Below are 123890 nucleotides of genomic sequence, written 5' to 3' on the forward strand. Positions count from 1 at the left end.
CCACCGCGCCTGTCGTTCTAAAGCTCGACACAGCCATACAACCCTCCAAAAAAAAAAAAAAATTGCAGCGACATTTTTTTTTTTTTTTAAGTTTGGGCGCAAAACACAATGATCCTAGGAGTTTAAAAAATTTCAACTAAATATCAGAACTTATTTTTCCGTATCAACATAGTTTAGCCATCGATCTCGTCCCTGACATCATTAATGGAGCGACTAAAATGGCTGAAATACACTCAATATAGATCGTAAAAGAAAAACAGTAAAAAATCATTAACTCGGAATCCCTCTTCGTCATTCATTCAATTGCCGTCTCCGGATTCGTCGACTTTTAGCTCCGGGAGCTCACCATCCGATCCTCCGATGCGAAGCCTGCCTGCCTCCATCGTCTGATGCAACAAATCTCCTTCACGACTCTTTTGACTTCTCCGCCAGCTTCAACTCCAACATCTCTGGTGAGCTACTTGAGTCAAGGCTCTCGTTGACCTATGAATTAAACGATAAACATTTTTTTCAGATTCTTGTTGAGATGGTTGTTGGATTTTTAGTTCTCCCGTGATACAGAGATATCTTTAAGAATGATCCACCAGCACAAGGGATTATTTCACCAGCTTCAGCTCTCTTCCCAAGCTCATCAGTCCAAGACCGGTAGGCGGGGTTGCCACAGCGGACGTGGTGGATAGGGGAGAGATTTCGTCGATCCAAAGTTAGGGTTTCGAGGAAGCAGGCGAGGGTTTGGGATAAGGGGTGGCGAGGGATCAGAGAGCTTGTGGCCATGGAGTGCATGCGGCGGAGGTCGTCAGGGGAGAGGAGATGCACTTGGTGGGGGCTTCGAATTAAATTTAAAAAAAGAAAAAAACTAATTAAAAGTTTTAAATTTTTAGGGCTGATATCTTTCTTATCTGGTTGTCGTTGCATTTTACCCAAAGATAAAACAAAATCTTACCATGAAAACGGCAATGATCCCGTCGTCCTTAAAACCATAAGTCATCGTCTCTACACGTAGCAGATCATGGCCCGTTGGGCCGTGCCCTCCCTCCTTGAACCGCGTGTTATCTTCTTCGACTTGCATCACTCGATTTCTTCATACTCCTCGGAAAAGTGGATTTCTCCTTTTCATACTGTCCGATAAAATATAAATATGCTCAGAAAACTGGTAGGTTATTCAGAAACCCCCCTGCACGTCCCAGTTGCTTATCTTTTGCCGCCTGTGCCCTGCGATTGAGTCATAAATTAGAACACCAAATGCCAGCCTCGGTATATAGGGACCAAGCCCCCATCATGACCGAGCATTTGTATAGGTGGGCCCCGTTATGGGTCTGGGTTGATGTAGTGGGTCTGTTCCTTGGTCTCTGTAGATTTAACCGTATAACAAGCTATTAATGGAAGTGGTAGAACACAGTCCCGTAACTTTTGACGACAAGCTGACGCGCAGCTCGAGTCTCGCTACCGGATGTCGAGGCGGTGAGCCGGATGAGACAGGGCATCACATCGCCAGCAGCCGGTCACCCCCGTCATCTCACCGTCCTCCCTTCTCCCCTGACCAGTTACACCCGGTGAGATCGCGCAATCCACGTAGGTGTTACACGGGGACGATTGTGTAATGATCACACCTTTTTAACTCGATATGACCATAAGTTAATTCTCCAGCTCGCCTAACGCCTGCCTTTTCTGCTAGCCTTGATAACCTTTACTTGTGCAGCGGCGCTTCCGACGTGGCAGGTATATGGTGTGCCACATCATCGACCTAAGGGGCTGGGAGCTGATCTCGGTATCTCGAAGTGTTACAAAGCTAATTACGAATGTACAGCAGTATTGGTGTGAATGTCATAATTAAATCTATACCAATCAACCAACATGCAACATAAGTAGCTTTTTTGAAAATATAATTTGGGACGAAAAAAATTTCAAAATTGCACAAAAACTGAAGATTTCAAAAAGAAGAAGATTTAATAATCTAGAGAGAGACTTCCAACCGATCCAATCAATAACTACACTACAATTATTTTCAAGTAATAATCTTCTACATTGAAAATTGTAGAATGCAACCTTAAAACCTTTCTAGGCAACTCTTAATATTCAGTCAGAGAAACAGATGTAGCCAAAAAAAACACCTGCTACCTGCATAGATAAGACTAACAAAATGGTCCTTAATAAAGAATGCAGCCGCATCTTAATTGCTTCCAAGCTAACTATCAAAGTTGATTATCTTCAAATTCTAGAAGGAGATACCCAATGAATATGTATATTAGTAGGAAGGGAGATGTTGGAGCTCCAAGCAATATGGTGCCTTGAAAAAATGAAGCATGGACTCGCTGATGTCTCCAAAATTTCAAGAGCAAGATGAATGAATTGAATAGCAATAAACCTTGAATTTGGAGAAGCCACTAAAATATCCTGTCATTTTGATGCCTCCCAAGCAACCAACCGAAATAAGCAACTATGGGCTTATGTGTAACTAATTAAGTTACTCGCTGAAAGATAATCCAACAATAAACTGGCAAGACAAAATGACTAGAAATAGAGATTAGAGATGATCCCAGAAACCCTCCGAGCAACATGGCATGGCAATAGGACATGATTCAAATTCTCTTCTTTATCGCAGGTATCACAAGTGGCTGTATTAGAGTCAAGAATACTTGCTTAAGCATGGAAGGATTTGCATGGAAGTTTACACCAAGCAATTTTCAACCAAAATAAAATTTAACCCCCTTGCAATCGCCACAATAGAAGAGGACTTTCGTATCAATAATATCAGAATAAGATTCAGCCATCAAAAATTGCATGGATGCATCTCCTGAGCTTTCAAATTAACTGATCCAGAATTGCGCCAAGTCGGATTTTCAAGAAATTTCAGCACCCAGATCAGTGCTAAATATCTCCGAAGAACTAATAACATAATGAAGAAAAAAAAAAACCATCATTGCGACCATAACCCCATGGTCAGGAGGCCTACACACCCTCCGCCTTCCAGAAACGTTTGCAGTGATCGTGGGCCCCATTTTTTTTTATCTCCAGATGAGTGGGTCCTACTTTAAATCGAGCCTTGCATCTGTCCCGCCTGTTACCCTCCTCCGTCCTGCAGTCACCTCCGGTGACACCAGCGAGAACAAACTGAGCTTCCATGGCCTCCTTATACTCCACGCCAGCCCTCATGCACTGCTCCAATCGTACAGAAAAGATCAGAGACATGTCCGTACGACCTCCTATCACTTGCATGGCCCCCCACCCGCCGTCTTTTCACATTCTCCTTGCCCGGCTGAAAGGAACTTAAGCTCACCGGAGGTGACCACATCTCCGAACTTTATACCACTCCTTCGCCACTCTCTCCAGCCAATGACCAGCCTTATCAAAGCCATGGAAGCCTCCACCGCCTCTCTTCCCTCGGTCCGCATCAAGCAAGAGCCATCAGAGCCAGCCGAGATGCCCGCCCCAACCGGGCTGGTTTTGCCTGCCGCCTCGACCGCCGCGGTTGAAGAGAATCCGCGACCTCCACCGCTCGACGGGATAGCGGCCGTGGTGGGCTACCACGTGCTCTACGGGAACCGGCCTGACCAAGCCGGACCGGAGAGGCTGCCGGCGGCTCAGAAAGAAGATGAGTTTAAGGTAGGTGGGGTTACCGGGGCCGGTGAGGGGACCGGTGTTGGGAGGAACTATAGAGGGGTGAGGAAGAGGCCGTGGGGGAGGTGGTCGGCTGAGATACGGGACAGGATAGGGCGGTGCCGGCACTGGCTGGGGACGTTCGACACGGCGGAGGAGGCGGCGAGGGCGTACGACGCTGCCGCCCGGCGGATGAGGGGGTCCAAGGCGAAGACCAACTTCGCCACCTCCCTCTACATCCCCAAGCCCGTCTCTTCCTCTTCTTCCTCGTCCACTTCCTCTTGTAAAGCTGCCTCCAGTAGTAATATTGGTGGTAGAGAGGAGAGGAGGAGGGGAGGTGAGAACAAGAGGAAGTGCGAGAAGGTGACCTCATTCGCTCAGCTGCTTAGCTCTACGAGGGTTGCTGGTGGTGGTGCGGCTGAACGAGTGGGAGAGGGCGGAGATGGATCCGAACATGTGAGTTGACGTCGTCAGATCTATCCTCCTCCTTTTGTTATGCTTTTGGTAATGCATTTTTTTTGTTCTTTTGAAACAGGGTTCTTTGGAGTGTTATATACGTATATGATACACAAGTAATCTTACAATATGTATACGTGGGGAACCCGCGATATATGATCTTTTGGTTTGGGCTTGCATGGGGTTGGGTATCAGCAAGGAAAGGAGTGGGAAAGAAATATGTGAAGAAGAAATTTACTTAAGAGTGGGTTTGTTATAAATCTCTCCCACTACCTCTCTCCCCCCTTTCTATGTTTTCCTTTGCAAGCTTATGTTCTTCTGATGGAGTTCTTTTTGAAAGCATACGGGCGGATGTATAAGTTTTAGCAGGCATTATTGTATTAAACAGCAACCGATGTTTCCTACGTTCACCATTTCTGTCGTCAACTAAGCATGCTTGAATAGTAAAACACGGAAAATTAGGATACTGTGCGCAATCGTTCAAAAGTGCATGTTCCGGTCGGCCACCATGCTTACACCGCTAGGAATTTGAAATTCTTAGCACACATAATAATGTTGTTTAATAGCAAGTAATTTATTATCTGTTTGACTGTTTCTCATATGTAGTAGCACCAGTTCTATTTTCCTCTTGTTTTTGTTCGGTTTTACTCCAGTTTCTTGCTCGGTGTTCAGAGGTGCAGCTCTCCCATTTTGTGCTGTATCAATGTTGAGCTGTGCCTTTAAATGTTCTGCGTGATCCGGACTGTAAATATGCATGGAGCGAATCTAAGAGCATGCTTTTCATATTTGCCGATATATCGGGTCGTACAACGTCCGGCACTCGTTGATGCTGCCTGCACAAAATTTAGCCTTCTATCGTGTTGATAGATATATATATATGTAATTAATATATTTTTAGATAATTTTCAATGTGATACTAATGTATAGATCCGATACGATTCTTTGAAATATTTTGGCGTACTCTGATAAGATATATACAATCCTCGAAACCCTATCATTGTACTCTCGCATGTACGCCAAATATTCTATATTGCCTGAAACTATAATTTTCGCTCCCACGTATCAACCCTATTCTGATATATATGTATCTGTTCTTGTATATATGTTGTCCCAGTTTTTCAGGGTATGCAATTTTTTTTTGATCCTTTGATTTTTTTTTCCTTGATAATTCAAGGGAATCATTTCCTCAAAAGTGCAAAAAAAAAAATAAAAAAAAAATGGAGAGAGAACAAATCAAAGGAATCAGTTTGATATCTGGATATGAAAACCAGAAAATAGGCAGAAAAGGCATTATTCGTTGTCAAATGGTCGATGCTCAACATATAAGAGATATAGAATGATATAGACTGATCGATCGTATGGTGTCTATTGGAGTCTGATATGCATTTGTTGTACCTGTTTTGTATACCCATTTCACTTCTGAAATGATCCAAAACTATACTCAACTGCTAGTGAAAGAAGATGGATTTTCTGTCCGAATAAAAGTAATTACAACTATTTGCAAATCTTAGTTATAGATGTAATTACCTTTCCCAAAATTAAAAGAAACTCTTTCTAGTGCCTTCATTGTTGAGGCCGCAGTTCATTTCAATGTTTTAAATAATAGTATCGCAACCATTATTTTATGGTCATTATAATGGTTTTTGTGGCCCCCCATTTCCTTACATATAATTACAATAAGAAAAATAAATAGCCGTTAAATAATCCTATAAAAATAATCTTTTTTCATGTCAAAGGTGATTTTAAAGTTCACACGATAAAGTTATTTTATCAAATGAAAATGATGAATAGAAAGATAATTCCAGTATTTTTGTTGTTATCCATTATTTTTCATTATAACACTATTCTAAAAACTATCATAACCGTCACAATCTTAATATATAAATGCAAATGTTACTTTTCGGAGGCTACAATTGTATTAATAAATAATAATTTTGATAAGGGTCCATTATAAAGGCATAGCATACTATTCGAAACTTTTGGTTCATTTAACTTTATTTCTTAGTATTTAAAAAAACTATGAATAATATTTTTATGTTCAGCTCTATTTTTAGAATTTTTAGAAAGATTTTCAAATTTGATATGGACCTAGTTACTATTGGGTGCATCAGGGAGGGTCCCGGAGCAAAATGTATTTCATCGCGAAATGAAATTGAATGCCAAAATCTCAAAAATCCTAATTTGCATGTACAATATTCGATTGAAGTATTTTTTTTTCTGAAATTAGCAACTTTTCGAGTTATACAATAAGATACGATCCTATAATAGTAAAGTTAAAATATATTTTTTAAAAGAAATTGCTTCAGCAAATTTTTTAATCCGAAAAAAATTAAGCAATGGAGCTATAGATGAAGTCTATTTAGAATTAAGATTTATCTCCTATAAATTTTTGACTTTTCATGATTATCGGAATTCAAGTTGAATGGGTTGAAAAGCAAAAAAAAAAAAAAAAAAAACTTTCCTCCTGATTAGATAAGTAGCAACTAATTTTAGCTTATTACAATCCATTTAGAGGGGGTTAGGGTTTCAAACTGTACTGGTAAAATATTTGCTATTTTCCTCAGAAAATACAAATAATATTGATTGTCGACAGCTCCCTTCGGAACCTTACCACTTGGGAAGAGACAACGGTACGTGGCGTCCCTCCATCGCGGTACATAATATACATAATATTGTTTTATATTTCTTTTTAAAGAACGAAATCGCCAAAAATTTTTTCCCTTCCAGTTTTTGGATCAAAGCGTTGGAGTAGGGCAGGGCACCCGGATGGTAGGTTCAGCCACTGAACTACAGTAATTCCAGGTACTGGAGAGAGGAATACGTTATACCCCATTGACGTCATGACGTGCGGTATGATAGATCACACTGGCTTTCTGCGATCTTCGTACTTGCACCAAATGATTCCTCTTGCAGAACCATGGCAATATGGAGGACAAATTCGTAGATCCTGGTGGAGGAGGGGGTGGGAGGAGACAGCTGATGATATGAATGATGTAGGCTGTGACTGATGGGACCTTTGTGCTCCCTCTATCATGCTTTCGCTCGGTCTTAAATGGAAGTCCCGTGATTTCGTGAGAGATAACTCGTATCTCCGGGACAAGACCTGCTCTCGAGCTGGAGACCTCAACCTAAACTCAACTGTCTCTAGTATGGGAATACCTGTGATGGTAATAGTCATATTAAACCGATGGAGATGTGAGGGGATCGGTTCGCTGTGTTTTCCTGCATGCAGTGCTTCTACAGTGCTACGTACTCGTTCCCGGGTTTCCATCATGGCTTGGTATCATGAAAAGCCGGCGTCTTGGTGTGTAAAAACTAAAAAATGCAGGTCCCGACGATGCAAGCCCTGAGGAGCCCAGGAGACCGTTCCAGTCAAACTTCGACGAGTTCCCGTAACTTGGTCTGTTTCCTAAGACAAACGCTGCCCATTAGTTTAGCTGTCACTTAACTATTAATAATGTACTATATTATTTGTTTTTTTTGAAAAAACATTTAGTTAAGTACTAAAAGATATAAGATAGATATCTATTTTAATCAAAAAGCTGAGATTATAAAATAATACAATATCCAACCTACAAAAGCATGCTTGCATATATACATATACATTTAGTTGTCAAATTTAACATCACATCCCTCGCTTTAAAACCATGATAGCTAGTTTTCCCATTCCAAAAACTTGTGATAATTGGAAATATGTTAATAATGTATATCAAGCTTCGCAATATTTATGCACATATACATGGAGATTTGGCTATGCTTGAGTAAATCTGTGCCCAGGTCTGGCAAGATTTATTATACCGACGATCCAAACTATTAAATATAATTTACTATCCAAACTCTTTCATCGACGTAAAACTTTCACCGTCTGATCCAAATTTGATCGATTTTTAGTGGAGATCGACTCTGAGTATAGTTATGTCTATCTTCCTATACGTATGAAATATTTTTATATTGCTACATAATATGAACTATAAAATTTTAACTCTATACAAGAGTGTTACTTCGAAACAATTTTACTTTTCAATATTGAAACAATGTGCAAGTTTGACACCAACTCCAACCTTTTTTTTTCTCCAAAATTAAAGTTGCTTTGCCTGAACTTTTTTTTTTTTAACCATGTTTCTCCTGTCCAAGCTCATGCTCCTCAATTCAAACCATCTCTAATGAACCCTCTCTTGTATTTGATTCATGCTCGCATGACATTACATATCCAAAATGCTAGTAACTATTTATTTTATTTTTTTAAAAAAAAATAAAATAAAAAAATTGATTATACAATATACTAGAATCAAAATTTATTTGAGAATTCGTGTAGGTGTGTGATTAGCCTTGAATTAACTTTTTTTTTTGGCATGAAATTCTTAATTATTATAATTCGAATTTAATTATACTCTGAAATTAATTACAATTTTGTTCAACCATCATTTGAATTGCTATGGAGCAATATTTGTGTTTATACTCCCCATTGGATGAATTCCAAAGGCACTTGTTGGATTTTAAGTCTACCTATTTACTTGAAAGGGTTGTGTAGAGGAAGCACGACTGATACTGACGCAGGGAACTGTAATGACCATCCCCAACCGTACTAGAAGCACGGCTCAACCATTCCTTTGCTTATAACAGGGCTTGCACCATTTTCTTTGGCATGGCATCCTATCAGAATCAGACAGCAGAGAAAACTATCCTCTGTTCAGGAGATCTCAATTTCTTGTAGCACAATAGCATCGTGCGGAGTGATCTTGATGGATATGAATCTGGTTCTCAATAACACTTGGGAGTTGATGATGCCTCAACCTCATAGGAAACAGAGTACTGCTGCACTGCACGTCGTCTGGGACGTTTGAGAAGTTTGTGAGAATACACACTCACATTAATCAGACTGCTATAATCCACAGAGTGGAGCACCAAACATAAGTATACATTTTTTATAAACGTCTCATGGCAATGAACCGCTCTCCAAAAAAAAAAAAACGTATCAAACTTATATAAGTTTACCATATCATCTTCAATTTCATTCATCTCAAAATGTTGTGATTTCGTTATCTGAATTATTTTCAGTCTCATACAAATTTTTGGGCCCTTCCCTATCAATGAAACAGAGTAACAGACACACCCTTAGCTTCTCCATTCATATCAGATAAATTCTGCTATAATCTCAACCGGGGATGATAATTAGAAAGATTTTTATTCGAAAATGCTGTTCCTCCCTTGTTGCATTAGTTAGAAGACTCTAAGCTTAATAGCTCAGAAAGGTTAAAGGTAAATAACTTGCTACTTACCAATTTTATCAAGAGACTAAATTTTTTATATATAAATGCGAATAACTATTTGAGCACTGTTTTGAAGAGCACATATAGAAGCCAAGGAATAAGTGTACGGGCAAAAACTATATAGTATGTCATCTGACTATAGAGTATATATATATATATATATATGTCTTTTTTTTTTTTGAAAGCTTATTTAGCAGATATTCACTTAGGACTCGAACACATATATATGTCCACGATTTTTATTTTTATTTTCAATTTGAGTTCCCTGTCTATTTTTTCTTCTTTTTTGATGAAAATTTGAGTCCCCTGTCATGTCGTGCTTCTGATTGTTCTTCCTTGGATTTTCATTTCAATAGATATTGCAGTATTTAATAAGCTACGGCACGGTTTCTCGAAATTTTATGGGCGAGTCTAATATCAAATCCACGCATTTTATCATCTCCAATACGCACCGAGGCAAAGGAGCGAAGCAAAGTCCTGTTGATTGGACCCTCTGACAGCACAGGAGGTATTGATTCGCCACACGAAAACTTTGATGTGGAAGCCTCATACGCCATTTTGCTCTCTAGATTACGTGTTTTTTAAAAAAAATATATATATTTAGAATATAAATTATAAATCGATTATCAAGTCATATTGTCACTAGAAATCCATCAGTCCCGTGGGACTCAAGCGAGCAGGCCGGGTCCGCAGGTCGAAGGGCACGCGATTTCATTTGTAAGAAAAAGAGAACGCTTTTAATTCGTTTTTATTTTTGAAAATATTATAATAACACCCCTTAACTTTGAATATTTTCTAGAAACACTCTTTTATTTTTTTTAAAAAAAATAAAATTAATCTTTTAAGTTTTCAAATCATTCCAAAATAAAAAAAATATCCTCATCCTCTTTAGTGATTTATATTGCTCTGAACTTAAGAATGATATCGTGCATAGTATTTTTCTGCTCTTTTCTTTTATTTTATTTTATTAATTTTAAATAAATTATAAATACAAATCACTATCTATTTTATTAAAATAATAAATAAAAATTATTACTTCGAATGTTTTTAGAAATGATAGGAAGATACAAACAATATTGCAGGCCATCCAATAAAATAATTGACATTTTCTACTATTATATTTTTATGACTTACTCAAGAATAGATATATTAGAATTCTTTTTTTTTCTTTGGTAATTTTAGGAGCCGAGATTTAATGAGGAGAGCAGTTACTATTGTGGAAAAAAAAATATACCAAAGTAAAACTGTTCAAAATAATTGATATTTGCTCTTACCATCTGTTGCATGCTAGCAAAACCTACATCAAATATTGTGACAAACCAAGGGAGCAATAGCAAAATATCATAATTGCCCAAGTCAGCCCAAGTTGATGGCTTAACATGAATACATGTTGGCAGTTGTGCAAAACAAGCTTAAAAAAGGTGGGTAACAACAAATTTAAAAATTTATCAAAAAAGATGTACATGCGAGATTTTGGCCTTTTATTTTGTCTATTGTCGAATAAGCTTCCCAAAGTTGAATTGCAATAAAAAAATCGGATGACAAAATTATAGCTAGAAAAATGAAGTTGTATCAGTGCAGGGTGAGATTATGAACCAATGGCTAGAATCTACCATCCTTAGGGCATAGATGGGGACAAATCTACTATCTATATAATTTAAACAATAGAAATCTTGTCATTAGTTGATTTTCTTGATGGTGTTAGAAGGACAATTGTAATGAATAGATGGCAATTTGGTTACTGTCGGTTGATTTTTCATGTCTAGAGTCTCTAGACCACCCTGAGGTAGAGATTTTATTTGTAGAGATATTTTTTTTACAAGTTTTTCAAGTCCTATACTGAGTTCTAAGATATTCCACAAATTTTGATCGATGTAAGGGCTTAAAAATACTATAGATATCCCTTGTGCTCCCCTCTTTTTGATTATGGTGAATAATATTAAATCTTGAAGCTCTCATTTAGCATTTTCTTTAGTGGTACGACTTCTCCTTGCTATGAGGTGAAGTTATATCTAATAGCACCCATCCAATTTTATCTTCTTATCCGAATCTATTAAGATAAAATACAAATTTAAGCATTTGGTTCTATGAACTTTTAAAAGAAATAAGTGACCATATAAACATATTATTCTTGATTTACCTCCCATATAGTGAGATATTTGATTTGGTAGCCATAAAGTTTAACTATTCAACTTATACCATATTTATAAAAATGTTTTTATGATTTTCATTTGTATTGTTTAAAATAAATATAAATGTAAATTTTTGTATCTAATTATTAGTACCTGCATTTTTATTTTTCCCATACCCCTCCATTGCCAAAAAAAAAAAACTGAAAAAGGGCTCTCTCCTTCTCATTTGGTCAGTACCTTAAACTAATTAGCCATTTCCAAGCTGCTCTTTCATAAGCCCAACATTGGAACCAGGTCTTTTGAGTCTCCTACTCCTCTTGCTCTTAGCCCAGTACTGGAGGTCGAGTGGAACTGGTTTTCCGGAAGCAAGAAAGACTCCTTTTGTTTAGTGCTCAAAGGTTTGAACGACTCAAAACTCTAGTGGGTTTCCACTGCCTCTCTTATGGAAACTAAATACAAGTTGACTCCTGTCTATTGGTTGATTCCCAATTTCCTGTCTTGGTTGTTTCTTATCTGTTGACGAAGGGGGTTTAATCCACTTTGTGGAGAAGGAAGAATAAAGAAAGGAAAAAGGACTTGGCAACCAATGTGAGACTTGAATGTTTTCTTTGATTTGGTGTATCTCCGAAAGGCCCTATATGAAGCCTGACTCTAGTCAGATTAAACGAATCGATTGGCGAAAATTCAAACTTAGACTACTTTCTAGTTCTGTTTTGTTTCTTGCTTCCTACTTCTAATTTAGTTTCAAGCTTTGTAGTTAGATTATAATCTTCTGATTATTTTTCTTTTGCTCTTACTTTCAAAATTTATTATAAAAATAAAAATTATTCCGTTACTTTTTCATCAATTCTAGAAAACCTCAAGTTCCATCGAGGTGGATAGTGGCCTTGTTCGGGTTTTGTTGGGTCCATTATGGCAATTTTGCACCATGGATTGCCTTCTACTCGAAGCCTTTTCTTCTACAACCCGTGCAGACAAAAGTCTATTGCTTCCACACACCTAGTCCCTGTTGGTCCCAACCTGCATCACCATTAGTCTAAAATTGGAGAATAGAAATACTCGTTGTAAGGACCCGTGCGGGCGTATGTTTAGTCCCACATCGGTTATTCGCTGGGTAGATCTTGGATACTTATACAGGATTAAGAAACCCAAACAATACCTTCCGGCTAGCCATTTTGGATGAGATCCTGGGTTGTTACAAATGGTATCAGAGCGGACCCGACCCATAACTTATGTGGACTAGGGGACACTGAAGCATGGATCCATTGGGGTTGACCACGGATCGGTCGTGGTGTTTGTGATTAGATTTGAATGGATTTGAACCCCTAGCCTGACGAGGACATCAGGGCTTGAACGGAGGGAGTATATGAGGACCCGTGCGGGCGTGTGTTTAGTCCCACATCAGTTATTCGCTGGGTAGATCTTGGGTACTTATAGAGGATCAAGGAACCCAAACAATACCTTCCTTCTAGCCATTTTGGGTGAGGTCCTGGATTGTTACACTCGTCCTATTGCATCCAACTTGCAATTAAAACTATGATCTTTGTCAATTATGATGAGAGATGTTGGGGTCTAGAGCTGGTAAACGAAGAAATCAAATATTTACCAAGAAAAAAAAAACCAAAGTCAAATGAAAATGCTGTCCAATAGGAATCAATAAAGTTAAATAATAGCCATACTATTTATTTTTTTTCTATTGACAAGATACAGAATGTGAGGATCCATGTGTGTATTTAGTCCCATATTGGTTATTTGCTGGATAGTTTTTGGGTACTTATATAGGATCAAGGAACCCAAATAATTCCTTCCGACTATTCATTTAAATTGGGTGAGGTTCTAAGTTGTTACAAATATTATTAGAGCAAATCCGACCCATAATCTATGTTTGGATTTGAACCCTTAGCTCGATGAAGACATCGGGGTTTAAACGGAGACAGTGGGCGTGTGTATTTAGTCCTACATCGGTTATTTACTGGATAGATTTTGGGTACTTATACAAGATCAAGAAATTCAAATAATAACTTCTGACTAACTATTTTAGGTAAGGTTCTAGAGTACTAAGTCAAGTAATTAGTCGACCTAAAATGGACCCAAACCTCAAATATTAGTTCGGCGAATATAAATATATGGTCATATATCTTGCGAATGCTTAAGGAGTTGCTTTCATAAGATTGTAGCGATGTTTCTTCACTCTTTGTTGCTAAAAAATAATTACATCTTAAAAGAAATAGCTGATCTAACTTATTATGTGGATAGCGCACTAGTTTCATTGACCCCAAGCAAATGAGAAATATTATGACTTTTTCCACACAACGTTGAAGGGACTTTGGACAAGACCACAAATGTTATATCTTGAAGGAAAACAAAAGCAACCTTTTTTTACCAAGTTATGCAAGTCAGATGAAATCCAGCATGCATGCATAATCTAATCTACTACAGAGTAGCTCCAATCAATGGTAACTAAAATATATAATTAATCATTACCACGCAACACCATCCACCTATTTTCTCAGCAATTGGTACTACCTATATCTTGCTTCGAAGACCAACCCTATCAGCTGATGCATTAAAGGAAATGTCCCCAGATAGTCAATAAATAAAACAGAAAATTTGGCGCAAGTAGAACAAGAGAACTCGGTGCGAATTTAAAATCCGGAAACATAGCATCCATATCCTACTTTCTTCAACCAATAGTTCATTGACATGCAAAAACACGATAAACTCACCATGGTTCAAAGCATTAAGAAGCACTGAAAAATAATTATACTGCACACGAACACCTCCTTATTCAAAGATACGCAAACAGGAGCTGAATCTGCCAATGGAGGACGTTGCCATTTCATGCAATGGTATGGCTACATGCCTATAAAACTGCTGTATATAAGGATACCGAGTGCTTGCAGAACTATGATGATTTCTCCCAACATGGCACTAGCTTTCCTTAGAAACCATGGAGTAGTTTTCATGCGACGGTCTCTCCAGATTGTCGTGCAGCCTGTCTTTGATATCTGCTGTGCTTACATTTACTTTGCTGCTGTCAACAGTTCTGGGGCTGCTAACTTCTACGATCATCATCTTACGTGAAGTGTTCGGCATTGTTGTCGCCTGCATTACTTCTTATTCAAACTTAAAATAAGCAGAAAGCTCTTAACAGTTGCAGGATTCCAATTAGTGTAAAAGCCCACTTTAGGATACCTTTTGCGTTTACTCTTCATTGCAGTGGTGGATGAGGGATTGGTGTGCCAGTTCCTCTTCCTTTGGTTGATGAACCAGTTATTGATCTGCTTCAGTTGCAGACCTGTTTCCTGCACCAGTCGTGCCTTGTCATCTTCCTGAACAAACAATACATGACCAGCTTGAGGACAGAGAGGAAAAACCACAGGAGAAAACACCACGCAAACAAAACCAAAAGAGGGGAAAAAAGCCACAGGAAGCTATTGAATGAATTGAATGTATCATCTTCACTCACTGTTGGGTAGGGCCACTTGGAGTGAGACTGCCACCAAGCCTTCAAAAGAGAAGTGGTGCCTCCAGGGAGTTTTCCAGCTCTTCGCTTACGTAGGATCTCTTCTCGAATGTCTACAATCTTATTTTTGTAACCCTGCAATTTGAAGATTTTTTTCAGTAACCCCATGAATGATGCTGCTGCAATAACATACTACTTCCATGGTGCTTCCCCACCTGCTGCAACTCATTCTTCAGCTCTTGCCTGACGCGCTCCATCAATGACCGCTCGCTCTCGGTAGGAACAAGAGGACCAAACCCCATGCTATCAGACCCATCCAAGCTTCCATCAAACAAGTTGGTGTCGCTGTCTGCCTGGTCATCATCATCGTCGGACATGGTTGCGCCTGTACCTCCACCAGGAGAGACACCTATTGTATTTGACAAATTTAAGAACTAAAAGCTCCTCCCAGTAGACATCCTCATCAAAGGTATAAGACCTTTGAAAAATTAATCTATAATCGATGTGTTCATGAATATGTCGAACTAATGGATAGCAGCATTTCTTTTTTTCCAAAACAATATGCAATTTTGAGTTAGTCTTATCTTGAAGCAGGACTTTAGCATTGAGCCAGCCTAGTGCAGATCATATGTCTCTGGGTCTTATTTAATAAAATCAATGGTAAATTATGGATTGTAGCAGCTCTCTGTATCGCATAATCGATACATCTTTATTTGAAGATCTTGCACTCGACAAGATGCAGGAATATGATTATTACATCTATGAATTGATTGGAGCAGAAAATAGATGACTATTTCGAGAAGAAAATTTTAATGCTGGACTCAACAAGTCACAACTAACAGATCATTATAGAAAATGAGAAACAAGATTAAAAATAAAACCTTGACATCTACCATCTCTTCCAAAACTACAGCAGAGTGTAGATGTTTTAAGTTAAAACCCTTTTTTTTCGTTGAGAACAGTGCGAATTTAAAACCTTAATCCAAGGTAAGGAAGCTTAGATGCCTTCCAAGGGCCTTGCATGATCAACTTAGACTATCATAGGAGTGATTGCCTAATAAAATCCACCCTTTTATAAGGTCTGAACGGCATGTGACCAACACAGCAGCGCATAAGCATTAAATAAGTGGTATGGAATTATGAGTACGAGATGATCTGAAATTTAAGGACAAGAGAGACAACTTTCCAATAAGAATCTATTGTGGGTCATCCACCTGAACTTAAGAATCGTATATTGAGTCCTCACAATGCATGAAACATGTACAGCAATATTTACTTCTAGCATCGAGTAAAGATGCAGTGGAACTTGATGTTCCACAAGTTCCTGATTTGCCCTCCAGCTGCTATAAATTTTTGGGTTGGCACTGGTCAAGGAAGCCAATTCCTTGTAGCAAGGTTAAAAGGCAGTTGCTAGGGCTATTAACAGGCCGAGTTGCTCGGGCTCGGCTTAGTAAAAGCTCAGCTCGTTAGTCAAACGAGCCCGAGCCCAAAATGAGGCTCGTTTAAATCCGAGCCCGAGCCCGAGCTCAAGCCGAGCTCGAGCCCAGCAGCTTACGAGCTCAAACGGAGCTCGTGACTTAACACAACCAAATGAGTTCGGGATCCTACGGTCAAGATCACTTGGAAACCCAAAACCCAGCATCCAACGATTCCAAATTCCCAACCCAAGTGCTACTGTGCTAAGGCCCTCCTCTAGTCCTCTTCTACCCGGCTGGCGGCTACCCCTCCTCTGAGTTAGGGCAGTTAACGGGCTGAGCTGCACGGGCTCGGCTCGGTAAAAGCTCGGCTCGAGCTCGGCTCGTTAGTTAAACGAGCTCGAGTTCGAGCCCAAAATGAGGCCCGTTTAAACTCGAGCCCAAGCTCCAGATCAAGCAGCTCACGAGTCCAAACGGAGCTCGTGACTTAATACGACCAAATGAGTTCGGGATCCTACGGTCGAGATCACTTGGAAACCCGAAACCCTGCATCCAACGATTCCAAATTTCCAACCCAAGTGCTACTGTGCTAAGGCCCTCCTCTAGTCCTCTCCTACCCGGTTGGCGGCTACCCTTCCTTTGAGTCCTCTCCAACCATCCTCCTCCCCCGACTGGCTGCAGCGCTGCCCCAGTCCCCACCTCCTTCTCCGTCTGCCCTAGCTTTCTCTCTCCCCTCTCTTTTCGGTGGACCGGTGCTGCCATTGTCTCTTCCAAAACTATCTCCAATGCTGAGCTGCCTTTTTCCCGTGGAACTCGTTGCTTGACGCTCATCCCCTGCCCTAGCTGAGGTAATATCTTCTTCTTCTATTTCTCAAAAGTGAAGTAAGTTTTCCATCTCCTCTGCGATCTTTGTAGCTTTGTTGGCTGTTGGAAAGAAGAAGGAAAATCAGAGAACAGAGACCAGAACTGTGGGTATGTTTATGTTTCTGGGGTTGTAGGAGATTTATGCCTTTTCACTTTTTTTAACATGTTTTTTATCGTTTCTTTTCGGTTTCTAGAGCAGATTTGGAGGTTTTGATGTGTATATTTTGTTAGTCTATCAAGGATTTTATCTGCTTATCTGCTTTTGGTGCGGCGAAGTAGAGACAGGGTTTGTGGTCTTATGCTGCTGCTGCAAATCTCGACATCTGATTTGCAGCAGCAGCATTGTCCACTTGATACACTGCGTTCTAATGGATTTGCTGGTGCAGACAGGATACTCTTTAGTTAGGCTTTTCTCCGAAAGTGTACCTTTATATTTGGCATAGGCTGCAAGGCGCTGAGCCAAAAAGAATTTATGTTGGCATAATCAAATCTCTTAATCTGAGACTTCTGTAGCCCAATCTTGCTCGTCCATTTTCTACTTATTTATTGCTCTACCACTTTATGATTTCTTTTATATATATTCAAATTATTTATGTGCTGTTTCAAGAAAACAAGAAACAGACCACCGAGCTCGTATCGAGCCCGAGCTCGGGCTCGGACTTGAGCTTGTAATTGAAACGAGCTTTACGAGCTCAAGCCTGAGCCTTTGTTTTGTCAAACAAGCCCGAGCTCGAGCCTAATACAAAGATCGGTACCGAGTCCAAGCTTCTGTGAAACGAGCCGAGCCCGAGCCTGGGCCCGAGCCTCCCAGGCTCGGGCTCGGCTCGGCTCGTTAACAGGTCTAGTAGTTGCCAATATGTTGTATAAAAAGAGCAAATTAATGACAAATCAGGATGGAGAATATTGTCAGCTTCAACTTAAGAAAAAGGAGCTCATACGGAACAGCCAGAGCAGGCTCGGGCTCGGCTCGGCTCGTTAACAGGCCTAGTAGTTGCCAATATGTTGCATAAAAAGAGCAAATTAATGATAAATCAGGATGGAGAATATTGTCAGCTTCAACTTAAGAAAAAGGAGCTTATATGGAACAGCCAGAGCAGGCTCGGGCTCGGCTCGGCTCGTTAACAGGCCTAGTAGTTGCCAATATGTTGTATAAAAAGAGCAAATTAATGACAAATCAGGATGGAGAATATTGTCAGCTTCAACTTAAGAACAAGGAGCTCATACGGAACAGCCAGAGCAGGCTCGGGCTCGGCTCGGTTCGTTAACAGGCCTAGTAGTTGCCAATATGTTGTATAAAAAGGGCAAATTAATGACAAATCAGGATGGAGAATATTGTTAACTTCAACTTAAGAAAAAGGAGCTCATACGGAACAACCAGCTCTGGACAGAAAATTTTCACTAACTGGCCATAAGCCAAGTGTGACAAAGTATGCCACATAAGGCACCACCCACTTTTTGTTTTTTATCCCCTTCTCGGTATGGTACTCTTGAGGAACAAGATGTTTCAGCAGCTTGGTGTATCTAGGCTTCTAGCAGGCTTAAAGACATGTAATTGATTTATAATTTCAGGCCAAAAATACATTATTCTAGTCTTTAGGCTTGACCTGAAATGGAACCAATCATCAATATCTCTGAAGACGAAGGCCCTGTTTGGGGGAGCTTTTGGAGGGCCAGAAAGCACTTTCTGGCCCTCCAAAAGTACTTTTAGATAAAAAACTATGTTTGGTAAATTTTTCAAAAAGCTGTTTCAGCTTTTGCGGGAAGCTGAAAACAGCTTTTGGAAGGAAGCTCCAATTTGAAGCTTTTGGAAGGAAGTTGTTTCAGCTTTTTCGGAAAGCTGTATTTTTGACAAAAATGCCCATATTAAAATATAATAATTACATAGCTTGTCCCTTTATAAACCTAAAAATCTGCTGGAGCCAAGAATCCTAGCCGTCAGACTCTCTTCCGTACAAAAAGGTATTTTTCTTTTCAATTTTTGTATGCATCTCTTGAACCACATTTTAGAAGAAAAAAATTTTAATCCTTCTCCGTACCTTCCAAAATCAATCTATTATTTTTTTAATATTTTATACCTTTATTTTTGTATTATACTATAAATATAATATCATATTATATTATATCATAATACATTAATATGTTATATTAAATAATTTAATATTATGTTATATTATGGAAAATTAATTTATACTAATAATTATAATATTTTATACCTTTATTTTTGTATTATACTATAAATATAATATCATATTATATTATATCATAATACATTAATATGTTATGTTAAATAATTTAATATTATGTTATATTATGAAAAATTAATTTATACTAATAATTATAATATTTTTTACCTTTATTATTGTATTATACTATAAATATTATATTATATTACATTACATTATAATACATTAATATGCTATTTTAAATAATTTAATATTATGTTATATTATGAGAAATTAATTTATACTAATAATTATAATATTTTATACTTTTATTATTGTATTATACTATAAATATACTATATATTATAGTATATCATAATACATTAATATGTTATGTTAAATAATTTAATATTATGTTATATTACCAAATATTAATTTACTTTAATAATTATATTACTATTATGCTATATTAACATAATATTATTTTATATTACAATAATATTATACTATATCGTATATTTATGTATTAATTTATGTTATGTTTTATTATGTTCTGTTGTATAATACTACGTAATGTCTTTTATGGTAATTTTATCATACAAAAGTACTTTCTCAGTTTGTTTACCAAACACAAAACAAAGTATCACAGCACTTTATGAATGTAGTTACCAAACAGCAAACAGCTTTTTATAACAGCTCTACTTCAGACAGCTCTACTTTCAACAGCTCTACTTCCAACAGCTCTACTGCCAACAGCTCTCCTAAATAGGGCCTAAATTAGATATTGTTCTGCATATGAAGAAAAGCAATTATACTGGTCTCGAATTTGGCAAGACGTGCAATACCGCAACTTTCATGCAAATGAAAGCTGCTTTCCTGGTGTGATCTTGAAAGCAGTGGAGAATACCAGACGCTTAATAGAAAGGCTTTTGATGAAGCAAGTGAAACTGGTAAAGTACATATGAGAAGTTCTCAAATGTTTCTGGAATGAAGATTAAAGATACAGGGAAGGCCATTCATATTAAAACTAGGTTCCTAGAACAATTCTCTAAGCTACTTCTAGATGGTGGATGTGTCACCAAATTGATCTAGTTAGACTGCAGTTAGTTCACCGCAGTAAAGAGGTCTATTGCCCTGATATATGGATGTTTTCTTTTTACTCTAAATGGTAAATGATAAGATCTCATCATTTTGATAGTGTTGTCTGATAAACATGCGATTTATAGCTATAATTTTGAGTTGCTTAACGTATGTTCAGGCTCAACAATGCTGCGAGCTGACTTCAGAAGGAGGGCAAGTAGGTCTCCTTCAGCAGATTTTAATCCCCCTATAATATGAAGTGCCAGTAAAACGTTTCCCTGCCTTGACATATTCTTGTTAAACTCGAGACCGAACGAAGGGAGCATGTGGATGTGGTTGGATTTGTCGACTGTCACTAATAGTGTAGAGTAAGCCAAAAATTCCCTGGGTATCCATTAAACTCAATTCCACATGGTATTTAGATTCTATGCGGATCGACTTAAATCAGAAAAGGAAACAGAATGAGGAAGTCACCTGTCAGGCTCTGTAGAGATTGCTCGAGCTCCCAGCAGGCCATCACTGCCTCCATCGCATGAACACGAACATGCTGTTGTAGTTGCTCTTTGAAGGAACAGAGTAACAAGACATAGTGCGTCTAAGCATAACAAGAAACTAGGAATCAGACACTAGGATATGAAGAATCAAAAACTAAAACAAGGTAGAAAATCGCTATTTTGTTCAAGTGCTCTGCTCAAGATAAGAATTGCAATGTGCGGCAGAGACATGAGCTTATGAAATAAAAGATCTACATGGTATGATCAATTACAAGCTAATAGCATATCGAAGCAGGGATTTACATGTCATTGTTACTATCCATCGATCTTTCTAGCTGTTTTTATACTAGGAATTATTTCTTTTAAGGTTAACAAAGACTGTGCCTTTAAATTTTCTTTTGGTTGACCTGAACTCATATTACTAAGCATGGATATGATACGACTTTAAATTTTCTTTTGTTTTTATACGAAGAATTACCTCTTCCAAGGTTGACTTCTTGCCCACATCATTGTAGCTAGTAAAATGTTGGAAATGTTCATTGAATTTTAAATGGAGAACCACCAAGGCCAGAGATGGGAGGGAAAAGTAAAAACAGAAATCCCTAAACAGTATCGGTTACCAAAACTGTCTGGTAGTGAATGACCAAATTTTTTTCTGCTTGCTTACATTAATGGTCAAAATCCTATGACTCTCTGTTATGGGTTCCTACAAATGGTGAATTCACTTGATCGCACAGAAATCTGGCAACAGATAAAAAAGTCCTCACCATTTTATGGAATCCTAGAGAATATCCCTGTATTATGGTGCACCAAAGAAATACAAGCAGGAAATTCCCTTACAATCAAGTACCTATGGAAATTCAAATATGAACATTCGTGCATAAGACACTTGGCTATTGACAAATCTCACGTGTCAAGTTTAAAATAAGTTCAAATAGCAAAATTATTTGTTTTTTTGGTTAGCAAGCAACAATTAACACTCATTTAATCATACATGCACATTTTCTCAATAACTAAATCAAGTTGTTCTTGAAGCAGTCCTCGTGTGCGTTGCAGAACTAAATCCATTTTAGAGATCCTTCAGAATTGCACCTAACTTGAATAAAAAAATGGCTTTAGATCATATAGAGGCATCACTATATAAAGATGTGGAAGTGAAAGAAATCGTTTTATCTACTAATAGTGGCCAAATTGGCATATTACCAAACCACGCTTTTAGGCCAAATCTGTACAAAGAACCACTGCTTCTTAAGAAATTTATTTGAGCTTCTATCTCACTCAACGAGATCATAACAGCCAAAGAAAAGGGTCAAAGAAAGAAGAGCCTATCAATTGTAGGAGGTGTGGGAGTAGTATTACTTACCAATCTCATTTTTTCTGCCTTTTCATTAGGTTTGGTTCTTGTTTGTATATTCCTATGCTACATTCTATCAAATTCCAATTTTGTAGCTGTCGTAGAGAATAGCCTATTCCTCTGTATCTCATATGGTTTTACAATTATAGGAATTAGTTTTATAACCGACATGGGACTCAATGGAGCCATTTTATAAATACTCTCAAACTCGCAGAAATATGGCCATCCTTACCCTATCACGTCAATCCCACAAGCTTTTTATCCATTCTCGTTCGATCATGGCAGGGGAGCAAGTCAAAATAGAAAAACTCACATTAGGTTTAGGAATAATCAAGCTCAAACTGATGACTTCTACCACGTCAAGTTGACACTCTACTGCTGAGTTATATCCTTTCTCGGCCCCATTGAAAAACAAATGATACTTCTTTATCTTTTGAGTTGTTCTATCGGATTGGTCGCTCAAGAGCTCTATTCTTCACCCGGACACGATGAAAAAAGTTGATCACTTCTTATGGATTACTCAAGAATGATTCTGATCTAGTTCATAGCCTATTAGAAATAGAAAGCACTCTGATAGAATCATTATGAATAGAAAGAGATCTTCATCACACGAGGCCAAGTTTAACAAAATATTTGAAGATTCTTCCCACAATATATTTATGTATACTTGAATGTACATATGCATGCATGCATGCATGTATTTATGAATAGATTGCTCCAGCTACAAACATGACATTCAAGTTGTCTAGTTATGGGTCAATGATCTATTTTTACTGATTCAAGGTTCTATTTGCGCCATGTTGAAGCATTGTCAAAAGAATAAATGCTCGGAATTATTCTTTAGCCCCAGATGAGGCCATTATGAGAAGATTTTCTTATAAAAGAGAGAAAGCATCTAAGCCAACCTCTTTAGGGAATATTAAAATTCCCAAACTTTGAATACGGGTTCTAGGAAGTTGCTTCTTCAATGTTTATCTTAGATGAATGACTCTCCCCAACAAAATTTTTGGATAAATCAAAGATGCACTTTAAATTCTTAAAATTGTTGGTGATGGCTCCTCTACCATATATTTCCAGATCTGGAGATAATTGTAGAAGAATGTAAACTCTATTCATGTTTGATTCTATAAAGTAAACAATTGTGACCTTTTTGCTTTATTTAGGCTCCTTTTGTTCTCCAATGATCAGGATATAGAACTACTTATTCAATTTCTAAAAGTCCTCTTTTCTTTCTATTCCTCAATTTGCAAGGAGATCTCTTAATTCTCAATTCTTGCAAGCTCATTGTAATGTTCAACTTTGGTCTGTCTATGATTGTATTGATCTTGTTGAACAATCTTACTTAAATTTAGTGCGTATGATAATGACATACAATGTATTCTGATGTCATTTCAGCTTCGCATATGCTTTAAGTGTGTCTTATCGAGTAAAGTAGTACTCAGATCAAATAAGTGTTATTAATAATGACCTCTATCAAAACCATAGATAGAGGAAATTTAACCCATTGAATAACATATTTAGCCCATATGTCAAAGTCAAATTTGGATAACAAGATTAAAGCTCTTTTTTTAATTTAAAGACATTGTTTGAACTTAGATGAAAGTGCCACTGTCTAGGGACACGGAGCTTATAAGGTGCCGGGGATCCCTTTCTCTAGGTAGCTGAAAGTGAACTTAGTGAAGTCTTGCCATGAACTTTAGAAATTCCAGGAAACCTACAACAGCAATCATCAACCGCAAGAAAGTTGCTTAGATGTCGATCCATGATCTTGCTTGTAACACCAGATGAACTGTGCAAGCCATCAACTAGTCATTCATAATAATTTGATATGCATTACAGTCACCTAAACTTCTACCAGAAAAATGACATTCATCCAGAATCTCAATAAATCTTAACTGTTTATTTAAGACTTTAAATAACTTCCCTGGCATAAGGTGTCCTTGATTGCATGTAGTTGTGTACCCTGAAAGCCTAGTTACTACAACCCTATTCCAGTACTTGTTTTGGACTGCAGAATTATACTGAGCTAGTGCTAAAAGGAAACAAAAATACTTTGGGAACAACCCTAGTACTAAGAAATAGCTTCAGGGCCACTTATTATAAAGGGTTGGCACTTTTTCACCAGGACCCACCCATCACTTGCGCCACCCTGGTGAATGCACCAATCCATTCGGGATACATGGCGCACCAGTTATGAACGACCCTTTCTTGGTACCAGATTTTTGGCCTGGAAGCATTACTCTAAAGGAAAAGCTCAAAAGCTGCAACCTATTAACCTAAGGCCAAAATGATTTTAGGTGAAGTTGCAGTGAGGGCAGTCATGGGCATTTAGTAGAGCTGCACACCTATGTAATTGAAATCCTTGAAATTTCAGCTTCAAGCAACTCTTAACTGATACTCCTCTTCATTACTAGTCACCCAACATGACCAATTAGAAAAGGATTGTTTCCTCACTTTTTTTTTGTCACTTCTTTGGAGGAACTTTTAAACAAGCCACATACATTTATCACTGACGGACGGTGAAACCAAAACAACCTTACTCGAACTCTTTTTTTTTTTTTTTTTGGAGCATGAAGAAAAATACCAACTTCTAGCCCAATCACATTAAACATGAGGTTAAATCCCCTCGAACTACATCTGCTGAAACTGGCTAGTGGTGTCGCCCTAGCAGCTAATAATCACTACTCAGTTTGGAGTTTGCTGGAAAAGCTACTGATACGTTCTTGTACATCATTACTTATAGCAAGAAAACGAAACAAGGAAAAAGTTTTGAGCTAGTTTTTTTGCTGGAGTTGGATTCATCCCCCATGTAACATTTAGCTTCACGTACCCCTCCAGAAGAATCGTAGAAGTTTGGGATCCTTGGACCTAAGTCGTGATCCCAGGAAACAAAACGGACTAACTTGAAGTAACTTCTTACTTCCAGGTCCTCTATTCCTAACGTTCATCATACTTGTCAGATTGCTCCCAAACTTATAGCTGCGCTGAAACTGGTCGTGCCACTCCAAACTAATTTCCACTCTGACTTCTCTTCCGTACTCAAGTACCCAATCCCCAAATCCAGAACGAAAACTACTACGTAAAGACTCATAAGCTTGGTTTTTTTCTTCTCTAAAATAATATGCAATTAATATATTTTATCATCGCATACAAAACTAATTAGCAAGAAATTAAAGGAATAGACGGAAGGAATAATTTCGAATATTAAATTACAGTAGAAGGAAGAGAGGTGAAGGGAAGATAATTCGAGAGGGGAGGGGGAGAGAGGATTTGTAACAAACCATGAACTGGCTCAGCTCCTTGTCGTCGGGGTTGGCGGCAGCGCCGAGCACGGAGTACTTGGCGACGACGTGCTGGGACTGGGCGAGCTGCGCGTCGATCCGGGGCAGCTGGTCCACCGGCGTCGCGATCCTCAGGCACGCCACGTGCGCCGCTAGCAGCTGCTCGTACAGCGGATGCGCCAGTATCTCCGCCTTGTACCTCGCGTTCTGCCACGTCCCCTCCCCCAGCGCCGCCACCTCCGCCTCCGCCGCTCCGCCGCCGTGGCCGCTCGACCTTCCTCCCCCTCCTCCTCCTCTACCACCGTGCGACATCGCCGCCGCGATCATGGACTCGCCGGACACAGTGTTTTCCTCGTCGGTGCCGCGCATCTGCGGCCGCTGGAGCCACTGAGCGACGGCCGCCGGGGAGGCGGACGAGTCGGAGGCGGTCTGAAGGTGAAGGAAGCTCCCGTCTGCGCCGTAGTGCTGTCCCTGCTGCCGGAGGACGGCGTTGCTGAGCCACGAAGGTCCTCCCCCTCCTCCGCCGGCCACCTTCCCGACGGCCTCGTCGGAGCCCGGCGCCATGGTTCTGAGCACCGCCGGACTCTCCCCCAGCTGCTGCTCCGCGTACGGTGGCAGCACCATCTCGTGCGACAGGTGGTTGTGGAACGGCATAATAATATCCCCTCCTCACCTAAACCCAAACCTCATCCCCAGGTGTCCCGACCCATCCAATAGCGAGGGCTAGAAAGAAACCAGGAAAGAGAGAGCGAGAGGGACGTCGTAGCTTTGAAAGCAAAGCACGAGGGGCCAAAGATCTAATTCCGCTCGAGCTTTAATACAGGGAGAAAAATATCATTAGCATAATTGAGGAAGGAGACTCGCGGGATGGGGAAACCGGCAGCGGGGGTAAAAACCCAAAACCCGCCCGCCGTCGGAGTCTTTGTGAGGTTACACACTTGCGAGAGAGAGGTGAGTTAAAGCTGCGCCGTTTACCGGCCGGTGAGGGAAGGAGGAAGAGAGAGGACAATAATTTCGCGCTTTTATAATGCTAATGAAATTATCGGAGGGCGAGGAGGACAGCGACGGGAAGGACACGCGGCTGCCGGAGGCGGCGAGGACCACTCGGGGAAGGGGGGGGGGGGGGGGGGGGGGACCGCAGCATGGAGCGCGCCTGCAGGAATGAACGAATGACAGAACGACACGTCGAGTACAGCTTGCGCCGCCGGCTCCAACGCGGCTTGCCTGTTGCGCGCCGCGTGGACCCGTGGTCTGCCCGTCGCTAGGGTAGGGTGTGGTCCTGAGAGGCGGGGCCCACTTTAACGTAGGTAGGGGGAGAGTGGTCCCCCGGCTAGACTCCTATCCTATGCTCTCAGATCGCTTTTGACATATATATACATATATTATTTTAATGGCAAAGGAATAAACGTTCCCTCGGAGGGATGGAAGGTGAATTATCTGAAGGCGACGATCCTCTCGTACGGCCTTGCAGCCCTTCGCCCTCATGGAGGATAACATATATCGTGACATGCGCATGATGCCGGATGTTAATGTAGCCTATCTCTTACGTGCCTTCCGCTTCCCAACCGGGGATGTACGAGTGTGGCCATGAATAGAACCCGCATGCTGGTGTCTTCCATGGATGCCATGCATCGGACGTGGACTTGGAGCACCATGCATGCCAACTTGCAGACAAGAATCTTGTATAGATTTTTCATTAGTATCATCAAATAGAAAGAAATATTTTTTTAATACAATCTTCAAATAAATCTTTGAGATGAATCCATATGTTTTTAGAAACTTGGTAGCTGATGCCGCCATGAGAAGTATGGTAAAAAAAACAGCAAAGCAAGCACGGTATATACTTAGAAGTAGACACATGAAATGCACGTAATTAAGGATAAATTAAGAAAGGGAAGGAGACTCGAGCAGCTTATGGTGCATGGAAAGAGAGAATAACGTACATGTACAGAAATTGTTTCCTTTTCCGATCATACCAGGAGTGCAAAAAGTTTACCTACAAAGAATAATTCAGCACCAAAGTCCAGCTATATGAACACTCTTTCATTAAATTAGTGTGTAGAGTGTTGTAGTTGAAATTTGGCCCGAGGGCAACCACGCTCGAAGGGAGCTGAGGAGATGTCGGCCGGGGATGGAGAAAGAGAGCTGCCTCCGATGGTTCGAGGTACCTTCGCAAAGACGCCAGCTGGAAGGGAGAAAGATGGCCACCTTTCTGTGCTCCAGGGTATCTGCACAAAGCCTTAGCCGGGGATTCCGGCAAACACCCTCTGATGGCGAAATTAGACGGGCCTTTTTTGTGAAGTGGAGAGCTTTTTGAGTGCCTTACATGGCCTCTTGTAGCTCAAAATAGCTTGTAGTAGCATGTAGAAGCTTAATAATGCCTATAAAAACTTATCCAAGAGCCTTCCCTACCCCCTTTTTATAGAGTGAGGGTGATGGTTGTGATATGAAATCTAGGGCTGAGATGTGATCAACGGGCCAATAGTTGAAGATAGCATATCGGCGGGTGCGGCGGGGTGTGATCCTTGACAGGTGTGGCAACGTATGAGCCTTAACGGGCGTGGTAGGGTATAGTCCTTGATTGACGCGTTGTGACGTAGCTAAGTACGGCTGAGGGTGAGGTCGGGCAGGCTTGGAGGCCGTGACATGTGCTTGGCAAGGTCGGCTCTAGCCTCTGGTGGAGGTCGTCTCGGCCTTTGGCAGCCTGAGATCGGTTGGTGGGTTGAGGTCGGCTCTAGGTGGGGCCGAGGTCAGCCTGGTTCCTGGCGAGGCCGAGGTTTGCAGTCGAGAGAGCCTCTTCGGCCTGCTTAGCTCTAAAGTTTATTTGGCTGGAATTGGATGACTCCGTGTCTGAATAGGACGATCCATTTTGCCTCCCATCATAGAGTATTCTAGATTTGTTGTGTTAGAGCATGAAATACTCTTGTATGACTAATGACCAGATTAAATAATATATGCCAATATTTAATAATATATATATATATATATATATATATATATATATATATATATATATATATATATATATATATATATATATATATATATATATATATATATATATATATATATATATAGTTACGATGGATGCTTACTATATTGAACGATTTCCCTTTAAGAATTAGGATAGCAGCACAGTCAAAAATCAAGCAGGGTGGGACATGAACCAAGGTCACTGGTACAATTTACTATTGAGCTGTGGAACACTTTGGTCACTACTAAAACAATTCCCATGGTTCAAAAGAATAACAAAAATGGCCATACCTTTCCATGCTTAGTATTTGCCCCTGCTTTGATGGTACAAAAATCCCATCCAACAAACATTACCAGGATAAGTTGAGGTATCCATTTTCTATCAATATATTTTAACGTCCATATTTTTTTTGATAATCATGATGCTTAGCTATAATTGTCAATGAGTCAACATTACCGCATTAGCTTACACCAATGCAGATAATAAAATTTGATATTTTGTGCACGTTATGGCAGGGAGATTTTTTTTTTTTTTTTTGCGCATACCATTTCACAGGATAATTATGGATGTGATTGAATATCTACTTGTTATTTAGAATTATAATCCAATCAAATCCGAACTAAAATAGTTTGGGTCGGGCGCAATAAAAAATAATATATTTTTTCAAATATAAAGTAAAATATAAGTCATGGAGTAATTTGATCTGAACCTTTTTTTTTCGAACAAATCTATTTTTCATACCATCCTTAGATTTAAGAAAATAAAGTTCTTTTAAAAGTTATTTTCACTTAGGCAACTATTAACAATGTTGTTGATAATCATCGATACGTGGTCATCAATCAACATTATACATGATTGCTTGTCAATGATGTATATATATTCTGGCCAATATAGCCAAGAAAAAGAAAACAAGAAAATATCAATGTCGTTTAGTTGTTTTTTACAAAATATTTTTTTCCATATGCGCATCAAGAATGTATTTTGCCGATTAAGTTTGTATTTTCTTGACATGATTTTTTTAGTTTAAGTTTAGGTTTTCTTGATATAATTCAACACGAAAAGTCTAATGGATCAACTAAATGCATCTTAAATCTAGTTTGCTCCTATACTAATGGAGTATCAGCCTTGCGTTGCAGCCTTGACCAGACTCAAAATGTAAATTTAATTTGAATCATGCAAACTTACTTCCCACCTTGACCTCGTAGTCTTTATCGGTGCCGAAAAGAAAAATAAAAGTGAATGGTGCTGCCAATTTTTAAGGCTCAGCTTTTAAGAGACCTGGTTGTATAGCGTTCGTCACAATATTAGAAACGCATTAAAGATCATTATCTTTCTGCAGCCAGGAAACGGTGGATATAATTGTTTAGCAATTCGATGCACCAAAAGCCATCTAATATTATGTAAATATTTTTCATAACAACGTTCATGGCATGGTGTGAACTCCCAAAATCTGGGAACCACTCTAACTATATATATATATATATATATATATATATAAAGCTGGGAACCACGGCTAAAATGGATCGTAAATCCAAATTGTAAAAATTTATAGATTTTCGTGCATGATGGATTTCGTTCGATTTTGGCCCGTCGAGGGTCGCCGTGACAGGTGCAAAAGATTTTCCTACCAAAAAACCGGACTCCGAGCAACCTGCTTGAATATGGCCAACTAAATTAAAAGGTAAAATTTCCTACAGTGGTAGAAAAAATAGGTACCTATGCACTAGTATTCCAAAATATATGCACTATTTTTTTTTTTGTACTAATTGTTTATACTAGTTTCGTTTGAATATGATCAACTGAATCAAAAAATAAAATACTCCACAGTAATTAAAAAATAGGTATAATTGAGAAAGTCTGTTCAAAATAATAAATAGTAAATATAGAAATTTAGTCAGCAGCTCTATTCATTTTTTAAAATATCGATGCAGCCTGAAAAATATCAAACTCCGGCAGTAGCTACGAACGCCTTCTAAAAATGGATGGTCGAAAGCTTCCAACCATGGAATCCACTTAACCATCTGGCCCCTGCCCTGGCTTCGCTATTTCCCGTTTAGCCCAAAGTCTTTTTCCCGTATTCCCCATACGGTCACGTCCCTCCGGGCTCACAACCCGTCGAAACGTGTCGACTTGGAAAGTTCGCGATTATTAGGAATCTCCGGGGCCCGGCATCTCGGACTTCAGAGCTTTCGTGGGGCATTTGCCGAGCACTTATCCCGGGCCCACAGAAAAGTAAATACCAACCAATCTCCACCTGCCACGTATTCTATTCGGGGCAGGGGACGAAAAGGGTGGAGGACTTTCCTTGGGAACCAAAGCTTTTATCTCCCACGAGCTCAACCACAGGCCAAAACGCAACCGAACCGAAGAGGTCTTGCTTGGTATAATAAAGTTGTCATAATTAAAGAAACCTTATTTAAAGTTTGGTAGGATGGAAGATGAGGACTGATATGGGAAGGGTGAGGTGATCCCACTGTGGAGAATCATCATCATCTATCAACCGGAAGTCCATGAGGGCTCTACTTTTCACCTCTTTTTCAATAAGGTAATATACCCAAATCTTGTCTTTGTTGGGTGTGTGAGAGATGGTTTGGCTTTGGGGAGACTTGGTCGGCACTTAAAGCCATACTTTTTTTCCAAGGGGGTGGGTTGTTGGGAAAATTTTCTTCGGTTCTTTTTACTCTTCAACTTTTCAGGCCATTTCGGACTTTCTTGGATTAAATTAAAACGTTCGAGAGGCGCTCCGACTGCAGGGCAATTAAACGCTGAGATATTTTGTATGAAGTGCTTGAAAAATGGTATTGCCTTTTTTTTTTCTTGAGATGTTAAGAAAGATTATTTTTCTAAGATATCTAAAAATGACAAATTGTAGAACTTAATACATAAAGAAAAGATCGGTTTCCATGAAGGCTTATGCATATGATCATGTTTCAAATTGAAGCATTGATATTCTCAGACGAATTGATCAAACTTGTATGCCTCGAAGCTTGGTGATTAAGTGCAATATGATAGGATTGTGATTAAAATGCTAAGTGAATATGTAAAATTTCTTTAAATTGAGGCACCAAGGAAGAAGAGATTCGTAAAATTGGATACCGGCATTGAAATCAAATAGTAACTTTCTAGCTGACAGTTCAAGTTCTGATCAACAATTGGAACCTATATTATACCCACTATGTACCCTATAATTTTTTTAAAAAAATTATAGCCTATTTGGATATTTCTATAAAATTAGCCTAAAAATTTTATAGGATTCATCGATTGTGCGCGTTTATTTAAGCGTGGCCTTGTATCAACCAAACACTACCCAACCCAAATTTTATAGAAAAAAAAAACCTTCCATTTGTTTTTTTTGCTTCTTGTGGCCTACAAACTAGAATTTCATCTAGATTTGAATAGGCTCTTACGAAATGCAAGTTAGATGGACCAATAAAATTGATTGTTATAAAATTTTCAGTCCAAGACTATTAAAATATCCGACAGGCTTTTAGTTTGTAATGCTCCCCACCGCCATCTATTCCTTCCCGCTTATCATGCATCGGCAGAGAGCCGTTCCTGGTCGCTCACAGGATCTATGTGTACCAATCTTTGACTACAAAACCGTCCAAAGCTGTGTATGCGACTTTGGTTTACATGAAATGACACCTATCGATGGGTCTCATTCACCGGCTGTTTTCATAAGACCATTTGGATAAAAGCCAACGATGCATGACGTGTCTTGCATACTGGACTTTTGTTCGGAACATACAATTACCGTCTCTCATGCATCCGGGGCTTAATTGCTCCATTTTTGAAATGGGCTTGTAGTAGGTGAAATTGATGCTTCAATGGCTCCAACATCGAGGGGGCTAAAAGGAAGGAGAGAGAGAGAGAGCATAAAACCTGTGACGTAGTATGTGATGACACTAAATACCACAAAATTAAAAGGACAGATTCCTCTCTCTGGGCTCGACACGCGCTCCTCGCACTGTTCTCTGCCACCATCAACACAGCCTTACAGTGATGTACTCCTCGGTCGTCATCTGGGGACGGTCAGAGAAGCAAAGGAATGAGAGAACAGTGATGGTCGTTTTTCTCAAAAAAAAAAAAAGAGTGATGGTTGGTGGAAGCGAATAGCTCTTCGATCACATATGCCTCGCTATGATCGCATGTCCTGATGTCCAACGTTCTACGTACATGGTCTGAATCATGCTTTAAAAGCTTGCCTCCTCTCGGCACAGAGCCATCCTTTTTCCCTGCTGGGTTTCTCGGAAAGAATTGGACAAGACTGTTGCTGCGAGGGTGGGCCCGAGGGCTAGCTGTGTTCCCTGTTAGGGGCTTTGGACGGCACAGTTTTAGGCTCCCCTTCTTCGACGCCGTAGAGCTGTGGCTGATACGAGCTCGGGCAGTCTGAAAAAGTGAACCGAGAGAAGGGCACCTCTGAACGGGGCTGGGCCCTCTTAATAAAGCCTTCTGAGCGCCTACGACCCTGGGCTGCCATCCAGCTGCATACCTCTTGATAAGGCTGGTTTGGGCTCTACTCGTAGCAGGGATGCGCACTTGCAGGTCCCACGTGTCACTAACAGGTTGAGTGCCGCTAAAAGTGGGTGAATTAATAATAATAATAGTAATAGTGATGATAGTAATGATAATTAGTATCATGTTGATTAATGATGCATGATAGTTGTCATGACGCATCATTGCATTCACCGCTTTATTCGTCTTTGTGAGCAATTGACGAATGACCCAACCCCCATTATTGACGAATATCACCTATCCCCTCCGATCATGTCAAACAGGACATTACTAATACGGCCTAACCTGCAAATATTTATTTTATATGTCATGGTAAGTGCATGTCGTTTCATCAAACGGATGGTTGCTTATGAACAAGTTTATTATGTACGGTGAACAGATGGCGAGCTAATCGACTCCTTCCCCAATTAACCATTCTTAAAGACTCTCTATTTGCCCCAAATTAGAGTTGCAGCTGCAAAAGGAGATCTTTTTTGGTTAAGATTGTTTGGTTGTTTGACGTAGAAAAGATAAAGTTGCTAAAAACACTCCGGATGTTCATATTTTCTAATACCGTATAATATTTATAGTATTATTTTTATAATTATAATGAAAAGATAATAGTGTTATTAAAATATCATTGGATTTGGATAAATTAGAATAATTTGATATTGTTATAATCATATTAATGTATTATTATTATTACAATTACAAGAATATTGTGGAAAAGGAAAGGGGGAACGGCCAGAGCGGTGAGGGGACTCTTCAAAAGGCTAGTTTTCGATGTCTGCAGTTTAACTAAAATCAATTGCAGCTATAGCTTGCCAATTACAACTAAATAAACAGTCTCTTGGTTGTTCATGCGAAGATTTTATTGCAGTGGAGCGGTGCTACCTCTCTTTTGACAGAAATTGCTTGCCATTGACGGGGACGCTGCCCCTACATTTTGAAGTTTGTGTCAACGTTGACGTAGATTAGCTCGGCTTTAGGTCAGTTTTGGCTGATACGGACGAGCATCTACTGGAACCCTTCCAGGCCCTTGCCGAGGCTTTCGCTTCAACCTGCATGTACCAAGGAGCATCATGTTGTAGCTTACTATTTACCAAAAGCTGAAAATATATCCCACCGCTGCGTGTCGGCCGCTGGCTGAGACTCCTCATGATGAAAACCAGAGCTTTAATGGAAAGGCTAGGCTGCGGATCTAGCTTTCCATCTACGGAAAAATGTTGCAGGCGAACAAAAAACCTCATAAATGAGACAAGCTCAAAATTGAACCAGGCTGCCTGATCCACCATAAGCAAGCAAAGTTAACTAATCAAAAAACCACAACCTAACATTTTGCATGACATTATGACAATTTCCAGAAGTGCATTAAACAATGCGCAAGCTCTCTATTTTTGAGAGTTTAACTGAATCCCGTGCAAAAAAAAAAAAAAAAAAAAAACTTTAAAATTGCAAGGTAATGACTTTCTGTTATCACAATGCCATCGGCAAGAACAAACCAGGATAACATTTGATGACAACTGTGTTCATTCTATGGTGACACCGTAATATACAGAAGAAAAATATCACACCAACACCCCTCCCCCCGCCAACAAACACACAGACCAAATAAAAAAATAAAAATAAAACCCCCCAACCGCAGAACAAACAAAACAAATTGGATTAAAATAGATCTGACAGCACTTTCGGTAGCATCTACTTTAGAACTACATCAAACCAGATCTTCCCTCTCTTACCCTCTTACCAGAGAGAGAGAGAGAGAGAGATCCATCTTCCGTAGCATTAGGTACTAAAACTGATATGCCCTAGGCAGTCCCAACTACGTGCACATGGAAAGGGGAGCCACGACAAAAAATTGGTTCATCAGGTGAGTCTGTTCTTGCTCGGGCACGGAGGACATCAGTTGCATCATTTATGACAGAAGCTGCTTGCAGTGTGTATTCCCCGGGCACAAGAAAATAAAGAGAGAAGGCATGCTCCACCTCTTCTAGTGGTGGAACCTCCAAACGGATGTCATTAAGTACACCTATGGAGGAAAAACACCTAAATTGTAAAACAGATTCCACTTGCCTGGTAACCTGGGATAAACCATTAGCCGAAACTAGCAAGGAAACAAAACATTATGACAAACTGAATGAGCAAGTAAACAGATCCTCAACTATAGATGACATGGATACCACAAGGAGTTGCAGAATCAATGCAGATCCCGATAAAAATTTCTGCAAGTTGGTATACCCTACTAGGCAGGGTTACATTGGTTTAACAGCAGAAACCGTTACCACATAGGGTGGGTACATGTATTTAGCTAAAAATAGATGGGAATAAAGAAATAGACCAATGATACAAAATCCAAATGACATAATAACTCAAAATTGATCAACAAAGTTTGAAACTTACCAGCCCATAGCACAGTTGCGTTATTCCCTTCAGTACAATTCTCCCCTGCTACATCTCTGCATGCAACACAAAGGCTCATTTGAATCATTTCCTTGGTGTTGTTTCGAACAAGAACTTCCATATGAGTCATCTCATGAGCTGAGATAGAACCTTTGCATTTTACGACACTCCCATTAACACACTGACTGGGAGGATCACCTGAAATAATTGATTCTTCTGGGAAACCATTGATTCGGGCTGTTGCTCCATTCTTTGCCAGCCTAAACCCAAAGGTTAGAGGGTCGGGCAGCAATATGTCCATTACTGATGCTTGCAAAGCTGGTTGAGTAGCATCTTTAATATTCAACTCACCCGAACTATTGCGTCCAGAGTGCCATCTTACTTTAATTTTTGAGATTAAGTTGTTGATAGAAGCATTCAACTCAGCTTTGGCACTCCTTTCAGCCATATTTGAAACTTTACTGCAAAAGGCATCACTTGCTCGAGAATCCTTTGCAAAGAAAGAACCATCAAGAATAGGCAGCTTGAAGTGCTCCAGAGGTATTAGTACCCTTGCAGAGTAGTCACGATCTATTCTAGTTTTAGGATATCCAAAGTCAGCATTTTCATGGTTAAGAATTGGCATGCCATGCTCATTTTTGCGATTATCCAGCTGAACAGAGACATTAACCTCAAATACAACATCAGTTGGATTTGACAACTCAAGTTCAAGCAGACGCAGCTCCCAGCTTCCTCTATATGGATCAATCTTCACCATACTATCATCCCTACTCACAACATCAGCTGGATTCTTGTCACCATAAAGTGGTTTAGGAAGGGCTTCCGTAATGCGTGCAGGAATTTCCATCGAGAGCAATCGAGCCTTCACAAAGCGCAAGCCTTGTAAAACACAAACATTAAGTGGAACAACCAAGCGTCTTCCTGGGGGCACAGAGTTTTCAGTGTTATTGGATTGATCAGAATGTGTCCAAGGTCCTGGCAGCATATAAACTAGAGTTAGCAAATGTCAACAATAAAATGACACAAGATAGTGACGGAATTGACCAAAAGATGTATCAAACTAATCTCTGGCCAACTGAAATTCACCACAAAACTTTGTTCTAGCTGACATACAGGCTGAGAAACTTCTGATTTGAAACAAATATGAGCACACAATCTATAGGATTTTTATTAATTTTTAAATAAAATGAGTTTAGTAGGATTTAGGTTTCCCACAGTTGTTAAAGAATATCACTTAAACCAATTAAATTATGATGATTATTTCACATTATCTCCTATATATCTTCTCCACCTTCATGTTCCTCTCATTCCATAAAATTATTTAACTCCACCTCCATTAAATCTAAAGGTTGACCACCTCTTTTTTCCTCTCTAAACAATTTGCAGCAAGAAGTACCTAAAGCACAAATTGTGTTAGTTAAAGAATGACAGAGGATGCCTATGAAAAAAGTTGGAACTTAGTGTCACATACTCAGCTTCAGCAATTCAATTGGTGCTTGATGGTTCTGGTATTTAGGTAATCTGCTTGATCTCAACTTCCCATTTCTCTTGCTCTTTCTTCTCCCCACTATTTCAAAAAATTGAATAATTACAAGTGTCCAACTAGAATTGCAACTGATGCCAGAGCATGGTCGAGCAAATGACGGAGAATCAAGTCCACTACATTTTTGGTCCTGCTTTGATTCGTATCAAATATATATCCTACTCCTTTAGGAAATGTATAATAGAAGGTCGCTTTAGAGTATATATGTATGTATGTATATATGTATATACATATATAGAAGGTCGCTTTAGAGCATATATGTATGTATATATGTATATGTGTGTGTGTGTGTGTGTATATATGTATGTATGTATGTATGTATGTATGTATCTCTCTCTCTCTCTCTCTCTCTCTCTCTCTCTCTGTGCGCGCGCCATCACATTCTATTGTGTTTTTAAGAAATAATATGTGCTGCTGTCTCATCTATAATTAACACATGTTTAAGGCCTAGCAGTAAAACAACTATATGTTCACTTATAAAAAGAAATAAGTGCTCCAAATCCATTAGAAAGGCCCGGTTACTACCATTACTATTACTATAGTTATTATTATTATTATGAGGGAAACATAAATAACAAGTCAACTTAAAAAGAAAACGAAAAACAAATTGCAAGAAATGCATGTTCTGTTCTGTATTTGCTAACCTGCAAATATTAAAAATAATTATTCAGGCAGAGTAAGGCCACTACAAGAAGTGAAGATCAGATTTTAGAAGATCAAATGTAAGAAAAGAATTATGAGATACTCAAAAATCTATAGATATCTACCAGCATAGTGAACAACCAAGACAGGGCTGCTTCCTTCTTTAGATATCCTCCGTGTACTTCCACTGCTCTTGCTAGAATCAATTTCCGAATCTACCATGCTAAGCTGCCATGCTTTTAAAGTCACTGGAAGTGTGACTTCTCCACCTGGTTTCAGAGGAAGGGCTGACAGCAAAGTATCATGTGCAATGGAAATAACAGAATCTTGATTTTTTCCTGATAGTGCAATATGCGCTTGTTCAACTGGCACAGTTCCAGCATTGGTGAGACTTATCCAAATATCACGAATTTCACCTTCATACAGCACTGTAGCACCATCACCTCCCACCGCATGAGAGACTAGCAGAGGAAGAGGGGGCACCACAGAAATGCTTGGAATGGACACATTTTTTAACTTGCCAGAGCCACAGCATCTGAAAGGGTCAGAAAGAACGAGACCCTGTGCTGCTCCAAGAAGCAAGTTATCAACATCCTTGAACAGGTGTTCTGTAATGACACCAAAACAATGAACAATGCATCCAGGAATGGAAACTGGTCCAACTTTTGTTGGGATTCCAGACAACAAGATCACCTTAGCAGTGTTAGGTGGAAGACTCACACTTACAGGAAAAGCATCAAAGTTTCCAGAATGAACAGAGAGATAGATACTTTCAACCATTAGGTCAAAGCTACACGGATTTGCCAATTCCACTAAAACCTGAACTGGCTCCCCCACAATCCAAGTCATCTCCTGTTTATTGGTATTGGTTGTACCACCCTTGCTGAAAGGTGTGTATATAAAAGGTCCTGAAGGAGCCGAACCAGTCCACCATTCCTTCTTCAGTGGATTGCGCTTTATTATATCTGTTTGTGAAGGATGGAGTGAAAAGGAATGCAATCTGAAAGGAATAAAAAGAAGAAGCACAGTTTAGTTTGTTTGAATATCTTGAAGTAAACTTGCTACAATCTCCTCAAATTAAATCTTTTATGAGCTAGTTTTATATTTCCAAATCACATCACACTGATTGGAGAACTTTTCAACACATAATCTAGCACGGTATGAAATCAGCACTATTGCAGCTCAAAAGACAGAAGAATCAATTGAAATACTGAATATCCACATCAACTAAGAATGCTGACAGCTAGTGACCACCTTCACTAGTTTGATTACTATCTGCACGAACTAGAAAAATGATTAAACCTAGTAAAAAGATCAGACATTAACTATAACCATGAGAGAACATAAACTGAATGTTACTTATCAAGAACAAATGTTCCCTATCCATAATGAATTTCATGATATATGTGTTAGCATTCACTAAGCCCCTCTATATAGAAAGACAAACTTCAGGCATTAGATATCAGATTAAATTCTCCAAAGCATGTCAAACAGAAGAGAAAATAAATAGTCTTATTTATAGAGCAGTTTGAAGAAGAGCAAAAAGTACAAAATCTGATGTCAACATATTCTGGATAAAAATTAGTTAAGAGCAAACTATGCTAGACAAGTTTTTCAAAAATTTTGTTTGGATGAATTCGGAAACAAATTACCAGGAATGATTTCTATAGTAAAACTTGCACAGGATCTTTGTAGTTATACCCAGACAACGGTAAAGGAAACAGTAAGGTCAAAGATTGGTCAGACTTGCTCCAAGGATTTCTAGCAATGCATGTTCCTTAAGGTTGCATTGGTCACAGAATAGGGAATTGAGGGATAGGCATCACTATTCTCTGTTATTCCTCCAAAAAGGTACTTATCCTGTGGTTAAGGGATAACCTTGTTTGGTTGCGACAGCAGTGGTAATGGAAATGATAGGGATGAAAAAATAATGAAAAAAGTAAAAAAGTAGGAAAGAGATTAATAATTCGTTGGACAAATCACTGGATACATCAATTTGCGGGGAGGAGGTTGACTTATTCTAGAAAAAAGTGGGCTATCTCATGAAGACTGGAATAACCTCAAAAAGGTAATGTATTTGATGGACTACCCAGTTGTCCCCTATTTATTCACGTTTATCCCACAACCAAATACAGCCTAAGTGCAAAACTTTGAGGCTGATAACAAAAAGATGAAACCATTTCGGTGGACTAGCTCCCTTTCAATCGAGAAAAAAAAAGATAAAAGAAAAATGAAACCAAGATTGGTTTCGCAAAGATGAAATAAAATACTTGCATGGAATAGAACTGTTTAGAAGAGAAAAGAAAAGGAATGTATAATTTATCAATAATAAGAAGAGCCTGTAGATGCCTGATGAAAGGAAGGGCAGGATCAGCACAGCGTGTCCCTGGTGGAAGCCTCTCTGCAGACTTCGCAAGTGAGCTTGCAAGGCCACTCTGACCAGCAGGAGTGATCAGCGGGTAAAAAGACCTAAGTAAACGAGCTGCTGCACTCCATGCAGCAAGAGGATCTCCAGCACGAACAGAGGACATCAGTATCTCTCTTAACACAACCATTTGCAGTGTGCTCCACTGAGACTCGAACAAGGAAACCACAGACTGTGGGTGCAACTTCCCACCATCACCATGACTTGGTCCAAGTTCCTTTCACAGAAGTAAAAATAATGCAGTTCAGGGCATCTAGACCTTACAAAGGACATCAGAAAAAGCAATATAGAAAGAGTAACCTGATATCTTAAAGCATACTACATCCTTAGATTTTGAGTAGCATGAAGAAGTAAACCACTGGCACCGTGAAATATTAAAAAACAACAAAAAACAACAAGCGGCAATAATTTGGCAAAACAAAGGTCTTACTCTCAGGAAGCATAGTTATTATCATTGTTTTTGGTAGATGATAGCAAGAAAATGTTTGAGGATATAAAAGGTTATAACACTGCTTAAGAAAAGATATAATAAACACGAAGAAAGATTTTTACAGTCAATGCACTTGTTCTTCATATATAACTACTTGGATATTGCCCATAAAACTTCAGTGTTGGATGTAGAAATCAAGTAGTATGAATATTATATATCATTCAAATTGCATAGCTGTTGTTTGATCAGTAATCTCGGACGTTACTAATAGAGGAAAAGAGGGAATGCATAAGAGATCACAATCACAATCATAATCATCTAGTCTTTTTCTAACTATTCAAGGTCGGCTTTATAGATCTTCATTCACCTAGTATTTCTATTGAGGGCCACCTCTGAAGTTATTCTAAGTTTCTCCATATCCTTCCTCATAATCTCCACGTCAATTTAGATCTTCTTTTCTTACAACCTTCAACACATACTGAAATTTCTTTCCTTGTAGGAGTCCTCATAGCTTCATTGTACATGTTCATACCATCTCAATTGATTTTCCATCACTCGGTACTTAATTTGTGCGACTCCTACAGCTCCTCTAATATATGCATTTCCTAATCCTAGTTTTACCGGGCATATATCTTAACATTCTCATTTCAGCCACACTCAATTTGATTTTATATACTTTCTTTATTTCCCAGTAGTGTGAGACATGCCTTAATATTGTTGTATAAAAATTTTCTTTTAAGCCTCCAAGGTATATGCCTATCCCAAAATATTTCGGATGCACTTCTCCACTTTATCCAATTTGAACTTCATTACATATATCTTCATTTATCCCTCTATTATTTTGTATAATAGATCATAAATAATGAGATTGGCTTCTTTTTGGTATCTCTTGTTCATCAATCTTAATTGATATTATGCCTACACTTCATTCTTGTTAAATTTACATTTAATATACTATGTCTTTGTTCTACTAATTTTAAGTCTTTATCCACAATTTTTCTTCATAAAACCAATTTAGTACTTAATCTAGTTTCTTTTTATCAATCAATACTATATCAACCACAAATAACATACATCATAAATATTAGCATTGATTTCATCCATAATTATATAAAAAGATACGGGTTTAGTATTGATCCTTGATATAAGCCAACTGTGATTGCAGAAATACTTGTTGTACTGCAACAATTCCCAACACTTCTCTGCCCAGCATACATGTCCTCAATTATTTAAATCTACCATTATGTACACCCTTCCTTCTTAAAGCCCATCAAATCACCTTTCTTGGCACCCTGTTATAAGCTTTCTCTAGATCAACAAAGATCATTTGCATAAATCCAAATTGGTTATCTACAATAATTGTTATTTTTCTTCATCTTTGTTCAGTTGCTGTTTCTCATAATTTCATAGAGTGAATGATAAATATAATTCTCCGATAATTAGAAAAGTTTTGTACATTACCTTTATTCTTATAGACAGGTACTATAATACTTCTCCTCCAATCATCTACCATTTTCTTAGTTTTTATAATTTCATTAAGTATGTTAGTAAGCTAATTTAACCTAATATCTCCCATGATTTTCCAAAACTCAATAGGTACTTCATCTGGCTTAAATGTCTTAACTTTTTGCATTTTTTCAGAGCTATCTCAACTTTGCTTTTATGAATTATATGAATAATACATTGACTTCTCCCTGATTGTACTTTCTCAATAAATATTTATTTAATAGAATCCTCATTTAATAATTTTCCAAAATAATACCTCCATATTTCTTTAATTTGCTCATTTTTTACTAATATCCTGTTATCCTGACTTTTAATACATCTCACTTGATCAATATCTTTAATTTTCCCTTCTCTAGATTGAGCTATTTTGTGAATTTCATTCTCACATTCTTTTGAACCCAACCTATCATATAATTATCACGTACTACATATTTAGCCTTATAAACTTTTTGCTTCTCTTTTAGCTTCCCTATGTTTTATAAAATCCTCGACATGTTTTGTTTTTTACCATTGTTTAAAGCAAACCTATTTTGTTCAAAGTGCCACTTGTACCTCATTATTACATCATCAATTTTCTTTATGTATACCTTTTTTCCCTTTGTTTCTCCTAAAATATCTTTAGCTATGCTCTTAATACATTCAGCCATTTGGTCCCACATTTTGTTCGATTTAGTCCTTAAATTCCAATTTCCCTTCTTTAATAATTTATCTCTAAAAGCTACAACAGTTTCCCCTTTTAAATTTCACCATCTTATTTTTGGATAGTTATTAATTTCTTTACTTTTCTTCTTGCACTTGGCATACACAACTAAAACTAGTAATCTATATTGTGCGGTTAAACTCTCTCCTGGCATCACCTCACCATCCCTGCATATTTATCTTTTACTTCTCTTAATAAAAAAGTAAACCATTTGTGACAAATTTGATCGACTCTAAAAGGTTATTAAGTGCTCGTCTATTTTCTTAAAATATGTATTTGCAATTTCTAAATCATAAGCTACTACAAATTCAAGGATTCAATCTTTAATTACCTTCGAAACCAAACTGTCGTGCACTCTCTCATATGTTATATTGTTTTTCCCTACATGCTCATCTAGATCATCACCTATAATTATCCTTTCCCCTTCAGGAGTCCTTTGCATTAATCCATCCATTTCTTTCCAAAATTGTTTCTTAATCATCTACTCTAAGCCTATTTGTGGTGCACAAACACAAAATATATTAATAATCTCCCCATCCAAAACTAATTTATAGCTACTAATCTATCACATATCCTATTTATATGTACAATTTTTTTGTCATTTCTTTATTCACTACTACTATAACCCCATTTTTATTATTATTCTTACCTAATATAATAGTTTATACCAATCTTCAATTTCCATACATTTACTACTTCTCTAGTTTCTTGCAAACAAGCAATTAGATTCTCCTACATATCATCATATTCACTGGTTCTCTACTTTTTCTATTTAAAGTTCCAACTTTCCAAGACGCAAATCTAATTTTCTTCTTTTGTATCGCAACCTTCTTTGTATGATGTAATTTCTCATCTCTTTACTGGTCCAATTGGCCACCACTGTACTAGAAGACTCTCAGTCCTAAATAACCCTTGCTCATTTGTCGCTACAGTTATATTGGAGCATGTTGTTTACAGGCAACGTAAGCAAGGCAATGCACTAATTAGGCACAATTTGCCAATCCCTATTCCAATCTTCTAGCCATCCATTCAACAGGGTCCAATTTAGACATAAATTCTATTAAAAGTGCCTCCTATCATCTTAACAAAATATTTCTGATGCCCTATGACATAACAACACACACACGCACATACAAAAACACAGAGGGAAAGAGAGAGATCCACATACTTGGGCGAAATCAAAAACATTCAGATGATAAAGCTTGAAAATCCAAATTTGGAATCCCATTCTTGTACCGATTAGCCTTGAAGGCCTAGGGCAATACTCAGAGGGAAAGGAGGCCTTTCCTGAAGCAATAATTTATAGTACCTGCCAACAAAATTTCAGTTGTGATTGGTAATTTCCCATCACTCTCACTCTTTTGCACTCTTCCCCGTCCCTTTCCCTGTTTGCTCTATTCCCCATCTTCCCTCAATCTCTATAATCTTACTCTATCCTTATTTGTTAATGGATCATAAATCCAGGAGAAAAGGGTATTGATCAATGCTGGATATCAACTCAAATGATGGGGGTATTTGATGGACAGTTATCTTACCAATCAGTGAAATTATATATGCAAACTCTTAGTTGATGTAATCTTGTTCCTCCCAACAAAATCTTTATTCTAAAAGGGCATATTTATTAAAGAAGAGATTGTATTTCTGGAATTGAAATAATGTATGCACTGTCAACTTGTATTGATGTACTTCTCATGTTTCACTTTCTACATATATGGGCATGGCAAAAAGATGATTGATTGTCATCATAAAATATATAGAGTACAAGATATTCGATTAGTCAAGGCTCCCTAGGCACCTAATCAGCTGCCTCGCCTCAGAACCATGGAAGAAGTAGGCACAAATCATGTGCTGGACCGGCACCTGTCTTTTTACTCTCACTCTCCCCTTTTATTTTCTAGTGTGGGCTGCAGTGGTGTTGTGGAGAGATGTAAACAGAAACCATTATTGCATTAGGTGATGATGGCATCCAGCCCTTCCATTTTATTTAAGTATAACATAAAAACAGCAAAGCATATCTTGTGAACCATCCATAACCTCCACATAGCTTTCCCTGTATGAAGGTATGGAATGAAGTTCACCATCTTTCAAGACAAGAAGATAAAGAGGATCACAATAGATCTTGGCAAAATGATAGTAGTTAATCAGGAAGATGAATAAGTAAAAAACATTTAAAATGAAAGCTTTGCATCCTATAAAATCATTGATGATTCCATTTATTCACATACACCAGATAGAAGTTGGCAGAAGAACAAGTACATAAAGAAAAATAAGAATACAGTATTATGCTAGATATACCTACATGGGGTGACGTATGTGGCTTTGAGTTGGCCCTTCTACTCTGGACATGGTAAGCATTTGATGTCATAGTCAAAACTTGCATAGCGCTGATAGCAGCACAAGCATTGTCCTGTTGTAGGTACAGCTGAGCAACTTGGCGTGAGAAAAAGGCTGCTTTACGTTGATAGCCCAAAGTTCCAAATAATCTAGCTATTTCAACATATAGTATCAGGCGGTCACTGGCATCAATTAGTGACTTTGCACCATCAGCAGCCCCCATCAACAACTCCACTACCTCCTTAGCAAGTTCACGCCTGACAAATTTAAAAGAAAATCCGATAAAACTTTTGACATCTCAAAAGTCTAAAGACACTTTCAGCACGTCTATAGATCACTGATTTCCATGAACTAATAGAGATTAGAACAGTATAAACTGGAAACAAAGATAACCTCTTAGACCAGCAATATCTAATTCATAAAGTTGGCAAGACATACATGACAGTCACCCCAAGATAAAGATTTCTTGATAGCATGTAATCAAGTTCTTCTGGGAACACTTCGAGGAAATTAACTATATAAAAAAGCCACTCAGCCAATATAGCTACAGGAAAATGGTTCAATTCATTAGTTTTTCAGTTAAATATTATTGGTATCTTATCTTTGAAGGTCCTGATCCTACACATACCGGAAAAGATTTCTTGGTCACATAAAATATGCAAAGATCCTCAAGTAACCATAGTATGCTGTACCGTACCAAACCGGACATACCGTACCATACCAAATGCGTACCGACACTTGATACGCCAAAAAAAACTACGTACCATACTGTACCGACACTATGCTAGTGTGGTACCGGTACGGGGTATGGAACCAAGATAGCGAAACTTGCAAGTAACCCAACTTAAACATCTTCTCATCATGCTCATTATATATTATCAAGTAGTGCACCTAGTTCACCAAAATGATGCCTATCTGAGAAGGATAATATGCATGAATATGGTACAACAAAATGATCGCTGAGAAGGGCAACAGGCATGCAGATAGCATAAAAAAATAATTGCTCAACTTGATAAAAGGAACCCAGCAATACAAACAATTCTTCTTTCCCGCAAACAAAACCAGTTCATTCTTACCAGCATGAATTTTTTATTTTTGAAATATTGATAGTAAGAATACAAACAATACAACCAATCATACTCTCTGTCCTGGTTTCTGTGTTTTTTTTTTAAAGTAAAAAACAAGAAATAGAAGCAACAACAAATTGGCCCTAAACAACTCTATTTTAACTTAAAACAATCTGAAAATCTTCCCTGTCACCTCTTTTTGTGTCACTTTAAGAATTTGAGGACCGGATCCACACCAGACATGGTTAACAACAAAAAATTAGTTCTACAGGGATCAAATATTAGAAATATAAGTAAATCATTATGTATAAACTACATATGAGATTCCCACAATATTGTTGGTGCATGAACTAAACCTACAATATGTATTTCATGTTTGAGCATAGTTATATGACTCCTTGTAGCTTTTACTGTAAATTTTGAGATTCTAGCTTGTCTATGTGTATTGGCAGCTGTGTAGTGCTTGTTTTTGTAGCCAATTATTCTGTACATATTGAATGCAAAATGCAAAGCATTGAGGTATTTTCAACACCTAAAAACTACTAAAATTTTTCTGAGCAATTTATAAAAAGTAAAAAAAAAAAAAAACTTGAACATTATCTTTATTATGGTATTGCAGTTGGTTCTCCGTTAATGTAGTCCTTTACTATTCAAACGACCTTTTATACAGTGCAAAAAACATGTACCTTAAAGTTGGTTTCCACTCACTTAGCTCTCAGTGTTGTAAAAAAGAATATCAGTTTTCTGTCATGAGATACTTGCATCAACTCCATGCTGCATATCGAGCACATCAGTACATCAAGTTTCACAGATTTGGAGCTTGTAGTTTATGACCATCTAAGTATTTCTGCAAGATGAAAACATTCTTAGGACCAACACATTATTGGATTGATCTCTTTATGTTATCATTGCAATATTTTCAGCAGCACTGCTGAAAATATTTTTATTAGAATTCCCCAACTTGGAAGTTCAACAGCCTGGAATAGTTGTCCAAATATAGTGATGATTTAGGATATCAGTTGCAGATGCAATCAAACTCAGCCTTTGCACCCACAAGTCTGACCCTTTAACAGCATGTCCAGAGTTGGTCAAGTTTGACCCATTTGACAATGGGTTCAAGGGTGGTATCAACATCCACAAGAGTTATGCAAAAGATATGTGGAGGCAAGCCGGGGAAGGGTTTGTTCTTTTCAGTTATATCTGTTAATGAAAAAATAATAAAACTGGAGGACCATTGACAATTTATTATTTTATAAGGCAACAGTATTGAAAATCTAGTTTGAATGTTTATATCAAGGGGCTTCCTTGCATATGATTGTATGTCATTAAGTTGTATATAATACTAAAAAACAAGGTTTTTTTTATATAAATTTTTCTCCAATTAGGGAGCAAAGAAAAAGCAGAAACTCTTCAATGAAGTAGCTATGCTGATGCACCTAGTGTAGAAATATGGCAACAGGGAAGTTTTTGGGTTACATATCAAATAGCTGATCTGAGTATACTTGATCTTTCCAAGCAATATGGCAGACTTCGACATGCCATAGCAAATCCACTAGATCATGGAACTACTAAATATCTTTCAAAACAAATTTATGATTATTCTAGCTCATTGACAATGGCAGTCAACTGGCATCACTACTAAGTATGTGAAAACGAGCTTTTATGTTCTTTGATTATCCAAAAAATTGATTGGGTATTTTGGAATGTATTGTCATATGATCCAAGGCATGTGAGATAGACAGCAGGTACATGTAGCAAACGCATGATATGCCCAAGGGTTGATATAGCTTCAGAAAATGATGGTCCTCAGTAGTGATGCCAGTTGACTGCCATTGTCAATGAGCTAGAATAATCTATGGTATTTAAATGATTGAAGTAGTTTATTGAAAGCCAAAATGCTTGTAACAATTGAAAATGTCTTAGACTTTCATCCACAAACATGTTGGAACTGACCACATCGACATACGTAAAGCAGTCCTTGCTAGGTGAGAAATGCATGCTTTGATATCTAATTTCAGGTCGCTGGGTGCCTTTATTGGTCTTACAAAATAATAACTTTAGCAAATGGCAAGCTTAAAAATATCATATGATTCACTATCGAATTTATGATTAGTGCAATAAGTCCCCTTAAAATTCTAAGAATGGAAACTTGCTGGCTGAAAGCTTGAATGCGTAAAAGCGACGAGCCTAAAGGAACATAATATGTAATCATTTGCTTGTATGACTATATTGAAAGAAATAGAAGTCAAAAAATTAACTAGAAAAACACATATAAGTCAGAGCTAAAGAAGGCCTCCTACTTAACTGGTGTTAAATGCCATATTTAAATTCAACATTTTCAAGTAATGCTCGACAAAAGTCAACAAGAACTAACGATAGGTTTCAAACTAGTTTATACATGTTATATCAAGTATTCTTATTGTTGAAATATAATTTATCATGCACTTGAGGTCGAGGTGGATTGACATAGATAATGAACACATCTCAAACTTTCAAGAGCACGCCAAAAGTAAAATACAAGTATATATAACTAATATGTACAACCTTACCGGCAAAGATATCTAGCCAGCTTCAATGCAGCCTCAAGTTCAAAGCTCACCGTTGAAACTCTATAAAAGATCAAAAGAGATCGCTTGTTCATGTATTGCAGTGATTTTCAATTCATAAAATAACAAGAAATACATTAATATCCATGAAACTACACAAATAAAATTATATGGTGTAAAAAACAAACTAGTTGATGCAATTATTTCCCAGATCTTGGTATAGGTAAAGATACAAAATCAGGAATTCAGCCCTCAGTTAAAATGCGAACAACGATGCAATCAATGGACAACAACAACTTACACAGCCATTCTTTGGTGATTTAATATTTTCAAGTATGAAGTTGTAAGCTACTCTGGAGGTCAGGTGTTAGTTAAGTTTCAGCAAAGATTTCCCTCTTCTTTCATAAGTATTTGTTTTAGTTCTCTAAATCTTCCAAATGATTTACAAGACTGAATATAGTACTTATACTTACCTGCATACCTTCAGTGAGCACTTACATTTTCAGAAAAGATCAACAAAATATTGGAATTGACAAGCCAAAAGATAGAGATGATTTCTTGATCTTCACTAAGTTTCAGATATTGTTATCATGAATTCACCCTTGCATTGGGTCTAACTTTTATTCAATGCCATCAAATAAATTTGTTAATTAGGCATCTATTACAATTTCAAAGAAGGCCATTTTAGAAGGTTGGCTTTTACGATTGTGGAGCATGTAGCTACTCTAATAAAAACCTAATCCGGGAGAACTCTCCTCTTGGAGTTAATGACAAAAATCAAATTAATGTTCTTGCTTGGTCACTTGGTGAGAAGATTTAGAAAGATGAGATGGAAAAGTTGAATAATCGGGCACCACAAGCAGTGACTGGGTAGACAGTTAATGGAAAAGGTGAGCCAGGGCTATAGCATGTTAGAACTGGCTATGATGGTAAGGACAAGACCGTAACTGATTCACGCAGGTCCAAACCAGCTGAGCTAGCTCATTTTTCCTTTACATGATCTCGGCTCTTTGGAATGGTTGGAGAGAGCCCTGCCTCCTCTTGGCATCAATAACTTCTAACTGAAATTGTCCTATACTTCAGGTAGGCCTGTTGTCCATGTACCTATATCTTTACCATGGATTAGCTAACTACTGATATCGAGGAGGTCCTAACTATTTAATTATCATGGATTATGTAGATGTTATAGGTGTTAATTGATAAGATACCAACAAGTTTAGATGCTAATTTAAGTTAAAGGAAGTTTTTCAATTTTTGAGGCAACAATCAATATGGACAACAACAAAGTCATCACCTATTGCTGGATAGGAATTTCCACCCACAGTCACAGCCAAAGATATTGCAACTTAGGGTATGGCAATTTATGAATAAGGCAAAAAAAGAAAAAAAGATGGCAGATTTATCACGAAAGGATGAATATCAGCTACCTTTGTGCATTATCTTGTAAATATGATCTTCGATAAAGCTGGATGACGGTGTAATAACGATACTTGACTTCCTCCTCTAAAACAGGGTCTTTCTGGTCCATACGGTCAAGCTGCAGACACAGAAAATAAATCTTCATGAGCATATAATTTGAACTTTTTCCTTCCCTATATCATCAAGAGTTTTTGTCCAGTGCCATCAGCCTAGACAAATGGCATCATCGGCATCTTAAGCATCTAAAATTTAAGAACTTTAGGAATAATGGACAAAAGTAGAATAGCCACTTTTGTGTTCTAGCTGAATTGGTTAATGATTAAAGTAACATTCATCTTGAAATAAAATCATATATTAATATGTAGCCATGCAACCCATCAGTTTTTTGCATAAAATTGCAACATGAGCTGCTTACCAGTAAGGCGCAAACACTACCCTCTAAAGCCCCTGCATGCCAAAACACATCTCCAGTCAACCTAGCAAGTTCTATTGCTGTAGAATAATGTGCATTAGCATCGACAGGTGATCCAGCCAACAAGCAATAATCCCCTATCGTCTTTTGGGCACGACCAAGCCTTCTTTTTTTCGCTTTGATCACCTGGAATTTCACCAAACAGATATAATTTTAGAAACAATTTAAGTCTTCAATGGCTCAAAAGACTCTCAAGCCATTTTTAGCATCAGCACATATAAAAAAGGGCGATCTGGTGCACGAGACTCCCGCCAAGATGTTGTTTCTGTGTTTCGAATCTGTGACACTCCAGTCACAATGCAGCAGCCTTACTGTTGCACCAAGGCTCACCCTCTAGCATCACAAAATACAGCAATTTAAAATTTTAAATACTTAGAACACAAAGAATAAACCTCCTCTGAACCGAGACTAGATTGAGAATCTAAAGGTGTCTTCAAAATGGTCCCTGTAGATTCTGCACGAAGAACCCATTTTTCAAACTCCATCAATAGCGTAGCAGCAAGATCTTGCACCATTGTAAGCATGTGAATCTCCTGTGTTTGTCGATCGGATGGTGGGAAAAGTATAATATTTTCTCTTTTTTTACCATCATCCTCCAGCTGTCTCCAATAGCCATGCAAACATAGATACAGTAAGTCGAACAACAAATCTGTAGGCAAAATAAGTGCTTAAAAGGGATCTTTCTACAAATCTCAAAAAATAGGACAAGGATGCAGAATGTAAAACTAAGTTGTATAGTGCAATAGCACAAATATCATGAAGGGTGTCATATATAATACTCCTGGTTTCCAAGAACTACATAGGTAAGTTCATTGAATTGTCTGCATATAATACGTGCATGCGTAAGAGATCCACAGATACAAGGCATGCTTCAAAGGAATCAGAACTTTTAATATATGACCAAAGTTCATGTGAAACTCTATAGATCCAGACTGCAAATTTTACGAATCATTCAATATTTTAAGTTTGGTGTGATGATAGCAAAAATTCTATCGAGTAGTAATAAGTACAAAACAGATATTCCTGTTGATATAAAGTTACCAAATAACTGCAGTCTGATATTTATTAGCTGAATTAGTATGACCTGGCTTGAGAACATAGTGTGATGCATTATGCTTGAAAAAGAAGAAAGGTGTTAGTTGTCCCATTTATATAATCATCATTTGCTCATAATACAAATTAATACAATAAAGAAGATTCAACACCTGTTTGCTTTCTTGTTAGACTGCAATCAATTGGAGGCAGAGTTCTGTGGTTCTCTGGTTCTTTATAATGTTAGGTCCTTGAGGAATACTTTAATTCCAGTCAAACTCAATTCAACTGACTAGTCCAGACTGGGTCATGCATGCACACATGCGCACCCCATGGCTGGTCACAATTATTTTATATTTTCTATTTACCTTAATAAATTCAAGAATTTCTCTTTTTTTTCAAAGCAACACCAACTTCAGAATTATTAGCTCATGCGTTATCCTAGACTATGGCTCATAAAGCAAATCTTGCAAAAATCTTACTCCTTTTTGCAAGAATCTATAACTACACCGTTTAACCCTTTCTCACAATTGATGCTCTTCATCATTGCTAATCATTGACATTGCTGTTGCCCTTCAATGTTACTATAGCTTATGCTCTTCTTTCTTGCCTACAATGCCTATCACTTAAGCTAGTATTGGATCAGTAATGTTTGTTTCTCTTACCACCATTTCTCCCAGTTATGTCATCCTTGGTTGACTCTTAATTTCACCATTACCTTGTGAATAACTTCGCTGCTTTTTTTACTGTTATTACCAGATCAGCCTCATTTGACTCTTATGTCTTTATGCTGCTCATTCCTCATTGGTAAATTTTGTACAAAAAGGTGTCATTTACTAGAATGAAGTTTCTAAAAATGGCCATCGAAGCTAATTCGGATGGCTTCTATAGATTATGTGTTCATGGTCTGATGCTGCCTAACAAATGGAAAAGTCTACTTACTGCATGCTTTTCAGCAAGTACACCTTAACCTAAACCCTTTTCAAATCATTTGCACAAATGTAGCCTTGGGATTCATAAAATGACCCTTTCCTCTTTCAATCATAATTTTACATGCCATATAATCATCTCCTTGCCCCCTAGTTCAATGCTTGATCTAAACCGACCTAGCTTCACTTATACAGCTGCATAATTAAAGTGGAGGTTATGTCAGTTCCATGGTGTAGCTATTTTGTGACATATATGTTGCTTTCCGGACTCAAGTTGTAAGGAAACCAACTATTTCTATGGCAAAGAAATTCAGCCCTTGGAGGGAAGAGAAAGATTACAGGGAAATTGTTTCCTTCTGCTATGGCTATCAATTTGAAGAGGAAAAAACAACTGCATCTTTTCTTCGGTAAGTTATGGAGAGGAGACTAGTTGAGTTATTATTAAGATTTGATTTGGTGAATTACTCACAGTTACTGGTACTTGATATACATGATTTTGACATTTGAAGTAATGATTTTTTTTCCAAGAAGCATATATACAAGTATAAATTCTACTTTTTACTGTTTCAGAGAAGCCACTTAAGTTCTCATCTTAGCAGCAAGAAACTTCTAATTAGGACATGGTATCTTCTTGAGAATCTCTCCAAAAAACTCAGTCCTACACTCGCTTCCTGAGTGCTTCCTTACTTCAAATTCTTTCAGGAGATCCCTTTCTATCCATTCACAAGACGATCCTGGTTTAGGTAACTATGGTCCCAATGTTCATCCCGGAATTATAAACCTATAGTAAACAACATGAACATGATATCACTTAGCCATGTTAAGCTTCCAAGTATGCTTCAAACTTAATGCCACAGCATCTATTCAGAAGTTTAAGCACCACCTTTATCACTGTTGTCCATCAACCTAAAAAAACTCCTAGCTTATGATATCATTAATTTTTATTATTCTGAGATTGGAAGTTTCAACCTAACCCGACACTAGGAATTTAAACCTTAAGTTCTAACATAACCCTAAATATCCCTTTAAAATACCTAATCAATTTAGTCATAGATCATTCCCCCATCAATTTTAATATTACAAGCAAGGTTGAATTGTCATCACAATCAATGATGTGTCAAGCATCCCATTGCAAATTAGATGCACTATTTTCGAAATTGCTCAAAAAGTCAGCAATTTCAATGAATAGGTCACTGTTTTGGTCATATGTGGCACATAAAATTCCACAATGCTAAGACCATAGTTTCTCTCTTTTCACAATCTTTACTTCACTAAGACGATCATAACATTTGTACAGTTTTTTTAAGAAATAGTAATCTAATAAGAACAAGAGAACAATGAAAGAGATATCACCTTCTAGCAACCTAAGGGAGCTCAATTCATGTTCTACGAACTAAAAACAAAAGCTTTGAGCCCAAAACCATCCCCATTAACCACTCAAGAAGACTTCCTAGTTTAATCTCAAAAAAAAAACAAAAAAAAAAACCTCCAAGCCATAACCCACTTACATACAGAATCTTTTGGTGATACAGATATTATATTAGCCCATGAAGTGGACGGCAAGATCACTACATAGTAAAGATTATGGTCGGCATCATATTGAATAGGTTCCTCAACAAGATTGAGCTGAAGATTTCATCAGATAAAGATTCCATAATCTAGATATGTTATCAGATCAAGAACCCATAATTTCAAGAATTCAACTGATCAAGGATCAATAATGTCAACATTTTACTGGATCAAGAATCCAGACTTTAAACATTTCACCGGATTGAATCCAGTTGTGGTGACCATGGGGCAAAGAGAGGGATGATGGACAGACCTGGGAGTCGGTAGGGCAGAAGGCGAAGCAACGCTTGGCGAGGGCGGAAGAGTAGCCCTTGCAGGCGGCAGCAAACTGGTCGGCGACGAGATCAAGGTCGGGGGATGAGGGGCAGTGGCAGAGGCCGACGACGGCGAGGATCTTGCGGCAGGACTGGAAGTCCTCCCAGGGGCTGGGGGGCGCGCCGCCGAGCATGTACTTAAAACGCAGGCAGCCCGTTTCCCAGGGCTGGTGGGCGAACGGGCTCTTCTGGTGCTCCTTGTAGAAGGAGCTGATGGACGAGAGGTCGATCCGGGTCTGGCGGCCAAGCATCGCCGCGTACTCCCGGAGCTGGCGGTGGGGAATCGCCCCGCCCACCGGCAGCACCGCGATCCGGATCATGGACCCCGTCTCCATGCTTACGTCTGGCTCCATCGCCGCCGTGGGGTCGCCGGATACCGGCCGAGGGGACGGGTGAGACGGCGGTGGTGGTGGCGACGGGAGGGGGGGCCTCGGAGCACAGGGCGTGGAACTAATTTACCGAGAAAGAACTGGAACGGAAGAGTTCAAGAAATCAGGAAAAGGGGATGGGTCATGGCCCTATTGCTATTATTATTAGTTTATTAGTAAATATTTACGCGACAATAAAAATTAAATCGACGATCTTTACCTGCATTTGGCACCCATTTCCGCACTTTCCAGTGACGGATAGTGTCCGTATGGGGAGCGGGGCAGCGGTCTCTTTGGATAGGGTGAAGTGATGGGTGTCCTAGGAAGGGTTTTTTTTTTTTTTTTTTTTTTTTTTTTTTTTGTGATACAAACCGAGCATTAGCCAGAAATTACAAAAATAAGAAGTGGCCTATGAATACATGTCGTTCCACAGGTGCTGAAGGTCTTCTTCTTGACGGTGGCTTCGTGGATCTGAACGGCTCTGGTTGAAGATATTCCGACCAAACAATACTAGGTTTAGGTCTGAAAATTAACTTGACCCAATAGCTAGCAAACCGATCCGAACCATCCAATTTAGAGTATACGAAATTGAATTGGTAAGAAGCTAGATTAGTTTGACTTATTAAGTTTGTACTCAATACGAACTGATTCAAACCACTCCGAACTGGGTAGAATCACTCGGTTTTGCTTGGTACAATTCGATTCGAGTTAGGTTGAACCATTATGTGACCAAAAAGAGATGAAAAGGCCATGGGATGTCATTTCTACTTTTTTTCAAAAATTATGAGACAAAAGGTGAGTTTTGTGAGAAAAATTATGAGAGAAAAAAAGTTGAGCCCAAAAGCCAAATCAAGTATAATTCTCTTTCTCCTCTTCATTCTTTTCTCTTTTTTATCATTTTTATGCCAAAAATAAACTGAAATTATTTCTTTATACTATAAGTTTATATTTTGGCATAATTTCATAATATGCAAGAAATAAAATAAATGTCCATAAAAGGTTCGATAGTTGATGAAAAAGCACTTTCATGACCTTATGAAGGAAAAAAAAAAGTGCAGAGAAATAAGTAAAGATTGATTGTTAGGCAACTGAACCACCATTGCATCACTCTAGGGATATGTAAGACTATGAGGAATTAGATCTAAATGACATGGAGGAAGCTCAAACTCAAGCTGACATGTGGGGTAGTTTGAATGATCAGTGATAAATGAAGGAGGTTGCTAGATACGGGATACAATTTAGACCTTCATATTACAAGAGGAGTATTGTTTCCAAGTCTGCTAAGGCGGATCTAGGTTATAGGAGAACCCAATCAGTGAGAATGGTTGTCGGTAAGGGTGGGAGTCAAATTGAATTTATATTTGAGCCCTTACCGGTAAGAAGGAAAAGAAGCCTAGAGATATACTAGTAGGGACCATCATTTATTACTTATATCCACGTGCCTCCCCGTAAAAACTCAAAGCATCAGAGAATAGATTCTATGCTTATTAAGGATTAAGAAAAAGGACATATGGAGAGTTATTGCTTTTTAGTTCCACTAATATTCCTGCAAATGCCATAATATTCTACTATCAACTCTACTTAGAATAGATGTAGATCCTCCCAGGTCGAAGGATATCTATGATGAGCTGCTTGATGATAATAAGAAGAGTCAGAGAGGCTCCCATTAAAGCAAATGGGATACTTATAGTGGGATATTGATATGTGATGGTTGGACAGGCCTAGTAGGTAAAGCATCACCAATTTTTTGACATATTTTGATAAGAAGATATTCTTTCATAAGTTGGTTGATACTTCTGACAAGATACACGATGCTCAACATATCCTAAGCTTGATAGAGTAGTTTAACGATCAAATAGGGGAGCAATATGTTCTGCAAGTTGTTATCGATAATGAACTATAATATAAGGCCGCCAAAATTTCTTTATGATCAAGAGACCATAAATTTTCTACAACCCATATGCTGCCTACTATATAGTCATGATGCTGATAAATATTGGCAGGATCCGCAACGTGAAGTAGATGTTGGTTACAACTAAGCCATCGTTAATTTATATATAACCATAGATAGACATTGGTTTTGATAAGAAGCCAACTAAGATGAGATATTGAGGCTAACAATCACTCGCTTCGCCACATAATGCAACGATAGCCTTGTTTAGGAGAAGGTAGATTCGAGTAAATGTTCGTGAGTGCAGAGTGGTTGGATAGTATATATGCCTATGCTAGCATAGAAAGGAATCATGCAGAGGGCATTTCTCGAAGCAGATAGAGAAAGTGGTTTAGACAATCACCCCCTTGTATCAAGTGCTTAGGTCCATGGACAATGAGAAGTACCTCTAGATGGGCTTCTTATATTATATGATGACTACCATGATCAAAATCAAATAGGTGAATCTGAAGCATATTAATAAATATATTGACATTATTGCCATCTACAAAATAGAGCTTGATGCACTCATTGTCGTCAGAGGTCTAGAGAAGGTAAATTAATTTTAATTGGGAATTGGAGACAATATTTTATCAAATTCAAAACGGATATATGACACCATTTATGGTTTGTGTTTCACAAACTAAAGCTTTTAGAGAGAGCTCTCAAACAAAGGGGTATCTACTTCTTTCAAGCATAAAATCAATAATAAGGCACCTAAAATCCCCATCGCTAAGGGACTCAAGCTCAACAAATCTCACAACTATTTTTAGAAGCCTACCGTGATCTTTGATCCCCGTGATCTATACTACTAAAATAATCAAAAGTCATGTGTTTTAATGGCCTCTAGTAGATACAAAAATGTACAATTAAATTGATATGAGAATATATATTGCTATGATCTACAATACAATCTATTGATTTTTATTTAGTACATGATTCAAGATGCGTAGATTCATGTGTTTTCAATTTAAATGCTTCATCATTTAATTTACCATTCTAAAATAACGAAAATCATCTATTTCAGGCATTGTTGCTAGTCATGGGTATGATTCTTGGTTGATTGGTATAATCTATGTGAGTACCTGTGGCCGCCAAAGAAGAACTGCCTCGGATGCAGTGGCTAAAAGCATATCTATTTGGTCAGCCCGTGACGATAGCAGGGGATTTCAATATTATTACTACTAACCAAGAAGAACTAGGTAGTAGAAGATTCAGAGTTGATAGGTACTTGGATAGCCCTTACACTTAGTGTAATAACAAATCGGATGAATCTCGGGTGTGGGAGAGGCTTGACAGAGCTTTGGCCACAGATGCTTGGATAAATAGACTTCTAGAGTCTAAAGTGCATCATCTGCCCCGGATTGGATCAGATCACTGTCCACTTCTTCTTTCAAATTGACTCCAACAGTCGCACTAAAAGTCAGTTCCCTTCATATTTGAAAAATTTTGGCTTTCCTGCGAGGGCATTAAAGAGGTTGTCATGGCAATGTCTCACATGGAGTGAAAATTCTGAAGCTCATAAGCAGCCCTTTTGATATGGAACAGGTAGTACGTAGGTGATCTGTTTCAGAGGACTGAGAGCCTGGAGCAGCAAATTAAAACTTTACAGGAAGAAGATGTGAACTATGGAGGAGCTCATGCTCGGATCCAAACAGCTTTAACCAGAAAAATCAATGAGTATCACAAGACTATTCGGCTCCAAGAAATTTTCTGGCGTCAAAGATCCCGGATCCGTTGGTTAAAGGAAGGTGACACAAACTCATCCTTTTATTGAAGGAAGATGGATCTATGACTACGAATGAGGTGGAGATTAGAGATACTGTGACTGACTATTTCATCAAACATTGGAGCAGACAACATATCAGTAGTCTGATTGAGCTTCCCCCAGTCCATAACGGAGCACACATTAGACAACAGATTTTGAATATTTTCACTATCCCTGTCGAACATGGAATTTGGAAGTACCTTGGTATTCCCTTATCAACTGCTAGATTGCAGAAACATGAATTTAAGTTCATATTTGATAAGATCAACAGTATGTACTGTAAGCAAGGATTTCAATTGGATTTGGAGATTGGCTGTGGAGTCTAGAGTGCAACTTTTTTGGTGGAAAGTGACCTGGGGTAAGCTGCCTTGCAAAGATATTTTACAAGCCAAAGGTGTTCTTCATCAGACCAATTCAGATTGTGATATCTGTATAAGGAAACGGAACTCTGCAATTCCTGATTTCCATTCCTTGGATGAAATGATTGACAGACTTTCAGACCATCATATAAACCAACATGACAAAGCTATCATCTGCTACACTGCTGGGCAATATGGAACGCCAGAAATGAGCGATTATTCCAAGGGAATCAGAGCAGTCCAGAATTTCTCAACTTTCTCGACACCTCGCCAAAGAGTACTATGAATCAGTTGCGATCGACGCTGGATTAATACATTTGCAGCGCCGGGATACGGGCAGCTCTGTGAGCTCTCTAACTCGACTTTTTTCTTGGGTACCCCCTCCCAGTGGTATTATGGAAGTAAATTTTGATGCGTCTTGGATTTTTTCTGCCCGACGGACATTGGGTGTGAATCGGCTCATTCTCGAGGACAACTTAGCTACGGTGATCAATTGGGTCCGGGATCGGAGTCGTGCAGGTGAGGACAGGCCGCTACTTTTCGATATTCGCAGACTATTGCAAGAGTGTGATGCCCACCAGGTCACACACACCTACAGATAAACGAAAGAAGCAGCTGATTGGGTTGCATCCTATACGCCCACCACTCTTGCAGATTTGTATGGATGGAGCATGACAGAGTGCCGGGTTCTTTAGCGAGGCTGTGGCCGGCCATTTCATGAGGGATGAGATTGGTAGTTTGCTGTATGCGGGAACAGAAACCTTCTTTGCAGCTACTCAACATCTTCAACTGTTATCAAACGGATTAAAAACCTTCTTTGCTGTACCAACCTATTCCTTGCATCCTCTTCTTTCTTGACATCGTTCAATCTGCGGCTACGTTAACATGTGTTCAGGGAAGGAAATCAGCTAGCAGCTTTGGGGACTAAGAATTTATTTCTATAGCTCACCTACCTCATGAGATTAGAACGTTGGTGATGGCAGATGCAGCTGGTACTTGTTTCATTAGACAGTAATTTTTTTTTTTTTTTTTCTTGGGTCTTAGACCCCGGGCTTTACCAAAAAAAAAAAAAAAAAGGGACCCCTATAATACATGATTCTTAATTTCTAGGTATTTTTCGTGGCATAGATCGTGATGAATATAGTATAGAACTTCGATTTAAATGTTCACTTATTCATTTTAGATCCAAAAGGTGTAAATACCATTTGCTCCTTGGAAATTCAAAATCTATAATTTGACATCCAAAGCTAAGATTCATACTGTTAATTTCAATCTATATATTGAAAATAATTAAAAAGCAAAAGTTACTTATTTTTGTAGTCTCTAATCTCCCCTGAGAAGGGAACAAGGATCTCAATGTTTATAGAAAATATAGCTATATATCCAATGGTCAATATGCGAAAGGTCATAATTTTGGATGGAAGGTGATTTTTTTTAGTGAGTTCTAAAAAGAAGACGGTTGAACAGAAAGAAGTATCTCGATGACATCCAATTTAAGAAGGTAGTTGAACGGAACCTATGTTATAAGTTGATTTCATAGGGTTTTTTTTTTTTTTTCGATTGAGGGGCAGGCAGTTAAGGTGGGAGGAGGTATTAAACTTAAATATGGAGAGATGTAAACTCCAGAGATACAGCTCCAAGCCAAGTATCATGGGCCACTTTCCACGAACGCTAAGAGATCGTTTAGTTCGTAAGAAAAAAAAAAATTCACCAAAATATTTTTTTTGAGAAGCTGATTCCTAAAGATATGATACATGAGAAAATAGTTTTAGCATATTTGGTTGACCATAGAAAAGTGGTACATTTCAAAGTGATTAATGTTTGATTAAGCATCTACTTTCTTGAAAAAATTGTATAAAATATCTATTATATCCTTAATAAAGAAAGATGTTGCCAATGGATTTTGATGGCTTAAGAATAGTTTTAGAAAAAAAATCAATTTTTAACTAGTGGTAAAGTAGTTTTCTCACATCTCTTATGAATCTTTTTCTTCTATGGAACATAAAAATCTGATTCACATGTCAACGCTATTTTTTTATTTTTCTTTTTTAAAAACTTCAACCAAACAACTAACAAACAACTAAACAAAAGATTTTTCTTTATTTTTCCATTGACTATATTTTTCTCTTCTTTTTTTTTTCTGCGAATCAAACAAGTCCTAATTGGGGCTTTACAAGTTTGACATTATAGAACAATTCAACCAAAAGGGATTATTTATTTGTTTGAAATATGAAAAGTGATCAAAAGTTCGAAAAGAATTCAAATAAATAATAATTAATAAGATACCAAGGATATGTATCTGATATTGTTAAAACCAGTAAAAAAAAGGCAAGAAAATGGATAATATAGAATAAACAACAACATCCATGGTAGATTATAAATCCATGATTACCTGATGGATGATTAAGTAATTTTCTGTTTCTTTACAGAATATAATTATTTCGGTACGTGAGAGTTCATGCGAGGGGCCAAAAACCTTCTTCTCCATACATCTCTTCCACCGAATTTGTGGACATCAGTGGGTTATTAGGAAGAGAATAGAAGAACAGAACGGAAACAAAAACATGGAGAGAATCGTCCGGATATTCATTTGCTACTGCCGCTTGAGACTAATTGAGACGCTTCCCTTCTTTGACATTGACGACCCGAAACCCTCCGGCATCGGCGGAGTCGCCGGCGCCCGACATCTGCGAAGAAGCGACGGAAGCTCCCCACGATCGCCGGACGGGGTACGACACCTTGGTGTTGCAAGGGAGGTCCTTGGGGAGGCCGCCGGATTGGTGCAAGGCACAGCTGCAGTTCCGGTGGTACGGGCGCCGCCGGATCTCGGTGTCGCGGAAGGCGATGCATCCGTCGAAGACGCTCTGCAGCATCACCTGAGCTGCTGCAGCGGCCATTGGAGCGCCGGAGTTGGAAGAAGAAGGCTCTTTGGCTCCCCTCGTTTTCTTCTCGCTCAAACGAATATAAAGGAAGAAGGAATCGTCCGGTGGAGGAGGAACCTTGGTTTCGTGGGGGCATTCCAAATGGTCGGAAGACGCGGGTTTTGCCACGGCTTTTGACGCACGCGGGGCCGCGAACCTGGACCTAGAAATAGTCAGCCGACAAAGGAGAACTAGAAATTGAGCCCACTCAATTAGGCGTGCCGTGGGCGGTCAGATTAGTGCAACCTTCTAAGAAATTGAGTGATCATCGCTGTGATACGGTTTTTGCTCGACCGTTAATTTGAGACCACGGTAGTCTCTAAAATCTCTAGGGGCTGATTTGGTTCGCGGTAAAAGAAGGGAAAAAAGTGTGGTCAACGGAAAAGTAATGAAATGCCTCTTGTTTGGTTGGAGTTTTCAAAGGAGAGAGAAGGAAAAGTTGTATTCCCATAGAAATATGATTCCCATATTTCATGAGAAAGTCTTTCCCATGAGAAACATGGGAAAGTTACTTTCCCATGGAAAAGTTACTTTCCAATGAGAAACATGGGAAAGTTACTTTTCCATGAGGTGGGAATCACTCCATTTTTACTTTTTTCCAAAAAGTCCCTTCAGCATTAAAGAAGCATTAAAGAGGCATTAAAAACCTAATTTTTATTAAGGGCATAATAGGAATTATGCATAACTTTTCTAGGAAAGTGGATGACCAACCAAACATAAGCATTTTGAAAATTTGTCACTTTTCCATGGTCAACCAAACATGCCAAAGTACTTTCCTAGGCATCCTCTTCCTACGAATTTGTTTCCCAGGAATCATATTCCTAGGAGGGAAAATGCTTCCCACGAACCAAACGAGCCCTAGATTGTTTTGGGATCCTTTTTGGCACGCACGCAATGTTGTTCCCTTCCAAATAAGGCCACATTCAAACGCAAACAAGATGAGGCAAGTTGCATCCAACGGCACCTTTGAGATATGATCGGTCTTCTTTTGCTTCGCATCCTACATAGATCTTAAAGATAGATAATATCCTTCATTCATTTATCTGCACATATCTCAAAGTGATCGCTGCATGATTTAACGATGGATTCGTGCAAAGAAAGATGAAATTTTCTTCCGTGCAAAAGGTAGGACCCCTGTCCCCCCATCATACATACCACTTTTGAGGTAATGTGACAACCACATCATGATGTCATATGTGAAATCGATGCAGGGTATATGTATGCTCCTGAAAATTTTCCTAGTTTCTTTGACTCGAACTTTTTTTCCTTTATATATGTGCTATTGATAAAGCCAATACCAGAAAATAGGAGGCAATCTTGCCTAGGTTAATCGATATTGGAAGGTGATTACATGAAGGGTTCTTGAAATTATTGAACTGGAAATGGAGATCTTTTGGCTGACACACCTTCGGAGGTACTAGTGACTATTTGAGTTGCATTGCACAATTTTTTGGGGTCAAGTACAGATATTGCCAATGAGAATGCTATCTAGATTAAAAAGTAAAAATTATGAATATTTTGGACACTTTTTGAGACAGTTGCCCAAATGCCCAGCAGCAGTAGTGCTGCACAAGCATGTGCTCGACTAACACAGCTAAAACGTGGCATGTGAAAGAAATAATGGATGTCTTTGTCCCGTGATTCTTTTTGAGGGGTCTTTGTCCCATAATTTGACATTTTTTATAACACGAGCTATGCTATACAAAAAGCATGCTCCAAAAGCATAGTTGAACTTCTCCACCTGTAAGCTTCTTCAAAATCGACTTCGATGAATCTATCTTGGACGGAGGTATGAGACGAGGCACGGATTTTGTTATTCGGAACCCGTACGCCAAGATTGTGGCTGCAGATAGTTGTCAGTTATTCGACATCTCGATTTCTGATGCGAAGCTGAGGGCTGCTTGGGTGAGCCTTCATCATGCTCGGCGCGACTTACGAGCCAGCTCTATTATCCGAGAGGATGACTCGGCCACGGTCATCAGTTGAATTCAGGAGGCCTAAGGAGTAACGGTGGCGACCACCCATTGCTCCAAAATATCTGGGCAATGTTGAGAGACAGAGGGCCTTCCAAGCTACGCATGTCTTTCGAGAAACCAATAAGGCTATGGATCGGGTGGTTACTTATGTGGTCAGTTATTCCGGTAGTACCTTGTGGGCTGGAGATGGAAAGTTGTCTTAGGCACTTCGAGACATTTTGTTTTCTGATTTTATTGAGTGTATCCGTACTCGTCAGGTATTACCTACTCGCTTTAGCGTTATATATATATATATACACACGCGCGCGCACACACACACGGTCATGATACATTGTTATTTTGCTAAAAACATAGAAAGCTGGCGTTTGAATTTATTTTCATATGTATAGCAACGGAAATTTTCATATGTATTTTTAACAAAACTAAGAAGTCTGATATCAAAGCCAGTTAGCGCCACTTCTATGCGGGACCAGTCCAACACGTTAAAATTCCAACGTACAATATCAGATTAGTCTATATTTTGTTGCCTACAAGCCAACGAACGAGGTTTTTGTGTACCCACAGAAATCTAATCTTTCAAAAGTACACGCCTCTTGTGTCGGTAGTTCACCGCAGATGTATGATTTGCTGCAGTACATCAAAGATTTTTTAAATCTTTTTTACTGCTGCGTATGTTTGGCTGTCTGATTGAGTGTGGATAGCTTTGATTCATCCACGGGCAACCGGTAAGCATTTCGAAATAGATGGAGTTCGTGGTTGGTTCTGTGATTTTGTTGAAGTTGAGGGGTGTTTTGGAAGCTCATTTTTATAGCTTCAGTTATAATTTTTGTTTGGACCAAAATACCTGTGATAAAATATCATAATTACAAAAAATGATAATATTAATTTATAATAATAATAAGTATAATATTTTATAGCTTTATCATTGTATTATACTATAAATATAATATTATATTACATTATATCATAATACATTGATATATTATGTTATATAATATCAAATTGTATTATATTATTTTGCTACAATATATAATATTATAATAATATTACATTACATTACATATATTTATATTATTATGTATTAATATATATTATATTTTACTATACAATATTTTTTATGGTCATTTTGTTATGCAAAAAATATTTTCTATTTACCAAACATATATTAAAGTCTCACAACACTTTAAAAATATAGTTACTAAACAGCAAATAGCTTTTTATAAAAGTTCTATTTCAAAAAATTTTACTTGCAAAAATTCTACTGGCACTAGCTCTGCCAAGCGGGCCTTAACCTTTTTTTTCGTACCTTTTCTCGATTCATTTCTCCCTACCAATCACCGATTCTTCTCCAAGAGTTCGCGACTCACTGGTGTACCATCTTCGCCCTCTCTCTTTTCCCCCTCCTCGCCCCGCTCCCCGTCTCCTATGCCCTCCTTGCCTTCGTCCTCATCATCATGAATGACAATCTCAAGGACTCTCTGGACTTCGAACCCCACAAGTTTGACGATCAGAGCCCCACCTCTGGCGATGCCACCACCCCTAGCTCTTGGCGCTCCGTCCTCGAGCCCTCCTCTTCATCCAACTCCTCCACCAATAACCCCCACGAGGCCTTCCACTTCTCTAGCGTTCGAACTAAGATCTCCTTCGCCACCTCCTATGACCCTGATGGCTTTAGTCCATCCATTAGCTTTTCAAATGAGTCGGTATACATTTTCTGCTTCATATGAATGTATTTACTCTGGAGTCTACAACTGTTAATTTATCCAATTTACCCAAAAAAAAAAGTCAGCATACCATATATGGCCACTTGGATTACTTTAAAACTAGATCAGCCATCTAATAAGACCAACTTAGTAATTAAGGCCTGCAGTGCGAGACTTTTTCTTTCATTTAGTTATTCTATTAAACAACAGACATGCCGGGAAAACTTAGATATGGCTTGGTATTACTTTAAGTTTTCATTTTTCATAAAATTAAAATTAATTTTAAATTTGTTAAAAGTAAAATTTAAAATTTATTTATATTTATTTACGTTGTAGTAGCGGTTAAGGTGGTGGCGATTGGTCGGGCAATGAAGGAGATAGTGATGAAGATAGCAATGACGGCTAGTTGTCGAGCGGCAATGGTATGGCCCCCATCAGTTATGGTGGCCGCGGTAAAGATGGTGGAAGTGTTTATAAATAATTTCACCATAAAAGAAAAAATGAAAAAATATTTTGGAAATGATAATTAAAAGGGGAAACTAATCACCGGTCCAGTGTTGGACCGGAGTATAACGAATAGTCCCTGTTGACCGAAAATGTAACTCTCGGTCCCGAGAGTTTTTGGCTTTCTAAATGGTGACGAAACTACCCTTTATGGGCTTTCCGGCTTCCTTTGCTCCTCTTCCGCTCGGGCGAGTCCTCTTCCTCTTCCTCTCATTTTCTTCTTCCTCTGTACCCAGGAAGAAACCCTTCTTCGTCTTCGTTTCCCTCTCGACCGAAAGAATTTCTCTTCTCGCCTTCGGAGAGAACCCCTTCTTCTTCTTCCTCTCGAACGATTCCTGTTCGTGTCGACGGAGTCCTCTTCCAGTCGACGGAGTCGTCTTCCTGCCGATCGAGTCCGCCCCGATAAGCATTCCGAATCGCAGGTAAGGTTCCGTTCGCCCAATGCTAGTGTATACCATAATGCTTGCTATTATCGAAGCTAAACCCTAATCAATATTGCTTCCCAAATTTATTTTCCGAAGAAATTTTTCTTTTGGGTTTTGAATGTTACGGAATGAAATATTGATTTGGCTTAGGGAAGATTTGTTCTTACTTTTTGAGAACCATAATGCTGGCTATAGTGGAAGGTAAACCGTAATCTCTCTTGCTTTCCGTTTTTTTTGTTCGGAATAATATTTTGATTTCGTTTTTGAATGCTATGGAATCGAGTATTGATTTCGCCCAGCGAAAATTATTGGTAGGTGATATATTGGTATAGTTTCCTGCGAATACATGATATAAGGTTGCTGTTTTGTTTAATTTTACCCTGCAGTGATTCTTAATTTGATCTTTATTATTTGTTTGACAATGCATTCTTGAAAGATTTGTTTGATATAAGGTTGCTGTTTTCTTTAATTTTACCCTGCAGTGATTCTTAATTTGATCTTTATTATTTGTTTGACAATGCATTCTTGAAAGATTTGTTTTATGGATAACGTGTTTCATTAATATTTTTGATGCAGACATTTGATATGGCTCCAATTCAGAGTAGAGGCAAAACATGTTCTGTTGGCCCGAATAATATGGTCAATGGAAGGTGCTACTTCAGCCGCTATGTCCAATTTATTGCCACCCTTGTGCAGTCTATGTCTCGGGAGCAGAATGATAGGGTGACCGCAACTCCTTTTGGACATATGCTAAGTTTGCCCTATATCAAGCAGAGTAGGCCTGTCCTAGACACTTTGCTCTCTTTTTGGGATGATGTCGACGAAGGTTTTTGGTTTGGTAAAGTTTTAGTGCCTTTTTTAGGGAGTGAGTTTGCACTCATCCTTGGTTTGAGTGCCACGGGTGATAAAGTAGAATTGTATAGAGAGGGGAGGGTTACTTCTGACCTTATCACCCGTTTTTTTGATGGTGACCACAAAAAGGCCGGTAGGGATGCAATAGAAAATAGATTACAAATACTAGTTGGAAAGAGAGGACGACAAGATGTAGAGAATTTTACCAAATTATGGGTTTTATACCTCTTTATCACTATTCTATTTCCAACTGTACACTACAATGTTCCAAAGGCACTATGTTCATATATTGATGATTTAGGGCGGTTAGGTTCATATAGTTGGGGTCTTGCCGTTTTTGCTTTTATTCGGCAGCAGATACCTACTATATCCGAGAGCGTCAGGAGAAGGAACATCAGCGGGAATGGATCTGGTGGATATATGGATGGATGCACGGTGGCTTTGGTGGTAAGCATCTTTATATTTTTTTAAATTTCATTGTTAAGATATGCATTGTGTTGAAATTTGATGTTCACATTGTTTTTTGGCAGGTATGGGCTGTTGAGCATTCGAATATCCTTTTAGGCAGCCACCGGCCACCGTTTATGTATCCACGTCTGTTGCGTTGGAGCAATGCCAAATTTCCTCGCAAGGTGGACGTGATTGCCAAAGTTATGAAGAACTTAAAAAAATTTCAGGTTTGAATATTAATTCGTAACATCACATTTATTTTTACATGATGCAAGACTTAAGTTTTTCCTTGCGATAGGTGATCGAGAAGCTAGAGCCTAGAGAGGAGGAGTTGCACCTTCTCTCGCGAGGAAGGCCAATATTAGAAGCTCCGAAAGAGATAAGTCAGGTAGTACACATTTACAAGTACTTGGCACAGATTTATTTCCATATGGCACGCACCTTTTATTTTGCGGCACAAACTTATAACCACTTGGTACACATTTAATTTCATTTGGTGGCACTTAGTTAAAGACATACTCTAAATTGGATAATTGTGTTGTTTTAGATTCCATCATCCAGCCAGAGTGAAGGACCTACATTGGAAAGCTTACATACCCGCTTAAAAGTGGCTGAGAGATATTTGTTTTTGGTTGATAAGAGGGTGTCCAGAATTGAGAAGGTCCTTCGAGATAATGGTCTCTTAGTGGATGACGAAAATGTTAAGCATGATACAGATTTTACCGAGGTAAGCAATGTTTGATGAATTATTAACTATGTTGTCGTGGGGATCATGGTGGTTGTTATTTCTTAAATACAACTCATTATTAGGTGAGTGAAGAGCATACTGCAGTTGAAGCTAAGGACAAAGGTGTAGTGGAGAAAGATGAGATTCAGGATAGTGCAGATGAGGTGGAGGTATGTAATTATTTGATTTTGATAAAAAAAAATTTTATCAATATACTATCTTGCTTATTAGATGAAATGCATATTGTTATCAGGTTATTTGGCCCACTGATGTTGAGGGTGAGAAAGAAGTTGGACCTATCTCCACGAAATATGTTTCCTCCTTATGCCGGCGCGTGAAGTTTGGAGCACGTGAGCGAAAGGCAACAGAGAAAGCAAAGGCCATAGCACACTTTCCAAATACTTATAGAAGGGCAAAAAAGAAACAAAAAATAGCCTCTCTAGGTGAAGGTAGTAGGGCACTAGCAATTAAAAAGGAGGATTTGCCCACTCGGTCGAGTAAATTATTGGAGCCTATCACTACTGCACTTATGGAGCTCCGCAAGTCAATTCCACTCGACAAAGAAACATCACCCCCTATAGAGGTATACAAATTTGTTCTGTTCCTTAAATATTCTGCGTACATATGCAATTTGGTAAGTCCATATCATGTTCTTTGTTAAGTAAAATTGTTGTATTCTCATTTCATTTCACTTAGCTTTTAGAAGAAACCACTAAATTCATTGATGTTGAAAGAGTGGAGACGCCAAAGAGTAAACTGAAAATGGCAAGGAAACATACGTATTACGGGAAGGGGGAAGGTGTGCTCCCTATGTACCATGAAGAAGCTATTGATTTCTTCCTTCAAGAAAATCACATGGAGTAAGTTACCTAAATTAAGTTTGCAATTTCACATTTATCACTATGTAAGTAGCTTAAATATTGGAATGAATTTTGTAGGCACACCATTTGGGAGGATGCAGATACTTTGAAACCATCATGCAACAGTGATGCTATAGAGCAGCTCCTACATGATGGGCCACTACGCAGTGATGTAGGTTAATTGAAGACATACCTCACATGTATTTCTCTTCTCAACGGTTCTATTTGATGGAGTTCTTTTAATAAATGCAGGTCGTCAATGTTTACTTTCGTGTCATGGAGCTTTGGCATCGAGAAAAGACTGAGTCTGTTGATAACCCATCTATATTCTTGCGCTGTGAAATACAGGTTTTGAATCACCCAAAATTTTTTAAGACTCTCCTACAAATTATGTGTATTCTGACATAATGAATTTTGTAGGCTGCCGTGAATCGACATCTATTGTGCATTGGTGAGGTAACTGCTGATGTTACAAAAAGTATTTTACAGTCCTTGCAGCCTAGTATTATAAAATGGTTAGGAGACATAGAACTCTGCGATCTCCAAAACTATAGATATCTATTCATTCCAATGAATATGGAATGGCATTGGTATTTACTTGTTTTGGACTTGAAGCATCAGTGTTTTCAATGCTACAATTCTATGTGGAGCTTCAATGATGCAAACTATAATATTAAATTTGTGAGTGTCAGTTTAAAGATTTGTTACATTTTTTTTAAGACTCACAGGTACATTAAAAATAATATATTCTTCACATCCATGTAGGCATCATTTCTGCGATTTTGGCTAAGCGACCGCGTAGGATACCATATCCCGGAAACTATCATTCATGAAATTCGAGGGTGTCCACAGCAAATGCCAGATACTCTTGACTGTGGGGTATACTTGCTCATGTATGCGGAGGAACTGACATGGGGCACTTCGAGACCATTGCTGGAACAGTTCAAGGATCCCTCTTTATATAGAAGCTGGGTTGCAGGCAATATTTTGTTGAATGACCATTGCAGTACAAATGATAGTTTCTGGAATTGGTATGAGAAGATATGTAGAAAGAGAGATTAGAGCAGGCAACCTACTCCTACATTTTCTTTTTTTGTGTAATGTAACAATGAGACAGTTATCGATAACTGTGTGCCATGGTTAATTAAGTATGTTTCCAGATTAATTGAGTATGTGCCATGCACAATAATAAGTGTGTGCACATGGCACATATCTGTGTGCAGTAATCGATAAACTGTGTGCAAAAAGCAGAAAACTGTGTTCGGGGATAAATTTAGTGTGTGCCAAGATTAATTAAGTATGTTTCCAGGTTAAATGAGTATGTGCCATGCACAATAATAAGTGTGTGCAAATGGCACATATCTGTGTGCAGTAAACAATAAATTGTGTGCAGAGAGCAGAATGCTTAACTTAACTGTGTGCACATGGCACATATCTGTGTGCAGTAATCGATAAACTGTGTGCAAAAAGCAGAAAACTGTGTTCGGGGATAAATTTAGTGTGTGCCAAGGTTAATTAAGTATGTTTCCAGGTTAATTGAGTTTGTGCCATGCTACAATAATAAGTGTGTGCAAATGACACATATCTGTGTGCAGAGAGCAGAACACATGGCACATATCTGTGTGCAGTAATCTATAAACTGTGTGCAAAAAGCAGAAAACTGTGTTCGGGGATAAATTTAGTATGTGCCAAGGTTAATTAAGTATGTTTTCAGGTTAAATGAGTATGTGCCATGCACAATAATAAGTGTGTGCAAATGGCACATATCTGTGTGCAGTAAACAATAAATTGTGTGCAGAGAGCAGAATGCTTAACTTAACTGTGTGCACATGGAGTAATCGATAAACTGTGTGCAAAAAGCAGAAAACTGTGTTTGGGGATAAATTTAGTGTGTGCCAAGGTTAATTAAGTATGTTTTCAGATTAAATGAGTATGTGCCATGCACAATAATAAGTGTATGCAAATGGCACATATCTGTGTGCAGTAAACAATAAATTGTGTGCAGAGAACAGAATGCTTAACTTAACTGTGTGCACATGGCACATATGTGTGTGCAGTAATCGATAAACTGTGTGCAAAAAGCAGAAAACTGTGTTCGAGAATAAATTTAGTGTGTGCCAAGGTTAATTAAGTATGTTTCCAGGTTAATTGAGTTTGTGCCATGCTACAATAATAAGTGTGTGCAAATGACACATATCTATGTGCAGTAAACAATAAATTGTGTGCAGAGAGCAGAATGCTTAACTTAACTGTGTGCACATGGCACATATCTGTGTGCAGTAATCGATAAACTGTGTGCAAAAAGCAGAAAACTATGTTCGGGGATAAATTTAGTGTGTGCCAAGGTTAATTGTGTACGATGTTCTTGTAACTGATTGCATTATTTATTAGGAAATGCTTAACTTAACTGTGTCCCAAGGTTAATTAAGCGTGCTTCAAGCGTAATCGAGTATGCGCCATACAATAGGCTTACAATAATAAGTGTGTACGACGTTCTTGTAACTGATTGCATTATTTCTACATATTAGGAAATAACTGTGTGCAAAAAGCAGAAAACTATGTTTGGGGATACGCACTGTGTGCCAAGGTTAATTAAGTGTGTTTTCAGTTTAATCGACTATGCGCCATACTCTACATAAATCGGAATCCTTAACTTAACTTTGTTAAGTATGTTTCAAGCTTAATGAACCAAGCAACACTGCTGTGCCAGGGGATCTGAAATTGTGTTGCATGGTGTGCCATGGCACACCATGTTTATATATCAAATATTGTAGTTAGTCCTAAAGAGAAAGCTTTCTCTGAACAATTCCAGTCAACAGAAGGTCTCTCCACATAAATCAGCCACCCAAAAAGGCATAGCATCAGCTAACATGAACAAATTAATATGAAAAAGGAACTTAATAGTATTCCACATTGATAAATTCTGAAATAATCCAAAATTTGTATTAGTTGACAGCATCAACAATCAACTTCCTTTACTTCAAAAGGTCTTCCTTTACTACAACGTCACCACATCCTTCCCCATCTGCGACGACAATGGAAAAAATTACTAAATATAAGTAATGTGAACTTGCAGCATAGGCAAAGAAAAAGAAACATAAACTTCAAAGGTTAGGCATACATTCTCGACTGCACCATCGATAATCATTTGGCCATTGCAATTGCACCACTTTTAAACCATCTAGAATCTGAAAGTACCAGATAAGTAAAGGGAAAAAAATCAGATTGCTTAAGTTTTAAGTGTGCACAGAAACCATATCTGAGTGCAGGTAACAGGTAACTGTGTGCGGAGAACTAAAAGCGGTGTTCTTTTCTCCTTTTTCACTTAGCTTTTAGAAAAACGTGGTGTATAATACCTTGTATAATAAGAATACATAGTGTGCCATGGTGTGCCTTGGGATTGAAATTGTATGCCATGGTGTGCCAAGGATGTGCGAAAGGTGTGCCAAGGGTGTGCAAAAGGAGTGCCTCCATGCAAGTCCATTTGACTGAAATAACTAGAAGATGTGGAGTATCACACTAAAGGATAATACTGACAAAGTAGATAAAAAATGAAGGATGTGCGAAAGGTGTGCCAAGGATGTGAAAGTTTGTCGAATGATGCCATTATATATATCGAATCATAAATTATCACACACCTTTTTATTTAACCGCGCAGCTTTGACAAACCTTCACTTGGAGACGTACGGGGTGGGTATATTGTGTGCACAGAAATCATATCTATCTGTAATAAATTGTGTGCACATGGCACATATCTGTGCAATAAACGATAAACTGTGTGCACATGGCACATATCTGTGTGCAGTAAACGATAAACTGTGTAGACAGAGCGGACTGTGTTTGGGGGTTAATTTACTGTGTGCCATGGTTTGTTTAGTATGTTTCAAGCTTAATGAAGCAAGCAACACTGCTGTGCCAGGGGATCTGAAACTGTTCCATGGTGTGCCATGGCACACCATGTTTATAGATCAAATATTGTAGTCAGCCCTAAAAAAAAAGCTTCCTCTGAACAATTCCAGTCAACAGAAGGTCTCTCCACATAAATCAGCCACCCAAAAAGGCATAGCATCAGCTAACATGAACAAATTAATATGAAAAAGGAACTTAATAGTATTCCACATTGATAAATTCTGAAATAATCCAAAATTTGTATTAGTTGACAACATCAACAATCAACTTCCTTTACTTCAAAAGGTCTTCCTTTACTACAACGTCACCACATCCTTCCCCATCTGCGACGACAATGGAAAAAATTACTAAATATAAGTAATGTGAACTTGCAGCATAGGCAAAGAAAAAGAAACATAAACATGAAAGGTTAGGCATACATTCTCGACTGCACCATCGATAATCATTTGGCCATTACAATTGCACCACTTTTAAACCATCTAGAATCTGAAAGTACCAGATAAGTAAAGGAAAAAAAATCAGATTGCTTAAGTTTTAAGTGTGCACAGAAACCATATCTGAGTGCAGGTAACAGGTAACTGTGTGCAGAGAAGCAGGTAACAGGTAACTGTGTGCACAGAGCTTAAAGCGATGTTTTTTTTCTTCTTCGGATTTCTATTAAAAAACATGGTGTATAATGGCATTTATAATAAGAATACAGGGTGTGCCATGGCGTGCCATGGGATTGAAACTGTATGCAATGGTGTGCCAAAGGTGTGCAAAAGGTGTGCCAAGGGTGTGCCAAAGGTGTTCCATACCTTCAATGTATAGTAGAGCACCATATTGTTTACAGTATGACCTCATTACATGTCCTTCTGTTGTGCCCAAGCTTCCCGCATCGTCCACATCTCATATCACGTACTAACTCAACTTGAGAAGGTCTTCTCTTCTTTTTAGGCCTGCCAGGACGTGTCTTTTTCATAGGGGGTAGAATGTGAATCTCTTCAGATGCACTGTGCGGCTCCTCAATATCAGGAATTGGATAAATTGCTTCGCCATATGTTGTTCTATACAATTCAGCTTGGAACCAAATGTCAGTGAATTAGTACAAGGATCTGCCGGCCTTCTCAATGCAAGCACAAGCATGCTTACATGGCATGCCGAAGATTCGCCACTCGCCACAAGAGCAGCTGCAATTCTGGAGGTCAACTTTGCATGAGTAGTTTGTATCCTTTACGTCATATATCATTATGTTGGACGTAAACACGGATAATCTCCGACCATCTTCTGCATTTTTATGTAACACTTTCTCAGCATCTGGACATAGGTGGGTTTGAATGCTATATCCTTGATTACGTCGTTCATGCATCATCTGCATAATTTGAAGCCTGATATGGTCAACCATATGAGGTATAGGCAGATGACGAGCCTCCAAGATTCAACTATTAAAACACTCAGCCACGTTAGATGTCATAGTGCCCCAGCGTGGACCTGGAAAAATTGCGTTTGCCCAATGCTCGGGGTTGGCATGTAGGAGAAAGGTGGAAGCACCAGGGACTTCTGATGTAAGCTTCCCAATTAGCTTTTGAAAAACATTAAGCCTTGGAGTATACGCAACAGCATTTACTAAATCAAGCAGTCTCTTTCTGTCAGCTGCACGATAATGGACAAGCACCTGCGATCACAATTAAATATCAGACATTCCGGATGGTATATTACTTAGATACTTTCTACTTAAAATTATTTACAATATTATGATGCAAACCTGATTCTTGAAGTTTTCTTTCACATGACGAATACAATATGAGTGGTAGCAACCAAGAAAGTACTTCGGCACCGATTTAATAATTCCCTGATGTCTATCTGTCATAAATGTGAACTTTTGACCATGATACGCACTGCAACTATGAATAGCTTCTTTGAAAATCTGGCAAAACCATTCTCAGTTCTCATCAATTTCTGTATCTACCACACCATAAGCTATAGGAAACATATCATCATTGCCATCTTTGGCAGTGGCGCCAAGCAATACACCCCCATCCTTATGTTTTATAAATGTCCCATTCATAAAAATTAGAGGTCGACATCCTTTTATGAAACCCAATAGTGAAGCATGAAAACAAATGAACAGACGTCTGAATCGTCCTTCACTGTTTCGTACTTTGTAATGCTGCCGGGGTTGGTTTGAACAATGGCGTCGCAATACCACCGAATTCGGTCATAAGATAGCGATCTATCACCATAAATCTCCTTCATAGCCAGCTCCTTACCATGCCAAGCTTGATGATACGGCAATTGAACACCATATTCCCGACGAATATCTTTTACAATGTCAGTCGGCTTATATAATGGCATATCTTGAAGTTTATCTTTAACAATGTTCGAAACCCAACGTTTTGAAGCCTTCGGATGCGACCGGACTTGCATCCCTCCTCCACATGTATGGTTACCGTTCATTTTTTTAATTGCAAACTTTTCACCATTACCAAGTTGAGAAGCATGGATACGCCATTCACATTCTTCATATGCACATTCCACAGTAACTCGCTCACGATCGTTCTTTATGAACACAAAATCTCTGCAATTTGCGATACAAAAGTTGCAAATGCTGTCACGAAGAGTTTCGACATTCCTGAACTCCTGACCAACGCCCTCTATACAACTTTTCCAAGCATCCAACGAATTTCTTTGACTTCCTTCCTCTTCAATTGCAGCTCTCGTCTCTTCAACAACTTGGACAAAATTACTTGAGCTACTCTTTGAAATATTTTTGGATCTCCAACTAATTTCAGCACCATGGGATGAGCCACTGTCCATACAAAACGATAAACATAATTTCAGCACACTTATTAATGTTCTTCTAGCTTGAAATGAACAAAATAAAATTTCAAATATGGAATACCTGGTATTGATTACCACATCAGCAGCTTCGATCAAGCTTGGAGAATGAGTAACAACCATCTCAATCACTGCCGCATTCAAGTTCACATGTATTTGATGCATGTTATGAACATCTTTATCGCTCATGAGGGTAACAACCATTCTAGATTTGTTTGGAATATAAAACTTAATTTCTATCATTGTAGAAGATAAATATCTCCACCTTTCCACTATTTCCTTGAATATTTGATCAAGAGTTGTGTCCTCACATATGGAAATAATAATAGCTTCGCTACCGTAACAACAAATGGCCATCAAAACCGGGCTACTACTGTTCTTTGAAGCCATCATAATGAAAATAGGAGGGATCAGCAAAAATGATTTGGCGACAATTCTTGGAGCTAAGCTCTGTTATAACAAAGTCAGACGAAGAGTGCAGAATCAGAGGCACATCAGCAAAATATTTCTGTTAAAACAAAGTTAGAGGCACACCTGATCTTAATTCCCCACACCCTAAGGCAAAACGGAAGAAGATGGCACACTGGAGCAGAACAAGGCATTCATAAACAAAGAAAACAGTTAAGTTAATTCCCCACAAGCTATGGCAAAATGAAACAAGATGGAAAACAGTTAAGTTAATTCCTCACACCTTCTCCCGCCTTCAAACCAAAAAGCCTTCCGTTGGCCTCCAATTCGGGTCCCCAAGGTCTTGCTCTAAAAATCCTTCCGTTAGCTGGGCCGATAAGCATACAGTGCGTTGGAACCTGACAGAACAGAAAACTATGCTTGTGGAGCTCCAAAGAACAGAGGACATCAAACCAAAAAGCCGCCCTACAGTCCGTTGGAACCTCAAAGAATAGAGCAGAATGCTTGTGGAGCTCCAAAGTCTTCTATGGAATTCCAACGGTCTTCCTCTCCCGCCTTCCGTTGGCCACGCAAACAGGAAATCGGTGCCGAACTCCAAACGACAATGTTCCTCCCGCCATCAAACAGAATCTCCTCTTCCGTTGGCCAGACCGAATCGAAACTCCAAACGTCTCCATTTTCCGCCTTCAAAATACTGAATCGGGGCATATTAGGCAAATTTTCTTGGACATTTCTCCTCCCAGGGACCGGAAATTATGGTTCCCTGAGTCTCGGGACCGGGAGTTACCTTTTTGGCCAACAGAGGCTATTCGTTATACTCCGGTCCAACACTGGACCGGTGATTAGTTTTCCCTAATTAAAAACTGGATCAGACAAGCTTTTACTGGATAGAGTTTTTTTTTTTTCTTTTTTTTTGCGCAAATAATTTGGTGACGTCCATCCAAGTCCTGACCATTTCATCAAAAGTGACTTTTGTAACACGTACACGAATTTCATGGTAGAATGATTGTTTGCTTTCACTTCAGTCTTGTTAATTCAGTATTTAATGCAGCAAATGGTCATGAAATCGAGATGGGCGTTGGTATCCATCTTATCGAATATAATCAAGAGCAGAGCACATCTAAGTTAGCCAATCTAGTGCTCGTGTTAAAAGCAAAAAAAAAAAATATCTTTCTTTTTTTATGATGATGTGAACTCAGAAGTAATTTGCTTGGCATTCTTATCTATAACAAAAGCTTCATGACACGGAGCTGCAAGTTGGATGGCTTCCAAGCTATGCACCAACACCTATACTCAAACTATTTACCTATTAGAGTTTGAGACGTATGACAAATTTAGGGCCCAATAATGCTAATTTAAGGATGAGAATGGAAATGCAAGATGAGCCAAACTTGAGGTGAGAATGTGCAAAACTTTTCACATGACCAGCCTAATGACCTGGCCCAAACAATATAAATTTTAGCTCGTCGGCTAATCAACCTACATTCTTGATTGCTAAATCATTGCCTAATCCACGAGGTGAAGGCTGGAAAACATCATCCAGAAGAAGCCTTCACAGGGTTCTGGATCCGAGTTTGACTCAATTCTTGTTTGTGTTGGCTCGAGTTAAACCAGTCAAACCTCACCACGCCTACCATGCCAAACGTATAAAGAAACACTTCTTTCATATTTTGTCGCCCATGATCTTTGAGAAAGCACAAAATCGCGGATATCTTGCTCCTTTTCCTTTGGCAAGTAAACGGAATTGCGAATTGATCACTCTGTGTACACAGCCCATTGCCTCCTTGTTAGCCTAGTCGAGGAGCTTATTATTGCGGTAGTAGTTATGGATCCAGGTATAAGTCGTTCCGTCTGAGCCACCGCCATGCCGATCAAATCAGCTACTTGATTAGTCTCACGAAAGTCTACATATATAGCCTGCGATTGGGCCCATAAATCTTTAATTACAGCTGAGTTAAGCATAAATTTTGCAGGTCGATGGAAACAAGAAAAGGGGCATGATAATATATAATTCTAAGGGCTCATTTGGTTCATATAGAATAGGAGGTGAAAAAGTAGGATCAACCAAAAATAGAAAAATATCTTATATTTAGTTGCAGTTTTCAAAAACGGAGATAGAAAAATAGCTTTTTGATGAAAATAAAATTTTCATATTTCATATAAAAAAAATTATGTAAGACATATAAAAGTCCAATTTTTATTGGCTGGGAATTGATTTTTTTTGCTAAAAATATCCTTAAGATTTTAGATTGAATAGAGTAAGATCTTTCCTTTAAAAAGGATATAACATGTATGTTGTCCCAGAATTCGGATCGAGATAGAAATACAGCTCGGACGACCCTAAGGTTGGCTGGAGATGGCTAAGCAGGTTGGTTGAGGTGTCGGGTGCTAGTTTCCTTCGCTGGGTGGCATGTAAGAAGTCAGCTTGCTACAGAGTTTTTGGCAGAAAACTCTCCAATGCCTAACTCAGAACAACGGAGCAACAATATGGAAGGAAGAGAGTTTCAGTAGAGGGTCGCTTTGTGAGTAAGGTTGCATACATATTGCGTACTTGAGGTCTCTCGGGTTACTCTTTTTATAGAAAAGTCAGTTTGTCGCTACCTAGGCTAACGTGGTGTGTAATGATAGCTAGATAGTGGTCGGTGGTATAATTGTGACGTAGGGCGGCAGTGTATGCTAGTGGGACATAGGATATGATACCATCGTGGCTGGGGACAGCGGATTGCCAGGGCTGTTGATTATTGGGACTATCAGCCCTTGTTGACATGTGCCAATTGTCATGCCCGACCGATGACTCCTCGGTCGATCGGCTTTTCGGCTGGGACCGAAGAGTTTATGTTGGATAGTCGGCTGCTTATCTATGGTCGAGGTAGTTCTCCATCAAGATATTTTACGTAACTTTCTCAGGAATCTAGATGCTCAACCAAATATATGTCATTTTAAATTGTATCATTTTTCCATGGTTAATAACCAAGCATGCAAAAATAACTTTTTCATACATCATAAATCAAAGCATCAACCTTTCGAGAAAAATATTTTTTAAAAAATATTTTTTTCTGTGAACCAAATAATTCCTAGGTATATTTTGTTAGATATATAGAAAGGCCCTCTCAAAATCGGGTAATTTATTTTGAAGACTTTAGCTGAGAGGCGCTTGTAGGTAAAACAACCAAACTACTTCCACAATAAAACAAATGGTCGGCAAGGCCCATGCTCTTCTCTCCTATTTTTTCCTTTTCTTTGTGTGTGTGTGTTGAACGAGCTCCTCCCTCCTTTGTCCATTTCTATCACCAACAAGTTCCTACCCACGAGGTCCAACAAGGTTAGCCGGTCTCCTCGGCAACCCTTGTTTCACGGCGACGAGCTTTGCTAAATTCTAGGGCGGAAACCCCCAGGCCAAGCCTTGGACGTTTGGGTGCCAACTTTGTCGTCTCTTGCTCACTATTTCAGCGATAAATATAGCCGCAAGCCCGGCTATGGAAGACCGTCGAACCAAAACAGCAAAGAGCTCAAAGGGGCGGCGCTGCACTGACGAAGACGATGGCCGCCGGAGCTAATGCGTTTCTCCGGTGCGTCTTCGGGGGTTGCATCGCCGCCTCGGACTTGGATATCCGACGAAGGCCTTACCATCGCAACTGCGGGTGTGCATTGCATGACCCTCGAGGTTGCTCCAAGGCCTCACCTTGCAATAAGAAGATCTCTTATCCAGCTCGACGGTCATGGGGCAGAAATAGCCTAAATCTTGTATTAGCGACAAATTCCACCCGCTCTTCTCCTTCACCGTCTCCTGCAAACACCTTCGACATTATCGAGGGGAGCTTGGCAGGACGGAGGACGACGGTGGAGGGCTTGTCTCAAGGGAGACATGCACAGTGTTAGGCTCCAAAATAATGTTTTAGGTGCCATGCACGATGAGTGCTATTGTTTCCCACGTCGCAATCTGCAAGCATTTGCTTAATTATGATTTTCTCTTCCACAATGGAGCTCCAAGGAGCTAGAAGAAATTTCTGAAACGTAATGGGCTAAGCTCCAAGCAATTAGTTAGTGAACATAGAGTCAGAATTTTCTGCGATGCATGTTTTGCATTATAAAGGGCTGTGCATGGTTGGATGGCAATACATTCTATCTTGAAATTGGATGGCTGACCTCTATTTTTCAATTTGATATATTTGATATACCAGCGATATTTGGCATGGCAATATGATGGATGATAGTTGGCAAAGATTATGGGCCTCGCCAGTCATACAAGTTCATAAATATGAATATGCATCATATAAAATTCTTGCTATTATTCATGCTTTGAAATCCGTACTTTCAGACAGTAGTACAACTATGGTCACTATTATTATCTGTGACAGGGTCGTAATTTTTACCAACTACTATTATCTGTTAGCAGGGCCATATGCCGAGCTATTATAACCCGTTGGCGAGGGTCATAATCTTTACCAACTATTATTTTTCGTTGGCAGGGTCTACACCAAGCTATTTTAACCCGCTGGCGAGGGCCATATGCCGAACTATTATAACATCCAATTCAATTCTATAACATTTCTTTTAAGCCATAGACTCAACATACGGCCGCAAATATGTGCTATGGATGCTTCTACTTGCTAGTATTTACATTTCAAAATGCTGCCTCTCTCTTTTTTTTTTTTTGAGCAAAGCATTAGCCTCAAATAAATTATCTACTTACCATGTTTGGCATTTAAAAAATAAATTTTTATGCCATATTTGAGAAAATTATTGAGTGAAGGCGGCAGCATTCTTTTACATCTAGAGCTCATTTAGCTCGTGGGATGAATTTTTCATCACTGAAATATTTTTTTAAAAAATTTGATGCCTAGATATATGATGTCTGAAAAAAATAATTTTTGAATGTTTGGTTAATCTTAAGAAGGTGACTCATTCTAAAATAACTTATATTTAATTGAGCATCCACTTTCATAAGAAAATTATGTAAAATATATATTATATTCTTATTAAAGGAAAAGATCTTACCACATTCTATCTAAAAGCTTTTAATGGTATATTTGGAAAAAAATACTCTAATTTTCAGCCTGTGAGAATTGAATATTTTTAATGTTCCATATAGATTTTTCTTTCATATAAAATATAAAAATTTGATTTTTATGAGAATACTATATTCTATTTTTTTTTTCTCTGAAAACTTTAACCAATGTGGAGTGATTGATTATAACCCTATTTGATTTTGATGAGCTCAAAGCATTTGAGTATATCTTATGTTTACTAATGAATTCAATCTAGTGTTTCAGTAATATCCTTGTAAATTTATGGCTAAGTGTCTCTAGATTTGGTTCAAGACAATTTGGATAAGTTAAGAAGTCAATGTGAACCAAAGTCTGAGACTCGAGTCGACTCCGGGATATTTCGAGTCGACTCCAAGCGTATCAGAAGCACTGGCACAGGCTCGAGTCGACTCCGAGACATTACGAGTCGACTCCGACTGAGAACAGACAGACGAACAGAAAGATACAACTCAAAACCTGTCAGCCAGTCGACTCCTGAAAAGCGCGAGTCGACTCCGATGCTTGCCGAGTCGACTCCAGAGTAGTATGAGTCGACTCCAGGGGGTTACAAACAGAAAGACAGAGAAGGTATATTGGACCCTGAGAGCCGAGTCGACTCCTGAGGAACGCGAGTCGACTCCAATGGTTGGCAGGTCGACTCCAAAGGAAGCGAGAGTCGACTCTCAGTGTAATACAAGGCAAAAGTCAGAGAGCAATTTTCGGACACTGAGAGCCGAGTCGACTCCCGCAAAGGGCGAGTCGACTCCGAGACAGCGCGACCCCAAAAAGACAGAAGACTGCTTTTTGGATACTGAGAGCCGAGTCGACTCCAGAACAGTCCGAGTCGACTCCAAGACAGCACGAGCCAAAAGACAGAAGCTCGGGAGTTCGGACTCTGAGTGCCGAGTCGACTCCCAGAATTCACGAGTCGACTCGATTGAGCAAACTTGGAAAATGCATCCATGGATTTCTTGGGATGAGCCGACTCCAAAAGTGCCAGGTCAGCTCCAGACTCTGGGGAGTCGACTCCGGGTTAAGTCGAGTCGACTCCCAGTCGAGAAGAGCACTTTAATTCAAATCCGGAACAGTTGCCGAGTCGACTCCAGAAAAGCATGAGTCGACTCCTGCTGCAGCCGAGTCGACTCCAGATCGCGCGAGTCGACTCCGATCCCAACGGAAACATTGTCAGGTTGTGCAGAATGTGCAGAACGGCTAGTAGATTGTGTCTAACGGCTAGTTTCCGTGGGGAATGGCTTAAATAGCCACAGAGGACTGTAGCAAAGCAGAGAAGTAACATCCTTTCAAAGAAAACACAATAACTTCATCTGCCAAAGGGATTTCAGCGGAAAAGAAGAAAGAGAGCCATTAACTCCATTCAACCAACTCTTCCCAGCATTAAAGAAGTCTCCTTCTGCCTTCAAGTCTTCAAGACATTCAAGAGGAGACCCAAAGTTCGAGAAGCCCTCCACTACATCATCATAAACTTGTTTGAGGGCTCTTAACTTTTCTATTATTCATATTGCTGAATATCTGCTTATTTAAAAGCTGTATTTTTCTCTTTGTTCTTTCTATCCATTTGGTCCTTACTTGATTCAATCAGGGGATTGAATCAAGGGTGTAAAGGTTTGTTGGTGAGCCTAGGTTGAAACCAACGTGTAAGGGTTCGATTGTGATCCCGAAAAAACAATCGGGTGGTTCTAGTCGGTGAGCCTGGGAAAACCGACCGAGTTCGTTGTGACCTCGTAAAACAACAAGTTAGGTTGTGAGCTTGTAAAACAACCGGCTGTAATCCGAGGGGTTATAGTGAATTCCCAAGTGAGGCTTAGGGAGTGGACGTAGGAGCAAGGGTTAGCTCCGAACCACTATAAAATCTTTGTGTTTGTGATTGCCTTGTCATCTCTTACTTTCATTTCATTCACTGCACATAGCATCTAATTAATTAACTTGCAAAAAGTATTAATTAGTTATCCACAGACATTTTAATTGCAATAATTATTTTAAAACCCAATTCACCCCCCCTCTTGGGTTGTCTATCTGGGCAACAAGTGGTATCAGAGCCTGAACTCTACTACCCAAAGAGTAAAAGATCAAAATGACAACCCCATTTGGATCTTCTCACATTGAGGGCCAGTCCACACATAGACCTCCATTCTTTAATGGATTCGACTACTCATATTGGAAGGCTAGGATGAGAATATTTATCCAAGCCCAAGACTATGAGATGTGGACCACCATACTAAATGGACCATACATCCCATCCATTCATGTAGAAGGTGTCACTGTACCCAAGCTTGAAAAGGATTGGGATGACAATGACATAAGGAAGGCACAACTAAATGCCAAAGCCATGAATGTACTTTATTGTTCTTTAGATAGAAATGAATTCAATAGAGTCTCTACTTGCAATTCTGCAAAAGAGATTTGGGATAGACTTGAAGTGACCCACGAGGGCACAAATCAAGTAAAAGAATCCAAAATAAATATATTAGTACATAAGTATGAATTATTTAAAATGGATTCTAATGAAACAATCACTTGCATGTTCACTAGATTTACTGACATTGTCAATGGCCTAAAAAGCCTTGGCAAAAATTATACTAACAGTGAGCTTGTCAGGAAGATTCTTCGCTGTCTACCAAGGTCATGGAAAGCCAAGGTGACGGCAATCCAAGAAGCCAAGGACTTGAACAAACTTCCACTTGAGGAGCTTCTTGGTTCCCTAATGACGCACGAGCTCACAATGAAACAACACAGCGAAGAAGAGTCCTCCCACAAGAAAAAGGTAATAGCCCTCAAATCTGTTTCTACTAACAAAGACTTATCTTGCAGCAGCAGCAGTGAAGAGGAAGACAATGAGGGAGATGATGATGAGGCTCTTCTCGTACGTAAGTTCAGAAAATTCATCAACCGTAAGAAGACCTTTCATCAAAGGAGAGGCCCCTCAAGTTCCTATCACAAGGATAAAGGTAAGGAAAGAGAAAATGAGGGAATCGGATGCTACGAATGTAAGAAGCCTGGACACTTCAGAGCAGACTGTCCTTTGCTCAAGAAGGCCAGCAAGTACAAGAAAAAGAAGGTCCTCGTCTCCACCCTATCGGACTCTGATACATCTTCATCATCATCGGATGAGGAACAAGAAGAAAAGGCCAATCTATGCTTTATGGCAAACGAAAATGAGGTAACATCTGAAACACATTTAGATTTTACCTTTGATGAGTTATATGATGCGTTTAATGAATTAATGGATGAATATAAGACAATAAGCTTTAAGAATAAAGAGCTAAAACTAACCAATCAATCTCACCTCCATAAATATGATAAATTAGTTAAGGATAAGGATTTTATCACTAAAGAAAATTTAGAACTTAAGACAAGCAACCAAATGTTAATTCAAAAAACTAATACCTTGAGTAAAGATAACGAAAAACTAGCCAAGGAAATTTCTGAACTTAAAAAGGATAAACAAACTATTGGAAGTAATTTCACAAAAGACTTAGATGCACTAAAAACAGAAAAATAAAAGTTGGCACTAGAACTTGAGAAGTACAAGCCTTTTGTAGAAAAATTTACTTATAGTTCAGAAAAATTAGAAATGATACTTAATAGTCAACGAGCTGTGTTCAATAGAGCTGGTTTAGGGTATAAACCTAAAAATAAGCAAAAACTCCTTAGTAATTTCTTCGTTAAAGCAGGAGAAAGCAAAACTAAGAAAATAACATGTTTTTGCTGTGGAACACTAGGACACAAAGCAAATGTATGTGATTATAGAAAAGAAAAAACTAAAAGAAAAATTAAAAGGGTTTGAGTTCCAAAAGGAACCAACATTACTAACCATGAAGGACCCAAGAAAACTTGGGTACCTAAAATTGTATGACTTGCTTGTGTAGGAGTGTCTTGCAGCCAAGGTCGACAAAAATTGTTGGTACTTGGATAGTGGCTGCTCAAGACACATGACGGGTGACAAGGATCAATTCTTCACCCTTGAAGCTAAGAAGGGAGGTGCTGTGACTTTTGGAGACAATAACCAAGGTCACATCATTGGTATAGGTAAAGTACAAATTACCTCTTCAACCTTTATTGATAATGTTCGATATGTTGATGGTCTTAAGCATAATTTACTTAGCATTAGTCAATTGTGTGATAGAGGTTTTGATGTTTTGTTCAAACCATCACTATGCATCATTACCAACTCAAATGACAATAGTTTAGTTTTTAAAGGAATAAGACGTGGGAATGTGTATGTTGTAGACCTTGAGGATCTTGCCAAACATAACCCATGTTTAGTTGTTAATGAAACTAAGGATAATGATGCTAGTTGGTTATGGCACCGTAAGTTAGGTCATGCAAGCATGGACACAATATCAAAACTAATTAAAAGAGATTCCGTGATAGGTTTGCCAAAACTAAAGTTTGAAAAGAATAAGATATGTGAAGCTTGTCAATATGGCAAACAATCAAGGAACTCTTTTAAATCCATAAATTGTGTCTCTACCTCTAGACCTCTAGAACTACTACACATGGATCTATTCGGACCAACTAGAACCACAAGTCTAGGAGGAAATAAATATGGTCTAGTTATTGTAGATGACTTTTCTAGATATACTTGGGTCATGTTCTTAGCTCATAAAGATCAAGCATTTTCAGTTTTTAAGAAATTTCATAAGGAAGTAACAAATGCTAGAGATACTTCAGTCATAGCTATTAGAAGTGACCATGGAACCGAATTTGAAAATCATTTATTTGATGAGTTTTGTAGTAAAAAGGGAATAACTTATAATTTTTCTGCACCTAGGACTCCACAACAAAATGGAGTTGTAGAAAGAAAAAATAGAACCCTAGAGAAAATGGCTAGAACCATGCTATGTGAAAGTAACCTCCCTAAGTACTTTTGGGGAGAAGCCATTAATACCTCATGTCATATACTAAATAGAGTTTTATTGAGACCCATTATAAAGAAAACACCTTATGAATTTTGGAAAATTAGAAAACCAAAGGTAAACTATTTTCATGTCTTTGGATGTAGGTGTTTTGTTCATAATAATGGGAAAGATAATTTAGGTAAATTTGACTCTAAATCTGATGAGGGTATATTTTTGGGGTACTCTACAACTAGTAAAGCCTATAGAGTCTTTAATAAAAGAACCCTTGTTATTGAAGAATCAATACATGTAGTTTTTGATGACTCTAGTGATAATTCTTCTAGCAAGAGAGTTGATCTTGATGATGATGCTGAAATACTTGAAGAAAAGATTGATGAGATGACATTACAAGAAGATAAACAAAAATTAATTGGAAATGCATCATCAAGCCAAGAGGCTGTTGTGGATCATGGGCTGACTAAGGCTTGGAGGTATGCTCATGGGCATCCTAAGGATTTAATTTTAGATGATCCATCTCAACCTGTTAGGACTAGAGCATCTCTTAGGAACTTAAATAATCATCTAGCTTTTGTCTCACATTTTGAACCCAAACACATAGAAGAAGCTGAAAAAGATGTAAATTGGATAAATGCAATGCAAGAAGAATTAAACCAATTTACTAAAAACAAGGTATGGAACCTAGTTGAACGACCCTCTGAATATTTAATTATAGGTACCAAATGGATATATAAAAATAAACTTGATGAAAATGGAATTGTAATTAGGAATAAGGCTAGACTAGTAGCAAAGGGCTATAATCAAGAAGAAGGTATAGATTTTGATGAAACCTTTGCTCCTGTAGCTAGACTTGAGGCAATCAGACTATTACTAGCATTTGCATGCTCTAAGGATTTCAAATTATTTCAAATAGATGTAAAAAGTGCATTTCTAAATGGGCATATTAATGAGGAGGTGTATGTAGAACAACCACCTGATTTTGAAAATCATCAATACCCTAATCATGTGTATAAATTGAACAAAGCACTTTATGGTTTGAAACAAGCACCTAGAGCATGGTATGAAAGACTTAGCAAATTTCTACTAGATCATGAGTTCTCTAGGGAAAATGTAGATACAACACTGTTTTTGAAGAAGAAAAACAAAGATATGTTATTAGTGCAGATTTATGTTGATGATATTATTTTCGGTGCTACTAACAATCGCCTCTGCGAAGAATTTGCTGACTTGATGCAGAGTGAGTTTGAAATGAGCATGATGGGAGAGCTGAACTATTTTCTCGGGCTTCAAATCAAACAATCAAAAGAAGGGATCTTCATCAATCAAGCTAAATACATCAAGGAGATGCTTAAGAAGTTTGATATGGAGGGAAACAAGTCAATCAGCACACCCATGAGCTCATCATGCAAACTAGACCAAGATGAATCAGGTAAATCTGTAGATCAAAAGCTGTATAGAGGTATGATAGGATCTTTATTGTATCTCACTGCAAGTAGACCTGATATCATGTTTAGTGTATGCATGTGTGCTAGATATCAGTCTAATCCTAAGGAATCTCACCTTATTGCAGTAAAGAGAATCTTTAAATACCTAATAGGAACAAAAAGTATAGGTTTATGGTATTCTAAAGAATCTAGTCTGAACTTAATAGGATACACAGATTCAGACTTTGCTGGTTGTAAACTTGATAGAAAAAGCACCAGCGGGTCATGTCAATTCCTAGGAGAAAATTTAATTTCATGGTTTAGCAAGAAACAAAACTCGGTTGCATTATCTACTGCTGAAGCTGAATATGTAGCTGCTGGGAGTTGTTGTGCTCAAATCATGTGGATTAAACAACAACTTGAAGACTATGGCATTAAACAAGACAAAATTCCCATTAATTGTGATAATACAAGTGCCATTAATCTCACTAAAAATCCAATTCAGCATTCAAGAACTAAACATATTGAGATAAGACATCACTTCATAAGAGATCATGTACTGAATGGTGATGTGACACTTCAATTTGTTTGTACTGATGATCAATTAGCTGATATCTTCACAAAACCCTTGAGTGAAGAGAGATTTAATATGCTTAGGAGAGGATTAGGAGTTATTGATCCATCCTAGTGATGTTCTCTTCTTGTTCATGAATTTTGATGATTATATTGTGTTAAAAAATAGGGTTTCTCATCTATGATCATCAAATCAGATCATAACTTAGTGAGTGTCCCTTGATTGGTACGAAAATAGCATAATTTTTAGGTGCGTGCCAGAGTTCGAGTCGACTCAGATACGTTTCAGAGTCGGCTCATGACGGGGAGTCGACTCGCACATTGACGGGAGTCGACTCGAGGTCGATGGCAGCATAGGGGGAGTCGTCTCGCGCATATTTTGGAGTCGACTCGAGGTCGAGTCGACTCGCGACTTACTGGAGTCGACTCGCGGTCGGGATCCGAGTTTTTAATCCTAATCCAAGCGTTTAATCAACACTTCTATTCATCGCCTCCACTGTTCACAAAACCCTAGAGCCGTCTCCTACATCGTCTCCGACCCCGGTTAGAGTTTTTCCGTCGACCTTCTTCCGTCCATTAGGGTTCTACCCCATACCTAGGTCAACCATGCCCCGTAAATCGGTTGTCCCAAGCTGGAAGAGACCCCAACCCGCGAGCGGCACCGAGCGACGGTCCAAAGCTCGGAACGATCCCGTGAGGCCACAACCTCCGGCTCGTTCCCCGCCGAGGCCGGTTCCCTCGCGTCCGTGCGCCGGGAAGGCGGTCTCCACCGGGAGATACGTCAACTTCGACTATCTCTCCCGGGAGGGCTTCACCATAGGAGATAGGTTGAGGGCCCAGGGACTCGAGTTCTTTTGTTCCCTAGATCTCCCCACATACCCAGGTCTAGTTAGGGAGTTATATGGAACAGTACATGGGGGAAATGGTGGGATAGAGGGGACCGTAGCGGGTGTCCCACTATTTATTTCGGAGGATATCATTGCTCAAATCCTCCATCTTCCCCAAGTAGGGGTATCTCCTACTCATCCTGAGGATAGGACTGAGGCCCTTACGGCCATTTTAGGGAGTCCACCCCAGTCCCCACTCGATGAGGTGTCCGCTAGTTCACTGTCAGTTGAAATGCGGCTCCTCTTGAGTATCATCTCTAGGACCCTTTTCCCTAAGACCGGCCGCTTTGATTTTGTATCTGAGAGGGACCTAGCCCTTATGTTCTACATCCTTCAGGATACTCCAATTAACTTCCCCAAACTCATTTACAGATACCTATGTGAGCCACTAGACAGACTTAGGCTCACCCTTCCTTATGGGATGCTATACACTCTTATCTTTAGGGAGTCTGAGATCCCCATTCCTGAGGGGGAACCCTCTTGCGCACTGCGATGGACAGATCGCATGGGTGAGGGAACCCTACACAGAATGGGATTTCATAAGGTAGAGGGAACCTGGGTCAGGAAACCATCCTCCTCCACACCTACCACTAGACGCTCCCCCAGTCCTGATCCAGATTCAGACTTTCCTACCTTTTCCTCCACCTCAGCACCCTCCACCTTAGCCGGACCCTCCTCCTCAGCTCCATCCACTCAACCGATGGAGGTCCGGATTTCTCCTGAGCAGCTCCGGGAGTTGCGGCAGGAGATTGTACGAGATCTTCGGGACGATCTTCTGAGAGAGCTCAGAGGTCCAGCCCCTGCCCCCTCTTCTGCATTAGTTCCCTCCCTATCAGCCGTGACCGAGATGACAGCTCATCTGAGGGAGGAGATCTTCAATGTCAGAAGCCTGATACAAGCCCAATTCTCCAACATGAGCGATGTCACAAGCAACACACGGAAGATGCGAGATGACATCCGACACGACATGGGCAGCCTGAATTAGGGGGCCGAGCGCTTGGCGAATGTCTTGATTGCCAAGTTGGACACACTCCAGCAGACTCTGACCAAGCTATCCACGACGCACAGTAGGGCCACCTCGGCCATTATCACCCAGCTAGGGAACGTCACGGACGGGGTCAGTCTCTTAATGGAACAATCCAGACTGAGGGGAGGAGCCACATCCTCTAAGAAGCCCTAGCTTACTTATTGTATTTTGACATGTATTTATTGCTTTCCTCTTTGTATTCACAAATGTACTCACTTATACATCAATACAAGGAGTAGACCATTTTCTTCAAAAATGTACAAATTGATCTCTAAATTGCTTGTACGATGTGCTTTCTTCCTTTTTGGTATGATGACAAAAAGGGGGAGAAATATATTGAATAGACATGTAAAGAGAATTAATGAAAATCAATAAAAAAGAAACTTTTAAAACACACAATAATTTATTCTTAGTGGATTCGATACCTCGAGGCTCATTATCTCTCTGTTGGGGCTCCTAATGGAGTAATCTCCAGAATCTATTCAAGGGATATTTGGAGATTAGTTGAATCATACTTAAGAACAAATTGACAGATTTTTTCTCTAAAAAAAAAACCAAAAATTTAAGTTCAAAAGCTTCAATGCACTAAAAGAAAATTCTGATATTCAAAACAAAGTTGAATGCATGTGTTGAGGGGGAGAATCTGAATTTTTAAGAAAGCAAAATCATTAAATATATATAAGCCAAACAATTGATTGCATGATATGAAGGCTTATATAATTCCAAATGAAAGGGGGAGCCTTAACGTCGAAATTTATTGTTTCACACCTTTCAAGTCTGGATAAATTAAAACTAACTAGACACTTGAATTCATTTTCAAATTTTACTATAATTCTCCTTGTTTGTTGAGCAATTCACTTTACATATACTCAATGTTTTGTCATCATCAAAAAGGAGAAGATTGTGGAGTGATTGATTATAACCCTATTTGATTTTGATGAGCTCAAAGCATTTAAGTATATCTTATGTTTACTAATGAATTCAATCTAGTGTTTCAGTGATATCCTTGTAAATTTATGGCTAAGTGTCTCTAGATTTGGTTCAAGACAATTTGGATAAGTTAAGAAGTCAATGTGAACCAAAGTCTGAGACTCGAGTCGACTCCGGGATATTTCGAGTCGACTCCAAGCGTATCAGAAGCACTGGCACAGGCTCGAGTCGACTCCGGGACATTACGAGTCGACTCCGACTGAGAACAGACAGACGAACAGAAAGATACAACTCAAAACCTGTCAGCGAGTCGACTCCTGAAAAGCGCGAGTCGACTCCGATGCTTGCCGAGTCGACTCCAGAGTAGTATGAGTCGACTCCAGGGGGTTACAAACAGAAAGACAGAGAAGGTATATTGGACCCTGAGAGTCGAGTCGACTCCTGAGGAACGCGAGTCGACTCCAATGGTTGGCAGGTCGACTCCAAAGGAAGCGAGAGTCGACTCTCAGTGTAATACAAGGCAAAAGTCAGAGAGCAATTTTTGGACACTGAGAGCCGAGTCGACTCCCGCAAAGGGCGAGTCGACTCCGAGACAGCGCGACTCCAAAAAGACAGAAGACTGCTTTTCGGATACTGAGAGCCGAGTCGACTCCAAAACAGTCCGAGTCGACTCCAAGACAGCACGAGCCAAAAGACAGAAGCTCGGGAGTTCGGACTCTGAGTGCCGAGTCGACTCCCAGAATTCACGAGTCGACTCGAGTGAGCAAACTTGGAAAATGCATCCATGGATTCCTTGAGATGAGCCGACTCCAAAAGTGCCAGGTCAGCTCCAGACTCTGGAGAGTCGACTCCGGGTTAAGTCGAGTCGACTCCCAGTCGAGAAGAGCACTTTAATTCAAATTCGGAACAGTTGCCGAGTCGACTCCAGAAAAGCATGAGTCGACTCCTGCTGCAGCCGAGTCGACTCCAGATCGCGCGAGTCGACTCCGATCCCAACGGAAACATTGTCAGATTGTGCAGAATGTGCAGAACGGCTAGTAGATTGTGTCTAACGGCTAGTTTCCGTGGGGAATGGCTTAAATAGCCACAGAGGACTGTAGCAAAGCAGAGAAGTAACATTCCTTTCAAAGAAAACACAATAACTTCATCTGCCAAAGGGATTTCAGCGGAAAAGAAGGAAGAGAGCCATTAACTCCATTCAACCAACTCTTCCCAGCATTAAAGAAGTCTCCTTCTGCCTTCAAGTCTTCAAGACATTCAAAAGGAGACCCAAAGTTCGAGAAGCCCTCCACTACATCATCATAAACTTGTTTGAGGGCTCTTAACTTTTCTATTATTCATATTGCTGAATATCTGCTTATTTAGAAGCTGTATTTTTCTCTTTGTTCTTTCTATCCATTTGGTCCTTACTTGATTCAATCAGGGGATTGAATCAAGGGTGTAAAGGCTTGTTGGTGAGCCTAGGTTGAAACCAACGTGTAAGGATTCGATTGTGATCCCGGAAAAACAATCGGGTGGTTCTAGTCGGTGAGCCTGGGAAAACCGACCGAGTTCGTTGTGACCTCGTAAAACAACAAGTTAGGTTGTGAGCTTGTAAAACAACCGGCTGTAATCCGAGGGGTTATAGTGAATTCCCAAGTGAGGCTTGGGGAGTGGACGTAGGAGCAAGGGTTAGCTCCGAACCACTATAAAATCTTTGTGTTTGTGATTGCCTTGTCATCTCTTACTTTCATTTCATTCACTGCACATAGCATCTAATTAATTAACTTGCAAAAAGTATTAATTAGTTATCCACAGACATTTTAATTGCAATAATCATTTTAAAGCCCAATTCACCCTCCCCCCTCTTGGGTTGTCTATCTTGGCAACAACCAAACATAAATTTTTTTTTTATTTTTCTGCTAACCATACTGTACCTTCTCCAATTCCCGCGAAACAAATATCCTTAGGTATAAAAATTTCAATACAAGTTTATTAATGCAGGACCTTTGGCTGATCGATGCAACTCCATCAGAGATCATAGCTGTCCATTTTTGTTACCGACCCAACTGGTGCGGCTCCATTCTGTACACGAAGTTTTTCATTCGGACCGACATATCTGTCGGTATCGGTATCGGTATCGGCCACCAGCATATCCTCCATTAGGCACTCAGAAGTCAGAACCCTAAACCCCGTTGCCATGGCCCTCCATCTCAGGCTCAGACCCAAAACCCTAGCCCCCCTCCCATCCCTCGGGCGCTTCTCTTCTTCCTCCTCTTCCCCTCCTCCTCCGCCGCCTCCGGCGGACTCAGACTCCAATGGAGGCGGCGGCGGCGGCGGGGACAACGAAGACTCTCCTCCTCCCACCTCTCCGCCTTATTCCTCTTTATTCGGCGACATCAAGGAGAGGCTCAAGTCCCCGCCCGCCCCTCCCCGCCGGATCCCCACCGACCCTCCGCCGCCGCCTCCCCTCTCCTCCCCCAAACCCGGCCCAGCCGCCTCCCTCGAGGAGATCCGCAAGCACCTTGCCGGATTCCGGCTCCGATCCGGCGGAGGCCCTCCGCCGCCATCCGGCGAGCGCCCCCCGTCGTCTCCGCCCACGATCTCCTTCCAGGAGCTCTTCAAGAACAACGTCCTCAACAAGACCGACGGCGGCGGCGCTGGCGAATGGGGGCCGTCCGAGAAGGGCGCAAGAGTCTCCTTTGACTCCATCAGGGAGAGTTTACGGCAGTTCCGGGCCTCCCCGAGAGACCAGACAGGGCCCCGCGGCTTCGATTTCAAAGCATTTCAGGATAGCTTGAGGAGCCCGGCGGGGGAGGCGGAGAAGGGTCCGTCGCTTATTGGAGGGAGGGAGACGCTGCCAGAGTCTATTTTTGGGAAGGAATTGAGGGAGAAGAAGGGGGAGGGGGACCGAGAGTCGAAGGCGCTGAAGACGGAGTTTGTGAAGATGTATAGCTATGACGAGCTGGGCGAGAAGCTCCGGAAGCTGAGGCCGGAGGAAGCCACGAAGGGGGATAAGGATTGGTTCTCACTTAGCGAGTTGAATGAGAGGCTTGCAAAGCTTAGGGAGTTGGAGGAGAAGGAGACTGAGTCAAGGATGGGAGGGGTCTCCTTCAGGGATCTGCGGGAGAGCCTTGTGAGGCTTAAAGAAGCCGATGCCACTAAAAAGGCCAACAGTAACTTTCCCTTCACCAGATTCGTTTGTTTGTTTACATTAAATCCTTGTAATTTAGGAATTTTATCCGTGCTTGTTTGCATATGACCAGTGCAGAGGCTGTCGACCTTGATAAATCTTGGCGGGCAGGTGACTCCAACTTTCAAGCTAAAACCCCCACAGGAGCATTTATTGGAGAGGGTATGTTGGGTGCATTTAATCCGAGTCTCCTGAATGCTTGTAATGATGTTTGGTGGCTCAAATATAATACTTTTTCGAGTTTGATTCTTGCAGTATTTCCATCCGGATCACATGTCTTCGGCAGAGAAGTTGAAGTTGGAGCTCAAGAGAGTCAGAGATGAATTTAAGTTGTCCGAGTCAGATTGTGGTTCTGCACGTGTTCAAGGTAAAGGGCAGATTAAGCCCGTTTAATATTCTATCTAATTGCCATCAAGCATTACGTATGGTTCGATGCTCAATATTATCTGCTGAATTTCATTGCAAGAGTACAGAGATGATGCTGATCCAATAGGTTAGAATGCTATTTCTGTCTAATATAACTTACAATAGTGATTCTGAAATATATCAATTAATCCTAGACTTTCCTCTGTGACAACTTAATAAACAATATAAGCAGTAGCAAATAGTATCATCTTCATTTTGAAAATATTTGAAATAATAGACAAACTAATAAGCAAAGTGTTTGAGTTGATTGATTTTTCTGTTGTTTATGAAGGACTGTTTGTTTTAATGCAAAGACCAATAAGAGAAATGTTTGAATCGATCAGTTCTTCTATTATGTGATCTCTTTTTCCTCACCAGAAAAAAGATAAAGGAAAGAAAAACACAAATTATAACTTAAGTTGCATAAAGTATAGTCAAATGGAACCATGATGATTGTATCACGATCCTATCATACCTCCAGATGTTTGGCAATGAATTGGCTGAAAAAAGAAAAAAATCCTTTTAAAAAATGGTTAGTTAAAAATATCCCCTGGGGTTGTTATAGGAATAAAAGTTATAGACAGGGGCCCAAAAAAAAAAAATGGAATTGAATACAGGAGGACCATAAGAGAAAGTGTCTTAGGTAGGGGGAAAATGGCATAGAAAATGAGTAGTGATTGATTGAATAATAGATAACTGTATTTTGAAAAGGTTGCAAAGGCTGAGATCATAGCATGAGGTTGAAAGTTTGTTTGTGGAAGGTATGGCTCCTGATAGAAGGTAACTATCCAAGTAGTTGTTTATTACAATTTTATAATCTTAACGATGGTGTATACTTATAACTCTAGGGGCCCAAATTGTTTAGAAATATCCTGGCTTTGTCCCTCAAAGAGCTTCTTGAGTTATAGTATGTCACATGTTATTGAAGTTATCATTCTATTTAACAAGTTACAATTGGAAAGAAAAACTACATACACATTTCATTTTCATGAATCCGAATAACTGAACCTATGAAAAAGAAAAAGAGATCACGGCACACTAGATGTTCCTCTTTTTGTCCAAGAAGCATCATAACACTGTATTAATAAACTGATACTTATCATCTAATCTATATATATATATATGCTATTGTTGAATCAATCCATCTATTCATTTGCTATACTCCTCTAGGACCTGAACTTTAGATTTCCAAAATTACTATTTAAAACGGTCACTTGATCTCCATTCCTTCTTGTCCTTATCTTTATAATTGTGCATATATAATTTTTGTCTAAGTCTTAATTAATTAAAAGAAGTGTTAGTGAGTGATTTATATCTAACAATCATGCTTTATCAAGGAGGTTTTATTGTTAGAAATTTTGAATTGGTTTTGAGGGAAAAGGGAGAAAATCAGATTTAATACGTTATCTCAGTAACACATCAATGCTAAGCATTAAAGTTAAGGACTTTCTTTGATACTCGAGGTGGCGGTCTTAGGAGTGGTTTCACATCCTGTTTCTTCTTACTACTTATTAGAGCGCCTTTTGGTTTTACGATATGCAATGGAGGATTTTGACAACACTCATCTTTCTTCAAGTAATTGAAATCGACTCATTGTAGAGGGATGTGCGGTTGGGTTTCCATAAGTAATTCCATTGATAGTTGAACAGGTGATGTTATCAATTATCACATTTTGTAGATTATGCATTTCCTTATATGATAAACTGGGGTTGTCCTCGTGGTCACACCCTCTATATAGGAGCCAGAGGTTCTGAGTTCGATTCTTGGATGCTGTTGTGAGGATTTGTGCTGGCATGTGTTTACTTCCACATCGATTATTCACTGGGTAAATTTTGAGTACTTATACAGGATCAAGAAATCCAAATAATACCTTCCGGCTAGTCATTTTGGGTAAGGTCCTGGGTTGTTACAAATGGTATCAGAGCGGACCCGCCTCATAACCTACGTGGACTAGGAGACACTGCAACATGGATCCATTGGGATTGACTAGGGGCCGATCGTGATGCTTGTGATTAGATTTGAGTGGATTTGAATCCTGACGAGGACGTCAGAGCTTAAATGGGAAGAGTATGTGAGGACTTGTGCGGGCATGTGTTTAGTCCCACATCGGTTATTCATTGGGTAGATCTTAGGTACTTATGCAGGATTAAGGAACCCAAATAATATCTTCTGGCTAGTCATTTTGGGTGAGGTCTTGGGTTGTTATAGGTGCATTTTTAAAAATCTGGATCTGGTTAATTATAGTATATGTAGGTCTCCATCCCTTGCTCTGAAAAATCATTTGCCGATATGCTATGGTACTTATGGTGGTAACTTAACAGAAAATCATTTAATGTCCGGACAAACCCATTATGGTAAGAGTTAGCAAAGTGATAAAACTATAAGTATATAGATGGGTATTTGTAGTGGATGTTTATCACATGGTTGAAAGTCATATTTCTGGACCAAGTTTGTAGGTCTAAAATCAATAATTGTATGAATTAGGAAGGAAGAAAGTCTAAGACAGAAAAAAGGAAAAATACAATTATCATGATATTTGGAAAATAGAGCTATCTCTGTATATTCAGCAGTACTAAACAATCAACAGGAAAACTTTATTTTAGAAAAAACTTCCAGAAAATCCAAGGAAATCGTCTTTTTATCATGAATCTTGGTGAAAACTTTAAATAGTAAATCATTTCCTTTCTACAAATAGTTTCTTTAATAACATGATTTTTTCTATGGAACAGGTAACAACTCCTGTATTCATATTATTTGAATAAGTAATCTGTGTTGCACAACTCAAGCTTCCTCTTGTTTTCTTTAATCCTCTTTAAAAAAAAATTGATTGATGGACATGGGGGCCATTCCAGTCTGTATCCGAACAAACACCATGGATGGAAAAACTTGCGACAAATTGGTGATGGAAGAAGCACTCTCATGGTTATCCAGCCATTCTTGATAAATTTGTGATCATCTTTTTTTTTTAGATTTTAGGCTTTCTTGACTAATTTTACTGATAACCGCATGAAAAAGTGACCTTGGACACATTAGAATTGCACGTTTTACCATCATATTAAAATGCCTTATTTTCTCAAAGTCTTGACAATCTCCTATTTCTCAGTGTACTTATTGTTGACAATCTTGGGTAATGTTCCTTTCCTGGTCTCTAGCTGTATCATGATAAGTTACATGGGTATAGTCTTCTGTTGCATATTATAGTTTGTTATGTACTAGGGAATAGTTGGCATGATTCAATGAGTGACTAACATATTATTGTGATGCAATGCTCTGTGGTATAGATTGATAAACAATTACATGGATCCCTTTATTTTCTAGCGACCTTATGGCATGTTGATAAATAATGATACAAGTCCATTCTGTACCATTTGGCATGTAGATTTATTGGCTTAGGAGTTAGGACCATATCATGGTATTTTCAAATTTGAGCTTCTTTTCTGTTGCCAATTGATCATGCAGTTACAAGACATCAAATTAAAGAGCATGGAATATTGGATCCATGATTAACAAAATGACTTTTTGATCTTTCTGGAAATGATATCTTATCTGTACAACAGGGAGTTGAGTTGATGTATTGAAAATCTATTCACGGAAGGCCTCTTTGATTGTTTGATCCAGGGGAAGCATTCTGCTGCATAGTAATTCTAGCATGCTGACTTTTTAAGATAGAACTGATTTTTAATTTTAGTGTCATTGCAACTAATGGGATGATATTAGGTCCTTATTGGGCGATTTTGGAGTCCTAAATGAGTTGATAGTTACAGATTGGATCGAGGAAGTCATAAAATAGTCATGATTGATTGTGTATGAGAAAAGGTGACTTTCCTTTTAGTATATCAGTAGATAGGAGGTAGAATGCTATTCATATTCACCATCAGATATAGTATCGTCACCAAGGTTACTGATCCTTGTAATTGAGATTCTAAAACCTCTACTAATGTTAACCACTTAACCATCACTATCAGAGAAAACAAATCCTCTCCAGAGCTTCAAAGGCAGAGCACTCTAAAATATTCAACTAGAAAAGTGTGTAATGTTTTGGTTAAACTAAAATTGTTTAGTTAACTTACAAAATTTCTGAAAATATGCAATTTGTAATGTCTGACATGCATTGGATATCTGCCAGGTTCCTGAACCTTTATGAATTGATTGACAGATGGCTGGAACTAGGTGCCCTAACAATGACACCAACAATTTTCTTGATGGTGCATCATAATTATAATAGCCCTTTGGACTGCTCATGTTCAAAATGTTATTTTCTCAGCATGGCCTTCACTTTTGCTATGTGATGCCCAAAGGTCATTACATCTTGATCTCTCTCTCCGAGTTCGTAAACAGCAAGTCCCCCTTTTCATCCATGCTTGAATGTATACCCCCTAACTTATTGAAGTCTCTGTTACCCCTATATGTTTCTGTGGTTAGTCTGCAATAATCCCACTATTCCAGCAGTTGCCGATGGCCCTTTTTTTATAAGAGGGAGGTTCACTAGGGTAATTTGATGAGTGCTAATTTTAACTTCTTAAAACGTAATTTTTCTCCATACTACCATTTTCTAATGTTGATAATCCAGATTAAGAGAAATGAGACCCAAGCTGGTCCAAATTTTTTGAGCGTGACATCAAGACATTGCCATTAAGGCCTACAAGCATAAGGACATGTAAATTAAAATGATATGAGTGATTTTATGTCAATTTCAAAAAGGGTAAAGATAATAATCAATGTTTACCAACTGGTAAACTTGATACTATGTGGAAGATATTAAATTGTTAATCATTATTATCAGTAAAATCCACATATATGGAAAAAGTTATTGCATAAGTCAAATTTCATCATGCACCTTAATTTTGGGTTGGTTAGAGGGACCTGTACAGAGTCTAGCTTTGTAGTGAATTATTTGCAGAAGTCCTTGAATCCAGCAATATGTCAACTGTTTGGTGCCAACGATTTGCTTGAGTCGCAACAATTATTGTTCAGCTGCTCGTTTAGTCTGAGGTCATAGGTAAGCCCCTTTCATCATGATTAATCAGTTTGGGCGCATTCACAGGTTACAAGGAAGTCTAATTACATATATTTGTATGTTCAGTTTACTGCATTAGGCTTATAAGACTAATACTTCAGCTAGATCTGTAATTGTTTGTTAATGCTGTGATTTGTCTCTTTCGAATGTTGATTTTATTGGATAAGCTGTATGGTTTTGAGAGTTTGTTGTCCATTTTGCAGTTGCACAACTCACAACCAAAATTAAGCATCTGTCAGCTGTTTTACATAAGAAGGTAAATAGAAACCTCGTTTAGGTTTTCTTTCTGTTAATTTTCAGATGCATCTATATAGATAACACCAAGTGATATTAAAAACTTTTAACTTATTTTGCCACATTTCACGAATTTACGGAATTTTGCCATTATGCAGGACAAGCATTCAAGAAAGGGTCTCCAAGAGATGGTCCAGAGGAGAAAGAAATACCTCAAGTATCTCCGAAGGACAGACTGGGATTCCTACCGCATGGTCCTGTCAAGGCTTGGCCTCCGAGATGTGCCGGAGTACAAGGCACCTGAGTATAAGAGCTAAAAGGTATTCCTATTTGGAGCAGAAGTTGGGGTCTTGATAAGGTGGTTTTGTTATTAATAATGGTTTTGATATCTATTTCAGCTGAGGCGGCATTCGTTTTTGAATAATGATAAGATAATTACTTCCTCTCGTCGAATATTGACAGCGAATTCTTCTTTTAGCTTTCTTCGAGCCTGAGAGAGGATACAGCAAAATTTTTAGGATACATTTGTGGGTGGTTAATCTTTTTGGTTGTCTTTTTTTTTTTTCCTGTTGTCCTATACATTTCTTAGCTGCAGAAAGTCTCCGATTCCACCTGCAGCCAATCAGCAGATGATGCCATGTTCATCCGGCTACGTATATAATCATCGTTCTATGAGTACTACCAGTCTACTTTTTCATGAGATTCTTTACATGCATCTCAGCCATTAAGAATTTGGGTGGGGATAGGAAGTGCTCGTGTCCTGTATTAGTGAAGTCTGCGTTCATCCGTGTTTGGCCCAATTTACCGCCAATAGCTGTCAAAAGTCAAAGGCTCGAGTTTGGTATGACGGCACCTATCAAGTGTTTCATTACTTTGGTGGTGATCGGCTGAACTTCCGAGGCAAAGTTTTGACTCCATTTAAAACGATTAAGAATGAAATTTTAATACTTCAAAGGTTGACAAAGGGTATAGTTGGCGTTTGGATACTCTCCACCTCGTCTGCCTGTTTGAATAATATTTTTATTGACCATACATTTTGATATGGCGAATATTTGTTGATCCGAGATGTCATCTTAATCTCAATAATGTCCAAAGTAAACATTACCTCGATATTGGCCGATGGGTCGGATGAAGTATATTTGAAGTATATTTGAAGTAATGTCATCTCTCTCATTGAAGTATATTTGAAAACAATAATGCCTACTAAAAATATAGCCACGATCTTAGGGTGGTTATGTTGGCTTGGTCATTACTGCAGGTTGACACCACGTGTACAACATAGGATTCAGAGAACTTTCAAGTATGTTTTTCTCATCATTTTTTTCTTTGAAACAATGTTTTTCTCTCAAATCTCCCTTATTTTTCTATAATCCAGTTGACTTAGACATTGGAGGATCCATTGATGGACAAACTTCAGCATTTTTTTTTTGCTTTCATGTTAGCTAGGTGTCGTTTTACCCGAACTCAAGTTTATTTGACATCAACTACTTCATACAATTCTCCGGCTCTATTTCCAAGTTTGGAGCTTTTATATTTACCATAACTCTTCATTTCAGTCATTTACTAATCTCAACTCCGTAGTTTGGATACTAGCAATGACATATATTTTTCATAAAGTACTTATATATTAATATGTTTCTTAAAAAAAACTAAAATGCTTCGATCACTTTCTAGAAATCTAGTTCTTATGGCATTCTAGAAACTCAAATGTTGTCTAGAAATATGGAATCTATAAATTTACCCCTATAGGATAGATGATTCTTCAAAGAAATAATAATATTGCTATATCATTTGTCTCTTCAAATTTTTAATTTAAAAAAGCATATTTATTGGCTATCTATAAAAATGAAAATACATACACACACATATATTAATTGGATATATAAGCACGAATCCTTCAATATTTTAAAATATTATATAAGATTAGGGAAAAACAATTTAGATGGATGAGTTGATTTTACTTTAATCCTATCAAACCAATGCAGTGAACATAATACCAGGGTAACAATATCTTAAAAAAAAGAAACTCATAAATACACTTTGGCATATAGATATAATAGACAAGGATTCATGCAAAAAAACTGTTAAAAATTATATATAAAGTTAAGAATGTTTTTATGTAGAAGAAATAAATATTAGGGAAATTTGATTGCCGGTTTCTTCATATCCGTGAAGATGAAAGATTTAAGAAGGTCACCTTTTTTTTTCAATTAAATCAAGGCCCTTCTTCAACTCCCTCCCCCTGTCCCCCACCCACCACCCCCAAAAATATATGCAAAAAAATAAAACAAAAATATCAAGTTGGTAAACCAACCATGAACCGACAAGGAGAGGGACAGAGAATGGGAGAGAGAGAGAGAAAGAGAAGGTGATGGGGAGGGGCAATCATGTACAAGGGCATCTATCACCAATATCATTTTAATACAGGAACTATTATGAAGCCTGACTAAGGGCCTAGGACTTGGTGGATCTGTCTATTTTTCTTGCATGTTCAATATGACTCATGTTTTATTTGCAAGTAAAAGTGGAAGATTTCATGCTTGATAGATACATTAAAATTGTTTTGCCACCAGTGATATAATGTAGCAAATGTCTCTTGGTCACCTGATGGTATAAGTGCATGCAGGAGGGAAAAAAATATATCAATACTAAATATAGTTATCATGAATGATTATTATAATGTAAGATATGCTCTATGCAACTAAGTTAGCTTTATAATTTAGCTATAATTGTAAAAAAATGAAATTAGGGACAAGCTTTTCATCAACTTCCTTATGAAAAGTTTTCTATATATTTGAAACTACTTCCAAACTTTCTGAGATCCTTTCCTTTCTTGCTCTAGAAACTCTTCATAATAGTTTCTCATCCCATAATGAGAAACTACCTCATGAAATGGTATCTTAAAGAAAGTAGTTCACTTCATATGCTTAAATAAGTGACTGGTTTTGAAAAGAATAAAATAAATAGGTTTAAAACCTTTAATACTTACTTATTACTTACATTCAAGTAGGTCATCATGGCATAAGTTTCAAACTTTTAACTGGGCCCTGGACCTTTCTAACCGGGGAATTCTCTTTAGTGCCGGCTTAACTGAACTTCTTAGCTGGAATCCAAGCACGACCGACATTCCCAGTACCCTCTTTTTAAACCGTGGACCGGGTCCATTTCTTCCATAATCCAAGCTCCAATCGAACCGCCTCCGGTCCGGACCGTGGAATCTTCTCTCGGACCTACCAAGCTTTCCGCTGTCGAACCGCACGTGCTCAGAACCCTTCCGGTTCTCCGGAAGCAAAAAGCCGACCCGCCAAGGGCACTCCGGGGAATAGGGGTAGCATCGGAATTTTACAAGCCAAAGCCTCCAAACCCTGAACCGCCAGGCGCTATAAAACGCTCGCCCATAGGCCTTCCCCGGCCCTGCTCTTCTCCGATCTCGGACTCACCCCCAATTCTCGTTCTCCCCCATTGCCAAGAGCTCCGAGCGAAGGGGCTTCGTCAAAGGTCAGTTATTTTCTTCTTCATGGATCCATGTCCTACTCGGTTTGATTCCAATTTCCGGTTTGATTCCAATTTCTTGTTTCTTTTCGTCGAATTCTTGCTTCCAAACAAAGTTTATACTGCTCCGGCGAATTGTTCATAGCAAAACCCTAAGATCTGGCATCATTTGATCGATCTTTGATTTAATTTCGTTCCAGATCTGGGGAGAATGGGTTTTGCTTCGAGATCCGGGGCCAAGATGGTCTTCTTCTCGAGATTTAGGCTCTGGATCTTGTTGTCCTTACTGGTTTTCCCGTCCGGAGAAGGGTTTTACCTCCCCGGGAGCTACCCACACAAGTACCTGGCGGGCGACACCCTGTCGGTGAAGGTGAACTCGCTCACCTCCATCGACACTGAGATCCCCTTCGGCTATTACAGCCTCCCCTTCTGTAAGCCCCAAGAAGGCATCAAGGACAGCGCCGAGAACCTCGGCGAGCTCCTCATGGGCGACCGCATCGAGAACTCCCCCTACCGCTTCAAGATGTTCACCAACGAGTCCGACATCCTCCTCTGCCGAACCGGTCCTTTGTCCACCCAAGACTTCAATCTCCTCAAGAAGAGGATTGATGAGATGTATCAGGTGAATCTGATTCTTGATAACCTTCCGGCGATCCGGTATACCAAGAAGGGTGAATACGTTCTCCGGTGGACTGGGTACCCGGTGGGGATCCGGGCCGCCGACACCTACTATGTGTTCAACCACCTAAGGCTCAAAGTCTTGGTGCACAAATACGAGGAAACCAATGTGGCGAAGGTGATGGGCGCTGGGGATGCCTCTGATGCGATCCCAACCTTGGACAAGTCTGGTTCGGGCTCTCCTGGATGGATGGTGGTAGGGTTTGAAGTCGTCCCTTGCAGTTTCCAGCATGACTCAGAGTCCATCAAGAATCTAAAGATGTACGACAAGTACCCAGCAAAGATTCAGTGCGATCCCACGACGGTGGGCATGGCCATTAAAGAAAATCAGCCTGTTGTTTTCACCTATGAGGTCTCCTTTGTGGAGAGTGATATCAAGTGGCCATCTCGATGGGATGCTTACTTGAAGATGGAGGGAGCCAAGGTTCACTGGTTCTCGATCCTCAATTCGCTCATGGTCATTGCCTTCCTTGCTGGAATTGTTCTTGTTATCTTCTTGAGGACTGTCCGGAGGGATTTGACCCGATATGAAGAGCTTGACAAGGAGGCTCAGGCGCAGATGAACGAGGAACTCTCAGGATGGAAGCTTGTGGTAGGGGATGTTTTCAGGGCTCCAAGCCATCCACAGCTGCTCTGTGTGATGGTGGGAGACGGAGTTCAGATTCTTGGCATGGCAGTGGTGACCATCTTGTTTGCTGCGCTTGGGTTCATGTCCCCTGCTTCTCGGGGTACTCTTATCACTGGTATGCTGTTCTCCTACATGGTTCTTGGAATTGCTGCTGGTTATGTTGCTGTTAGGATTTGGAAGACTATCAGATGTGGGGATCATTCTGGATGGGTTTCAGTTTCATGGCGTGTTTCTTGCTTCTTTCCTGGTATTGCCTTCTTGATCCTGACCATGCTAAACTTCCTCTTGTGGGGTAGCCATAGCACAGGGGCCATCCCTATTTCTTTGTTTGTCGTGCTGCTCTTGCTTTGGTTCTGCATCTCTGTCCCTCTTACACTTGTGGGTGGATTCCTCGGGGCCAAAGCTCCCCACATTGAGTACCCAGTGAGAACTAATCAGATCCCACGCGAGATTCCTCCACAAAAATACCCCTCATGGTTGCTGGTTCTAGGTGCTGGGACCCTGCCGTTCGGCACCCTTTTTATTGAGCTCTTCTTCATAATGTCTAGCATTTGGATGGGTCGAGTCTATTATGTCTTCGGCTTTCTCTTTATTGTGTTGATTCTCCTTGTGGTTGTGTGTGCCGAGGTTTCATTGGTCCTCACTTACATGCATCTCTGTGTGGAGGATTGGAAGTGGTGGTGGAAATCCTTCTTCTCATCAGGATCAGTGGCTATATATATCTTCTTGTACTCGGTGAACTATCTTGTGTTTGATCTTAAGAGTTTAAGTGGGCCTGTATCTGCCACTCTCTACCTTGGTTACTCGCTCTTCATGGTTATTGCTATCATGCTTGCAACCGGCACCATTGGATTCATTTCTTCATTCTGGTTCGTGCATTATCTCTTCTCCTCGGTGAAATTAGATTGAGCTACTTCCACTGTTCCACAACAAGGTGCTTTCTCATCCCCAAGAGTACAACTGGAGACATGATGAAAAGTGAAAAATATACTCTACCTATGAATAGGGATATCAGTTTCTATCATCTTCATTGGGCTGTTGTAGTTTTGGCACTCAGAAAAAATAATATTTAGATTTTTGCTCTTAGGATTCTTTAATTGTCTTTATATCGGAGCATAGCTTTCACTTACCTTCATTCTGGACTCTTTCAGATGTAATAGGATGTACTTGTCAAGCTTCTTTCCCCCTCCTTGTTTGTTTTTAGTTTGTTAAGCTATTAGTGTAGTCCTGTGTCTAGTGCACTTTGTATTGAGTGGCAATTTGGGAATATCTGTTCACTGCACTTATAATGTTTGAGATATCTTATGTACTTGTTTGCACTGAGACACAAATTAGAAATATATGGGTTCTGTTTTGCAACTGAGACAACTGATGAAATCTGTGTGCCAAGCTTTTGGGTTTTCCTTTTCAGCTTATTTCTTAATTTGCAAATGCGGTCTAATCCTAAAGAAGTCTGCATGGAAAAAATGACTCAAAAACATGTGTAGGTGCAAGTCTATGCCTGTAATTTTAAGCAGACGATGCATGGGCGGGCATTCTTGATTTGATACCCTCGAGATAAACATATTGAATATTTCAGATCAGGCAGCAACTCTAAATAGATAACCTTTTTATCATAAGGTTGAATGGTTTGATCTAAATTGTAATTTGGCGCAATCTGCATGACTTTGTTTTTCTCGTACATCTGTACGTCTATGTTTAGTATGACCTTATTTTGTAATTTAGGTCAACTGACTTGCTGTTATGTGTGTTTTGGTCAAATATTGGCAGTTTCGCATATAGAATGCTGAAGTTGCATCCGTGTTAACTTAGAATGCAGACTACTAGCTATTCTGCACAGTTATATCAAAAAATTTGCGTTCATACCCTGGAAATGACTAGAGAAATATTGTAATTGGATGGATGACGTTTGGAAATGTATATAGCAGCGTTTTGGTTATGCACCAAAGAAAAGTTATTATAAATGCAAGTAATATTTGCACCTACAGAAAATAAAGGCAGGGATGGATGTTGATTCAGGTATTTTTCCTCTTTTTTGTCCCCTGCTATTGTGTTTGGTGGTGGTGTTTTTAGTTTCTATCCCTTAGGACTCCTAAAAATATATACTTCAAGCCTTGAACATGCTCATGAAAATATTTAATATACACTTGAACTTTATTATATATGTTATTTTATTTAATGACAAAATTAAGTTGAGTTCTGCTGTGTAATTGGTGAATGATTTCCATCTTTGATTGGCTAATGAATGACATCTATTTTATAGGCTAATATGTTTCATCTGATTAATAGTGGAGCCCATTATACAATTGATGGAAGAACTATTTGTACCATCATACATATGAAAGGATCTTCTGTCATAGCCATGATTCTTAGCTATTTGTAGTGACATTACCCTCTTTATTCCCATCTATATAGCTAATAAATTATCCAAGAACAAGCATTGGCCAAGAGATCGGTCAAGAAAATGAAATATGAGTTTAGAGAGAGAGACAATTAGGTGGCGGTGGCGAACGAGATCAGCATGCAAATAAGTAAGAAGAACAAAAACCTGGTAGTACCACTCAGTGACCTCTTGGAGCTATCTAACTTGCAGTGCTATCAAGTCCTTGCCTTTGCTACCCATGGTTAAAATATCACCACCCTTAAAATCTATGACTTTCGTTACAATGATTTCTAGTCCCCTTTGTCCTGCATAACGTTCCAAGTTACACATATTATTTGCCCCATCTATGACCTCTGTGAAGATTAGGTGAGTCATAATCTCTTTGAACTTGAGCTCAATTTTTTCTTTTCTATATTTCTAATATTCACTTTTGATTTGCACAGGGTTTTCTTAATGGGTTGTACTTGGGGTTTGTTGATGATATGGATTAAGTATGTTTTGGATTAATGAAGTGCTATTTTTGGTAATGTACCAAGAGGAAAGTGTTATTTTTGGTGAAGCTAAGCAGAGTCTATGACGTTAGAAGTCAAAGAAAATCTTAAGCTACATATGCTTTCTACCTAAGGTCTTTCTCATATTTTCCCTCTTTTTCTTTATCTAATATTTCATTTATCTAATCCTTTTTATTTTTTTTATTCACTTAGATATATTAGTTTTAAATCTCTTGATCTTTGGTGGCTCCGTGGAACATGGAGGCGAGCATGGAAGTGATATTGTTGATGATACTATTCATATGTTTAAGAAATTGACTTTAATTTTTAAATCGATGTAGATTTATATGTTAATTCAAAAATAATGTTTTATTTTATGGATATTAAAGTAAGGAAATAAAGTATCTGCTATTTTCTATTATAATGGCTAATAGTAGCTTCATTGTAACTGACAAAATTTATTTTAGAGAAAACTCTTATTCATGATTATTTTAGGTTGATGGCTATTCATTTCAGTGTAATGGTAAATGGTGGCAAAGAAAGTTTTTTATTAGGAGAAGCCAATAATACTGAAATCTTGCCCAAGAGGTTGAAGGGCAGAAAAAAAAAATCACTAGCAATTGATGAAGTAAAGATCATGTGACTATCTTCAAAGGGTGTTTGGTAGCTGGTATCATGTGATTGAATTAATAAATGGTGACCAAACAAGTACTTTTAGCATCAAAACTAAAAGTAGTAGTCTGATGAAGGTATAATTAATTTCTATGTTTTATAATTTTCTAATTTATTTCGTTGGTTTCAAAAATATAAAATAAGAAATTGTGACGGTTTAATTGATAAAAAGAATCATATATATTAAAGTCTGAGATAAATTGTCACACATGATGGACAAAAAGATCTAGAGCAACAGCTGTGACGGTTGAATTAACACACCAATACTCCTGTGAAATGGCCCTGAAAACCGAGTTTATGCACCTCCCGGCTTTCTACTCCACTGATCTCAGAAGGAGTTCATTATCTATCCTACCCCTAAACTTTCAAGAAATGAGAAACCACTTCCACAGAAACCAGAAAAACCTAGGCTGGGCGCCAGCCCAAATAACTTTCGGCCCATGTCCAGCCCGGGAATTCGAGGACGAAAGGAGAATGGGCCATTTGGAGCCTAGCCAAACTAAACATGTACCCTGGGTCAGATTCCGGCCTACCTCCAGATTGTTCCAGACTCGAGCCTAGGGTTTAAATTTCGGGCTTGTTTCTAGACTAGGCCTGACTCAAACCGTTGGCATCCTTTGGAATAGAAAAAGCCAGTTTGGATGCTCGTTTGGCATCGTTTTTATCTTTTTATTTTTAAAAGTAAAAATAAAAATTTTGTTTCTATTCTATTTCTAACTTTTTAAAAATATAAATGTGTTTGGTCTAGTTGATTATTTTTTTAAAATATAAATATGATGATGGTGGTCGAGGCGATGACAGTAGTGCCAGTAAAGGTTGCGACAATGTTGGCAAATCATCAATGATATGATGATGGTGAAAATGATGGTATGATAAGTAGGATGGGTGGGAGTATGGTTGAAATCAAGATAAGAGCAGGAGAATCTAGAGCATCTGTATGTAATGGTAGTTAGTCCTACCATGTTAACTGTTACGATAAGTAAAAAGAATAATAAAAATAAAAATAAACAAAGAACGCAATATTTATATGGTTCAATTTATTGACCTATGTCTAAAGGCAGAGATGATAAAAAAAATTTATTATAGAAAATTAGATATTACAAAGTACAAGATTTTTTCTCAAACTCTAGCTTCCAATGCATGAGATCTCTAAAATACTCAATTGTTCATTTTTTTTAAAGTTACAAGAGATATATGTAATAGAGTAAATCAATTTGAACTTAACTTGATGTCCTATAATAGTTAGGTTAGTCCGGCCCACATAGGCTTTGCCCTGCACCCCCAACTAACTATTCGTGTGGTCCAAACAAAAAAAAAATGTTCATGGTGGCCGGGGGGACCTTTTTCCTTTGCTCCAAAAAAAAAAATCCCTTTTTACTCTCTAGAACTTGTAACCTCAAGATATACTTAACATCAACTAATTTGCACTCTAAAATTACTAATATTTTTTATCTCAACATTTTTATCAATGTAAGTAGCAAACATATGCCATCAAGACAGGGCAAAGAGAGAAAAAAAAAAAGGTTGATGTTAGTTATCCACTTCATGATCCTTGAAGGCACAAATCCTTCGGCTTCAAAATTCAAAACATGGAGTGCGGACTACAAACAACATAACATATTCTAGTGTTAATATCAAATGTCATGCTTGAATATTTGTAATGCATGCTTGTGGTCATTAGTTTTAGGCCTTATTCATGTTTTTGATTTTTCAAACTCAAGAGGGGTGCTTTTACACTTCCATAACACAACCATTGCAACTATTCAGTGCCTTCTAACACAATCATCATGAATTTTTACAATAGCAGTAATGACTGTGGAAGCTTTTTATTTTTGAAACTCAATTTTGGTTTAGTAACATCGTCCCTTGAAGCCAGGTATTCGTTTCTCGTTAGCATGAAAACAAAATCCATGGCATCAGATTCATTAGCTTCCGATGCATAGGAATCAATTCCCGTTCAATGGAATATACTTTAACAACATATTCACACAAATATTAGAAAAATCATGTTAAGTTGCATATCAGCCTCTTCCATGTTTACCTCTGAGCGATCCTTGTTTCTCCAAACTGTCCTACGTACATTCTTGATGCTGATAAACATTTTTTTCTTCTAAAAAAACCTTTTCCGCATGCTCTTATATACTATATAATACAAAATTTATGTTGACTCTGCTACTCTCCTTGTGACATTAAAGTTAAAAAAGCTTTAGACGACATAAGCCATTAGCAGAGTGCACCAAATCACCAATAGGGATGGAAGCGGAAATTTCTCCATGTTCCCGCTTATTAGAGGCTTTCGTTGACCGTGCAGCACCCATGATCCAATCAGACATGGTTGAAAGGGAGGTTTTTTTTTTTTTTTCCAGTGATGACAAGGGAGGCTGGAAAGAGCCACCCGAATTTCATTTAATGAGAAAGGCTAGGTTGAAAGGGAGTTGGCCAAGAAATTCTCGTTAGTCTTGTAGCCTGCTTTATTTTCATTCAAACCACTGTTTCTTGTTCGTCCAAGTGATCCGGTTTTGAAATTTCCAACATCGGGGTCACAAAAACGTGTTAATTATTTAATATTCCAAATGTTTTATCTGATGTGAATCGTGTCCACACAAAGAGAAACACGAAAAGTATGACCAACAATAAAATAAAAAAATATCTTACATTTTATTTAAAAAAATTTTTAAAAAGTTTTTTATAAAAATAAGATTTCTATATATTATAAAAAAATTATATAAGATATAAAAAGGTTCAATTCCTATCAGCTAAAAATTAGGATAATTTTTGTCCATAAATACTCTTAAACTGTTAGATAGAATAAATAAGATCTTTTTAATTAAAAATATCTTAAATATTTTACATAATTTTTAAAAAAATAAATAACTTTTTTATGATCAATCAAATATTCAAAAATTACTTTTCAAACATCATAAATTTAGATATCAGCTTTTTAGAAAAAATAATTAGTAAAAAAAATTCTCTCATAGTGTTTAAGAATTGTAACATTAAATCATTATCCATCCAAATTTGATTAAACAATATTCAATTATTTTTTTCCTTAAAACAACATAACATATATCCCCCACTTGTGTCCCCAGCCTCGCTTTTAGCTGGAGGGTCGAAAATTCCAGATGCTGGTAAAGTTTCTAGGGGAGGTAAGCATACCATTCGGTCATTATTTAATTTTAAAGCTTCCGCAGCGATGGGAGGGCCACCCACGCACGTCATTCCAACTTTGAGATAGAGTCGAGCCGAGAGAAATAAAGGTCAAAATTGGGATGCAATTTTAGGATAAACCAATAAAGTACGGCTCGCAATTGGTTTTTTTTTTTTTTTCTTTCTTTCTTTGGAATGTTAGGTTGGCCATTGAGTATTTGAGTCTCGTTTTTCCACTCGCGAGACGTAGACGGGCGCAGAAAAAAATGGCCGACCCAAATTGCGGTAAAATGCCATTACACACATCATTATTGGGATAGACCAGAAACGAGACTTGAAGAATATTATGGCAATGATAATGGTATTGAAAAATAGATTTTCAGGACCAATAATTGTTTTTTAGTGCTAACTAGCTAAGAAAATACAGCTTATACGCAAATTAGAAGTGTGCATTCGATAAGATCTTAGATTCGGACTTCTTGAAGAATCTTAATTAGTCAGAGCAGTTAAACTCATACCACTGATGTCTTAATCTTTAAAAGGATAGAATGTATTAAATCTGACTTCTTGGACCATGCAGAGTTGTTTGTTTTGTAGCATCTTTTCCGCAATCTTTTGCGATAAAATCTTTACTTTTTGTTGGGAGAAGTAGATGTTTCGTAAAAACACCAACTTGGACCATATTATCTACTATTTTTGAGCAAAAGACCAAGAACCTTGTGCTGAAAGCAAATCACATAATAGATAGGATATTAATATTATCGCTATTCATATCCATTTTTGTTTGGCAAATACAAAAATAGATACAGATTTTTTTAATAAAAAATTCATATTCATATTTATTTTAAACGGATATGAATATATATATATATATATAAATTAGATATTAAAAATATGAATATAGGTAGAATATATAACTTAACTTATTTCTCTTACAAAACGATCTAGATAGTTATTTGCCCAATTTTTTTTAATCTATATATGTATCTATTATTTTATTTTTTTTATGGAGGTGAATACGAATATGGGTGTTAGTCAAAACAAACTCAATGGCTTTTTTTTTTTTTTGTGGGGGGGGGGGGGGTAAAAAATAGGAGAGGAGGGGGAGGGACCAGCCCAGCCTCGTAGCAGCCCCCACTGGGCCTTCCTTCCACTAGGAAATGTTCGATACAAGTCGCAAGTTTTCGCATGCTTTCTCCGACTCATGGGCTCACCCTACTAGGTTCACCGCCTCACGTGTGGGTACGTCACCCTAGCGTCACCTTGGTACAAGTGAAAGAAAAGTATAACCGCCAGCAAGCCATCCGAGCGTGGAGCATTCGGTTTTTTAATTTAATCGACGCCCGCACGTTTCGAATCTGAACGGCTTGGGCGGAATTATCGCCTTTGACCACTAGGCTACCATCTTGGTAGCTTTTCGGGATTATTTGGTTAAATGTCTCTCTGACGCATACTTGGGTAGACGCGGGCTTTTGGAAATTCCGTGTCAGGAGCAGATGGTAGGACAACACAAAAAAGCTCCTTTTAAAAAGTGAGCTCAACATTGTATAGCTTTTTAAATATTATATTTATTAATAATAGTATGCTATTTCAATGCATGCTGGCAGTTGATAGATATGGAATAAAATTAACTGCATTGCGCATTTGTTTTAGTAATATTGCTAGCATATAAATTGCATGATGCCTAAGATGCAGCTTTTTCTCTTTTTTCCATACTCCTCTAAAATGCATCACAGAATAAATATAATAAAATAAATAATAGAATAGAAATAGATACAAGAGGCCAACTTGTTATCCAAAATAAAGAAACATATTAATTATTATTAATACGGGTGCCCATGTGTCTGAGGATCCATGCGGGCATATGTTTTATCTTACATGGGACTAGATTTTAGGTACTTATACATGACCAAGAAATACAAATAATACTTTATGATTAGCCTTTTTGTATGAGGTCCTGGGTTATGATAAATAATATTAGAGTGAACCTAGCTTATGACCTATGTGGTCTAGGGACATTGCCGCTTGGACTCATTTAGGCTGATCATTATGTTTGTGATTGGATTTATAGTACTTACGAATGAATTTTAATGAATTTGGACTTTTAGCTTGGTGAAGATGCTAGGGCTTAAAACGGAAAACGAGGGGAGTATATGTGGATCCATGCGAGGGTCTGTTTAGTCCTACATCGACTATGTATTGAGTAGATCTTGAGTACTTAAATAGAACTAAATAATCCAAAAAATACATTTTATTTAGTCTTTTATATGAGGTCTTAGACTATATATATATATATATATATATATATATATATATATATATATATATATATATATATATATATATATATATATATATATATATATATATGTAAGAATCGTATTAATTTTTGTTATATACTAGCATATAACCTACATGATGCATGAGGTGTAATTTTTTCTCTTTTTTCCGTTCTTGAAATACAATATAGAATAAGTATAATAGAATGGATACAAGAGCCCTACTTACTATCCAAAATAAAGATCCATATTAATGGCATTATTAGAGCTCAGCATATGTTGAACCTTAATTGTATATATAGATAATAGAATATAATAGAAATAAAAGTCTATTAACAATGTTGTTATTAGAGATGTATACATGGCGAATGGAGAGTTGTAACTTCTACGAGCATCCACATGGTGATGGAGAGCTTAGCACAAGTTTAACTTCCATTTTAGTTATATACCAAACATATAATCCGCACATGTAGGGCATAGTTTTTTTTTTTTCTCCAACTACTCTTGAAATGCAATAAGAATAGATATAATGAAATAGAATAAATACAAGAACCCTATTTATTAATAGGGTTTTTTGGGTACATATCCTCCTAAATATAAAAATCTACATGAATACCCTTCTAAAAATGGTATTTGCATGTATTCTCTTATAAAACAGTTATTTTGCATGTATATCCTTCTCTTTTTTTTTCTTGAATGTGTACCCAAACCATTTAATGTCGTTAAAAAATTAGCAGTTTAAATTTTAAAATGATTGAAATACTCTTAGTAGATAGACATGCAAAAAAAAAAATTATAATGATATATATGCAAATAACAACTTTGTTAGGATATTCATACAATTTCACATATTTAGGAGAGTTTGCATGCAAAAAAATTTAATTTAATTTTGATCTATTTCAACTTGTTCTAACACTTGGAGTTTAGTCTAGTGCTTGCTCCTCAATATTTTTTTATAAAAATATTGTTAGAAAAAAGATTGATTCGATAATTAGATAACAAAAAGAGTTATAGAGGTTCATTTACGAATCATAGGATTATTCTACTTTATTTATAACAATCACTATATTTTATTTCATCGAAACATAGCTTGTAATATTTATTATTATAGATGCATATGATAGAGAGAAAAATGGATCGTCCAGCCCGCAACTAAAAAGCCGCCCAGTTTCGGCCCAGTAAATACCAACGATGAATGACTAAATCTTTACTTCGGCCCAGAGCCAGCTCGTCCTCAGAACTCCACCAACTCCGGACATTCGCCGACTCCCCCGACCAAGTTTGGGGTGCCTCCAAGCAAACGCCGACCCATCCCGACCAAGTTCGAGACGCCGGCCCCAGCAATACACAGCATACGCTCCGACCCTCGAGCTCGGAGCGCTCCCTCGAGTACACCTCGGAATCCGGAAAATCGAGCCATTTTCGGTCTACACCAAGCCGACCTCACTAAACGCCTAACGCGACTACTTAACGAGCTCGGCCTCGCCAACAACCACATCCACGTGCGGGCCTACACCCACCTACATGGCTGTACTCTATCACAATGCCGTGTCATGTCTCTATAACTGGCCAACAGCAGTCAAACGGCACCTTGACTACTCCGGCCATACCCTGCTGTAATTGTCAAAGCCCTACCGTTCTTAAGAGCGGGCTGTGCTGTACGTCACCAGCCCACCTGAGCTGTACGCCATCTGGCTCAGAGCCATACCTCCTCATGATGGGGACTGACAGCACCTCTGTCACCTGGGCCACTCCACCGAGGCTATAAATAGCTCGGTCAGGTAATTTCTAAGGGACACTTTTGGCTGGACTAAATCTGTCCACTCTAATTTGATCGTCGGAGGGCCCTCACTGGTAACACCGGTGAGGCTTTGTGCAGGTCCGTAGCCGTCACGCAGGAGGTGGCTCCTGTCTTCCTCTTTCCAGCACCGACGGCTCCCTCGGCTTTACCGGCGTGGTCACCCTTGGGCCAGATTTGAACCACAACAGCATATATGAGGGAATGTATTAGAATATAGAAAGAAATTATAATCTCTTAAAGACACACGATAAACTGCAATGATCAACCTTTCTTGCTACTACTGTACTCATTAATAAAAGATCAACATCAATCATCCTCAAGCAAAATTATTAAAAGACTTCAGAATTTTTTAGACTTATTAACAACTTCCATAGTTATGTGGTAAAAAGCAATCCTTTATGTTGTATATTTTAAGCCACTTTTCTTTGGAGCTTTGATTTTTTGAAAGAAGAAAAGATCTAGTTTATAGGGCATGTCTTGTCACTGTAACTTTAAATCAGCCACCACTCTACACACGAGAAAATTTCCAGCACTAAAAGAGAAATATTGCAAATCTCATACACTAAAAGATAAATATTGCAAATCTCTTACAACACTCGTCTTTAAATAATTCATAAAGCTAAAGGCAGGATTTGACCATCTTCATGTAACAAAAGATACAATGAACGGAGAACTTCGATGACAATGAGAGGAACTAAGATTCTGGTAGAGAACTCTTATGAACAGAAGAGAAGGAGAAGGGTTGCTTGTGATGGAGAAAGGAGTCAAGGGAATGATTTTGATTCTAGATGGAGGGTGAAAGAGATGAATCCAAAGAGATCAAAAAATTTCTTAAAAGAGATAGAGATATTAGTTTCTAGCGAGACTCGTTAACCTATTACCTGCTTCAGAAAAAAGATAATTTCATAATTTTAATTAATTTTTAATTTAAATAAATATGATTTTGGCTAATCACGTCAGCTGAATTGTTGTGTCAAAGGTATTCATAGAAAAATATTGCTTCGTGAGGATATGCACATAAATATCAATTTAGAAGGATATTGATACAAATTCCAATATTGAGGAGAGTATTTATGAAAATATTTAAGATTGCTATTTGCTTGCATACTTTTATAAATATTTCTTTTTGTATGTTTATCCGTCAAGAGTATTTTCGTTATTTCAATTTTAAATCGCTAATTTCCAACGGTGTTAGATGACATAGTTACATACGTAAATAAAAAAGAAAAAGAATATATATATATATATATAAAATAAATATTTTATAAAGGCATACATGCAAATATCAATTTTAGAAAAATATTTATATAAATTCTAATATGGTAGGTATGTAAAAAGTTTTTTATTAATAAAATAAAATAGATATTGGCGAATGAAAAGTTAAGCATAACATGAGGCCCTATTTTATTTCTATATAATAGATTCTCATATCATATACGAGCATTACTTTCAAATCATAATGCACTGCAAGCTTAAATGGACTGCGGCTGAGGTCATCTGACGTATGGTGGTAGGATCTCTAACCAAACCCGGCTTCCAGCAAACTGCAGCAAAGTATGAATGACAACGGAATCGAAGAACAGCTTAAGGAGAGCCGTTGCCACATGCCGCTGGCGGTCGCACCACGGCAACGCTATTTAATGCGTGGCAACAGATTTCTTATCTCCCAGCGACAGCGAGGGTGGTATAAGTTTTGTTTGTTTCCTTTGCACCAGTACTAAATTCTAATCCTGTAGAGAGGACCGGAGAAGAGCCGGATCCGTGAGGAGAGGGGGTAAGGGGTTGGGGTTCGGGTAAAGGGAGAGGAGGAGGAGATGGCCGGAGGAGGGGGAGCGCCGGCGGGGGTGAAGAAGGAGAGGGCGGAGCAGTACAAGGGGAGGGTCACGCCCTTCGTCGTCTTCGCCTGCCTCGTCGCCGCGATCGGTGGCTCCATCTTCGGCTATGACGTCGGCATCTCAGGTATCCCGACCGCCCCTCCCCCCCTCCTTTTTTTTTTCTTCTGTTATTTCTTTTTTAGAGAAAAAAGAAAAATAAGCCAATAGGTATAAAAAAAAAAAAAAAAATTAGAAGAAGTTTTATGTGGAGTCGTTCTGGATACTGGATGGGTTCTGTGAATTATGAGTTTAACTTTTGTCAAAAAAAAAAAAAATTCGATAAGGGATATGTTAACTGATAAAGTGGAAGGAGGATTTACAGTTTCATTTACCATTACTAAGAGTTAGACGGTTGGATCGGGAGGATCCAATCTATCGTTTGCAGTTAGATACGCTACTATGCTTTTTTTTTTTTTTTTTAATAGAAAAAATATATTTAATACTATGTGCATTATATACATAAGTCAACTATAAGTTGCTTATTATTATAGATTTTATTCATCAAATGTTCATCTCCATATATGATTATAAAAATAAGTGGCCGTAATTGTCCCCGTATATTTCTACACGTAGGATATAATTTCTCTCCTCTTTGGGTGGGGTGGACGGAGACGTGGCATTAGACTGTTGAGCGGCCCGTCTCTTGTATTCATTGACCCTCCGACTCCGAGGTTGATGCATGGAATCTCGGCCGGCTTTTCTTTTGAGTATTCATTTTGCAAATTTAGGCAATAAATGCAGCTGTGATAACCTTTTAGCCCCTGCATACCCGATATTCGTCGTGATAATTAAGATTCTCGTGAATGGGCCAATCATTGAAAAATTATATTCTATATCCAATCGTTGCCATTTATTTTTATAAATTTTATTCATCAAATATCCATCTCAGTATATTATTATAGGAATGAGCGGCTATTATTATCAATATACATGACTATATAGTACACACGGTATCTCAACGGGTTGATAGAGATAAATAAGGTGGTGTCCGGATGGATAATCTTTCAGCATACCCGATATTTATAGTGACAACTAAGGTTCTTATGAGTGGGCCCATCAAAGAAACTATAATCTAAACCATATGCATTACAAATCATAGCCACTCATTTCTGTAGATCTTATTCATTAAGCATTCATCTCGATGTGCCACTATAAAAACGAACGGTTGTGATTATCGAGATACATGGTTACATGACAGGATATAATTTCTCCAATTATAGGGTTTTTTGCCTATTGCTGCTTCAAGGCTGCACCTGCCCATCCATCCTTTACCGACATAAATTTTCTAGACTGATGCTGGATTTTTAAGAAAAACTATCTACTTCTATGAAGCCAAACTAAAGATGTTTGGACACGCCACAGGTGTTTAAGAGGCAATATTGAATGCAAACCGCTATTTGGACCGAGTCTCTTGGGCAAGTGTCCGTTGAGGGCAATATTTTTGGGGTTAGGTAGAACTTTGGCATTCGTGATACCAAACATCAAACTTTGGTGACTCCGCACTTGATTGGTTTGGGTTCAAGTTAATGGAACTATTAAAGATATTTGTGTAAAATTTGTTTTAAGCTCCTGCTAAGTGTCTGGTTGATAGGTTAATGTTACGATCAACAAATTTCGGTTCGGTGGAAACAAAGCAAAGAATTGATGGTCACCTCTAACTAAACAGGACTAAATTTGCCAGGCAAATCAAGTGGGTTTTTTGGTCTTATGGTATTAATAAACCACTGGGTTCAACCCAATGTTAGCCACTTCTCAGTTCTCACATGTAGGTGGATATATGCTGAACATGATAAGGTGGCTAGATTTGAAAATTGTTAGTTTAACCGGAATCAGACCTAGCAATTAATAACCGGGAGAGTAAGCTGCAACAACAGGAATTGAACTTCTTAGGAGTCTCTGGTTTTGATACATACAGCTACAAATATAGGCATGTTTTATCTGTTAGAATTTTTAGAATCATGTCCAAGCCTCAGTAAAACAAAAGATCATTTTTGTTGAAACATCGTTGCGAGACTAGTGTGAGCTTCCGATGTTAGGGCGGGCTAGTTCAACCTTTAAGCAACTTAGGCTGTCACTTAAAATCCCGCCCAAAGAAGACCACCGTAAGAAAGGCCTTAAAGACAAAATGAAACGAAAAAATGCAGCCATGTGAGTTCGCCTTAGGCTAGTCCACTGCAGAAAAGGTCTCAAAAACAAAATGGTCTTAGGCCCCCAAATACATTGGACCGCTTCTGCCTGATGTTTTTTAAAAAAAAAAGAAAAAAAAAGAAAAAAAAAAGAAAAAAAGAAAGAAAGAAGAAGAAGAAGAAGGGCTCACTGGGGTCCCAACGTTGGCTCATGCAGTTCTTCATATTTCTGTGCCAAACAAATGAACAACCGCAGTGCTCATGCCTCTTGTGTCCAATGACCATCCCAGGTGGAGTGACATCCATGGACCCATTTCTCAAGCAGTTCTTCCCAGTAGTCTACAGGAAGAAGAACCTGGAATCCGAGAACAATTACTGCAAGTATAATAACCAGAAGCTCGCTGCCTTCACGTCTTCTCTCTACCTTGCCGGCCTCGCCGCATCCTTTGTAGCCTCTCCAGTGACCAGAAAGTATGGGCGCAGAGCGAGCATTCTTTGTGGCGGCATTAGTTTCCTCGTCGGGGCTTCCCTTAATGCAGGTGCTGTCAACATGGCAATGCTGCTTCTGGGCCGCATCATGCTTGGCGTCGGAATTGGCTTCGTAGATCAGGTACTTCAATCATCGATCAGTATCCCTTTTCTAGAGTTTGATGCATCCAGTTGTGGCTTGAGTGCATGGCGTGCATCTGCCATGCATTTCTAGTGTTGTTAGATGTCAAGTAGTGTAAAGAATTGCAGAATTAGGGACACCAGAAGTTGCTAACGCTATGATCCACCACCATTTGTTCTTTTGAAGGCTGTTCCTCTGTACCTCTCCGAAATGGCACCAGCCCACCTTCGTGGCGGCCTCAACATGTTGTTCCAACTGGCGACCACCCTTGGCATCTTCTCAGCCAACATGGTCAACTACGGAACCGAGAAGATCAGGCCATGGGGATGGAGGCTCTCCCTTGGCCTCGTTGGTGTCCCTGCACTTGCAATGACGATAGGAGGCTGCTTCCTCCCTGAAACTCCAAACAGCCTCATCGAACAAGGGCACGTCCACGAAGGGCGGCGTGTCTTAGAGAAGATCAGAGGCACCGAACAAGTGGATGCGGAGTTCGAGGACATCGTCGAGGCCAGCGAGCTAGCAAATTCCATCGAACATCCCTTCAGGAACATCCTGAAGCGAAGAAACCGGCCGCAGTTGGTCATGGCCATCTTCATGCCAGCTTTCCAAATACTCACAGGCATCAACTCCATACTCTTCTATGCACCGGTGCTGTTCCAGAGCATGGGCTTCGGAGGAAATGCTTCGCTCTACTCGTCGGTCATGACCGGTGCAGTGCTCGCAGCCTCGACACTGGTCTCCATTGCAACGGTGGACAGGTGGGGGAGGAGAGCTCTGCTAATTGGTGGGGGAATTCAGATGGTCTTATGCCAGGTAAGCTGGGTGCAGCAAGCTTGAAGCATGGATTGATTTCTATGGAAAGCAAAGATTTGCAATGGCATTAGATTAAGCAACCTTTTTTCCCTATGAACAGGTCATCGTGGCGATCATACTAGGCCTCAAGTTTGGCGATGAGAAGCAGCTTCCCAAGGACTTCTCGATCGTTGTGGTGGTGCTCTTCTGCCTCTTTGTGGCCGCGTTCGGGTGGTCTTGGGGACCCCTGGGGTGGACCGTGCCCAGCGAAATATTCCCACTGGAAACGCGTTCGGCGGGGCAGAGCATCACGGTGGCCGTCAACCTTTTCTTCACGTTTGCCATCGCCCAGTCCTTTCTCACCCTCCTGTGCTCCTTCAAGTTTGGGATCTTCCTCTTCTTCGCCGGGTGGATCACCATCATGACCGTCTTTGTCTACTTCTTCGTCCCGGAGACCAAAGGGGTGCCCATCGAAGAGATGATACTGCTCTGGAGGAAGCACTGGTTCTGGAAGAGGATGGTGCCGCCGATTGAGGGTGGGGAGTTTGCAGCAGAACTATCCGATATCAGGGAGTTCATGTGAAGAGTGGTGTTGTTTCCTGGTTTTGGATCTGTAAACTATACGTACAGTTGCGTTTCTCATCAGATGCTGAAATGTTTTGCAAAGAGTTGCATTCCTCGGAAGTGATCAAGCTTGTTTTCATCCATCCATACCATGGACTTCCCTGAGGGAAAATTAGGGAAGCAAGTATCATCTGAAAGAGTTTTTCCTCACGCTTTCTGTGTGGATAGCAGCATAATTGTAATGTACTGGACTCAAAAGTAATATTTCTGTACATCGATATCAAGTTCTTCATCATTAAAGTTTTGGAAAACTTAACCCCCACAATTTCTCAACATGCGAAACTGGAAATGAGAAGAAGTGATGTACAGGGTGCAAAGGTCATGTTTGGAACATACTTTGTCCATTGGAGCCCTATGTGGATGCCGGAGCTGCTCATCCGGCATGTGTTTCGATCTATATATAGCCAGAAAAATAGGAGCTCAAAAGGAAGTCATGCATCAATGAGGAGACATTTAGGGCCTGTTTCGAATTTGGGAACAGGTTTTGCTACTATTAAGATTATCAGGCCCGGCCCGGCCCAACCCATATCAACCAGACATCCCACCACCCTCTCTCTGATCCGGTGTTCTCATATTAGTCGGAGAGGGTCTTTCTTTCTCTCTCTCCAACTGTTTCTTTCCTCCTGACTGACTGCTTTCCAACCATTTCTTTCTACCTCTCTTTAAATTCTAAGTGGTCTTAGTTCCATGAATAATATAACCAGCCAAACAAACAGGCCCTATGAACCCTGCAGAAATATTTCCATATTTAAGTTCTGCTTGGATGATTGGGCCGAAAATTCTATTAGATTTGTACGGCCAGCAAATTCTAAGCCCATATTCATAAATATCCAAAAGTAACTTTGGACCCAGTTGGTCCAAATCCTATAGAGAAATAATAATAAAAAAAAAGACGGGGGAATTTGAAATAGCGGGGAGAGAGAGAGAGAGAGAGAGAGAGAGAGAGAGAGAGAGAGAGAGCCCCTTCACCTAAAAAATAAAAAGAAGAAAGGTTCAATTGGAAATGCAGCTTCTCTGCACTATATTCTAGTCCGGGAAGAGTGTGACCTTCTCTACAATTGAACCTTTAAGCACTCCACGCACCATCTAGGTTCCAAGTTACGTTTTTTCTTTTTTTTTTTGGGGGGGGGGGGGGGGGATAAAAGGATCCAAGTTAGGGTTGAACACACGATTTTAACATCTTTTCAGCCAATTTTTTATAATTACTGGCTCGAAGGAAAATTCGACTGATGACCAGAGCAAAGCAAGGAAGTCTGTCCATGGCTGAAAGGAAAAATTTGCACCGATGACTGGAGATTGAGGGGCTGGCAATCAAATTTACTGGACATTTGGAGTCGCTGGAAGAAAAAAAACAAGCAGGCTTTGCTTCAAAACGCGGGGACCAATTACTTGCTGCCTTTTCTTGGGAGGTTTGGAAAGAGAGGAATGCTCGGTTGTTCCTACAAAAGCAGAAAGGTTCCATATTCTCTACACTGCAAAAAGCATCTCTGTTCGCACAACAGGGTGGATGAGCAGCTGAAGTTTTGGAGGAATCCGTACGGCCTGGTGCATTCATCATAGCTCTGCTCTTTGTTCATATTCTCATCTTCAGAGACTCTGGTAAATCATCTTTTATCTAATAATTTGAGGGAAGCTTCTCCACTTTCCATGAATAAATAAATAAATAAATAAACTAGAGCAAGTCCATCTGCTGAAAAAAAGTTCTACTACGACATGGTTTCACCGCCGACCCTAAAATGAGGCAAGTTAGATTGAGCTTTTATTTTGATTATTACATGCATTTCATAATCAAGAGGTTGAACCCATCAATGCATTAAACATAATCCCTATATTGATACTATAGAAAATCTATCCAAGGCATATTTGGCTTGAGAAAGTTGGGCTCTAAATGAAAATGAGAATGAGAATGGATGACTCCTATTTTAAATATTTAATTGGAGGAAAAAAAAATCCTGTTCCAATTCCAATTACGGAAGGAATCCGTTCCAATTATGGAAGGAATAGAAATGCCTGATTTCTCAAAACATAATGTTGACTCTTCTCTAATATTCAAATTTTATTCCGTACCCAACGTATTAAGAAATATGATCATTCTCATTCTCATTCTAATCTATTCTGATCCTGATTGTAAACCAAACAAACCCCAAATTTTAAATACATTTGAGGGAGTTTAGTTCATAACTAAAATCGAAATCAGAATGGATTAAAATGAGTTTTAGAATGACCATATTTTCTAACATGTTTGTTCATGATTGACATTGGGGAGATTAGAGCATACCCTTTTTCCCTGAGATTTAAGATAGGACTCTCCCAACAAAACGGCCGGAATTAGTATCATTCATTCTCTCTCTCTCTCTCTCTCTCTCTCTCTCTCTC

The 123890-nt window shown here is 38.8% G+C and overlaps 7 protein-coding genes and 2 long non-coding RNA genes across 15 annotated transcripts; 6 read left to right on the forward strand and 3 right to left on the reverse strand.

Annotated features, from left to right (window-relative positions):
* The first annotated feature begins 3005 nt into the window (after positions 1-3005).
* On the forward strand, positions 3006-4271 carry LOC103703714 (uncharacterized). The gene is made up of 2 exons (XM_008786662.5): positions 3006-4053; positions 4133-4271. The coding sequence occupies exons 1-2, from the start codon at positions 3016-3018 to the stop codon at positions 4160-4162; spliced, it is 1068 nt and encodes a 355-aa protein (XP_008784884.4). The 5' UTR covers positions 3006-3015; the 3' UTR covers positions 4163-4271.
* Positions 4272-14099: 9828 nt separating this feature from the next.
* LOC103703664 (homeobox protein knotted-1-like 13) lies at positions 14100-26507 on the reverse strand. 2 transcript variants are annotated; one of them, XM_008786589.6, is made up of 6 exons: positions 25572-26507; positions 20917-21037; positions 15137-15330; positions 14925-15056; positions 14651-14787; positions 14100-14560 (listed from the first exon to the last, which is right to left on the reverse strand). In XM_008786589.6, exons 1-6 carry the CDS (start codon positions 26223-26225, stop codon positions 14527-14529), a joined length of 1272 nt encoding a protein of 423 aa, XP_008784811.3. In that variant the 5' UTR covers positions 26226-26507; the 3' UTR covers positions 14100-14526. The 2 variants fall into 2 exon arrangements, with proteins under 2 accessions (XP_008784811.3, XP_008784810.3); XM_008786588.6 differs by having other exon boundaries at positions 14100-14568.
* Positions 26508-33979: 7472 nt separating this feature from the next.
* On the reverse strand, positions 33980-55018 carry TRS120 (transport protein TRS120). Of its 3 annotated transcripts, XM_088716498.2 has the most exons (11): positions 54956-55018; positions 54307-54836; positions 50916-51122; positions 50467-50649; positions 50060-50169; positions 48636-48695; positions 44985-45276; positions 39974-40266; positions 37750-38624; positions 35440-36414; positions 34376-35068 (listed from the first exon to the last, which is right to left on the reverse strand). In XM_088716498.2, the coding sequence occupies exons 2-11, from the start codon at positions 54718-54720 to the stop codon at positions 34848-34850; spliced, it is 3630 nt and encodes a 1209-aa protein (XP_088572624.2). In that variant the 5' UTR covers positions 54721-54836; positions 54956-55018; the 3' UTR covers positions 34376-34847. The 3 variants fall into 3 exon arrangements, with proteins under 3 accessions (XP_088572626.2, XP_088572624.2, XP_038976496.2); XM_088716500.2 differs by lacking the exons at positions 34376-35068; positions 54956-55018 and adding an exon at positions 33980-34100 and having other exon boundaries at positions 54307-54879; XM_039120568.3 differs by lacking the exon at positions 54956-55018 and having other exon boundaries at positions 54307-54879.
* A 12367-nt stretch (positions 55019-67385) lies between these two features.
* LOC120105189 (uncharacterized) lies at positions 67386-69895 on the forward strand. The gene is made up of 12 exons (XM_089928237.1): positions 67386-67389; positions 67475-67620; positions 67704-67850; positions 67922-68011; positions 68171-68350; positions 68434-68520; positions 68604-68933; positions 69047-69210; positions 69289-69382; positions 69463-69558; positions 69631-69725; positions 69826-69895. The coding sequence occupies exons 1-12, from the start codon at positions 67386-67388 to the stop codon at positions 69893-69895; spliced, it is 1503 nt and encodes a 500-aa protein (XP_089784363.1).
* Positions 69896-73296: 3401 nt separating this feature from the next.
* LOC149768343 (uncharacterized) lies at positions 73297-74449 on the reverse strand. Its single transcript, XR_016399426.1, has 2 exons — positions 73539-74449; positions 73297-73442 (listed from the first exon to the last, which is right to left on the reverse strand). It is a non-coding gene; the product is annotated as an uncharacterized LOC149768343 (long non-coding RNA).
* Positions 74450-93237: 18788 nt separating this feature from the next.
* LOC120107334 (uncharacterized) lies at positions 93238-100592 on the forward strand. 2 transcript variants are annotated; one of them, XM_089929035.1, is made up of 6 exons: positions 93238-94244; positions 94335-94423; positions 94517-94628; positions 99887-99939; positions 100076-100237; positions 100316-100592. In XM_089929035.1, exons 1-5 carry the CDS (start codon positions 93269-93271, stop codon positions 100232-100234), a joined length of 1389 nt encoding a protein of 462 aa, XP_089785161.1. In that variant the 5' UTR covers positions 93238-93268; the 3' UTR covers positions 100235-100237; positions 100316-100592. The 2 variants fall into 2 exon arrangements, with proteins under 2 accessions (XP_089785161.1, XP_038976499.1); XM_039120571.3 differs by having other exon boundaries at positions 93239-94244; positions 100076-100592.
* Positions 100593-102290: 1698 nt separating this feature from the next.
* LOC120111160 (transmembrane 9 superfamily member 11-like) lies at positions 102291-106074 on the forward strand. 2 transcript variants are annotated; one of them, XM_039127723.3, is made up of 2 exons: positions 102291-103415; positions 103610-106074. In XM_039127723.3, the coding sequence occupies exon 2, from the start codon at positions 103621-103623 to the stop codon at positions 105622-105624; it is 2004 nt and encodes a 667-aa protein (XP_038983651.3). In that variant the 5' UTR covers positions 102291-103415; positions 103610-103620; the 3' UTR covers positions 105625-106074. The 2 variants fall into 2 exon arrangements, with proteins under 2 accessions (XP_038983651.3, XP_088572627.2); XM_088716501.2 differs by having other exon boundaries at positions 103336-103415; positions 103526-106074.
* A 1467-nt stretch (positions 106075-107541) lies between these two features.
* LOC148714830 (uncharacterized) lies at positions 107542-107951 on the forward strand. Its single transcript, XR_015975647.2, has 2 exons — positions 107542-107723; positions 107803-107951. It is a non-coding gene; the product is annotated as an uncharacterized LOC148714830 (long non-coding RNA).
* Positions 107952-116956: 9005 nt separating this feature from the next.
* On the forward strand, positions 116957-121746 carry STP7 (sugar transporter protein 7). Of its 2 annotated transcripts, XM_039120564.3 has the most exons (4): positions 116957-117447; positions 119779-120098; positions 120285-120911; positions 121012-121746. In XM_039120564.3, exons 1-4 carry the CDS (start codon positions 117303-117305, stop codon positions 121471-121473), a joined length of 1554 nt encoding a protein of 517 aa, XP_038976492.2. In that variant the 5' UTR covers positions 116957-117302; the 3' UTR covers positions 121474-121746. The 2 variants fall into 2 exon arrangements, with proteins under 2 accessions (XP_038976492.2, XP_088572628.2); XM_088716502.2 differs by lacking the exon at positions 116957-117447 and having other exon boundaries at positions 118564-120098.
* The last annotated feature ends 2144 nt before the right edge of the window (positions 121747-123890 follow it).

This window comes from Phoenix dactylifera, chromosome 2 (assembly GCF_051530095.1).
Source record: "Phoenix dactylifera cultivar Ajwa chromosome 2, Ajwa_hap1_PhDact_Kaust_v1.1, whole genome shotgun sequence".
Taxonomy (NCBI): domain Eukaryota; kingdom Viridiplantae; phylum Streptophyta; class Magnoliopsida; order Arecales; family Arecaceae; genus Phoenix; species Phoenix dactylifera.

Excerpts from the sequence above, each read along its gene's own strand:
- LOC103703714 (XM_008786662.5), top strand. The coding sequence starts at position 3,016 with ATGAGTGGGTCCTACTTTAAATCGAGCCTTGCATCTGTCCCGCCTGTT. Across the intron at positions 4,054-4,132 it reads GCGGAGATGGATCCGAACAT|GGTTCTTTGGAGTGTTATAT; the intron begins GTGAGTTGACGT and ends CTTTTGAAACAG.
- LOC103703664 (XM_008786588.6), bottom strand. The coding sequence starts at position 26,225 with ATGCCGTTCCACAACCACCTGTCGCACGAGATGGTGCTGCCACCGTAC. Across the intron at positions 21,038-25,571 it reads AGGAGCTGAGCCAGTTCATG|ACGCACTATGTCTTGTTACT; the intron begins GTTTGTTACAAA and ends TGTTATGCTTAG. Across the intron at positions 15,057-15,136 it reads TGAAGAATGAGTTGCAGCAG|GGTTACAAAAATAAGATTGT; the intron begins GTGGGGAAGCAC and ends TTCAAATTGCAG.
- TRS120 (XM_088716498.2), bottom strand. The coding sequence starts at position 54,720 with ATGGAGCCAGACGTAAGCATGGAGACGGGGTCCATGATCCGGATCGCG. Across the intron at positions 50,650-50,915 it reads CTAGTCTCGGTTCAGAGGAG|GTGATCAAAGCGAAAAAAAG; the intron begins GTTTATTCTTTG and ends GTGAAATTCCAG. Across the intron at positions 45,277-48,635 it reads CTGGCTAGATATCTTTGCCG|GCGTGAACTTGCTAAGGAGG; the intron begins GTAAGGTTGTAC and ends TAAATTTGTCAG.
- LOC120105189 (XM_089928237.1), top strand. Across the intron at positions 68,521-68,603 it reads ATAGTGCAGATGAGGTGGAG|GTTATTTGGCCCACTGATGT; the intron begins GTATGTAATTAT and ends TATTGTTATCAG. Across the intron at positions 69,383-69,462 it reads ATGGGCCACTACGCAGTGAT|GTCGTCAATGTTTACTTTCG; the intron begins GTAGGTTAATTG and ends TAATAAATGCAG.
- LOC120107334 (XM_089929035.1), top strand. The coding sequence starts at position 93,269 with ATGGCCCTCCATCTCAGGCTCAGACCCAAAACCCTAGCCCCCCTCCCA. Across the intron at positions 94,424-94,516 it reads AGGAGCATTTATTGGAGAGG|TATTTCCATCCGGATCACAT; the intron begins GTATGTTGGGTG and ends TGATTCTTGCAG. Across the intron at positions 94,629-99,886 it reads TGGTTCTGCACGTGTTCAAG|TTGCACAACTCACAACCAAA; the intron begins GTAAAGGGCAGA and ends TCCATTTTGCAG.
- LOC120111160 (XM_039127723.3), top strand. The coding sequence starts at position 103,621 with ATGGGTTTTGCTTCGAGATCCGGGGCCAAGATGGTCTTCTTCTCGAGA.
- STP7 (XM_088716502.2), top strand. The coding sequence starts at position 119,601 with ATGTTTTTTAAAAAAAAAAGAAAAAAAAAGAAAAAAAAAAGAAAAAAA. Across the intron at positions 120,099-120,284 it reads GAATTGGCTTCGTAGATCAG|GCTGTTCCTCTGTACCTCTC; the intron begins GTACTTCAATCA and ends GTTCTTTTGAAG. Across the intron at positions 120,912-121,011 it reads TTCAGATGGTCTTATGCCAG|GTCATCGTGGCGATCATACT; the intron begins GTAAGCTGGGTG and ends CCCTATGAACAG.